Source organism: Vombatus ursinus, unplaced genomic scaffold (assembly GCF_900497805.2).
Source record: "Vombatus ursinus unplaced genomic scaffold, bare-nosed wombat genome assembly UNPS02004596.1, whole genome shotgun sequence".
Classification (NCBI taxonomy): Eukaryota; Metazoa; Chordata; class Mammalia; order Diprotodontia; family Vombatidae; genus Vombatus; species Vombatus ursinus.
Window position 1 is genome coordinate 5,138,096 of NW_020944374.1, and position 144,179 is coordinate 5,282,274.

Here is a 144,179-nt window from a genome sequence, read left to right on the forward strand (position 1 = left end):
GACTATTTCCTTATAAAGGTAGCCTGGTTTGGTATGTTAGGGTAGGTGGGGGGAGACAGTGAGCTTGGAGTCAAGAAACTTGGGTTCCAGTGCCAACTCTACTCACTGTGTGATATCAAGTGATTCTCTTCACCTCTATGGTTCCATTTCCTCCTTTGTAAAATGTGGCAGCTGGACTCAAAGTCAGAAGGCCTGGGATCAAATCCTGCCTTTGACATTTACTACCTGTGTGACTTTTGTAAGTCACTTGGATTTCTTTGGGTCTCAGTTTCCTCATCTGTAAAATGATGGAGTTGGACTAGTTAGAATTCTAAATTTCTGATCCTTTGGTCTCTATGGCCCTTTTGAGCCTAACTATAGTGGTACTTCTGCCTTCCTCTTGCCACCCAACCTCTAACCCCTGTAGTAAGGGCTTGCTTCTTTCCACAGCTCTCTCCCTCAGTTGGGAAGTCCAGGAGCTATTCAATCATGGGTCATAGGAGTATCTGGCATTCCTTGGGATTTTCCAAAGGATTCCTTTGCTGCCACCAGAAATTTACTAGGAAATGTCTCCATTCTTGACTGTAGGGGGTAGACTGTAACTTCAGACATGTTGGCAAAGTGAGGTGGCATTCATATTCCAGGGGACTTTTCAGAGCAGGGGTAAGCACGCACGTGTGCATGCACACACACACACACACACACACATACATGCAACCTATTTTTTACTACTTTTCAGAGCTTAAGGGAAGGAAGGAAAGAAGGAAACAAGCATTTATCAAGCATTTACTACATGTCACGCACTGTGCAAAGCATTTCACAAATACTATCTCATTTGAACCTTATAGCAACCCTGGGAGGTAAGTGCTATTATTATCTACATTTTTACATTTGAAGAAACTGAGGCATAAGGAGGTTAAATGACTTGCCCAAAGTCTCACAGCTAGCAAGTATCTGAGGCTGGATTTAAACTCAAGTCTTTTTTTTTAAATTTTTAATTAATTTATTTTGAATTATCAACAATCACTTCTATAAGCTTTTGGATTTTAAATTTTTCTTCCCCTCCCTCCCCACCTCCTTCCCCAAGACAGCGCAAAACTGGGTATCACTTGATCACTTGCCAGGTATAGGATCATAGGCTCCTAGACCTAGAGTTAGCAGGGACCTCTGAGGTCCCCTATCTGGTCCCCACCTCTAATTTTACAGAGGAGGAAACTGAGGCCCAAAAATGTAAAGAGACTTACATCAGAGGAGGGAAATAAACCTGACTCTAGAGTTTTTGATGCATCTCATTGAACATAGAAGGGCCTCTTGTTTAGTCATCAGCTGGTCTCCAAAAGTAAAAGGTTTCATTTTATTTTTTTTGTCACAGGCATTTTTATTAACAGACCATTAGAAAAATAATCATGGTAGAGACCTTTAGTTCATTCTTCTAATAAGCCTGTTGATCTGGTCTTCCCTGTTACCAATACCTCCACCTTCCACAAAATGTGTAGTCTTTTTCTTGGTTCTGCCTCGTGGAGAAGATAATTTGAAGATTTGAAGGGCCACAGGAAGTTGTTGGCAGCTTTGAAGTGCTTGCCAACAGTGTAGATCTCATGGATCAAGTCCTCCATGCAGATAATTCCATATTTACCAAGAGATTTTACAATAAAGGCATTATCCATCAGGGCAATTCTCTGTTTCTTGGTCTTGCCATAACCATGTGTGTAAATCAAATCATTCACGGACTTCAGGTTTGGGTAACCCCATGCAATATATGGTTCCATAATCCTCAGCATGTTAATCGAAGCCTTGTTAAGCTTAACAAAAGTGCCATTGAAGATTGGGTGAAGACAAAGAAGCTGTAAAATTTTTCAGACCTTTGGGCTAACACCATTGATACCTCTGATTCTGATCAAAAATGCTAACTTGGGTTCAGCAGGTACATAGTAGTTGCCAGCTTTGCGTGTCATTCTAGTCAGCCGGATTTTACTTATGCAGACTCTTAAGGAGTCTGAATGTTAGTGAACTACTGGCTAGATTTTAAGAATCTGAGCCCATGGCTAGATTATAAGAATCTAAGCCAAAAAGATTCATTTTCAATATTGTTAGAATGACTTAATAATTTTATCAATCAATCAATAATCAACAGGTACTTACTATGTGTCAGGCACTGTGCTAAACACTGGGGATACAAAGGTAATGGGAACAGAGGTGACTGCTCAATGAGGTTCCAGTTTTTAGAACATACATAGATTTGCCCTTCCTAGTGGGTTTCACATACTCTGGATGTATGTGAAATATTATTTGCCATCTGATAATCCAACATAAGTAGGCTTGGTGAGCCTACTACCAACAATGACTGGAGGGCTGGTATTATGTGGTGACCAAGAATATTCTGGATTACTAAGAAACTGGAACTAAGTTTGCATACAAAAGGATTAATACCCTCTTTCTTATCCCTTTCACATGTTTCTTTTCTGGAAGTGAACTGATGGAGGGTGGGGTGGGCATTGCACCATGTATCTGCAAACTCATGATACCTCTGTTTCTTTTGTGTTATCTCTTTCTTGAACTTAGGTAAATGAGCATTTTGAGAGCAGGGTGGTCATGACCAGGAGACTGGTGAAACTAGAGTTTCATCAAAGTCCTCAAAAGTCCAATTAGCAAATGAAGCTGATAGTCGTAGCAGCTGAATTTGGTGTTAAGCCAAGCAAACCCCATAGTGGATTGGCCCATCAGTCAAGACACCATGATCTGCGAGGAGCCATCCCAGCTGAGCAAGTGAAATGACACATCTGTTGCTGTTGTTTTACCCTTAACCAAACTTGGTAGGGACACCACAAAGGTAGAAAATAGCTCCCAGGGTCAGAAGTCACACCATACATGCCCCACTTCCCCCCGCCCCCAGCCTCATATCTTTCTTTCATGCATACCTTTGTATTTTAAGAAAGAGTCAACTCTTTCCAAAACCTTATGTACACATAAGGGAAGAGTATTCCTCCTGGTGTTGGAGGAGTATTTTGTAACTACTGCTCTTGCTATTACTTTTTAGTAAATATTATGACTAAATAAATATTTAGGTAACTAAAATAAAATAAAAAAAGTACATATTATTTACTAAAAATTATAGCAAGAGCAGTAGTTACAAAATGGCAGCTGGTGGATCAATATTAAGGAGTATTCCAAATAGGGGCTTATTAATAACAGTAACAAAAGCTACACTTCCACAAGATTATCCCTGCAACCCTGAAAAGAGTAATAATCAGTTGCCTTCTGGGGACCTAACCCACCACTGCAAGTAGAAGTTAGAAGAGTGAGCCCAGAGAGGTTGTTATACGAAGAAAAAGCAAAAACCAAACCAAACCAAAACAAAACAAACAAACAAACAAAAAAAAAACCCAACAGGCCCTACCCTCAAGTAACTACATTTTAGTAGGAGAGACAACATGTATATAAATATGCATTTCATAATAAGTCACTGAAATTTGCTTCAAGTCAGCAAGCTGAACTGTAAATCCAACTTAGGGAATGTCCTTATGTCTTTACACCTACTATACACCAATTTCTGTCAAAGTTAGTCAACTCTTTGGAAAATCATCACTGAACAGTGACAGACTCCCAACATTCTGAGAGACTTCATTCTGTAAATTATTAAGAAGATTACCTTCTAGACATATAAAATAGATGCACATTCTAAACACAACAGAATAATATTGCAAAAGTGGAAGGGCCATTGAAATCATCAGCTTATCTGAACTCAGAGATCAGGACAGTTTTAAATACCCTGGCTAAGGCAGCTAAAGAAGCAGGGGCACTAGAATTCTTTAGGACCTTCCACTATTGTCATGTTACTTGAAAACTACCTTCCCAACAAAAATGTATAGCTCCTATCATAAACAAATAAAGAAAAAAGAACTATAACAAGATTAAATTATAGCATGCCAGTCAGATATACAAGTAAAATAATAATGATAACTTATTTGCCATCATTGGCTCATTAGATTTTTCTCAGCAGAAGTTCATGCCTCTCTTCCCCCTTTTAGGTAACCTTTGATAATCAGAGACCATTCATTTGTCCTAACCCTGAAGTTTCCTTAATAAGATGTTTTGTTCAACATTTGCCAGTAGGTGTTTCTAAATCCACTTCCCCAAAATCATCTCGCCAAAGGGTTTGCTCAGTGGTACAGGTATCAGTCAGACAATCTGCCTTTGATGGCTCCTCTCCTCACTCCTCCCCTACCCTGGTGCTCTCCCTTCCTTTGAGTCCTTGGCCTCCATTATCACCTCACCAACTAGTACAGTGGGGGGTCCAATCTAATTGGTATCATGGAATTCCATGATTAGAAGATTTTTGGACAATTCCAACTAGTGACTGTGTTCCATGCTATATTGCAAGGGCTGGAAATCAAGCAAATAGATCTTCAGAAGACTGGTTGTGCCAACCGTGGAAGGCTTCTGAAGGCTCTCTTATGGCAGTTGAATTAGAATTAGATTCTGTGAGGTTGACATCTTTTTCGTGGGGGTGGGGAGGGAGGGCAGGGGAAGAGCTGAGTCTTGTTTTTGAATTGATTCCCTAGGAGAATACACACTCAGTGCTTATAAGCAGCTGCCAGGAATAGGAGCCAGCAGCACCCTAGGGTTTGGGTTTTTGACCCAACAGTTTTAACTACTTTGGCAATGGTGACAATGGAAACATCCTTTAATGTGTACCCCGAGTGGCCTGCATTCTTAAGAGAGATTTATCTCTTTTAATAGAATTAAGTGTTTTAACTTCTGGAATGTTCACATCAACATAAAAGGTTTAATAGTCTTTCCTTGTGACTGACTGGCAGGGGTTATTTAACAGTTTCATTCCTTAATGGTTATGGGTTATAAAAAGGTTCAGCTTTGATGATGTATCTGTAGAGATCTCCAGGCAGTAACTATAATCTTTTAATAGGATGAGTCTCTCATAGGAGAGGGATCTGAGTGGACAACAATGTATTGTTGGTTAGACATATTCCTGGGATTTAAGGTTTGATAGCCAGCTATTTATAAATGCCCTTTTTCTTTTTACGAGAGTCAAGGAAAGCTGAAACTGCTACCTACTGAGCCTATGGTCCCAGCGGTGGCGACTGTGGACTCAATGATGTCCCGAGTGCCGCCCTTCATCACGCATTTAAAAGTGAGCCTCTACAAGGTCTAGCCATGAACTTCAAGGTCTGCTTTGAAAAGAGCGAAGAGAGGTTGGACTCCTTTTCTTTAGGTTCCAATTTATAAGGCCTTTTGGCACTCTATGCCACAAACAACAATACATTCTATATGCTTTGCTTGCTGGAGAAATCTTTAAAGGGAGGTGATTTTTCTAGCACCACCTGAGAGACGCACAATCACATGAGGAAAACAATGTGCTTACTGTCCTGAAGAAGGCACACCGGAAAGAAAAGATGAGGTTAAGGCATGAAGACTTAGAATTATAGAACATTAGATCTGGACAGGGTCCTTGAAGGAAATGTAGCCTGAGCTCCTCACTTTGTGGATGGGGAAACTGAGGCCACATTGTCGGGCATCTGCCTACTTAGCCATTTTGGGGGGGGCAATAACATAAACATGAACTGATGCTTTTAATGAGGGTTTGGAATAGACAGCATAATAATCAGCTCCTCCCCACTCCTACCTACAGCTTCAAGAAGAATCATTTGTTTCAGGATAGTGGAGCCCTGTGAGGCTGAGAAAATTCATTGGATCCTAGATCTAAACCTAGAAAGAAAAATTGTTGTTGCTGTTTACACAGCAGGATTCGCTTGATTTGGTCATTAGGACCATAAATTTAGAGGCAGAGTTGACCTTAGAGGCCATCAAGTCCAACCCTTCATTTTACAGGTTAAGAAAGTGAGGCAAAATGGGTTACATGACTTGCCAAGGACCATATAACCTCTAAATATATGAGGGAAGAGTTGAACCCAGATCTTCCTGATTGCAAGTCCAGTGCCCTATATCCATGAACTCATAACATGCTTCCTCTCTACTATGTCATGTTGTCTCTCTAAATTTAGAACTGACTTGTTCTTTCTGTCCCTTTTAGGAGTGTGTGGCTGGAGGAGGGGTAAGGAGGAGAGGCATATCTGTCAGACGTCATATCAGGCACAGACCTTGGAATGTAGAAAGCTTTAAAATAATAATAACAACAATAGCTTTAAAGTTTACAGAGCACTGTACGAATATCACATTTTATTCTTATAAACACCCTCAGGTGGGGGGTAGGAGGGAGAATTAGAGACTTTCATTATTCCCATTTTATAGATGAAAAAACTAAGGAGACTTGTCTAGGGTCACACAGCTAGTAAGCAAGCATCTAAGGCAAGATTTGAACTCAGGTCTTCCTGATTCCTAATCCACTATTCTATCTGATGTTACCACTAACCCTTCAGGGGGTGCTGAGGAGTATTCTTGGACTCCAATATGAAGGAAGAAACTTATATATACCCTGACAACTCCAGGTAATGAGCTGGCCTCAAAGACACCCAGATCTTCTGAGTTCTTTCTCTCACGTCTTCCGTTCTGATTCATTTTTTTTCTGGAGAACAGCATAGCATCCAGTGCTAATATTTTTTTATCATCTCTTCAGGACTCCAGGCCCTAGCTAGGATGGGCATCTTGCCATCTCCCTTTCTGTTTTCCATTTCTTGCTCTGGCAATAATAATCAACCCAATACTGTCACTGTTCCTTAAAAGAGCACCCTCCTTGTGACTGCCTACCTAGACCAAAGCCCCTTGGGCTGACCTCTTATAAGGCCCTTTGGCACTCTATGCCATGAACAACAATCCATTCTATATGCTTTGCTTGCTGGAGAAATCTTCAAAGGGAGGTGACTTTCTAGCAACACCTGAGAGACACGCAATCACATGAGGAAAACAATGTGCTTACTGTCCTGAAGAAGGCACACCGGAAAGAAAAGATATGGTTAAGGCAGGAAGACTTGACTCCCTCATATAATCCCTAGTAGAACCTGCCCCTTGAGGGTAGGGGTGGCACTTCAGAGCGTGGCATATGACTAATAAATGTCTGCTGACTGTGTAAAGAGGGCTTTCCTGCCTGCTCGAGTTCCAGAAGGCAATCTTAGTCTTCTGTTGTCTCTACTCCCACAGTCTGTTCCCAGACTCTTCTCCTGTCCTTTCAGGGGCAGCCCAACCAGGGATCAATCAAAACAGCTATCAATTGGTCAGTCAGTTCTAGCCTTGTTGCAAGATGGCTGGTATGCCTGGTTCTGTACAGAATTATATTTACAAATGAGAGAAGTCATTTTTAAGAAATTTGCATATGTTTTTACTGAGTTAGAAATTTTCCCCAAGGTCTGTGAGCTTGCTTGTTCTCATTCATTTTTTTTTCTCTCACTGTCTTAGGCAAATTTGTCTCTGAAAAGATCTAAGGTTAAAGAGAACACTGCCTTTAATGTATCTTATAGAGAAACACAAGCAGTGGCTTTACTAGAGAAGGGAATAGATTTTCTCATGGTGATGACTGAAAATGACAATGTTGAACCCAGATCTCCTGACTTGTGGCTCAGAGATCTTTCAAATACCCCACTATGTTTGCTCAATATATGCTCTTTTTTATTTCTTTCAAATCTATGGGAGTTACAAATCAATGTAGCTAACAGTGTTGGCATCAGGAAGATATGTACATGTATATATACACATATACACACAAACATGTGTATATATATACGTATATATGCATATGTGTACATGATGCATAATAATAGTTATATCAAATATATATTCAAACCTTGCATCTGACACTCACTAGCTGTGTGACTCTAAGCAGATCATCAACATCTCTGTACCTCAAAATTTATCTACTAGGAATTAGTGAACTCTATGCTGGATATAAAGCCAAGAAGACTTGGGTTCAAATCCTAACTCATTAGCTGTATGGCCTTAGGCATGTCATTTAACCTTTCTTAACCTCAGTTTCCTCATCTATAAAATGGGGATAATAATATCATCTACTTCACAGGGACCTTTTAAGGATCATATGAGATAGCACATGTAAGGCACTTTGCAAACTTAAAAGAACTTCATAAATGTTTGCTACTTTTATTTATTTTTTTTTACTTACTAAGTCACTGATGGGGTGCAATCTGTATAAGTGAAGGGAATTCTTGCAATGGGAGTTCAGCATCCCATTGTTCAATAGACCTAATAATATACATGTGAGATATAAAGCCTTAACAAATGCCATGGCAAGGGGTCCACATAGACCGTGGATTGTGTGCTGTGTGTTAAAATATTGCATATTTCAATTGAAAGAGTCTGAATGCAGATTGAAGCATACTTTTTCTTTGCTTTATTTTTCTTGGCTTTTTTTTTGTCTGTGTCTTTTTTTCCACAACATGACCAATGTGGAAATACATTTTGTATGACTATACATGTATAACCTATATGAAATTGCTTACCTTCTCACTGAGGGGGGAAAGGAAGGGAGGGAGAGAATTTGGAACCCAAAATTTTTTGAAAAAAACTTTAAAACTGTTTTTACATGTAATTGGGGAAAATAAAAGATTAAAGAGATTAAAATATTGCATATTTCTTGACCTAATGTGCATTGAGATAAGCTGAAAATTTATATTGGCAACTAAAACTTTCTGTAATTGCTCAATCAAAATCAAGAAATGTACAACTATATTGGCTACACTGCTCATTTCAAAGCTAAATGGAGAAAAAGATGCTGCTGTTCAGTTGCCAGGAGATTTTGAGTAATATTTTGGTAAACCTTCCACCAAGCAACATGATAAAACAAAGTGATCCTTTTTAAAGCAATGGAAGTGCAACATTGCCTTCAAAAATTCTCCCCAATTTAACATATCTATTTGATGGGAAGAAAGCCTTGCTGCTAGAGAGTGACCTACATCCTTAGAAAAATTCACAAGTGGAGAAATTCTCAGTGAGGCTTTGCTGTCCTGTTTTATATCCACACTACAACTAACCTATCTTTCTGCCAAAAAATCCAGGAGCACTGCAGAAAGGAAGTTGACTAGCAGGCTATTTATCACTTAGGCCATTAAATGCAACATACCGGAGAAATACTCAAGTGTTAGTATTGGGGCTGAGCCTTGTAACACCAATGGGGAATTGATCCTGTCAGCTAGAGTGGGGCTGCTCTATTGCCAGACCCCCTGAGAAAACATTTGTAGCAGACTCTTGAAAGTAACCACCAATTAGTGAATCAATCAATGACACCCCTGTCCCAATACCCACTCTTCACATAAATATATGAAGGGTAAGATTAATTTCAGTTTGTGGGTCAGCAAGGTTCTCAGACATTGGGAGAGAGAAGTAGAGCATGTTTTTTTTTTCTCAAACTAAATGTTAGTTTAATTTAGTTGTCAGTTGGATTTAACATTAGAAAAAATACCATATCACTAGGGTGACTGAATCAATGGCAGCAGTGGCAGTTTCCAGACCTCTCAGTCCACAGACAGTAAGGGGATTGGACAATGGGTCAGAAGGAGATTTACAGGGGTCCCTTTGCTGGCACCAGGGGCAGGGCTGTGTTGCCTATACCAAGATCTGGGTCACAGTACTGGGTCTTAGTCTCAGTGTGAGGAGGAACACCAGCACAGCAGAGCTTCCGACTGCAGGAGAGCAGGGACCCTGGTCACAATTCCAGGGTTGAAAAGAGTGCTTGTGGTCACTCACAAACCAGTACACAGTACAAGAGACTAGTAAACATACTTCTTCCTAAATCATACTACCTTGGAAGAACCAAAAACTTGCAGTTCCGCAGAATTAATTCTAAAAAGAGTTGTACAAAAAAACCTGAAGCTTGGGACAGTGCTCCCTCCACTTGGGAAGGAGAGCCCCACTTTAGCATAGAGTTAAAAGTCAAGAAATAGGCTGGGAAATGAGCAAATAACAGGAAAAAATTCTGACCATAGAAAGTTACTATGGTGACAAAGAAGATCAAAACACACTCAGAAGAAGACAACAAAGTCAAAATTTCTGCATCCAAAGCCTCAAAGAGCCATAAAAAAGCTCAAAAAGGATTTTAAAAATCACGTAAGAGAGGTAGAGGAAATATTGGGAAGAGAAATGAGAGTGATGCAAGAAAAACATGAAAAAAGAGTAAACAACGTGGTAAAGGAGGCACAAAAAATACTGAAGAAAATAACACCTTAAAAACAGAATAGGCCAAATGGTAAAAGGGGCACAAAAATCCAATGAAGAGAAGAATGCCTTGAAAAAACAGAACTGACCAAATGGAAAAAAAGATATGCAAAAATTTACCGAAGAGAAGAACTCCTTAAAAAGTAGAATTGGCCAAATGGGGAAGGAGGTACAAAAACTCGCTGAAGAAAATAATTTCTTAAAAGTTAGAATTGGGCAAAGTGAAAGCTAATGATTTTAGGAGACATCAAGTAACAATAAAACAAAACGAAAAGAATGAAACAATAGAAGAAAATGTGAAACATCCAATTGGAAAAACAATTGACCTAGAAAATAGTTCCAGGAGAGATAATTTAGGAATTATTGGACTGCCTCAAAGTCATGATAAAAAAGAGCCTAGACATCATCTTTCAAGAAATTATCAAGGAAATATTCTAGAACCAGATGGTAAAATAGAAATTGAAAGAATCCACTGATCACCTACTGAAAGAGATGGCAAAATGAAAACTCCCAGGAGTATTATAGCCAAAATCCAGAACTCCCAGATCAAGGATAAAATTCTGTAAGTATCCAAAAAGAAACAATTTAAATATCATGGAGCCATAGTCAAGATCACACAAGATTTATCAGCTTCTACATTAAAGGATCAGAAGGCTTGAAATATGATATTCCAGAGGGCAAAAGAACTAGGATTACAACCAAGAATCACCTACCCAGCAAAAGTGAATATAATGCTTCAGGGGAAAAATGGACATTCAATGAAATAGAGGACTTTCAAGCATTCCTGTTCAAAAGACCAGAGCTGAATAGAAAATTTGACTTCCAAATACAAGATATAAAAGAAGCATAAAAAAGTAAACAGGAAGAGAGAACATAAGGGATTTGATAAGGTTAAACTGTTTATATTCCTACATGGGAAAATGATTTTTATAACTCCTAAAATTTTTCTCATTATTATGGCAGTTAGAAGGTGTATAGACAGAAAGCAGAGGTGTGAGTTTAATGTGATGGTATGGTTATCTAAAAAATAAAATAATTAAGCGATGAAAAAGAAGAATGCACTGGGTGAAGGGGAAAGGGTGAGGTAGAATGGCATAAATTATCTCACATAAAAGAGGCCTTAAAGAGATTTTAAAGTAGAGAGGGGAAATGGGGGAAGTGGGGAGGGGAGCACATGAACCTTCCTCTCATCAGAATTGGTTCAGAAGGAATAATATACACACTCAGTTGGGTGTAGAAATCTATTTTGCCATACAGGAAAGCAGGAAGGGAAGGGGATAAGAGAAAGGGAGGGGAGCTGACGGAAGGGAGGGCAGTTTTGGGGAAGTAGAAGTCAGAAGCAAAACACTTTTGAGAATGGACAGGATAAAAGGAGAGAGGGAGTAGGATAAACAGGGGGAAATAAGATGGAGGGAAATACACACTTGGTAATTATTATTGTGAAAAAATGTTTACAATGAGTTTCCCTGATAAAGACTTCATTTCTCAAACACATAGAACACTGAGTCAAATTTATAGAAATAAGAACCATTTCTCAATTGATAAATGGTCAAAGGATATGAACAGGCAGTCTTCAGACAAAATAATCAAAGGTATCTATAATCATATGAAAAAATGCTCTAAATCACTATTGATGAGAAAAATGCTAATTAAAACAACTCTGAGCTACTAACTCATACCTGTCAGATTAGCTAATATGACAGAAAAGGAAAATGACAAATGTTGAAAAGGATGTGGAAAAATTAAAACACTAGTGTATTGTTGATGAAGTTGTTTACTGATTCAAACATTCTGGAGAGCAATTTGGAACTATGCCCAAAGGGCTATAAAACCATGCATACCTTTTGACCCAGTAATACCACTACTAGGCCTGTATCCCAAAGAGATAAAAAAACAAAAAGGAAAAGGACCTATGTGTACAAAAATATTTATAGCAGCTCTTTTTGTGGTGGCAAAGAATTGGAAATTGAGGGCATGTCCATCACTTGGGGAATGGCTGAACAAGTTGTTGTATATCATTGTGATGGAATACTATTGTGCTTTAAGAAATGATGAGCAGGATGCTCTCAGAAAAACATAGAAAGACTTACATGAACTGATGCGGAGTAAAATGAGCAGAACTAGGAGAACATTATACACAGTAACAGCAATATTGTATGATGATCTACTATGAATAATTTAGCTATTTTCAGCAATATAGTGATAAAAGAAAATGCTGTAGGACTTATGATGAAAGGTGCTGTCCATCTCTAGAGAAAAAACTGGTAGATCCTGAATGCAGATCAAAGAATTTTTTTCTCTACTTTCTTTATTTTGCTTGGTGTTTTTTCTCTGTTTTCTTTCAAAGAATGGCTTACACGGAAATGTGTTTTGTATGACTACCCATGTATAACCTACGTCAAATTGCTTGTCTTTTCAATGAGAGGAGGAAGGGAGGGAGGGAGAGAACTTGAAACTCAAAATTTGAATAAAAACAAAGAATGTTAAATTTGTTTTTACATGTAATTGGGAAAAATAAAATATTAAATAAAAAAAGAAAAATACTATATCATAGTGGAAAAAAAGAAATTACCTCCAAGCTAAGATTCAAGTCCTGCTAGACATTTACTGGCCATGTGACTCTAGGCAGGTCATTTAACCTCCCAATACCTGGACAAGTTTCTAAGACAAGATTTGTTAACTTTTTCCCCTTTGGCATTCTAGAGAAGCCTATGGGGTCCTTCTCAGAATAAAGTTTTGAAATGCATAAAATAAAATGCACTGGAATACCCAGAAAATCACTTCTATTGAAATATGGTTACCAAAATATAAAACGTGCAAATTAACAGATCCCAGATTAGGAACCCCTGATCTAAGACCATATGTTGTAGAGAAGATGACAACTTTCACCAGCAAGGGAAGGTACTCACCAGGAGTTCCTATGCCAAAGAAATCAGAGATCAGATCCAAGCCCTATGGCTGACCCTGGTATATTTTGGACCAATTATTGGGAACACATAGGAAACTCAAGCAAAAATTGGTCCTTTCTCAGATAACCTATACATATATCATATACATATAAGCCATGAAGGCGAGTGAAGCAGGTGCTCTGGAGTGCTTAGAGCTTGGTCAGACTTCAAAGATACCAAGGTCATCCACTGCATCCTGGGCCATCACTAGTCATGCTGAATTTTGTCTTGCCACTGAACTTTGATGCCTCTGGGAAAAAGAGTGAGGCTGACAACTCTGCCTCATTTAAATCCAATTCACCCACAAGTCAAGACATTACCTTGTGATGTCATTGGTCCTCTTGGAAAACAAAGAACAAACAACAACATATAAAGATTATCTAGATATAGGCTAGACCCTGGGGCATTGCACAAGACATCTGAGGACTAAATCATATGCTTATTGCATCAGAGCTAAAAGGGACTTCTGAGGATATCTAGCCAACCCCTTCATTTTACAGAAGAGGAAACTGAGTAAGAGGAAGTGATTTAGGCAGTGACACACAGAGGGTCATAGATCTGGAGATGGAAGAGACTTCAGAGGTCTTGACAAAACCATTCATTTCATAGAGGAGGTAACTGAGGCCAATATAGGTGACATAATTTGACCACATCACCCAGGTGTTATACCACAGAGCCAGGAGTTAAAACCAACTCCTCTGGCTCCCATTCCAGTGGTCTCTCCCTCATTCCACACTGAAAAAAATTGTTTTTACCTTGGAATCTGTGACTGATTAGTGACCAGGGATGGGGAACCCGCGGCCTCGAAGCCACATGTAGCCTCAAGACCGCAGATTTCCCACCCCTGGATTAGTCCAATCAGTGCTAGAAAGCAACAGCTAGCAAGGAAACCCAGCAAATAGAATTCTGGCTGCAACTGGGTGAGAAACACGGTCCAGAAGAATGCTCATGTTTGTGGAAAAGGAATGGGAGGCTTGATGATAATAGCTAACATTGATAAAGTACTTTAAGGTATGCAAATCACTGTACATGTTATCTATCCATTTTGTTTTGTTTTGTTTTGTTTTTGGTGAGGCAACTGGGGTTAAGTAACTTGCCCAGAGTCACACAGCTAGTAAGTGTTATGTGTCTGAGGCCAGATTTGAACTCAGGTGCTCCTGACTCCAAGGCTGATGCTCTATCCACTGCACCACCTAACTGCCCCTACTGTACATGTTATCTCATCTGTACTTGTGAGGTATGACTATTATCCCCATTTTACAGATGAGGAATCTGAGCCTGAGAGAAGTTAAGTGACTTGCCCAGGGTCACACAGCTAACAAGTGTCTAAGGAATGATTTGAATTCAGGTCTTTCTGACTCTTAAATATAGCTCCTGATTCCTGATTTGCTAGGCATGGAGCTGGGCATGTGTTCTGGCTCATTGCTGAGGAACATGCACTTTGTTAGGATGACACACGGAATTCCTTATTGATCCTTCATGACGGAGGGTTTTGTCAAAGATTAGTGGCAATTGAACCTCTCAAACCCAGGTCCACTCCCCCCTACCCCCCACCACCACATACACTCACATACTCAAAAACACTCTGGGTTCACATAGCCATGGGTAGAATCCTCATGGTGAGATATTCCCCCCCCATCCCCCAACGGACTGAAATCTATATGGTCCCAGGGCCTCTCATGGGAGATGTCTTGGGTCTCAGCATACAATAATGAGGCTAGAGCTAGGTGGTACAGAGGATGGAGTGTTGGGCATGGAGTTGGGAAAATCTGAGTTCAAATCCAGCCTCAGAAACTTACTAGAGGGGCAGCTAGGTGACACAATGAATAGAGCACAAGCCCTCGAGTCAGAAGGACCTGTGTTCAAATCCCACCTCAGATACTTAGTAGCTGTGTGACCCTGGGCAAGTCACTTACCCCTGATTGATTGCCTCCAAAAAAAGAAACTTACTAGCTGTGTGACTAGAAAGTCATTTAACCTCTGTCTGCCTCAGTTTCCTAAACTGTAAAATGGGGATAGTAATAGCAGCTAAATCCCAGGGTTGTTGTGTGAATCAAATGAGATGATATTTGTAAAGTAGTTTAGCTCAGTGTTTTATTCATAGTAGTCAATGAATAAATATTTCCTTCCATTCTTCCTTTCTTGAATTCCATAGCACCTTCCTTACAATAACCCTGTGAGATAGATAATATAAATAGCATCCATGCTCTTTCATATGAAAAAAGTATGCCTCATGGAAGGAAAGTAACTTGCCCAAGGTCACACAACTAGTGAGTTGATAGGAGTTTGGAACCCCCAAGTCAGCCTGGGCTAATAGATGCAGCACAGGACTTGGAGTCAGGAAGATCATAACACCTTATCCTGGCTACTGCTCCCCAATATGTTGTCCACCCCCCATTAGAATGTAAGCTTCTAAAGGGGCAGCTAGGTAGCACTGCAGTGGATGGAGATCTGGGCCTGGAGTCAGGAAGACCTGAGTTCAAATCTGACAGCCTCAGACACTTACTAGCTGTGTGACCCTGAGCAAGTCATTTCACCCTGTTTGCTTCAGTTTCCTCATCAGTAAAATGAATTGGCGAAGGAAATGGCAAACCACTCCAGTATCTCTGCCAAGAAAACCCCAAATAGAGTCATAACTGAACAACAACAACAAAGGGCGGTGATCACATCTCTTTTGCATTTGCATCCTCAACACTTAGCACAGTGCTTGGTACATAGTAAGCCCTTATATCCTTCCCATTAATTCATTCATTCAACTATCATTATTACCATCTTGCTCTAAGCCCAATGCTCTTTCTTTTATTGAAACTCATGATCAGAGTTGGAGAAGAGATCATGCTAGTTCCTTCTCCCTCTCTTCCTTATGATTTGCTTATGTGGCACCCTCCTCATTATTTCCCTGTTAAGAGCATGACAATGTTGCCTGCACAAGAGGATAATAAGCTTCTGGAGGGCAACAACAATGCCTACCACCACTTTTGTAGTAGGCATAGCCCAATGTTTAATGTAGGAGGTGCCCAGCAAATGTCTGCTAAATGAATAAATGGCTTACTCTTAAAACATCAATAACAGCTAACAAAGGCACCATGCTGTCTGACAGGTGCCTGGGGCCTTCTGAAGTACAGTGGGGAGAAGGGAGCTTTCCCTCCTTTTCATTGGAAGCTCATTCCAAAACCAATGCTGGTGACAACATAAATGAAACACGTTTTTAGAATTCTTATCAAATGTTCAGTCACCAGCTTCATATAGAGCATGGCTTATTAAAAAGGATAAGAGACGGATTATGTGATTCACATTGCCAAGGGGGGCAGGGGATCACATTAAAATAGAGATGCTTTAATCTGTCACTCAGAAGGCATTGAAAATATATTTCCAATGAAAATATGTCTGTACATCAGGCCATTAATCAAGCAAAGCTCAACAATGGAAACACAGAAAGGATAGAAATTGGCTGCTACAATATTGCTTCAAAATACAATTCAAGGCTATCTGAACTCCTTATCAGGGACTCTTAGCCCACTGGCTACCCTGCTAGCCATCGTAGGATCATAGATTTACAGAGAGAAGGGACCTTCGAGGTCAATGAATCCAACCTCCTCATTTTACAGATGAGGAAACTGAGGCATACAGAGGGAAAGTGACCTGCCTAGGTTTGTATAGGTAGTAAGTGGTGGAGGTGAGATTTGAACCCAGGACCTGCCTGACTCCAGGTCCAGCAATCCATCCAGTACACCATGCAGAATTCTAATCATAAATTTGTTACTGTATAACCACGGACAAAAAAGTCACTAAACCTTTCTGCGCCTCTGGTTCCCCATCCATGAAACTAGGATTCAAATCCAGGCCTTACTGCTGTCCAAGACATGATTTTCAGGTACATCAATGCCACAAAAGAGTGTAACATATTTGATCTGGATCTGTAAGGTACCTGAGAGGCCACCTGGTCTTATCCTCATCATTTTACAGAGGAGGAAACTGAGGCCCATGGAGACATTACTTGTTCAAAGTCACCCACAAGATCTAGAGCTGGAAGACACCTTATAGACCAGCCAGTCCAAACCCTTCCTTCTACAGATGAGCAGACTGAGGTTCTAAGTGACTCAGCTATGCTCACAAAGGTCACACGGTGGTCAAGGAGGGATTGAAACTGGATTTAGACCCCAAAGCCAGTGCTGTTCTGTCTATTCCATGCCTCTCAGCAAGCCATGATTTCACTGGCATGCAGGTTCCCCTCCAGATGCAGATCACAAGCCTTCCAATGTTTTCGTAGACAGTCAGAGAGTTTCTGTGGCCACAAAATGCTATGCCCAGGTGACTGTCATTCTGAGGATGAACTGCTCTGCACTTAGCTAGCATATTACCCAAGGATGATGAATAAAAAAGCATTTGCTAGGTATTTACTTTGTGCCAAGCACTGTGCAAGCCAAAGCCGCCCAAGCACAAGTCACACGCTGGGTCATGAGGCCCATACCAGGGACCTTCCTTCTCAACTTCATGCAATCTGCCCTTTGAGAATCTTCTGCGCTAAAAGACAGTGTCTCGGCCAATAGCCGGGATCAATGATATAGAAGCACCTGGAACTCTTAGACTGTAGTGCATTACATATAATTTCAGGGTAATAGTATTACAGAAATCTATATTTGTGCACTTTCAACTTTTCAGACAGGAGATTGTTACAGAAAGCATTATCAAAATCAAATTAACCAAAGAGACACTTTTTACAGAAAAAACTTGCCATTTGTACCACATACACACACATTGTTTGTAGAAAATTGTACAAAGGTTAGAACCCTAACCAATTCCTAGTCGCTTACTTTGTTTACTTCTCTATGGCATTAGCAAAAAGTCCAATAGAATAGTTTAACTTCATTAAGAACCTTCCTACAGAGAAATGGAGAAAAGATTAGTTCAACTTAAGCTCCACAGAGACATTAAACAACCAGCTAGGTGCTGAGCCCAGACTGTATTACCCCCAGTAACTTTTAACACTGAAAACAATTCAGAGTTCTTAAAATCCAACGTCTTCCTTACATTGGGAAAGAATGAATGCTCAGTGGTAGACACTAGATCCACTTCATGGAGAATACAAATGAGTATGTTTTGATCTGCTCCACCAATTGCAAAGTTTCCCAACTGCCCCTTGTATAAACAAGATTCAAACTTCACTTCAAAGAGCCTTCAGTGAAACACAACTGGTCAAGTGTCTCATGGTATTTTCAAAGGCTTTGTTCAAAATAAAAGATCCAACTTTTAGCTCTGTTGCAAGTGGACTTGCAAACCCCAAATGGCATGCCCATTGCCAAAGTAAAGGCTTCTTTTTTTTAATCAAAGCATCTTTGAAGAAAGAAAACATGAAAATATGTATTATATAAGGCAGGCTCTGGCTTCCAAATGAATTCTAAATCTTCAATCGAGTGCTCGGCTTTCAAGCAGAGACTCTACAACAGGGGTCAATTTTATCCATTTATGACTGACTGTGATTTAGCCCTGAGTAGTTTATTTGTACCCCTGAGATATTAAAGCAACAAGAAGAAGGCCTCCTGAGCATTGGTGGGAGCCCTTATGGAGGATTTGGGGGGGGTAAACATGGATGAGGATCACACAGGATGAGAAAGCGTGAGGCCTTCTAATCTGTGTTGTTTGAGGGAGTCTGTACAACTGAAGAATTCAATTCCCAAACCCTCTCTCTCCATATCAGTCAGATCTTTGCCAGCTACTGAATTACCTTACCCCCAGATTTCAGGCCAGGGATAGAGACCCTTTGATACAACTTCTTTGCTGAGCCAATTTGTGAGTCAAGAAAAGCCTGTGTAACTCCTGCTATGGAGCAATCTTTCATGAGAGAACTGATGCTATTAAGTCAATAAGGCCAAAATACCCTGAGTGCATAGGTGCTCTTTTACTGTCTTCCTCTAAGGTCTTTCTCTGATGTCTCATTGTGGCATAAAGATGATCCTAGGGTCTTGAGGTTATGCCAGTGGAGATTGAGTTCTGGTTGGTTCTACCAAGCTAGAAGGGTTTGAGGGCAAGCCCAGGAATGGACTACATGCTTGTCATCAGAAGCTAAGTTCAGAGGGAGGCTCATCACCAGGATGGCCTTAGGGAGATACATTTTTTCAGCCCGACTAGGAGTACAGAAGCTTAGCCCTGTAAGATAGGCTATCAAGGGATGAAATGGGGGACCAAAAACAACTCTCAAAAACCATTTAGGCAGCTAGGTAGTACAGTGGATAAGTCTATCCTGAGCCTGGAGTCATGATGACCGTGGTTAAAATCCAAACTCAGACACTTACTAGCTGTGTGACCCTGAGCAAGTCACTTAACTTCTACATTCCTCAGTTTTCTCAACTTTAAAATGAGGATAACAATAACACATATCTCCTAAGGTTGTTGTTAGGATCAAATGAGATAATATTTGTAAAAAGCACTTAGCACAGTGCCTGGCACATAGTGGGTATTATAGAAATACTTCTTCCATCCATTTACTAAGATTTAGGGGATTTGATTACTGGATGAAGTATCCATCACTGACAAAACCCTTTAAGCATCTGCAATTTTAAGTGATTAAAAAGTACTTGCCAGACATGGAATCTCTTTAAGCTGTCCTCAACCTACAGTCCCAGGCTTATCACTGTACATGTACTGTACATTGTCTTCAAACTGAACTTTTCAACATCTATCAAACTCTCCCATGTCTTATCCCCTCTTCTTCTTTTCTCAGTCTGATTTCCCTCCACTGACTTTCACTTCACTTCCAACTAATTGTAATCCAAATCATGGTCGAAGCTGAGCTCAAAGTGACCTTCCATGAAGCCTCCAAATCAGAAGTGATCCCTCCCTTCTTCTGAATTTCCACTGAACTCTTTTTGTACCTTTCCTAATGTTTTTATTGCATTCTCAGTTATATTATCTGCTTTTCTTAGACCTCTACTAGATTTCAAGTTCCTTGAGGATAAAAACCATCTCATCTACCTTTTTATCCCTTACAACAGAGGTGTTGTGTCAAATTCAAATAGAAACAGGGGCCACTAAACCTCACATAAGAAGGAGGCGGGGCTCCCCTAAGTATTGACTTAGTTTTAAAATGTATTATTATCTATGCCTTATTGTTTTTTTATCTATTTTGTTAACTATTTCCCAATTGCATTTGAATCTGGTTCGGTGGCACTTGGGAGTGCTGTGGGCCTTGGGTGACCCAGAGAGCGTGTGTTTGACCCCTCTGTCCTACAGCCCAGCTCAGGACCTCAAGGTTTATCCTAACAAAGTAATGTGTCAAGTAATGTATACAAAGGTCTTAGAGGATGAAGGCTTGCTTTAATGCATCTGACAGCAAATACTCCCATTTAATAATAAGGAGAGAGAAAAAGAATCTGAAAAACTTGCCTACCTTCTACCTCACCCAGGAAAGTCAATAGAATCCTTAAAAGTTAAGTAGTATTCCTTCAAAAGAAAAAAAATATAAGCTACACTAACCATTTGAAAGAAAGACTATTAAACAACCAATTAATGTCATCTCATACCCATAATATTGGCAAAGTTGAAAAATGATGAAAATGGTATATGTTGGAGGGGATGTGGGAGAGCAGGTACGCTAATACATTCTGGGAGGAGATGGATATTATGCCAACAATTCTGGAAATCAATTTAAAATTATGTTAGAAAAGTCACTAAATGATGCTTTTTGGCCAATATGATGCCATAATGAGGCATACAACCCAAGGAAGTAAAAGACAGAAAGAAAGGGCCCATATATTAAAAAATATACGTAGCATAACTTTTTGTAGTAGCAAAGAACTAGAAGGAAAGTAGGTATTCATCAATTTGGAAATGGACAAGCAAAATTATATATAGATATTATTGTGCCATAAGAAATAATGAATATGAAGAATTCAGAGAAATTTGAGAAGATTCATGACTCGATACAGAGTAAAGTAAACAACCAGAAAAAGATTATACATTGTGGCTAAATAATGTAAAGCAAACAACATTGAGAGTCTTTAGAATGCTAATGAATGCACAAACCAATCAATACTTCTGAGGGCTGTTGGTGAAATATGGATGCCACCTCTTGGCCAAGAGGAGGTAGACTAGAGGTATGGAATAAGGCCTACATTTTCAGACATGGCCAACATGTTGACTTGTTTGCCTGACTATGCTTATTTGTTACAAGAGAGGGTTTTACTGCAGTGGGTGGAGGGAGGAAGTCATTGAGGAATGGCAGGGATGCAAACAAAGAAAAGAGCATCAGTAATTTTTTTAAAAGAAAAAAAGAGAAAGTAGACAGAAAAGCAATTCAGTCTATTATAGATGCATTCAGACTCTTCTTACTGAGCTTCTGGATTGAAAGATCATCAGCAAATTAAATTTTACTGTCTCTGTGTAAGGCAAGACTAGGACTCGGACAAAGAGACTGTCCCTTTGTTCAAAAGCATTTGTATATGCAATGATATTTTGTAGTGGTAAGCATACCAAAAAGCCTGGACATTTCATTTTCAGCATTCAGGCTTGAATAAGAAATGTAAAAAGCCAATAATGGAGCCTTTACAACATTAGACTTCCTTCAAAATCACATTATGATAGTCAGAACAAGAGAGAGACTCTGCCGAGCACTTAAATATTCATTGGAAAGGACATTTAATATGCCCTCCTTGGTCTGAGGACGGGAGGACCTTAATAAGATGAAATTTCAGTAGCTTCTGGTCTTTTTGTAAATCTTGCCAAAGCAACATTCATTTCTGTGAAGGGGGAAGGAATACTTGGGGTAGACAAGGGAATGGAAAGAGGTCCGGTTCAAGATGCCCCTAGATTGGAGTTTCAGTGGGAATGGCCATTGAGGTTTCGTGAGAACACCATTTGTTTTTTTCCCAATATATTTTTACTTATTTCATTAAATATTTCTTAATTACATGTAAAAAAAATTTCAACATTCATTTTTTTAAAATGCTGAACTCCAAATTCTCTCCTTCTTTCCCTCCCCTAGCCCCTTCTTGAGATGGCAAGCAATTTGATATATTAGACATGTGCAGTCATGCAAAATATATTTCTATATTTGCCATATTGCAAAAGAACACATAGACCCCAAAAAACCCCAAGGTAAAGAAAGTAAAAAAAAAAAAGTATACTTCAATCTGCATTCAGACTCTATCAGTTCCTTCTCTGGAGGTGGATAGTATTTTTCACTGTAAGTCCTTTGGAACAATGTTCTCCTGGTTCTGCTCACTTCACTGAGCATCAATTCATGAAAGTATTCCCAGGTTTTTCTGAAACCATCCTGCTCATCTCATATAGCATAATAGTATTTCATCACAATCATATACCACAATTTGTTGAGCCATTCCTCAATGGATAGGCATCCCCTCAATTTCCAATTCTTTGCCACCACAAAAAGAACTACTACAAATATTTTTGTACATATAAGTGCTTTCCATTTTTCTCTGACCTTTCGGAGATACAATTCTGGTAGTGGTATTGCTGGGTCAAAGGGCATGCACAGTTTTATAGTCATTTGGGCATAGTTCCAAATTGTTCTCCAGAATGTTTGGATCAGTTCATAATTCCAACAGTGCATTAGTGTTCCAATTTTTCCACATCCCCTCTAACATTTGTCATTTTCCTTTTCTGTTATATTAGCCAATCTGTGCATTTCTCTAATCAATAGTGATTTGGAGCATTTTTTCATATGAATAGACAGCTTTGATTTCTTCTGAAAACTGCCTGTTTGTATCCTTTGACCATTTACCAATTGGAGAATGACTTGTATTCTTAAAAATTTGACACTTTCTCTAAATATTTGCAAAATGAAGCCTTTAGCAGAAAAACTTACTGTGAAAATTTTTTTCCCAGTTTCCTGGTTTCCTTCTAATCTTGTCTGAATTGGTTTTGTTTTTTAATTGAATGTTTTTAATTTAATACAACCAAAATCTCTTATTTGATCATAAATGCTTCCCTTATCCATAGATATGACAGGCAAAATTTTCCATGCTCCCCTAATTTGCTTATGATGTCACTCTTTATGTCTAAATCATGCACCCATTTTGATCTTATCTTGGTATATGGTGTGAGATATTGGTCTATATCTAGTTTCTGCCAACTACTTTCCAGTTTTCCCTGCAGTTTTTGTAAAATAGTGAGTTCTTTTCCCCAAATCCTTGGATCTTTTAGTTTATCACACACTAGATTCCTATGGTCATTTACTACTGTGTATTGCATAACTAACCTATTCCACAGATCCACCACTCTATTTCTTAGGTAATACCAGATTGTTTTGATGATTATCACTTTGTTTGAAATCTGGTAGGGCTAGGCCACCTTCTTTCACATTTTTTCATTGATTATCGTGATATTCTTGAGCTTGTGGTTTTCTAGATGGATTTTGTTATTTTTTCTAGCTCTATAAAATAATTTTTGGTAGTTTGATTGGTATGGCACTGGATAAGTAGATTAACTTAGGTGGAATTGTCATTTTTATTACATTGGTCCAGCCTACCCTTGAGCAATTAACATTTCTCTAATTGTTTAGATCTGACTTTGTTTGTGTGAAAAGTGGAGAACACTATTTGAACTGCAATATTTCCAAATCTGTGTGTGAACTAGGAGGCAAATTGCCAAAATGAAGGCCCAAGAATTTGACTTGAATTCCTGGCAAAATCTTAGGAAGTTTAAATGAAGAGATGATCAGTGACCACTTAGAAAAAGAAGCAGCCATCCCATCTAGTCTAACCAATCTATTTTAGAAAGGAGAAAACTGATTCTTAAAAAGGTAAAGTGACTTGCCAGCGGTTACACAGGGAGTAAGAAAGGCAGGCTTTGAACCCAACTCCTGGGATTTCAAAGCCAGTGTATCATACAGTACCAGACCTGTAATTACTGCCTTCTCCACCATGGCAAGGCCTGTCACAGTCTACTTGCACAGACTTTGAGAACCGAAGATGACCCCCTATGCCACAATGAGTGATCTGTGAAGGACTTTGGTAAAAGATACTTTGAATAACTTTTTTTAAAAAAATATACTGCATTGCACAAAAATTCCAGGTGAGGTTTCATTTAGCACCTTATGGGATTTTATCATCTCAGCAAAATTTTCCTCATTCTCTATGTAATAGCCTGGCTTATTTTAATCTTAAATATTGATTTTAAAAAGTTAATTGGACAAGCGTCTTTATAAGCAGCCTGGCATATCAATCATTCAGTTACCCTGACATTCAGGGAAGTAAGGACTCCAAGATGACTTAGAAGGAGAGTGTTTTGTTTCTTTATTTTAGTTTTAGTTTTTCATCAGTGATGTGATACTAGGTAGTTTGTTTGCATACAGAATTCAGTCCCTTTCCCTATAGTGGTAGCATGAGACATAATGGCAAAACATGAGATATACCAGTGTATAACATTATACTTCCAAAAACAGTTTGGGGAACATCAGTAATAACTTAGAGTGCATGGAAATGCTAAAATAAGCTCACTAATGAAACAATTAAAGAAGTGGCTCCAAAGTGTGCCATTTGAGACACGTATTCCTGTGATTTATCAATGGCCCAGTGGAAAACACTGCCCCAAATCTCACAAAGATTAAAGGTCAAAAAAAAGATGACTTATTATATGATTCATCCCTACATTACAAATAGCAACTCATACATCCTTATCACTCAGTGAAAGCTTTTTATATCTATTATTTCATTTTCAACTTATAACCGCCCTATGATGCCAATTTATCCCACATCCAGACAATTAGCACTTACAACATGTCTACCAAGTACATAGCACTGTGCTCTGGAGAACACAGACATACACATATACATATATACATACATATATATATATATATTTTTTCAATACCACGTGGTAAAGGGAAGTAATCATGTGAAATCATATATCCATGTACCTGGTAGCCCATTCTCTTTTACACCAAAGTTTAACTATGGCTCAATGGGGAACACTTTGGCTTCTAAACTAACAAGAGCAAAGCATTTTTCATGGAACGTTATAAACTGTGTACTACCTCAGATAAAGGCTGTTATAGTACTTTTGGAACCATTCACCATGTTCATATAAATATATATAGAGATACATATATATAGCAATTAGGGAAGAAATGGCATGCAATATTTAAGAGAATGCAATGGTTTGATGCACACTGGTTATGTCTCTAGTAAATATGTAACCAGCAAAAAAAAAAAAGGGTGGGGGAAGTAAGATAAGTTATCATTTATCTGAAACCAAAGACTACTTACCCGAAAGTACCTAATTAGGATGCAGGATTTCAAAAGATATTGTTAAAAGGGGAAAAACAATCAGAAAATTTGAATATTGTGTTCATTTGCCATATATCATTTCTCAAAACAATCCCATCCAGATCTAATGACTTGTGAAATTGTGTGTTTTAAAAATACTTAAAATCTTAACAACACAACCAGACATCCTTAAATAGGTAATGCTTGTGTCCCAGGCTCATTCAAAATTAAAAATGGCCCCATTCGTTTTCATAAAATGTATTAAGGGCTGATCTTTCAGGCCTATAATTTTGATCACTGAGTTTCATGACAGAGTATATTATACAGGTATGTCATGGTAAACTACTACTGACATACACAAGCAATATGCAAATTTGATTATAGCACATATTGACAATTCATCTCATCTGTGTAGGACTGGAGGGCCCTCCCTTCAGACTTCCACAAGGGAAACTGAGTCAGCAAGTTGTTGGAAGTAGGCTTGTCAGAGCATGAACTAAGGGCATAGATAAAGCCATGTGAGTGGTTGGAAGACAGTGCTGAGATTTTGAGGTGCAGATGTGAGATTCTGCTCTTCTTCTTTATTCTCTGCCTTATTTCTGGAGAGAAACACTGACAGTCTGCCATTCCATTCCTTCCTTGTGGCTAGGATCAGTGAAAGGTGGATAAAGAGCTGCCGATAGACCACACAGCCACATCTGGACCCTGGCTGCTTGCAGTAGCAATTGCCACCAAGCCACTGTAGTCCATGGTAGGAGAAAAAGAGGAGGAGCTAGGAAAGCTCCTTGAGAATTGTGGTGGCAGAAGCAAAGAATATAGAGTGAAAATGAGACAGAGCTGGTGGTATTAAGACAAACCAACCAGCTAAGACAGAGACAGAGTGGGAATGAACTACCAGTTGCCATGAAACTGCAGTAGCTGGGGAGATGGGGATGAAAGACTGGTCCCAAGCCCTGGTGCTTTCTTCATTTCTCCATTATGTATTTAGAGTTGATCCTGGTAGGTTTCAAACGTATAGTTTCTTCCCTTAAAATTTTCCATGATCAAAAAAAATTTTTTTTCCGTGATCTACAGGCTTGGAGGAAGTGTGGTCAAGAGGCAGGGAAACTACTTGGGGAAGTACTCTAGGAGAGGGAAGCATCTGACCAGTGACTTGGCAATTTGATTTTACTGGGCTTTTATAAAAGTAAGATAAGAGTTTGGATGCTGACTCTGGTCTGGAGAGTAGTGGGGATGGTATAGCTTTGGGAGAGTCCTGCACAGATGCACTGGATACAAGAAGGAAATGACATGGCTGATGGTTTGAGCATAACTCTACGTGGTGTCCAGATAATATACTTTACTCAATTGGTTGGTCAGTCAACTAGCACAATGTTTTTCACATAGTAGGTGCTTAATAAATGCTACTTGACTGGTTATTTAATAATTCAAGTGAGAGTCGTGTGTGTGTGTGTTTGTGTGTGTGTGTGTGTATGTGTAGGCTTGCAAAAAGCAAGACATGAGCTAGGCATGGGCTGCTATCACTGTTGTAGCACTGTAGGTGTCTCTTGAGACATCACCCAGGCACACATGCAGCCTGAATCATTCGCTGTCACACTGAATGCACAAACTACACAGCCACACAATAGGAATCATGCTACTTGGATTTTTTTTTCCAAAACTAAGTATTTTTGGAATCATAGTGACTGTTGACAAGCTATTTATCTCCATCTATTTTATAAATTTGCTTAAGTGCCTCCTTTCCTTTCAAGGGGCCATATTAGTCACAGAATTAATTGTTGCATTTCATTACTAATGTTGATACATATATTATATACATATACATGTGTGTATATGTATGTGGCAACAGATCTTTAGTAATTCTGCAACAGGCTGTAAGTAACTGAAATATGAATATTGCCCATTTGTCCCACCATGCTTTAGATCTGCCATACGATTGTTAATGCTTACAACAGCGCAGTAATTGAATTACAGAACATTAGCTGCATGATTATTATGATCATAAACTGCTATAAAACAGAAGTCCATGAAATAAAATCCCAAACTCTGAGTTTATAAAGCAGTGCTACAACCTAGCTTTCATTCTTCCCTCTGTCCCATGTCATGCAAAGTCCACCTCCTAACATTCAAAATGCACTCAGCAATCACCCATTGGGACTGCTCATTTAGGGATGCTTGAGCTTTTAAATGTCAATGCTAACAACTCCGCGGCAACTCCCAGGCAACAGTGAAAAGAATACCTGCACTTTCCTTCCTAAATTGTTTCTTCGACACAGAGAAGCTTGTACCATTAACACTCACTTTCCTGGGTCAGGTGATGTAATGTTTAGGGAAATTGAATATTCTAAGAGTTAGTCTACATACTTCCCATGGATTGCAGATTTCCTTTAAAAAAATTTAACCCTCAAATATATTTAATGCATAATGGATCAAATCTCATTTTTCTTTGCAGATTCAGAAAGGCATTTTGGGGTATTGCCTTAGCTTAGAGTCAGTATAGGAGGCATTTGTTTTCACTATAAAGGACTAGAAACAAAGGCTTCAAATTATTTGAGCTAATTATTTGTGCCCTGGGAGCTGATTTTACATGTAGGCAAACTTCTATTACAAAGCTTTCTTGCAATGCATTGCTGAAGAATTGAAAACTGAGGGGATACCCATCAATTGGGGATTGGCTTAAAAAGTATATGAATGTGATGGGATACCATAGTGCTACAAGAAAAGATGAAGGGGTTTTTCAGAAAAAAAACCTAGGAAGATTCATATGAACTGATGCAAAGTGAAGTGAGTAGAACCAGAAGAACAATCGATACAATAACAGCAATACTATAAAAATAATCAACTCTGAAAGATTTAGTAACTCTGATCAACACAAGGACCAACCAAAATTCTAGAGGACTCATGGTGAAACATGCTATCCACCTCCTGATAGAGAACTGATAAACTCAAGAATGCAGATTGAAGCATATTTTCTACTATTTTTGCTTGTTCTTGCTTTTTCCCCCCTTGGAACATGGCTAAAGTAGAAATTTGTTTTGCATGTCTATGCATATTTGTAATGTGTTTTAGTTTTCTTGCCTTCTCAGTGGGTGGGAGAGGGGGAGGTAGGAGGGAGAAAATTTGGAAGTGAAAATAAAATAAAATTCAATTAAAAAACAAACAAAAAAAAGAAAATGCATCGCTAAATCTGTACACATACATGTAAGGTGCATTTGCAATTTCCATTTAGTATCAGCAACTTTGGTTGCTTTAGCACTACCTCCACAACAGGACAAAGATCCTCACTGCCCAGTTCAGAGGATGCCTAGCAAAGTCCTTTTTGAATGAGGCAATGATTAGTAGGTAGGAAAGTTTTTCCCTCCTTTCCTATTTCTCTCAAGATTCAAATCACTCCCCTCCAATCCCCAACCCCCCAAAGAAAGCCAACACAATAACGCGGGTTTGATACTTTCTTTTCCTTTTGCCTCAACTGCCTATCCTCCAGTATTAAAGCTGCAGATCATTTGTGGTGAATCAAAGCCTAACAGATTACTCACTGCTAATTAAATAGCCTGATTCTGTCCACTGAAGCTAATGCATTAAAGTATTTAATGTTTGTTTGGTAAACTGCTTTACTAAATGCTCCTTTGACTTTTATTGGTAATAAACATTAAGCATTTATGGCCTGTGAAAGCAGCTTCCCATCTAGCTTATGCTGTTACTATTTACAGTTTGTTAATGAAATACCATTAACTTCCCTCGAACCCAAAGTTGTTTTTGTTCTCCTCTTTAACTTTTATTATATGGTGCAAGGAAGAAGCATGCAATGAGATGCCCATGAACTGTGCTTGTACGGTTTCCTTCTTCAAAAAGAAGGAAACGCCTGGCTAGCCCAAATGCCTTTCAGGCACCCCAAGTCAACTCCATGTAGCAAGCTGATTTCCCCTGGCCCTGTCTAAGAATCTTGAGATCGCTTTCACTTCCACCTCAAAGACTCATCCTTCAGCTACACCCTATACCCACTCCATGGGGGCTCCCTCCTACTTTTGAACACCAAAGGTAGAGTTAAAGAGCTCTGTTACATTTCCTTTCCTTTGTGAAATACCATAGATAGTACATCAGGAGAACTTCTACTCAATTGGATGAGTCTTCTCAATTCACTTGACTCTGTACACACTTACAAGGTGTACAGAAAGAGGCATCTTATTAAATGGAACTAGATATATGCCATGATGCCTTGCTGAGACACATGCACCTTTCAGGGAAAACTCAGTGAACTTCCAAGTGGACACCAGTGACTTGGGGTCATGTTGGACATGATTGGCAACTGAGGCTCAGGAGAATGAACTCTGATTTAGGAAGGACACTTCCTCTGTAGCCCATAAATTAAGGTTCCACCCTCTTCAAGGCTCTTTTTGCCTTGGGACTTTTGTCCAGTGTTTTCATTTCCTTTGGCTTCCAGCAAGGATAGGAGGAAGGAATTTTTCTCCTCTCCCCTCCCATCCCCACCCCCCCCCAGAGAAGCAGAGCACAATGGCAACTTTCATAAGAAGCATATGGTACGGAGAGTTGTGTGTTTAACTAGGTGAGCTTAAGACTGGACCATGAAACCCTGCCTTACTTTGTCTTGCTTGATTCTGTTTAAGGGCACAGACCAGTAACTAGTGATCCTGAGAAATGAATATTTCCAGCCTTCAGAGTTTCCTCCTAAGTCAAGAGTTTCTAAGTTTTAGAGTTAGGGGCTGGTGCTCAGTAGGGAAAAAGATTTCCTTAGTAGCACACTTCTCAGAGAAGAGGACCACTCCTAGGATCAGCCTTCATCTGAAGGATTAAAGAAAGGCATGCCCTGGCAGGTCAGCAGAATTGACCTCGTCATAGCTTCTTGCTAACTGCTGGGAATTGTTGGGACTATGCAGGCCTGAGGTAAATACAGAATTTCTATTTAGCAGGACGTTTGTCTTTACCTTCCAGGAGGATTGTAGTGAATTTAATAGGCAACTTAAGTGTTTTATTTTTTTTTTCTCTATTTGTTCATGCACACCTGTGAATTGCCTGAGTTTTGTGCAGTTTCTGTGGTAGAAGACATAAACAGAGGTCCTATATCTGATATCCATATCATACACTGATTGATTTCACGGGAAGGGATCCTGCTACCCACTTCTTAGGGATACCTAAGACATAGCCTTATTGAAGTTTTGCTGCAGAAATATCCCTAGGATGTTACTCAGGGGTGGGAACAAAGTCCAAGAGAGAATCTGAAACTGCTTGGGATCAGGCCCCCTAGGATGGACTTGGGTCTATGTGAGCCCAAAGCCCTTTGGGGTCCTCCAGGACACAGAATTATAAAACAGCTAGTTGGATGAATGGATGGCAAATGTTGTACGAATAAATGATTATAGATTTAGAGCTGGAAGGGATTGAGATTTTATATATATAAATATATATATATGTATGTATATACATACATATATACATATGTGTGTATATATGTATGTGTATGTATACATACACACACACACACACACACACACGTATATATATAAAACACTGGACAAAAGTCCCAAGATAAAAAGGGCCTTAAAGAGGGTGGAACCTTACTTTTATGGGTTACAGAGGGAGGGTCCTTCCCAAACCCCTCATTTTAGAAAAGAGGAAATTATTGAATTGACTTGTTTAGGGTAGTACAGATAAGAAATGACAGGGCCAAGATTCCAATCCAGATCCTCTGACTTCAAATGCACTTTCCTTTCCACTGTTTCTCACTGCTTCCCCTTGGAAGCTCTTTACCTTAACAATATGGAGACCATTCTTCTGGCTGAGTTCCTTCGGAATCTGGAGTTGTTTTTTCTTTTGGAATGGGGAGAGGTCACCTTCCCACCAAATACTGAGAGCAATAAGTGTCTGTGAACTCACACCTGCTCAGATGCCCCAGTAGGGCTAGACCTGAGTGCTAGGCTCTGCCACCCTGACCCTAGCTATGCTTCCTTTTTCAACTCATGCATTTGGAAAAACTACCCAAGTCTGAGTGGAAGGCACTGAAGTAGTCTATAATATCATATGTTAAATATACTTTTGTTGTTGTTTAGTTGTTTTTCAGTTATGTCCTACTCTTCATGACCCCACTGTGGTTTTCTTGGCAAAAATACTAGAGTGGTTTGCCATTTCCTTCTCCAGTTCATTTCATAGATGAGTACACTGAGGCAGACAGTGTGAAGGGACTTGTCCAAGGTCACACAGTTAGTAAGTGTCTGAGGCCAGCTTTGAACTCAGGAAGAGGAGTCTTCCCAACTTCAGGCCCAGCACTTTATACTCTGTGCCACCTGGCTGCCCTCTTACTAATGATTACAAATTCCTTAAAGAAGAAATAATTTGTATCGATGGATGGCATCCATTTAGAATCTCAGTGTTCCCACCCCCCCCCCAAACTCTAAGTCTGTTAATTTCTATGAGAGTTCCCAATCTGTATGGCATCATTGAAGGGAGTTTCTACACTCACTGATGAAAACACATGCTCATTAAAGTGTTCAAAGAAAGCTTTAAAACTCTCCCTCCGGTGTGGAAAAACAAAGCTATCCATTCCCCCCTTGAATACTATTTGAGAAATGTGTCCCTGCTTTGTGTTACTATCTAGAAGAACTTCCTTTCTGCATCTTACATAAATCACAGGTGGACATAGATTTTTTTTTTAAACACAAGATGAGAGCCAAGAAAAACATGTATTCCCTCTTCTCCAAAATTTGCATGATAAAGGAGCCAGAGGTACTTGTTTCTAATTTTTATTTCAAACTAAGATGAAAATTTGAAAGAAAAGTAAGACAGAGGCTAACATTTTGTTCCCCCTTTCTGAGGGGGGCATTAAAAACAACAGAGCTGAAAGAGAACTTTCTATTTGATAATAAAAATTGAAGAATGTGTCTTGGCGTAATAGGAGCTGTCCTGGAGGGACACAGATGGTATCAGCACAAGGTTAGGGACATTATTGGTTTAAAAAAAAGAAATTTAATGTTGATTTAGGACAATTGAGTATACATCAGGCAGCACCAGAATCTTTAAGAACATCAGAAAATCGGTTGTTTGACCACATGATACTCTAATGAGGCTAGTATAACACCATCAGTCCCCATTAGGAGGTGCTTCACTCGATCCTGAATTCAGTTACCCAACAGGCCTTTCTCTTGTCCTCAGGTATATGCTGACAGGAGATGTTTTCCCCTCAGTAACACACAGCCTAGAATATAGATGGCTATTTTCCTCATTCTCTAATACAGTACTAGGATTACAAGTTTAAAATACACTCCTTGGCCTAGAGCTAGAAGGGAACACAGAGGTCATCTAGTTCAACCCTCTTCATTTTACAGAGGGGGAAACTGAGGCCCAGAGAGGGGAAGTGACCTGCCCAAATTTGACATAGGATCATGGATGGATACAGAGCTAGAAGAGATCTTCTCAACAAATGAAAAAACTGAGGCCCAGGGAGGTGAAGTCATATTGCCTGAGGTCATTGGAATAGGCAGCTAGGTGGCTGCAGTGGACAGAAAGCTGGGCCTGGAGTCAGAAAGACCCAAGTTCCAATCTGTCCTCAGATACTTACTAGTTGTGTGACTCTGGGCAAGTCACTTACCTTCTTTCTGCCTTAGTTTCCTCAACTATAAAATGCGGATAATAACAGCACCTACATCAAAGGGTCGTTGTGGAGATTAAAGGAGAACATATTTATAATTATTTAGCAGAGTACCTGGTACATAGTAGGTACTATATTCAGATAGTCTCAGACACAGTTTGAACCCAGGTCTCCTCACTGCAAATCTAACACTCTTTACACTGCTCTACTCTACCTCCCTTAGTGATTTCGCAATCCTTCCTTCTTTACCCGAGCCCTCTCTCTATGCCTGGACCTAAGACGCAAAAATATCTACACCATTTAGCTCCTTCCTTCCTTCCTCCTCCTCCTCCTCATTTCTTCTTCTTCTTCTTCTTCTTCTTCTTCTTCTTCTTCTTCTTCTTCATTTTCGTCTTTGTCTTCTTCCTGTTTTTTTAGGTTTATGACTTCAGTATTAGGTACTCACAGTGTGGAAAATCCTCCTCAGAAATGAAAACTGACAAATGACATAATTTAGAACCATAGGACCACAAATTTAATGAGGGAGGGAACTTTAAAGGCCACCTAGTCTAATGGTTCTCAAAGTGTGTTAGATATGATTCACATAAGCAAAAACTCAGGAGAAGGTCCTCAATAATTTTTAAGGGTATAAAGGGGTCCTTGGGCAGCTAGGTGGCACTGCAGTGGATAGAGTGCTGGACCTGGAATCGGGAAGACTCCTCTTCCTGAGTTCAAATCTGACCTCAGAAACTTACTAGCTATGTGACCCTGGGCAAGTCACTTCACCCTATTTGCCTCAGTTTCCTCATCTGGAAAATGAGCTAGAGAAGGAAATGGCAAACCACTCTAATATCTTTGCCAAGAAAACCCCAGATGGGGTCATGGAGAGTCAGACATGACTGAAAAATGCCTGAACAAACACAATAATAAAGGGATCCTAAGAAGTCTTAGAACTACTGATCTAGTCCAATCTCCTCATTTTGTAGAGGGGGAAACTGAAGCCCAGAAAGGTTAAGTGAATTATCCAAGGTCATTCAGGTAGTAAGTGAAAGAGTTGACTGCAAATCCAGCACTCGTTACAAAATTGCCTAGGTTCCACTGGGGATAGCTAGAATGTGTCAGAGGCTTGATCCCAGGTCTTACTGATTCCAAGGCCAACCTTCCACCCACTTCCACTGTGCTGTCATTCATACTATCCTTCAGACTGGCTTTTATTGTTCTATTTTTTCTTTCATGTTTGTTAGCCGCAGGCCAAGGACAATGTCCTCTGATTCTTGGGGTGACTAGTAATACAGTAGCAAATACATAATAGTACTTGGTAAATTTTGATTTGGTTAATTGACCCCTCAAGACCCACACAGTAAGACAATATTGCTAACGGTTCTTTTCAGCTCTCCAGACAGCACACAGTACAAGCGTCGTTTGATGAGGGCTATCCTTACGATTTCCTCAAACTCATTCATTGACCTTGGTCAAGTGCTATTTGGGCATCAGATCACCACTGGGCTTTACTGAATTGCATTATCTAGTGCTTGAATAGGATATGGACAGGAAATGCCCAATTATCTACAAAGGGATTAGCCTTTGTAAATTAGGGTTGCTGTTTGCTGCAGAAGAGGCTTTATGCTATACGGTTGAGGAAGAGGGTCACTGGAAACAAGAGTAAAGGACCTGCTTGATTCCAATATAATACTATTATTCTTGCTAGTTAGTTTTCAAATTGCAATGAGTTGGGGCAGCTAAGTGGTACAATGGATAGAGCATGGGTCCTGGAGTCAGGAGGACTCAAATCCAGCCTAAGACATTAACTGGCTGTGTGACCCTGGGCAAGTCACTTAAAGCTGATTGCCTCTAAAAAAAAAGAAAGAAAATAAATTGTGATGGATTTATTGGGAGTTTTTCGAGTTTCAAAAAAAGACATTGAGAGGCACTATCATTTAGCAGAAAGAATACAGCACAGAGAGTAGACACAGAAATTGGAGTCAGAAAGCCCAGAGTTCAAATCTCACCTCAGACACACTAGCGATGTGACCCTAAGCAAGTCATGTAACCTCTCTCTGACTCAATTTCCTCTCTGTGTAAAACGAAGATTCCCATCAAGTTCTAAATCTATGCTCCTTTAAACTTGAATAAGGAGCTCTCAGCTCTGATCCTATTTCCGGGTCTACTTAGCTTTGTGATCTTAGGTAAACCTCTCTTCCCTTCCCTGGGCCTCAGTCTCCTTATATGAAACATGAGGGGATCTATGCTAGACAGTCTCCAAAATCTGTTCATCTCTAAATCATAGGATTCTCCTTTGTTTTTCTCCCATTTTCTTGTTTTCTCACTTCCTCTTGCCAGGCACCTAGACCCTGCTTTAGCCTAAGCCCTTCCCAGTTGCTTGGCATTAGCCCAACAGAAAGCATCTTCCTCACCCTCAGATCATCAATCAGTCTCCATCTCTTTCGGCCTGTGTCTCCAGATGTACACTATGACATGTCTTCTGCCTCTATATGCTTGGTAGCTATTCCTGCTTCTACCTTCATACACTATGAAGGAATGATTCTGTCATGAAGGAGTGATAGGTTCCCCACCAGACAAGTCGTACAAACAGAGGGGAATAAAGTCAGGGTGTGTCTACACGTACGAAAGTCTTTTGAATGAGTTCTGGGGTGTGCTTGTGTTTAAATTGACTTAAAACAACGGATATGGGGCTTGCAAAATGACAGGACTCTTGGCAAAGCTTTCCCTTACAGTTGACTGATTAAATGTCAGAGAGACTTGGCCTAAATGTTGCTCCAGGGCACTCATTTGGAATCATTTGTGCTCTGAGATTCACTTTGTTTAATGGCACAAAAAGTGTCATGGACCTACTTGCTGAACTACCACCACTGACCTCCACCTCCCCAAAATAAAATCACTTCACAGAATCCAGAGGAGGACTGACATCTCCATGTCCTCCCTATCTCCCCAGCTATCCAAGCCCTCACTGATGAACTTGGATTTTGGCTACACATGTATGGGACTCACATTGTAGGATTTCACTGTATTCTGATGGACTGTTCTCTGACCTTGTCATATATACCAAATGCAACAAGAGGCTAAATGCTGTGAAAGGCAGAAAAAGACCCTGTACCATATTCCTGGTTACAGCATAGGTCAAAAAGGTCATTGTTACAGGCTCTGGCCCCACATGAGCCAAGTAGTTTTATCCAGAGAGGGGAAAATCCATTCCGTGATCATAGACTGTACCCTAGACTTGAGGCAACCATCTCTAGAATATGCTATTGATGATTACTCCCCTATGTGTATTATCTCCCCCTTTTAGAATTTAAGGTCCTTGAGGACAGGGTCAGACTTTACTATCCTCAGCTCTCTACACAGTAACTGCTACATAGTATGTACTTAACAGGCAGCTAGGTGATACAGTGGATAAAGTGCTAGCTATGGCATCAGGAAGACTTGAGATCAAATCCTGCCTCAGACATTTACTAGCTCTGTGACCCTAGATAAGTCACTTAACCCTTTAGGCTCAGTTTCCTCATCTGGAAAATAGGGACAAACAATAACAATAGCAGAGCTGTGAAAATCAAGTAAGATAATACATGTAAAGCACTTTGTGGTCTTAAAATGCTGCAAAAATGCTAGCTGTCATTCTCCTCATCGTCACCACCATTATTATCAAATTATTTTTCATTAATTCGCTCATCAGACGGAATAGGCGGAAGATCCAGACCTGTGTGCTCCTGATGGCAGACCAACAGCATCATCTCCACAGATAAAGGGGGCCCTATACACTTCCTCTGGAGCATCAATACCATTAACAAAAAAAGGAAGGAGATACTTAAGACTGGTGGAATTTCTTCTTTCTTTGTTTTTTTTTTTTTTAATTTTCCATCATGAGGTGAATGAGGATGTTTTGAGGACATTTGCAATTTAACTGCATTTCCATTTTGGTTTCTTGACTTGTTGAGTAATCTGCTCTATAATGTGTTTTTATAATTGAGGGAGATGAAAAGTGAAATTGATAAAGATGCATAATTGGTTTCTTTGTTTATCAGGTGCTTCTGTTAAGGTTTTTATGCCATCTTCCTGTAGAATGTTGAAATTAAAAGAAGACATTGCAGATGGTATTTAAAGTGTTTGTCTCTAAGCTGTTTGAGCCTATAGTGTTATGTTCCATGTCTTACAAGAAATAATTAGAATCTTGAGGAGAAGTGAGATGATATTGATACAGGTAATTTCTTCCCCTCTATAATGAATGGACTATAAATGGACACTTTAAAAAGTTACTTGTTAGGCCCTTAGTTTTAACCAAATACTTTATTCTGCCCTCAGAAATGTCAACTAAATCTCCATGAAATGTTTGTCAATGACACCAAAGCAACCCTTAATAAATGTTCACAAAATGCTTTAGTTTTGGCAGCCTGCAAGTAGGATATCTAGACATTAAATAAACAGAATTCTTCTTGGCCATCAAAGACCAGAGAGGCCCACCTAAACCAGAGAAACCTGAGCTACCAAATATCAACCAAAGGGTGTGATGGACCTGCCACTACGATGGAGTGTGGCCTTGGGAATGTCACTTCTCTTGCTTTGCCTTAGTTTCCTCCTCATCTGTGAAATGACAGGGTTGGTCTATCTGATCTCTAAGTATACTTTCAGCTCTAAAAATCTGGGACTCTAAAATGATGGAGTATAAATAAAACAGTCAAATATCAAAGTATATTTCAAATTCATAGCTGTACATCCTAGCTCCTAAGCCCAACTACTTGACAAGAGTCACTGGCCATCAAGGCTCATGAGATTACTCATCTAATCACAGAATGAACTGGATGCTTCTCTCATTATGTAGCCCCCAATTATAGTGACAGCTACATCGATTTGTTCATCTGTTTTTTTTTGGAATGTGATACCACCCTGGCTCCATGGTATTTCAAATGATGTTATAAGAGATATCACAGAATTCTAAAAATTAAAAAAATAAGAATGATGATAATTCATTGAGAAAGAAGTTTAATTTACTTCCTCACCAGAAGCAGTTCTTGGTCCTGTGGACAGAGTGCTTGACTTGAAATAAGGAAGACATGAGTTTAAATCCTATACCTGTGTGACTATTAACAAGTCGCTTCTCTCTAGGCTTCATTTTTCTCTCCTATAAAATGTGTGTGTGGGGGGGGAGTGGACTGATGGCCTCTAAGGACCCTTCCAGCTCTAGATCTAGGATTCTATGATCTCAAGAAAATAAATGAAAAATAAGTCATAGAAGGAAGAAAGGTGGTACTTTGAACTATAAACAATGGATATCACAGCACCAAGAATCATTGTGCTCGTTTGCTAAAGAACTTAGCCTAAAAATCAATTTCCTGACCACAATTCCCAATTGAACTGTTTCAAAACTAATGCAAATTAATGGGGGGGGGCAGAATGTTGATATCATATGAACAAATGTACACACACAAGCATATGCACACACAAAGAACGATTTAATGGACCTGAAGCTGGAGGCTACTGGCCCATTTGCTAGTGTGGGTAAAATCAGTAAGTTGATTTAGTGAAATGTCCACTCTACAAGCATTTATTAAATGCCTACTGTGTTCCCAGCTCTACAAGAGTTTTGGAGTGGGATGAAAAGAAATTATGGTGCATGAATAGATATAAAATTGATATAACATGATATAATTAAAAGAAAAATAACAGATTAGGGAAAATATTTGTGCCAAATTTGACAGATTAAAAACTTGTCACCTAAAAGTTATAAGGAATTATTTTTTTAAAAAAATTACTATGATAATTCAAAATAATCAAGGGACAATAAAATCTATCTATGATCGGAATAAACAGGTGAGAGAGTCTAGATAGCTCAGTGTAAATATATCACTACTAATAGAAAAAAGGTCAAAAATTATATTCAAGCGGTGGTGAGACAATGGCATCACCTACATCAATAAAGGATGCCATGGGATCCATTAATAGTTCCTTGAGAGCATTAATATCTTTGCCAAGAAAAGGAAGGAGATGGAAGACCTTTGGAAGGTCTTTTGGAAGATCCAAAGGAAGATCCTTTGGTCAAAGGATATGAACAAGTAATTTTCAAAAGCAGAAACACAAATTGTTAATAATCATTTTTAAAGGCTCAATTTCCAAGTATGATCCCAAAGAAAAAAATATGAGAAGCCATCCCTGCCCCACTCCTTTTGGAAGTGGGAGGTCCACAGGTATGGAATGATAGATAGATAGATAGATAGATAGATAGATTTTGATGTATTGATTGATTTCCCTGATTTTTCTTCCCTCTTCCACTTTCTTTCTCCCTTCCTTCCTTCCTTCCTTCCTTCCTTCCTTCTTCCCTCTATCCTTCCCTTCCTTCTTCACTTTCTCTCTCTCTCCCTCCTTTCCTTCCTTCTTTCCTTCTTTCTTTCTTTCTTCCTTTCTTTTTGTTTTATGGGATGGCTCTTTGGAAGGGGGTGGGGGAGGGTTACTGGGGAAAATGCTTGTGATATAAAAATAAAAGATACCAAAAACAAGTTTTTGAAAGTTCAACTTCACTAAGAGTCAAAGAGATGAAAAATAAACAACTCTAAGGGACTTCTGGGCAAAAAAAGGGATGAAACTCAATGCAGAAGGAGTTATAATGGTACAAGTATAGTCATTCATGCTAGTGAATTGCTAATTGGTAGCACTTTTTTTAGAAAGCCATCTAGGAAGAGCAAAGAGAAAATTATTTAAAAAATAATAATTCTACCCTTTGACCTAGTAATTGCATTTTTAAGGATATACCCAGAAAATGTCATCAAAACCCAAAGGAAAAAAGACCTCTCTTTGGAGATCTTCACAGTAACATCTCTTTTGTAATTGCAAGTAAACAAACCTATAAATAACCAAAATGCCCAGCAACATGGAAATGGTTATATAAATTCTAGTTAATTAAAATAATGAATAATATGATGAAATTAAGCCTGAAAAATATGAGGAATACAAAGAAATATGAAGAGGTCTCTCTGAAAAAATGCAGAAAGCTGTACCAGAAGAATGGAATATGCACCATGACCCTTTTATTAAAAAGGGGGATTGAAAATAAAAGGACCAAAAATCCTGATGATGACTCTGAGAAAGTGACTGAAAAAATAAGAAAATTTGAAATTAAGTCACTCCAATGTAAATAGTTTAAAAGCAAAGTTTTCTTGGATATACTAATATTCCCTGTTAAGATTTTAATAAAACCCTGAAAAAAAAGTAGAAGGCCCAGTCTCTCTTTGAGATCACAGTAAGTAAATAAGCATATAGCGTCAATAGAACTTCATTAGACAATAATTGCAAAGTACCCCAGGAAGACATGAAAGATCACACAGTGTCCTACCATGAGCTCCATTGCCATGGAATCTTCTTATCTTTGCACCCACCATAATTCATCCATTTTGAGATTGTATGGCTTAAATGGAAAATAAACATAGACAAAGAGAGACAGAGAGAGAGAGACACACACACACAGAAACAGAGAGAGAGAAAAACAATTACCTAGGTCATACCAAAGTCAGCTTGCTTCTAAGGTATAGGGTTTTATTTTCATCTAATTTCTCATAGAACTATCTTGCTGCCTTTGTTCAGATTGTTTCAAAAAGATGAAGATATGTTTATCTGGCTAAGGTTTGTTCTATCTCCTTGGCTCTGATTTTTAATAGTTGTAAAATAGCATTTGATGATCATTTGGGAACAAAAATGCTCCTGCGAATATGACTGATCGGCAGGTTGTGCCTCTGTGCACAAAGGTTTTAAACATTAGTTCTTGCTAATGCATAGCTGTTAAATACAGTATTGAGAACTGCTGTTTTTTAAACTCAATCACTCTTTTTTTTTTTAAAGAGGGGAAGGAGTAAGCTAATTGTGAGAGGTGGCTAAAAAGAGCTAATCTATTCTTAACCTTACTTCATAAGTGACAGCAAAATTAAACGGAGACAATCATGAATCACAGGAGGATGGGAGTTGGGTAACTAATTGGCCTATTTTCTGTGCTGTCAGAATCCTCTCAAGCAATTTTCCTCAATTATAACTGCAAATCAGCATACTATTTCCTCCACAGAAGCTATCCATTGCCTGTGGACTAACGAGGTGTCCTGGGATAACTTGGGTGGATCTGTTGGAGACCACTTTCTGCTGGTGAATGATTATGGGAAGCTCACAATGAAATGTTAGCAAGATAAACTCTCCCTCTGAGTGGACATGGGCAAAAAGCCATGAAGAACAGTGGGAGGTGTAGAGGCCTTGTGCAATGCACTACTTTGACCACGGTACTTCCATGCTCAAAACCTGTCCATGGCTTCCCATTCACTACCAAGAAAAATGCCTTTAGCCTACCATGGAGGCTTTCCACTATCAGCCAGAAGCCGCTCACAATCTGTTCAGGGTCTTTCTTTCCTTTCTAATTCATGCTTGATTTGCCATGTTCCTCCCTGTGATTACCCATTCTTGTACTTCATCTGGGTCATCATGATGGACAGCTTTGTCTTCCACAAATAAAGAACATTAGCATGTGCCCCTAGAAACGCTCTGGGGGATCATGATATATCCACATGCTACCTGGCATAGGACACTGCACTGGAAGAAAAGAGTCCTGGCTCCAAGAGCCAGCTCTGCCTCTACAATTAACAAATCACATTTCTCTGACTCAGTTTTCTCATCTTTGAAATGAAGTGATTGCCCTACATGCACTCTCAGGTCCTGTGATAGAGTACAAACAGTACTGGTTCCAAAGTGAAAGGATCTGGACTCAAATTCTGCCTCTGATATATGCTACCTGTGTGACCTTAGGTCAGTCATCCTTTATAAAATGAGGGAGTTGGATCAAATGGTGTCTAAGGTCCCCTTTAGCTCTAGTCCTACATGTGACTCAGCAAGTCATCTCCCCTCCTTGGGCCTCAGTTTCCTTATCTGTAAAATGCAGAGCTAGTAATAGATGGTCTCTGGGTCCCTTCCAGTTAATAATAATAATAACAATAATAATAGCATTTATTTAGCATTCACTGTGTGCTAAGCACTTTATATATATATATATATATATATCATCTCATTTTAATTCTCACAACAATGCTAAGAAGTAGGTGCTATTTTTATACTCGTTTACAGTTGAGGAAACTAAGGCAAACAGAGGTTAAGTGACTTGCCCAAGGTCACATAGCTGGTAAGTATCTGAAGCTAGATTTGAACTCAGATGTTCCCGACTCCAGGTTCAGCACTCTATCCACTGAACTGCCTAAATGCCTCCAAATCGATGATCTTTTGAATCTCTCTGAGGCTCAGTTTCCTCCTGTGTAAAATAGAGAAGTTGGACTAGATGACCTTTGAAGTCCTTTCCTGCACTGGACCTGGATGATCTCACCCGGAGCAAGTCAGTCCTCCTCTCTGGGCCCAAGTGTCCTCCTTTGTAAAATCAGGGTTTGGCCTAGATGGTCTTATAAGGTTCCCACCAGCTCTATTGAATCTATTGAACGAGACACTTCGTCTCTGGGAACCTCAGTTTCTTCCTCTGGAGAATGAGGTGGTTAGAATAGATAGCCTGGAAAGTCCGTTCCAGCTCTAATTTATTCATTTTTAAGGGCAAAACAAATTCTTGAAAGCTCAGTTACCCCCATACAATCCCCTTTGCTTGATATTCATGGGCCAGTTACTCTCTCAAGAAAGTATTGGGCTGATTGTAAGCTTCTCCAGGGCAGGGCCCCTGTCTTCTATAGATGAAGCCCTCATACTACAAATTTCAAAGAGGCGCACAAATCAACGAGAGAGCAAACACTGGAGGAGAGTGCCAGCATTCAATCTACAGACAAATTAAATTATCTAAGGCCTTTGAGAAACATCCGTGTTATAATGTGGGCAAGAGGGAGTAGGTGGGTGTCCCCCAAAGATCTGTCTTGAGCCCCTTCCTTGGCAATCTTTTCTACCCTCGTGTATTCTGTAATCATCTGTACAACCCACACTAATCCTCTTCCTTAACTCTAATACTGCATTAGAAGCTGCCTGCTGGACCATTGCCCTTGGATGTCCCATCAGCATCTCAAATGCCACATGGCCCAAATGAAATTTAAATCCATCTTTCCTCTAGATGCCATCATTTCTATCAAGGGATCTAGCATCCTCCCACTAATTCAAATTCATAATTTCAGAGTCATCCTTAATGTTTCTGTCTTTCTCTCCCTACTTCCTCTTAATGTCCAAAGCTTGTTGATTCTAGCTCTGTCACTCACATCCATCCCCTTCTCTCCCCTCCTACAGCTGCCACTCTTAATCCCCTCTCACCTGGACTAGTGTCATAACTTCAAATTTGATCTCTTTAATTCCAGTCTTTTCCCTCTCCAATCCATCCTCCACATAGCTATCCAACTCTTCTTAAATCATAGGTCTGATCATGTTATTGAGGTCTCTAGGAGGCAGATTCCCCACCCCTGTCCTACGCAGAGTGCAAAGAGAAGAGAGCTCTCTTTTTGAGATGTTCACCAGATGCTTCTGTTGTACTGATTGGACAATAGCCTATCATGCTATGGGATCTCCTTTGTCAACAGCATCCCTATGGTCAGTTGAAGGGGACTGGTCTAGCCATTCACAAAGGAAAGACAAAGTAGATGAAAAATGCACATTGGCCCAGATTCTAAGATATAATTGGATGACCAATCCATTGAGTTAAGCTATCAGACCATCTATTTTGGAAGAAAGTTCCATATGTTCATTGAGCTAGGTGCAGAATTGGATAGAAGGCAGAGCTAGGTCTGGGTCACATTTGGGAAACTGTAGAATGCCTTTGATGATCCCAAGCTGCTCTGAGACACACAGTCCAAATTTTTTTTGAGCACCAGTCTTCTCCTGATGCTATTCTACAGCCAGAGTCAAATTCATGTGATTCACTCTAACAATCATTTCTTAGTACCTACTATGTGCCCTGCTCTGGAATAATAAGTCAATATAATGGTGTCATGTTGCATGCCATTACGCTGTAATTAGATTAGATTAGAAATTGTTCAGTATTAACAGCTGGCATTGAGGATATTTTCATTAAAGTAAGATTTCTTTTTAATATGATCACATTGGATGTGTATTTCTTTTGTACAGTTCATCTAATTGTGCCCCTGCACAAAATGGGCACTCAACACATGTGAATGGTTTTAATTATTTATTTTAATATTAGCTTATTGACTTTTTTTGGTTTTAATATCACCTTCATTTCTGACTCCGTCTCTTCACCCTCCCTTATCCAGAGGGCCTTCCTTTGTAATAATCACTTAAAGAGAAAAGGAAAAACAGGTCTCAGAAACTAGGAGAGAAGATGTGGTGTAGAGAAGGGAGCTGACGTCAGAGCCAGGAGGGTCTGGATTCAAGTGTGATCTTTGACATAAACTGATGCTGTAGCCCTCGGCAAGTCATTTAACTTCTCCATGCTCTAGATAAGTCTCCAAAACTAAGAGGTGCAGAAAGGTATTGATTTGTAGCCAGAGAGAAGTTTCTTCATTCAGGAGTTCCCTATATTAATAAAAGGGAGCTAGGTGGCTCAGTGGTTAGAAAACTAGCCTTGGAGTCAGGAAGACCTGAGTTCAAATGTGACCTCAGACACTCAGTAGCTGTGTGACTCTGCGCAAGTCACTTCACCCTATTTGCCTCAGCTTCCTCATCAGTAAAATGAGCTGGAGAAGGAAATGGCAAACTGCTCCAGTATCTCTGCCAAAAAACAAACCAAACCAAAGAAACAAACAAACAAAAAACCCAAATGGGGTCATGGAGAGTCGGACATGACTGAAAAAATGACTGAACAGCAACATTTAGCACAGTGCCTGGAACACAGTAGAAGCTTAATAAATGCTTATTGCATTGAATTGAAGGAGGGAGGGTGGGCAAAAGTGCTTGCTGGTCCTTGATGAACAAATGTTCTAGAAAGTGGAGGCAATCCTTCATGTTCATTTGCTCACCTCCTTCTCAGGTCATTCCGTCTTAAGGCATTCTGAAAAGGAGGGAAGCACTACATTTGCTTTGGGCTTTGTATTCACAGGGCTTGGTATTGGTTCATGTATTTAGAGATGCAAGGCACCTTAGAAGTCATTCCCTTCAACTTCCTCTCCTTTACATCACAGATGAGGAAATTGAGGTTCAGAGAAGTTCTCTGACTTGTCCTGCCTAAGGCACGATTTGAACTGAGGTCTTCCTGACTGCAAGCCCAGTACTTAATCTGCTGTGCCACCTGGCACATAGCAGGGACTTAATAAATGCTTGTTGAACAGTTGATTAATCATGAAGACATTGGTGATTTAATTAGCAACCAGTCCAGCTTGAAGGAGCTGCAGCTATACAATTTCAACTTTTATATGTGGCAGTAACGGATAGAGAGCTAGTCTTACAGTTAAGAAGCCCAAGTTCAAGTTACCCACCTGCCCCCAACGTACTGGTTATGTGGCCCTAGGCAAATTTGCTTAATCTCGTCATGCCCATGCAAAGTTTCCAAAGACCAGTCATAGAAGAATTGTTATTCAGCACTGGCCTAAGGACTTTTTCCCCAACGGGAGTTTCCTGTCCCAGTGAGATCATGTCTGGGACCACATGGAGAAGAGTGACAAGCATTGTATCTAGAATTTCTAAATCTTAACAAAACCTGGAATCTCTTTGGATCTAAAGCTAGAAGGGATATCAGAGACCCAGGGAGGGGAAGTGACTTGCCCAAGGTCACACAGGCAGTATCACAAGCAGAATTTGAATCCATGTCCTCAGACTCTTTATACTGTACCACGATGTTATTTTCCATTATTCCAATGCAGTGTGCAAAGCTAAAAAGGGCAGGCCTTTTTGTGTTGATATATTTTTGTTGAGATGTGTTTGTCTCCTTTAACTGCTTTGGATTTTTTTTTATCTCAACCTAGGCACCAAATTAATTAAAAGCATGTTATTCAATTAGAAACTATGATGCTCTTTGTTCCTAGTGAAGAGAAAGGTTTAGATAAATGTGGATTGCACCTCTGGTGCCATGTTATACTTGACAGTAATTTGGGTTGGGGTCTTAGCACCCTATTAGATTGGGAGCTCCATGAAGGCAGGGACTGCGTCTTGTCTCTGGTTTATATCTCTCTAGAACTCTGAGTGTAAGGTGTTTAACAAATGGTTATTGAATGAATGAGCCTTTAAATATCTGACTTCTAAAATCTGACCACATTCTTTCCTTTCCCATGCACTTCTCCCTCCCTGACACATACACATACATACACACATACACACACACACACACACATTTAGTCCTGCTGAGATACACTTAGATAGTCTCCCAGAAAAGTGACATTCGCAAATCATAGGGGTGACATCAAAACATTCTGATGGGTGGTTTTGAATTTGGTTTGCTAACAGAGGATGACTATAAATAACAGGGCTCATAAATCAAACTTGAAGAGGGCAGCAGGAATATAATATAATGGGTGTCAGGTTAAGGGCAACCCTCAACTTGCCCTTGACTCACACTGTGACCTGAAACATATTCTCCCAGTGATGAAAATTATTTTCCAGCTAATATCATTGCCAAGCTAGCTGCCCAACTCCCTTTTCTCCCTTTCTATGGTGGCCAAATTTCCCTTCCACAATTGAGTCAAGATAGCCTTTGGGACTTTCCCTCATCTGTTTGCAAGGATTGTGACTCAATAAGTGAAATCCAGTCACGAAAATTGGTAAATGGATCATTTAAGCACAACCACTGAACTCCAAGTATTGAACTTAGGTCAAAAAGCACAATCTAGTCTAGTGATAAGAATTCAATTCAAGAAATAAAAGCATGGAAATGCTCCAGGTGACACACCATTTGGAGTTATATGTCTATGAACCACTAGTCTGAAAGCACAGCAGAGTTAAGAGGGGCCATGGAGGCCCCCATCCTTGATCACACCCACAGATTAATGTAGATAGGGCCTGGGAGGGCAAGAAGAAAATTCTAGCAAGCACTTTAGAAATACTGAGAATTGAGAAGACAGGTTGAGTCAGACAAATGGTCTGCACCTTAGTACCCCTTGTAATTTGCTTCCTGATGTCATGAAGATTTCCTGGTCTTCTAGTGTTTCAATTTGTCAGTCAATTTCTGGGATTTCAGCACTCCACAGACACTGTGATACCAACCTGGTCCATTTTTTCAAGTTAGGCTTATTCGTACACAAAATCAGAGCCCTCTGCTTAATTCTACCCTCTCCTCCCAACACTAACACACACCTCAGTAGTTGGTATGGATGGTGGTGGGTGTGGTGGGCCCTTCTCCATGAGAGATGGTTCCCTTTATGATGGCTGTGGGGGCTGAACTGGGAGCAGAGCTAAAATCTGAAGGGTATTCTAGTGGACTGCTTGGCACAGAGTAGGGGCTTAATAAATGCTAGGTGACTGAAAAATACTGTAATTTCTGGGGATCATGGATTCTAGTTTCTGGGCCGTGTCCACAGGAGTCCAAGGGGAGATGGTAGTTGATGTGGTAGTGATGATCATTGTTGTTCATGATGGTCCTTCGTTTTTTGTTGTTCTTTTGTTTTGTTTTGTTTTTGTTTTGTTTTGTTTTGGCTAGTCAATGGGGTTAAGTGACTTGCCCAGGGTCACACAGCTAGTGAGTGTTATGTGTCTGAGGCCGGATTGGAACTCAGGTCCTCCTGAATCCAAGGCCAGTGCTCTATCCACTGTGCCACCTAGCTGCCCCAGATGGTCCTTCATTTTTTTTGTTTGTTTTTTGTTTTTGGGGGGTTTTTTGGTTTGTTTTTTTTTAGGCAAGTGGGGTTAAGTGACTTGTCCAGGGTCACACAGTTAGTGGTCCTTTGTTTTTGAGGAGGACAAATGACATCATAGGGTGATGACTTAGGCATGAATTAGATTTAAGTGAGACAGAATTGCACAAAGTTGTCACGTCACTGTCTTCCAGAATCATCAAAGTCCAGGGGTAAGACAAAAGTCAGGATGACTGGTGATGGCCCAGGATGCAATGGATGACCTTGGCATTTTTGATGCTGGACCCAGCACTAAGCTCTCCATTGTACCTGTTTTAGCCACCTTCATGGCAGCTAGAAAAAAAAAAAAAAAAAACAACTCACTGATGAGTTTGAGGCCTGTTGGTTACCTTCAACTTGGTTTCGCCCATCTGTCAAAGTTCACCGGTGTGTGGCCGCTGCACCTATTCTAGCCTCTTGGAGCCACAGGTGAGAATTGGGTGAAAGGTAAACACCAAAGGTGGATGAGAAGCCCTGAAAAGGGCTTGGCAAGACCTCACACCAGAGGCGCTAGTCCTCTTAGAGACCCCATATATCCCAATTGACATGGTAACAGTGGTTTGATCTGCCTAGCACATCCTATCTCCTGGTGTTTTGGTTTCCCTTCAGGACATCTTACTGATTCAGATAAGATGGGTTGCCTGTCAGTGGCAGTTGAACAGCAGTTAGTGGTGGCAGTGGGCAATGATGGGTTCCCTCTTCACAAGGTTTTCTTTCCTGGATGATGGTTGCGAGAACCAGGCTAGAAGCCTGGGACATAGGATATCACATATGGGATCAGCAAATAAGTTAATTTGGCCGGGATGGTGACTATGACTGATTTTGTATAAGTGGGAAGCACAATAGGATGAGCACAGGAGCTACAGGGCCAAGTAGAAGGAGTGCTCTCCCCACAACATGGCTATCCTTATGACTCTGAGAAAGAGTTCTGAGTAGTAGCCTCATAGCATACCACTTTCTAGGAACTCCACAATTTCCAATATGGATGAGTAAGCCACCCCATTGATTGGTAGAATTTCAAACTAATACCTGCCACAACAATGGCCTGTATATTTTACTGCTAAACTGGAGACAACATGAAAAGAAGAAAGTATTTTGTTTGTTTTATAGTCCTCTGACTGTAGCATTTAGGAGCTATTAGGTAGAGAGTGAAAGTTATTCTCTATTACTTCAAGAGATGGGTTCAAGAGATGTTCCCAACTCAAATAAATCCATGAAGAATGATGAAACATTTCATTTACCACAATCTCACATTCTTTCTAAATACCATGGCTTTGAATCATATGTAATTTTACCTATGTTTAAAGAAAATGTGACCTAACAGTTGTTGGAGGAATGAATTTTATTTTCTATGCATTTTCCATCTGGAAAAAGGCTATACTGAATCTTCTGAAACTAGATTGCAAATTTCAGAAAGATATAGCATCTATAGGATGGCTCAGGTATGAATTAAAGCTGGAAGAAAAAGCTTTCACTGTTTGTTACAGTGTTACATTGCACTTTGATTTAAATCTCTATCAACTCCACACTCTCATATTTGTTAACTAAAAATGAAATATTTGGCCATGTTGAGATCAGATAAGTTTCGCTTGCTTTCCCTGCCCCTCTCCCTTGGCCTACACTTCCACAATTCACAACTGGTTTGGTTTTGTTGGGTTGGAGTCAATCAATCAAACAAACAACAAGCATTTATTAAATGCCTACTGTTTGCCAGCTACCATACTAGGTTGGGGATCCAAAGGCAATAAATCAAACAATAGACGTGGCACTTTCTCCAACTTTTGTGGAACTGTCCCTTCACTGATGTATTTCCTCCAACGGTCACATCATATCCTATTTTGTGCAGTTCTTGTCCATATTTTCCTATCAATCCTTCAAATAGGATCCATCCGATGTTGGATCCAGAGGACAGAGGAGGTTCTCCTGCGATACTCTGCCTGATTAGACCACATTTCGGGTACTGTGTCCAGCTCTGGGTGCCACATTTTAAGAAAGACAATGAGAAGCTGGAGAGCTTTCAGGACAAGATCTCACAAGGTAAGAGATTGCCACTGACAGGCAACCCATCTTATCTGAATCAGTAAGATGTCCTGAAGGGAAACCAAAACACCAGGAGATAGGATGTGCTAGGCAGATCAAACCACTGTTACCATGTCAATTGGGATATATGGGGTCTCCAAGAGGACTAGCTCCTCTGGTATGAGGTCTTGTCCTGAAAGCTCTCCAGCTTCTCATTGTCTTTCTTAAAATGAGGTGAGAGATTCAGGACAAGAGGATGGTGAAGGACCTCCAGATCATGTCACATGGCAATCTGTTGAAGGAAGTGGCAATGTTGCTAGCTTGGAGGAAAGAAAATTTGGGAGAACATAATTGCTTCAAGTATTTGAAAGGCTCTCTTTTGGAAGAGGGCTTAGAGCCGATTTTCTTGGCCCTAGAGGGCAGAACTAGAAACTCTGAAAGGAAATTGTGGAGAAGCAGGTTTGTGGAATCATAAAATCTCAGAATCTCAAAGAATCTGAATTCTGCTTGAGGTTCTCCTCTGGGTCTTTTTTTTCATGTTAGAGTTACCAGTGTGGTACTTGGGCTGTTATTTTCCCCATGTGAACAACCCGTCTTTCCTTGAAATAGTACATTTTCTTTACTGATATCTCTTAAGCTGCTACTTGCCTATAGGTCGTTGCTTGAAATAAGCCAAGGCCTACTTATGTAGGCGTGATTATGCCAAAGCAGATTTCATTCAAACTCCACAGGGATTTTGCTTCCCAGATGGAGTGGATTATTATTGTAAATATAATACTGTACTTGCAGAGGCAGCCTGGTACAGTGGCTAGAGGGTAGACCTGGGTTCGAGTTCTGCCTTGAGACCATGGATCCTGAGATACTAGATTTAGAGCCAGAAGAAACCTCAGAGGCCATCATGCTCCATCCCATCATTTTACAAAGGAGAAAATTGATGACCAGGGAGATGAGGCAGTGAACCAAAGATCACACACATGGGACCATAGCTCTAGAGCTGGAAGAGACCTCAGAGGGCATCTAATTCAACCCTTCCATTTTACAGAGGAGGTAACTTGAGGCCTAGGGAGGTGAAATGATTTGCCCATGGTCACATATATAATCTTAAATCTAGAACTTGAAGGGACCTCAGAAGCCAACAAGTTCAACTCCCTCATTTTACAAATGGGGAAACTAAGACACATAGAAGGTAAGTGACTTACCCAAGGTCATACAACTAGTATGTGTCTAAGGCAAGATTTGAACCCAGATCTTTCTGAATCTGAGTCTAAGACTTTATCCACTATACGAACAAGTCACTTAATCTCTGACAACTTTCTAAACTAATGTTATGAAGAAATTGCCTGTCTGCATTGATGGAGGGTGTTTCTGTCTTCAGTTACCTACTGTGATGAAATCACAAGTTCAGACAACTTCAATTAAAAAAAATTGTACTGGAAGTTGACTACCCCTCTAATTCTACTGCCCCCCAAAATCATGTGTTCCTGAAAACTTCTCTTCTTGTTGCCATGGAGATGGGCACACAGTAAGTCATAGACCAAAATGTTTGATTGGCTGGCTTCGCACAGACACACATGAAGGAGTCACAGTTTCTGAACAAACTGTTGGCCAATCTTTCAGGAAAGTTAACGCTTGGAACTATGTCCCAGAATGGTTAAAGATGAGACAACTGCCCTCCACCACTGAACTGGAGATGCTGTACTTGGTGTCAGATCAAGGATACACTAGTCGTGTGCATAATAATAGCTATGTATAGTAGTGATTCAATTTTTAAAAAATCTATAAATGGCATCACCTTTCATTACTCTTTTGACTTGGGGTGAACGTGAAGTAGACTTGACATTCATATCTATTCAGGTCAGACCCTCTTAACTCTACATGGTCCAATTCCAGCTTTCCCTTAGGAAAGACTGTTCAGTCTTAATGAATGCATAGGCTTGCTTTATGTTTTCCCAAAGCCAAGAGAGGCTCAGTCTGAGCTTGGCTAATACCCAGGTTCAGAGAGCAGAGAAACATGAGATGACTGTGAATATATTAATCAAAATCACTGAGTGCCGCCAGTATAAGCAAGGGAGAAGTGAGGAGAGGCTCAGCATCTTTACAGGCAGTCTCGGATGTATGACATACCAGGGGCATAGCTCCTGCCAAAGCAGCCCCAAGAGTGTGAGGGTGGGGGGTGGGGATGGGAGAAGAAGGTGACTTTGAAAATGAGATTACCACCCCATATGAAGAATAAACTGCCTCTGAAAGCGATAAGTTTGCCTATCACTGGAGGTCTTCAAGGAGAGGTTAGATTGAGCACTTGTAAGGAAGGTATGGTTTTACAGATGAGTTGTCTCTTTCATTAGAATATAAACTCCCTGAGGGCAGGGACTGTTTTTGCTTTTTCTTTGTATCCCTACCACCTAGTTCCAGGGCCCAGCATATAGTAGGTGCTCAATAAATGCTGGTTGATTGATTTATGGTATAGAATAGATTCCTGTTCAGATACAAGCTGGTTTAGATGAAATCTTCTAAGTTTCGGTTTCCATGAGGATTTTTCCCATTAAACTCCTTTATACAAATTTAGCTATAAATCAGAAATGTAAACTTACGCTGCTTCCCACTCTATAAATTCAAGATTTGAATGTTCCCCATCTCCTTCTCAAACTCTGATTTCAGCTATGCACTGCAGAATCAGTTGTGGGAATGGAGATTAAGTTCACATGAGACAAGATTTTCCAAATGTTTGGTCCCAGCTCCACTTTCCTATTCCCAATAAAGGACCTAGAGTTTTAGAATATTGTGTGTCTGTGTGTCTGTATGTCTGTGTGTGTCGAGAAGGTACAGTGATAAGAGCACTAGCCTCGACACCAGGAGATCTGGGTTCAAATTTGGATTTCTACACTGACCAGTTGTTTAACGCTGGAGAATTCAGATAATCTCCAAGCCACATTTTCCTCACCTGTCACATGGGGATAATCATATTTGCACTACCTACCTTGGATAGTTGTTGTGAGAAAAGTGCTTAGTTAAACCCTTTTAGAAATGGGAGCTATTATTTCCGGGAAAACATGACTTGAGAAAAAAAAAACATGAATTAGGTGGCACCATTTTGACAAAAGGTTAAAAATCACTTTTCTTTAAGGCATCCTATGGTTAATCTAATTGTATTTTCTTTGGTGTTGCTCTTAAATCGGGGAGAAGGAGTAGGGAGATCTAACATTAGAATTATCAAACATATGGCTTTTGTTTCCCATGCACGATATGCCATCTCTTAACTCTGTGCGTTTCCCTAAGCTGTACCCCGAATCTGAAATGCTCTGCCTCCTCACCTCTATCTCAGAATCCAGAGCTTTCTTCAAAGCACATTCCAGGTGCCAAGGCCTAGTGGAGGCTTCTTTTGACCCTCCTTGTTAATATTCCCCCCTTCTCTTCCTCCACATAAAACAAAGACCACTTTTTCTCTCTGAATATTTGATGAGGGAAATAACAAAGCACTATCTTTTGAGAGGGTCAATGCCCAGTTTATTTGCTGATTGTCTTCAATACTTCTTATACTTGGAAGCAAAATCACTCTCAATTACTAGGCAAGCCTCCCCCCATTTTTTTTAATCAATGCTCTAGGGAGCTATAGGGGTTACCACCCCTACTCAATCTTCCAAGCACCCTATGGGTAATATCATAACAAGCCTGCATTAAACCTAGTTCGATTGATCAATTAGTCAAACAACTAACAAGCATTTTACATAGCTACCATGTTCCAGGTGCTAGAGATACAAAAACAAAAATGAAATAATTCCTGCCCTCAGGGAGCTTACATTCTAACAGGGGAGAGATTCTGCACATATTTAAGTATATATAAGATAAACACAAGATGTTTTTCTTGGGGGGAGGCAGTGTAAGAAGCACTAGCAAACAAGCAACTGACTAGGAATTTATTAGGCACCCATTCTGCCCTATTCTCCAGGAGCTGGCATTTGAATGCAGTTGGTAGGGAGGGGAGTTTTCAGGAAAAGACTCCTATGGGAGGTATTGCTTGAGCTGAGCTTTGAAGGAAATCCTGGATTCTGAGAGGCAAAGGCAAGAAAGGATCTCACAAAAGAGTCCAGCACTGGGCCAGGCCTGGGCTTCCACTTTTCTCACTCTCAGGAGCTGTGAGAGTTTATGATCCCCTGGAACAGCCTTTGAGAGCCCTAGGTCACTTCCTCACCACAATGAGGAATTGGTGGATGATTTAGAATGATCTGCCTCAGGATATCATATTTTTCTCCACCATTGGAGGTCTTCCAGCAAAGGCTGTTACAGGGAGTACCTATGCTTTTGATAAGGGTGGGATTTGATGACCTCTGAGATCACAGCTAGGTGGTGCAATGGATAGAGTGCCAGCCCTGGAGTCTGGAGGACCTGCCTGAGTTCAAATCTGACCTCAAGCACTTACTAGCTGTGTGACCCTGGGCAAGTCACTTAACCCTGTTTGCCTTGGTTTCCTCAAGTGTGAAACAAGCTGGAGACAGAAATGGCAAACTACTCTACTATCTTTGCCAAGAAAACCCCAGCGGGGTCACAGAGAGTAGGACATGACTGAAATGATTCAGCAAAAGATCACTTCCCACATGGGGATTCTAGAATTTTGATAATGACTAATAATGTTCAGATGGTTTATTCTTCCCACTGGCATTTGTATCAGCAGTCCTCTGGAGACACTATGCTTTGATCCAAAGGAATGGATCTCTAATGGTAGGAATTTCAGGTAATTTTGTAGACCAATAGGAAAATGATTTGGGGTAGTAGAGGCTTTTAAGAGTATCCCTTCTTGTATATGATTGCCTACATGTAAAATGGACCTTGAACATGAAGACATAGATATATGATTATATATCCATGTATGTGTGTATGTATAAGGATTTTCTTCTCCCCAGCAAAAAAAAAAAAATGTATCTACATTTCAAAGAATTACAAACCTCCAGATCTGATTTTAGGTGACAGTACCATACTTAGGCAGAAGGGAGGGAAGGAAGATACAGAAAGGTCACTGGAACTAAATTCTGACACCATGAATTCAGGTTTTCCTCAAATAGGATTTGATTTGGGGGAAAAAAAGGTAAAAATAGTGACTTCTCTACAGCCTGATCAGCAATATTCTTTGCTGGGAAAAAATGAAAGACAATTTTAAACTTAGGATGATGATGCATAATTAAACACATAAATGTCAAATTCAGAAATAACCCAGAATTCAAGTGTAAAAATGTATTTTTTAGAATAATTAGCTAAGCATCAAGACCTATAGAAATATATGGAGATGTGGGTACCACCTGTTCCATTGTGCAAACATGCCTTTCACTCAAAGCCATCTCTTTATTTCAAGGTGTCTCCGAGTTATTCTTTGCTAAGGATACCCAGTTTTGAGTCCTTTAATTTTGATTGCTATCCCAGGAATCTCTTCTGGGCTTGTGATTTCCTTGATAGAGGGATCTCCCAGGTGAGGAAACTCCCTCTGCCAATGCAAGCTTGTATCTTCTATTGCAACTTACAGTCTTAGAGAATTGTCAAGAAAACAGGTTTGTTGATTTTTTTATATTGGGGGAAAAGGGAGGACAAAGAAAGACTAAGACCTCTGCTCAGTATGGATGGGATAATGATAGCAGATGACGGAGAAGAAGCAGCACAACTCAACCCTTATTTTGCCCCTCTTTCTCTGACAAGCAGAATATTATTTGCACTAGAAAGGGCCGAATGAAAGTAACTAATACAAAGAAAATGAGAGAGATAGTAAGAAGAGTCAGTCACCAAGCATTTCTTAAGTACTTACGATGTGCAGGCAAAAACACTGCCTAAGTCCTCAAGGACTTCACATTCTAATGGGGGAGATAACGTGCCAACAACTGGGTACATACAAGATGGATGCAGAATAAAAGGAAGGTAATTGGAGAGAGGAGGGCATTAGCAGCTTGAGCGACAGAAGAAGGCTTCCTACAAAAGGTGAGATTTGATCTGAGTCTTGAAGGAAAGCAGGAAAGTGACATCTTTTCCTTTATGAAAGGACAGGTCGGGGGGATGCTACAGTTACCATCTATCATCCAAAGCCTTTAAAACATGATATTCTCATAAATAAGGTGGAGAGATATAGGCTGGACAATAGTTCAGAATTGCGTGAGTGCTTGAACCCCAAACATAATCTTGTGTCTGTGGGGGAATGAGCAGAAGAACTGAGCCAAAGAAGGAAGAATCATGAGCTATAAAGAAGGCTGGAGATGGTCCATGGGGAGAGGAAACAAGAGAAGACTGGAGAAGAAACTGACGAGGAAGGAACAGAACTGAAGACCTCAGAAGAGGAGAAGCACCTGAGCAGAAGGATCAGGGGAGGGAGAAAAAGAAGACTGCAAAGAGGAAGAACAAATGAAGGGCTCCAGATGAAAGAGGAGAAGGATTGGAAAATGAGGAAGACCAGGAGACCCAAGACTCGACAAAAAAGAGAAGGTAGTTGGTAAGACAAGGCAACAGGTTAGTATGGAATCAAGGGAAAGGTGTGGCTAACAAGGTGAGAAAGATGGTGAACACTGTTCACCTTAGCAGTCCTCCAGGGGAACTGTAAGCAAAAACAACAAAGGCCCAGGATCTTGCTTCCAACAGTTACAGACAGGAAGCATTTGGTAGCGACCAGCATTGCCTGTGCAATGCTTGTATTTCTGCCATAGTCTAAGTGACTACCATCTACACTCAAATGAGACTGGTCTCCCCCAAAGGTAATAGAATTGGAGGAACACTTCTCCACCCTTCATGTAGCCTCTTTGTTGTTGTTCAGCCATTTCAGTCATGTTCGACTCTTCATGACCCCATTTGGGGTTTTCTTGACAAAGAGCGGTTTGTCATTTCCTCCTCCAGATCATTTGACAGATGACACAAACAAGGTTAAGTGACTTGCCCAGAGTCACATAACTAGTAAGTGTATGAGGTAACATTCCTGATCCAGGCCCAACACTCTATTTACTACTCCACCTAGCTCCTCAACATACTTATTGGACCCATAGTACACTGCCAGGGTTTGAGCTCTGGTGGCATGATTTTCAAGTTGCCAAGGTCACCTCCATGCTTTAAAAACCCTTGCTAAAATGAGATGCAGCTCCAGAACATCTCAAGAAAGTCAAACTAGAAATATTCTGCTGTTGTCACTATATATTAATATTTATCATGCATCTCCAAATGGACAGAGATTATATGCATGTCATGGACCTACTCTCAGGAGCCATATGCTATGACTGATCAATCTATTATTATAATCCATCTTCCACACAGCTGCCAACTTGATATTCCTGAAGCAGTGCAGGTCTGTCTAGGTCACTCCCCTCTTCTAGAAGTTCCAGTGGCTCCCTCTTGCCTCTAGGATCAAATGTAAACTCCCCTATTTGGCATTTAGAGGCCTTCACTATCTTACTCCAATTGCCTTTCCATGTTTATTGCATGTTACTCCTCTTCATGCATATTCATTGTAGCCAAATTTGGCTCTGTCCCCTACCTGACACTCCATCTTCTCTTTCTAGGACTTTGCACAGATTGTCCTCCGTGACACTAATACATTCCTCACTCCCTCCATTCTTTAGAATTCCTAGATTCTTTCCAGGCTCAGCTCACATTATGTATAATAATATTCATCACCATAGGGTCATAGATTTAGGCTGGAAGGGACCTTAGAGGTCATCACTTCCATCCCCCTCATTTTGCAGAGGAAAAAATTGAGTCATTCATTTTTTTTCATTCATCATTTCATTAATTCATTAATGAAAGAATGAATCACTCATTTTTCTCCTCTGCAAAATGAGAGGGATGGAGGTGATGACCTCTAAGGTCCCTTCCAGCCTAAATCTCTGACCCTATAGTGATGATTATTATTACATAAAACAATAATAATTCAAATTTATATTATAGTGCTTTCCTCATGTGATACAGTGGAAAGAACACAGTATTTACAGTAAAAAAACTGGGTTGAAATCCAGTCTCTGACACTACTAGTGTAACATTGAGCAAGTCACTCAACTTTTCTGGACCTCAGTTTCCTCACCCATAAAATCAAAGAGTTGGGATGGAGGAGGTCTCATCCAGTCCTCTATGATGATCATCTGATGACAACCCCGTAAGCTAGGCAGCTCACTAGCTATTCTTGGAGTACTTATTACATGCCCAGGCCTATACTTAGCACTTCAGGAGTTACAACGACAATGACGTCAAAGACACTAGCCCTACCCCTACAGAGCTCAAAGCTAAAAAGACAAAACACACCCATATGAATAGACAAGAAACAAGACAAGACAGTAGAGAGAGTAAAATTTTGAAGCACGTAGATTTGGGAGAAATTCAAAGGAGAGGGAGGCCAGTGAGGGCAGGGATGGGGGAAGAAATTAGGGAAGGATTCATAGAAGAGATGGTATTTCATTTAGGTCTTGAATGTGTCTGATTAGATTCCAGAATTACATAATCACAGAATTTCAGAGGTGGGAGGGACCTCTGTCCAACCCATACTGGAAAGGAATCCCTAGTATAACGTACCCAACATGTAGGCATCCAGACTTTGCTTGAAGATATCCAAGGAGGGAAAGGCCATTACCACGTGAGCGCTGCCTGTTCCTCTCATGGAGGGCTCTAATTTTTCCTTGCATCAATCCTAAATCTGTTACTTTGCAATTCCTCTCCATTTTTCCTAATTCTTTCTGTGACTAAAGAGTCACACAGAACAAGCCAAATCTCTCTTCACATGTTTGAAAGCAGTTATCATGGCTCCACTTATTCTTCTCCTCTTCAAGGTAAACATTCCCCATTCTTTCAACCAACCTTCTTAAGGCCCTTCATCAACCTAGTTACCCTCCCCAGGACGCTCTCTGGCTCACCGAGGAGACAATATCCTGGAAAAAGGCAACAAACAACATAAGCAAAAGTACAGAGTTGAAGGTGAAGGTGTTGCCCTTTGGAGACGGTGAGGATACTGGCCTGATAATTACCCAGGGTGAACATTTGTGGGATAGTAGGGAGTAACAGACAGAAAGAGGAAATGAGAACAGAAGGATAATGAAGTTTTAAAAGTCATTTGGGAGCTGGGAAATAATTTGGAATTATGCAAATAAAGTGTCTAGGATGTCCATATCCTTTGAACCAGGAATTCGACTGCTAGACCTATAGTTAGGCCTCAATTAGGGTGAACAATGAATCCCATGAAGAGGTCGCATGTGTTCAAATTTGTATTATTCAAAGTGATAATTATGTAAGATATAGCCATTGCACAACGGAAATACGCAATGCAAATGTGAATAATGCAGCCATCTCATGAGGTTCCTTATTCACATTAATCAGGACTTAGCTGTACCTCCAGGAGGTCACTGATAAAATGAAAAGCCCCGTATGTATCCAAATATTTATGGCGGCACTTTTAACGGTAGCAAAGAACTAGAAACAAAGGATGCCCATTGAGGGAGGAGTGGCTAACCAGACTGTCAAACATGAGTGTAATGGAATGAGACCATGCTATAAGAAATTATGAACACGATGAATGCAGAGAAACATGGAAAGACACGAACTTATGCAGAGTGAAGTCAGCAGAGCCAAGAAGACAATACATACAATGACTGAGACAACATCAACACAAAAACAATGGAAAATGATTGTTGTCAAATTTCAAAGAACAAACTAGGCCCAGAAGAAGAGACCAGACAAAATAACCTCCTCCAACTTCTTTGAACAGGTGGGAGATCCACAGGGGGGGAACATTGCACATATTGTCATTGCACATATTGCTTTGTTTTTCCCATTGATTTGTTTTGCTGGTTTCTTTTTCTCTTCTTTCTCTTTCTTTTCCAAACATTTTTTTGTTACATGGGAAGGCTCTCTGGGAGGGATAAGGGTGACAGGTATAAGAGGGAATTTAGATGATATAAAAATAAATTTATTTTTAAGAGAGTCATTCAGGAGACCTTAGACCAAATGGCAGGCAATATGGAGTCAGTAAAGGTGTTTGAATGGGACAATGGCACAATAAAAGAAATGATACAAGAAAATGGACCTGGGTTTGATGGATTTTAGGGAGAGGAGAGATGAGTCAGAAATTCCAGTTTGAATTTTTTTTGGTACTCTAGATGTGAGGTGCTTAAGGTTCAGACCAAGATGGTAGTGTTGGAAATGGAAATGAAGATAAGGATATCATTGAGAGGCATCATGAAGAAAAACTTGACAAAATTTGGTAACCGACTTGGATTTGAGGGTTTGAAGGAGTCACAAGAATCAAAAAACAAATCCTTGGTTTTGCACCTAGATGACTTGTAAATTATGGCATCAGTAGAGGAGCAAAGGAACCTGTTTTTCAAGGGATAATAATGAGTGATTTGGGGATAGATTAAGTTTCAGTACTATATAAGTAAAAGGCGTTGATTTTGGTTCAGAAGATCTCAGTTTGAATCCTGGATCTGTCACCTACTATCTGTGCATCCTTAAGTAAGTCACTTAACCTCAAAAAAAAATCTCCATTTCCTCATCTCTAAAATGAGGGAATTGAACTACATAGCCCCTGAGGTCCTGACCAGTTCTAGATCCAGCTTCCAAGTCATTTAAGCTTAGGAGATTTTCCTCCTATATAAAATGAGAGGGTTGGACTTGATGACTTCCAAGTTCCTTCCAGCTCTAAATCTTTGATCTTGTGTGTGACCTCAGACATGTCACATCAACTGCCTGGGCCTCAGTTTCCTCCTCTGTGAAATTAAAGGGTTAGACTAAAGGGTCTTCCTGAGATCTCTTCTAGCTGTAAATCTTTGTTCTTATTACAACCTTGGACAAGTAATTGAACCTCACTGGACCTCAGTTTCCTCATTTGTCAAATGAGGCAGTTGAACTTCATGACTTCTAAAGCCTCTCCTGGTTTTAAATCTACACTCCTATTTTCTTAAATCCCAACTCTGATACTTACTGGGCATATGACCACTGGTAGATCATTTCACATTTCTGGTCTTCAATATACTTATCTGTAAAATGGGAATGATAATACTTGCACTACCTACTTTATAGAATTTTCCAAGGAAATTTCTTTGCAAACCTAAAAGTACAAAAACAAACAAACAAAAATAACAAATAACTCAAACCCTGAGCTATGAAAAACAGCAAGGCCTGAGAACTGAAAGGGGACTCTCAATCATGCCCACATCCATATTTCACCTAATATCGGAAGGACGGAGAGCAAGTGTATCCTCAGGATGAATTTCTACTGGCCCCAAATTACATGCCAGGAGCCCATTGCTAGCACTGACAAATCTCATAATTAGAAGATGGGACGCACTCTCAATTACAGAAACAGATGGAGGTGCTCTCTTCAAAGATAAAGCCATTGGAAAGTGCATAGCAGTTTAGTAGTGGAAAAGGTAATTAGCCAATATCGCCCTAAGCCTCCTTCCATAGACCTGAATGAATATACAAACTCAACAATCACTCCACTAGAGAGGTGTTTCACCATGACTCTGAGAGCTCAGGTGATGGATTTTTATTGACAATAATTAGAGCAAGAGGCCTCCAAGACTAATGGCCCTGAAGGAGAAAGGAAAGGAATCACCACAACCATGGTGGCTTGGTGGCCCTTTCCAGGAGCCCTCGCCTACCCCAGGACAAAGTCTAGGAGGTCACTTTTACTAAGTGTACACAGACAGATATTTGCCCCATGTCTTCTTCAGAGCCAAATAGTAGAATTATTCTGCTTGGCCTATAGGCAGTACTGGGATCAATGAGGGATAACTGCAGAGAATTTGATTTCAGTTCAGTGTAAGGAAAAACCTCCTAACCATTAAGGCTGTCCCAAAGAGGCACAGGCTATTGGAAAAGACAATGGGTTCCCCATCTCCGAAGAGCTCTAAGCTGAAGTTATGACACCATTTTGTACAGGGGATATTTTTGCAAAGGTATGGACTGGACAAATAGTCTCTGAGGGCCTGTCCATCTCTGAGACTCTGGCATTTTCTAAACTAAAAATACAAAGTAAATAGAGGAGAATTGCATACAGATATGCTAATTTGCTCTGATCAGGAAACAGCTGTCAGAAAGTACCAGACAGCCAAGAGCATTCGGTTCTTCTTTTTTTTTTTTCCCCTTGCATTTTTTTTGTATCTCATGTAACACATCTACACTTGAGTGCTATGAAATATCTTCTGCTGATAGCTGCAGGATGCTTTGTTATTAAAAACCTTTTCCATCTCTTGCATGGCTGTCAAGCTCAGCACAGAAGAGCTTCCCTAGAAGATGCTTATTAACAACAGGTCTAAAACTTGTTATCCAATAAAAAAAAAATCTGGATTGTAGGGGGCTTTTCCTCCTGGGGAAAATGTGAACTTTTACCAAGAAACTACTATTTCTTTTGCAACATTTGTAAGGCTAGAGATACAGTATATGAATCATTGGTTTTCAACAGTACATAAACATTTCTTCCCTCCTTTAAATTGGACTTTATGTTACTGTACAAAAGCACTGATTTTGTTGTTGAAAGAGAAAACAGGGTGCGGCCTTGAGGCCACATGTGGCCTTCTAGGTCATTGGGTGCGGCCTTTTGACTGACTCCACGTTTTACAGAACAAATCCTTTTATTAAGGGGATTTGTTCTATGAAGTTTGGATTCAGTCAAAGGGCCACACTTGAGGGCCTCGAGGGCCACATGTGGTGTCCAGGAGGCACGTTCTCCACCCCTGGAATAGGACAAAGGTCACCAGCCCTTTTCAGTCTTCCCCACTCAGCCAAGCCCATTTGATTTGCCTAAGAAACAAGGGCCATCATGACCTAGAGTGGAGGTGAAAGGAGTTCTGTCACCTCTCTCCACACAGCCCTTTCCTAGGTTCAATAAATGGAGTCCCTGGGAAGGATTTACAGAGACCAAGGGTATGAAGAGAATTAAAAAGAACTTTCTGACTAGAACTCAGATAAGAGTCAGACTAGAACCACCCAAAAGGCAACAGAGAAGAGGAGGCAGTTGTTTTAAATCAGGCTTCCACCTGGACATCCTATTGTTACCTCAAACTCAACATGGTCAAAATGGAAAAGTCATCATCTTTCCCCCAGCCCTTAACTTCCTCATTTCTATCGAGGGTACCACCATTTTCCCAGTTACCCAGAGTAATAATGTCCTCAGAATCATCCAAGATTGTGCCCTCTCCCCACCCCTCCTATATTCAATCAGTTGGCCAAAATGATCAATTCCATGACATTTCTGCCCTCTTTCCCTTTCTCTCCAATCAGAGAAGCAGCACCCTAATTCAAGCCTCTGTCTACCTCTTACCTAGACTCTTATAGTAGCCTCCTACTTGATCTACCAGCTTCTAGTCTCTCAGATTTCCAAGCTCTTCTCCTTATAGCTGCCATAGAATCACAGATGAAAGGGACCTCGGAAGTCAAGTCCGACACATGCATGAACAAACATACTTACATACATTATGTACTTACAACATACTTAACAGTAGTCATCTAGACTTTTCTCAACAGCCTCTAGTGATGGGAAAGCCACTATCTCCTGAAGGCCTCCCATTCCATTTGGGGGTAACTATAGCCAGGAAGACCAGAGTTCAGTTCCAGGCTTGGACACTTACTACTTGTATTACTCTGGGCAGGTCACTTAACCCCTATCTTAACCTGTTTCCTTAAACTATAAAATGGAGATAATAGCACCTAGTTCACAGGACTATTGGGAGGATCTAATGAGATAATATTTGTAAAGCACTTAGCACAGTGTCTAGTACATAGTAATTACTTAATAAATGCTTATTTGTTTCCTTCCTTCCTCCCTACTTAAGTATTAGGAAATTTTTTCTTGATTTCAAGCTATATTGACCTCTTCAAAATTTCAACTCATTGCTCCTATTTCTGCCCCCTTCAATCAAGCAAAACAAGCATTTTACACAGTGTCTGACACATAACTTAACAAATGTTTATTGATTGATTGGCCTTCCATGAGATAGCCCTTTAAATACTTGAAGACAGCTCTCATGGCCCTCCTGAATCCTCTTTTCTCTAGGCTAATCAGGTCTTTCCACCAGTTCTCATATAGAATGAACCTGATGCCCTTCACCACCCTGGCTGCTCTCCTCTAGATTTTTTCCAGTTTATCTTCCTAAGGTACACATCTGCCCTTGACATTGCTCCTCTCAAAAGCCTTCAGTAGTGTGGGGGTGTTTGAAGGGAGGGCAGATTGAGGAACATGGTGGTCAAAAGCAAAACTCTAGTGAAGTGGGAAAGGGAGAAAGGAGAGAGGAAAGCATAAACAGGGCAGGGGAATAAGATGGAAAGACACAGATAGTAATCATAACTGTGAATGTGAATGGGATGAACTCTCCTATAAAACAGAAGCAGATAGCAGAGTGGATTAAAAACTATAATCATACAATATATTGTTTACAAGAAACACATTTGAAGCACAGGCATAAACACAGAGTAGCGGTAAAAGGCTGGAGTAGAATATATTATGCTTCAGCTAAAGTAAAAAAAAAAAAAAGCAGGGGGAGTGATTCCTGATCTAAGACAAAGCAAAAGCAAAAATAGATCTAATTAAAAGAGATAAGGAAGGAAACTACATCCCGCTAAAAGGTACCATAGGAAATGAAGTAATATCATAACTAAACATATATGCACCAAGTGGTATAGCATTCATATTCTTAGAGAAGTTAAGGGAGTTACAGGAAGAAATAGACAACAAAACTATACTAATGGGGGATCTCAACCTCCCCATCTCACAACTAAATAAATCTAACCACAAAATAAACAAGAAAGAAGTTAAAGAGGTGAATAGAATTTTAGAATAGTTAGATATGGTAGACCTCTAGAGAAAATTAAATGGGGATAGAAAAGAATATACCTTCTTCTCAGTGGTAGATGGCACCTACACAAAAACTGACCATGTATTAGGGCATAAAAACCTCACAATCCAACGCAGAAAGGCAGAAATATTAAATGCATCCTTTTCAGATCATGATGCAATAAAAATTACATGTAATAAAGGGCCATGGAAAGATAGATTAAAAATTAATTGGAAACTAAATAATTTATTCCTAAAGAATGAGTGGGTCAAAAAAATCATAGAAACAATCAATAACCTCATCCAAGAAAATGACAATAATAAGAAACAGATCAAAACTTTGGGATGCAGCGAGAGTGGTTCTTAGGGGAAGTTTTATACCTCTCAATGCTTACATGAATAAAATAGAGAAAGAACAGATCAATGAATTGGGCATGCAACTAAAAGAACAAATTAAAAATCCTCAATTAAATACCAAATTAGAAATTCTGAAAAGCAAAGAAGAGATTAATAAAATTGGAATTAAGAAAACTATTGAACTAATAAATAAAACTAAGAGCTGGTTTTATGAAAAAACCAATAAAATAGATATACTTTTGATTAATTTGATTTTTAAAAAAGAAAGAAGAAAATCAAATTACCAATATCAAAAATGAAAAGGGTGAATTCACCACCAATGAAGAGGAAATTAAAACAATAATTGGAAGCTATTTTGCCCAACTGTATGCCAATAAATTTGACAATCTCAGTGAAATGGATGAACATTTACAAAAATATAAGTTGCCCAGATTAACAGAAAAGGAAATAAAATACTTAAATAACCCCATTTCAGGGGCAGCTAGATAGCACAGTGGATAGAGCACCAGCCCTGGAGTCAGGAGGATCTGAGCTCAAATCTGACCTCAGACACTTACTAGCTGTGTGACCCTGGGCAAGTCACTTAACCACAATTGCCTTAAAAAAAAATTAAACATTATTAAATAAATAAATAACCCCATGTCAGAAAAAGAAATTGAACAAGTCATCAATGAAATCCCTAAGGAAAAATCTCCAGGGCCAGATGGACTTACAAGTGAATTTTATCAAACATTTAAAGAACAATTAATTCCAATATTGTATAAATTATTTGGGGAAAGAAGAGGAGAAAGAGTCCTACCAATTTTTTTTATGATACAAATATGGATCTGATCCTAAACTGGCAAGAACCAAAACACAGAATTAAAATTATAGACCAATTTCCCTAATGAATATAGAGGCAAAATTTTTAAATAAAATATTAGCAAAGAGATTACAGCAACTTATCTTGAGAATAATAGGATTTATACCAGGAATGCAGGGCTGGTTCAATATTAGGAAAACTATCAGCATAATTGACCATATCAATGACAAAACTAAGAGAAATCATATGATTATCTCAATAGAAAAAAACTTTTGACAAAATACAATGCCCATTCCTATTAAAAACATTAGAGAACATATTAATAAATGGAGTCTTCCTTAAGATGATAAGTAGCATCTATCTAAAACCAAAAGCAAGCATTATATGTAATGAGGATAATCTAGAAGCATTTCCAATAAGATCAGGGGTGAAACAAGGATGTCCATTATCACTACTGTTATTCAATGCTGTACTAGAAATGTTAGCTTTAGCCATAAGAGAAGAAAAAGAAATTGAAGGAATTAGAATAGGCAAAGAAGAAACAAAGCTATCTCTCTTTGCAGATGATATGATGGTACACTTAGAGGATCATACAGAATCAACTAAAAAACTACTTGAAATAACAAATAACTTTAGCAAAGTTGCAGAATATAAAATAAACCCACATAAATCATTGGCATTTCTATATATCACTAACAAAGCCCAACAGCAAGAGATAGAAAGAGAAATTCCATTTAAAGTTATTGTAGATATTATAAAATATGTGGGAGTCCACCTGCCAAAATAAACCCAGGGATTATATGAACACAATTACAAAACACTTTTCACACAAATAAAATAAGATCTAAATAATTGGAAAAATATCAGTTGCTCATGGGTAGGCCAAGCTAATATAATAAAAATGACAATTCTACCTAAATTAATTTACTTATTCAGTGCCATACCAATCAAACTATCAAAAAATTATTTTATAGAGCTAGAAAAAATAATAACAAAATTCATCTGGAAGAACAAAAGATCCAGAATATCAAGGGAATTAATGAAAAGAAATGCAAGGGAAGGTGACCTAGCTGTACCAGATCTTAAATTGTATTATAAAGCAGCAATCATCAAAACTACTTGGTATTGGCTAAGAAATAGAGTGGTGAATCTGTGGAATAGGTTAGGTACACAAGACACAATAGTCAATGACTATAGTAATCTACTGTTTAATAAACCTGAAGACTCCAGCTTTGGGGATAAGAATTCACTATTTTAAAAAACCTGCTGGGAAAATTAGAAAATAATATGTCAGAAACTAGGCATAGACCAATATCTTACACCACATACCAAGATAAAGTCAAAATGGATACACGATTTAGATATAAAGGCTGATAGTATAAGCAAACTAGGAGAGCAAGGAATAGTTTACCTGTCAGATTGATGGAGAAGGGAAGAATTTATGACCAAACAAGAGATAGAGAACATTATGAAATGCAAAATGGAGAATTTTGATTGTGTTAAATTGAAAAGGTTTTGCACAAACAAAGCCAATGCAACCAAGATTAGAAGGAAAGCTGGTAAACAATTTTTACAGCCAGTGTCTCTGACAAAGGCCTCATTTCTCAAATATATAGAGAACTGAGTCAAATTTATAAGAATTCAAGTCATTCCCCAATTGATAAATTGTCAAAGGACATGAACAGGCAGTTTTCAGATGAAGAAATTAAAGCTATCTGTAGTCACATAAAAAAATGCTCTAAATCACTACTGATTAGAGAAATGCAAATCAAAATGACTCTGAGGTACCACATCATACCTATCACATTGGTTAACATGACAAACCAGGAAAATGATAAATGTTGGAGAAGATGTGGGAAAATTGGAACACTAATGCATTGTTGGTAGAGTTATAAACTAATCTAACCATTTTGGAGGGCAATTTGGAACTTATGCCCAAAGGGCAATAAAGGGCATACCCTTTGACCCAGCAATACCACTTCTAGGTCTGTATCCCAAAGAGATCATAAAAGATGGGGAAAGGACACACATGTACAAAAATATTTATAGCAGCTCTTTTTGTGGTGGCCAAGAATTGGAAATTGAGGGGATGCCCATCAATTGGGGAATGGCTGAACAAGTTGTGGTATATGAATGTAATGGAACACTATTGTGCTATAAGAAATGATGAGCAAGCAGACTTCAGAAAAACCTGGAAAAACTTGTATGGACTGATGCTGAGTGAAGTGAGTAGAACCAGGAGAACATTGTACATAGTAACAGTCGCATTGTGTGATGACTAACTTTGATAGACTTAGCTCTTCTCAGCAATGCAAGGATCTAAGACATCTCCAAAAGTCTCATGACAGAAAATGATCTATCCACATCCAGAAAAAGAACTTTGGAGTCTGAGTGAAGATGGAAGCATATTATTTGCTCTCTTTTTTTGTTGTTTTGTCTTGTTTCTTTCTTGTGGTTGTTCCCATTGGTTCTGATTCTTCTTTACAACACGACTAATGTTAAAATGTTTAATATGAATGTATATGTAGAGCTTATATCAAAGTGCATGCCATCTTGGGGAGGGGGGAGGAGGGAGGGGAAGAAAATTTAAAACTCAAAAGCTTATGGAAGTGAATGTTGAAAACCAAAAATTAATTAATTAATTTTTTTAAAAAGGCTTCAGTAGCTCCCTATTGCCTTTGAAGTAAAACAAAAAAGAAAAAAAAAACCTTCAGCCTGGGATTCAAGGCTTTTCAACAGCCTGGTTTCAGGCTACCTTTCCAGTTTTACTTCATATGTCTCCCTTTCACATGCTCTTTACTAGCTCTTTCCTGATCTTGACATATCATTTCCTTCCTTTCTTCATTCACACAAGGCAAACGAGGCCATCTTTTGCCTCAATTCTTACGTAGCCTTTAATCATTAAATGGATGCTACCTCAGACAAACTAGGACCTTGGAAAGACCTTAGATGAAAAAGGCAAAGGTCCTCCATTGCATCTGGGGCCATCGCCCATTGTCCTGACCTATAACTTTCCACTGGATTCCAATGACCTTGGAGGAGAGTGTGAGGCTGATGACTTTGCATAGCCCTGTGTCACTTATATCCAATTCACTTGCAAGTCAAGACGTCATCCTCCTGATGTCATTGGTCCTCTTCCAGTATGAAGGACAAACAACAACAGCATACATACAAGCCCTACCCCATCCCTCAAATGCTCTATCCCCTTCCTCAATTCATCCTTTCATGTCTTCTACCTTCCCTCAAGTCTCAGCTCAGGTAACCCTTCTGTTCCAAAGCATTTTCTGATCACTATTTCTTAGTGTTTACCTCCCCACTCCTGCAACATTTCCTGTGGCCTTTCACTCTCTCTCCCTTCAATAATCACCAAACATTTATTAGGAGCCTGCTCAGTACCAAGTACTGGGGCTAAAAAAGTCACTGTTCCCTTTATAACCCTTTACCTTGTAATATGCTTATGTCTGCATATGCCCTATCCATTTGACTGAATACATACTCCTTGAGGGCATGGATTGTTTTAAAGATTGTAGATCACAGATTTAAAGCTAAAAGAGACTTCAGATTCCAACTCCCTCATTTTACTGGGAAAACTGAGGGCCAAAAAAGTTAAATGACTTGCCCAAGGTCACACATGTAGAAAGTGGCACTGTCTGGATTTGAACCCAGGTTCTCTGATTCCAAAGTTTGTACTCATTCTTTCCAATATACCATACTGCCTCTCATTTTTATATTCGTATCCCTAATGGCTAGCACAGTGCCTGACACACAGTAGGAGCTTAATCAGTGTTTATTTAATTAGAAGGGGAAAGGTATTGGAGATTGAGGCAGGTAGATGGCATAATGAGAACTGCACTTGGGGTCAAAAAGACATGAGATCAAGCCCTCAGACACTTCCTCATTGGGTGACCTTGGTCAACGAACTTCTCCATGGGCCTCAGTTTCCTCTTCTATATATGAAGGAGTTGGACTTGTTAGCCTTGAAGGTTTCATCTAGCTCTAAATCTCTCTATTATCCTCTGATCCCATAGAAGGCCCCTCTGTAAATCCAGTATGTTTGAGACACATTGCATCCCAATGGGACTCTCCTCTGGTAAATGCAATAGCCCTGTGACCGTCCTCTTCCAAGTGGCCAGTAAAGTTTGCTTCTCAAATCAAAACCTCAATCTCAATTAGTATCCTTTCCCATCACCCCCTGCTTCTACAAGGTAAGTGGTAAAGGGAAGCCCACAACTGCCCTTCTACAGATCTCGGTTTCCACCTCTTTAAAATGAAAGAGTTGGAATGGATGGTCTGTAAGGATCTTTCTAGCTTTCCAATCCTCTCAAGTCCTATGAATTCAACCCCATAGATCTAGATAAACAATAGGTTAATCTGTAGACCACCATGGAAATTCATCTTGTCCAGAAAACAAACGATTCTGGTCTGTGCCTTGATTGTTTTCTTCTCTTCCTCAAGCCCCCTGGCCTCCCCTCCCAGGCCCACCCGACAAAGCCTATCAGAAAGCAGTCAGTCTCCAGTGAGCCAGTAAGTCTTTGGTCTGGCTGCCTGTGCTGGATGGAAGTGGGGGGAAGGGGCAGTGTTTCTAATGATGTGTGAGAACAAAGTGGAGCTGCTTATTTCTTCCTCCTAGACACACTCTCTCTCTCCTCTCTCACTCTCTCTCTCTCTCTCTCTCTCTCTCTCTCTCTCTCCTGATTCCCCAGCCCCCTTGCATCTAGGAAACCTGAGTGTTCCTTTGCAAGCTGTTTAGTTAGGAACATGAAATTTTTTTTATGTGTTGGGGGAAAAAATTAACAAAAAACCCAACCATTCCTGAAAGCATTAAGACATTAGGCCTTTGATGTGGACCCACATCTAATTATATTTCACTTCAAAGCAGAGTGACAGAGTAAACTGCATCTTACATGATACCCAAGTGGAAAAAGGACTGAGAAAATTCATTTCAGGGTGATATACACAGTCACCATTCCATTGAATTTTAAATAGTTCAGATGTAAAAAGAAGAACCAAATAAAGCTCCATTTTCTTGGCAGTCATCATGCCGTTTAAAATTAAAGGATGATTTGAAATGTAATTGGTCAAAACAAACCTGTTACATATTTATAATGGACCTGATTAAGAAGACCATAGGATTTTCAAGGTGCGTGTCCTTATCTGAAAGAAGAAGAAACACAGGCCCATGGAGGGAAAGTGACTTGCTCAAGGTCACACAAATAATATGTTGCAGAGTCAGCATTTGAACTCACATCCCCTAATTTGAAATTCAGTGTCCTTTTCATCACCCCTCTGAAATATAATGTGCACCAATGAGATTAATTTGTTATATGGCGTGTTTGTATATCTTTTTTGACATATTGCCTCTTCCGTTACACTGTGAGCTCCTGGAGAACAAGGACTGGTTTTTGCCATTCTTTGTAACCCCTGCACTTAGCACAATACCTGGCCCATAGTAGGTGCTTCATAAATACTTGGTAACTGACTGTTGCTTACATGATGTTAATGGACAAGAGTAAATGGATTAAAATGCTTTCCTAATTACCTCAGTTATCTTCATAGTATCATAAAAGAATATTTGGTGTGGGTTCACTGGAGAGCATTACACCATGCTCGATGCTATGTCTTCATTGTTATTATATGTATTTTATGGATTGCAGATCATAAAACAAACAATGCCAAGACTAAACGAGAGATCATCTCATTTGACCTCTTTGAATTACAACTTGAGGCAGCTAGGTAGTACAATGGATAGAGCTCTGGACCTGAATCAGGAAGACCTGAGTTCAAATCCAGCCTTAGATACTTGGTCTGTGCAACCCTGGGCAAGTCACTTAATCTGTCTGCCTCAGTTTCCTCAACTGTAAAATGGAGATAATAATAGCACCTACCTGCCAGGTTGTTGTGAAGCACTCTGTAAACCTCAAAACCCTACATAAATGCTAGGTATCAATTATTAATATTATATATAACAATATATTTTATATAATCATATTATGTGTTAGTAATAATAACAAATAAAAACGGGGGCTCAGAAATACTAGATGGCTTGCCCAAGGTCACAGTAGCACAACGATCACAGAATGTCAGACTTGAAAGAGACTTTAAAGACCAACGAGAGGTGGTCAAACCTCCTTTAAAGACCTCGAACAACAGGGAGCCCATGGGACCCCACAGAAGCCCATAGGAGCCCACCGGAGCTCACTTGACCTTTCAAGTCAAGACAAGTTAAGTCAGTAAGCACTTATTAAGCACTTACTATGTGCCAGGCACTGCTCTAAATGCTAAGGATACAAAGAAAGGGCCAAGCAGAACAAAATTTATCCCTCTTCTTCATGATTGGCCTTTAAATAGGTGAAGATAGCTATTATACCCCCCAGTTTTCTCTCCTCCAGGCTAAATAGCCCATAGTTCCTTTAATCAGAACGCATATGGCATGATCTATTTCCTGGCATAGAGTAGATGCTTAATCAGTGCTTGTTGATTGAATGATGATTGATGCCTTGAAGGCTTTTGCCAATCTGGTTGCCCCCTTCAGGATGCTTTCCAGCTTCTCGATGCCCTTTCCCCAAAATTAGCACCCAGAACCAAGTATCACACTTCATCCTCTGCATGTTATCTCACCTAATCAGAGTCCAGGAGGCCTAACATCTCCATCTTTCAGGACACTATGTCTGGAATGCTGCCCAAGATCATATTAGCTTTGGGGGCTGCCATAGCACACTGTTGACTCACTGAGCTCACAATCTACTAAAATCTTTTCACCAATTGTCCTGAGATTTTTTTCCAAAAATTCAAGTAATCCACACTGTCCTACAGCTTGCAGACTGCTGCTCCCTCCCCTCTACACCTGTTTTTGTTTTGTTTTGTTTTTAACTCAGACGCTATCCAGTCCTGTTGTTTTGCTCTGTTGTTCTCCATGGTCTTTCAAAGATCACTGCCAATAAGTCCGCACCAATAAGTCTGCGATCACGTGAACCCATTCAGAACCCTGAGGCACAGTTCATCTGGGTCTCATTCTCTCCTTACTTTTCAACTCCCAATTCATCATTTTGGCCCCTTCCCTTCCAGCCCAACGAGCATTCTCCTGGGCAGATACAACACACGAATGCTTCTGGCTTCTCCTTTCAGTCAGTTATCAGTCTGTATGAGGACTCCCTCCCCAGAAGCAGAACGCAATGCCTCCTCCTCTCAGATGAGCACACTCTGTCAAGCAGTGTAGCTCGATCCCTTCCCTAAAACTCCTAGTTGTTGCTCAGAGATGTATTGAGAGGTTAAGTGATTTGCCAAGAATCCCACAGCCAGTATGATGTTGGAGTTGGGACTCAAAGCCAGTTCTCCCTAACTTCAAAGCTAGTTCTCTCTACATCATGCCATACAACTTCAGTTTAGAGACATCAATGAACGAACTCTTTTTTCTTGTCTTCAGGATTCCCCGTGAGATTCAACTCATCTAGGATCTCATCTCACTTGATGTTATTTGTTTAATACCATGGAATGCCTCTGTGCTCTTCTCCATTACCTGCCTTTGTTTCCATCTTCTATACATAATCCTTTAAAATCCCCATTGGTTGATGAACTCCCAGGACCTCCAACCCTGGTCCTCCACTTCCAAATGCAATGATCTTTCTACTCCACTCTACTAAGTGCCTTACTCAGAGTCCTGGAATAATCAATGACTGCTCTCCTATCAAAGGCAGAGGAAAGACTTCAGAATAGTCAAAACATTTGTGCCATATCTGCAGCTGCTTCCAATGACATGCAAACCAGGTAAATCTGGCTTTTCAGCTCTTCCTAGAAGAAATTAACTTCAATCAGACCAGGAGACAAAGGAAATGTTGATCTTTCTTTGGGGGAATAATCCAAGGCAAGAAATCAGAAAGAGGGAGAGCTTCACATGCCTGGACCTAAGCATTGACAGATGGTAAGGAAAAATAGCAAGCAAAACTGCCATAGACCTTGCTTTTCTACTTCAGAAGGACACAAAATAGTCTTTCTTATAAAAGCCCCATGCATGGCCTCAGTCAAAACCTACCAGCCAACATCAGTCACATAGCTTACCTCCATTCATCACTCATCTTGGAAATGCACTGAAAACCTTAGATATGATTCTGACATGAATGGTGCTACTTCTCCTGGGACACTGGCAGATGATTTATGCACTGAAACTGACAGTGACACAGAGTCAGGGTTTCCAATATGCAAGCAGCCTCCTTCCATCTTTACAACCTTGCTTAGTCCCACTAGCGCTGGAGAAATAGCATGGAAATTTTGACCTCTTTTTTTTTTGAAAGGAGAAAAGAAGATCATAATCAGGCAATTGTAAAGAAATGCTGACAAACTATACTGTCAGGTGGCCACCCCCAAGGAGAAGGAGTAGGAAAGGAGCTATAGGCTGAATCTCAACAACCTCGAAGGACCCGGTGGAAAACTGAATACTTTGGCAACAACGACATTGCTTTATTTACAATCCTAGTTGGTTTAACAGATAGCATTTCAGCATCTAGTCAATATGGTCCCAATTCACGCCAATAACGAATTCTATGAAGTGGTCACGTATATATACATTCGCACTATTCAATGTTATAATTGTGTAAAACATGGGCATTGATTTCAGCCTAATGGAAATTTGTGGTGCAAGTTTGAGGAATGCTACCACTTCACAGGATGTGTGATCAGTGCGAATTGAGACCTGGTTGTAATTCAGGTCTTGTCATGTGTCTATTCCTGTATTTGGGTTTGGCATAAGTGGTTGGAAGGTGTGGGGAATATAAGAGAAATATAAGAAAAATAAGGGACACAGTCTCTGTGCTCATGTCACTTAATGGAAGGTTGGAATGTGTTTAGTTAGGCAAACCCCAAGCCAGTGAAAGGGGGTGACACACTTTAGGCAGAGGAACATGGGATCCTAGGTTTAGAGTTAGATGGGACTGTGAAAGTTTAACATATGAGGAAATGCAGACTCGGGAAGATGAAGAGACCTGCCCAAGGTCACAGAGATGATAAGTAGCAGAGTCAGGATTCAAAATGAGAATCTCTGGCTCCAAATCCAGTACTATTTCTGCTATTCCAGAACAACCCCTTTAGCTAACTGTTGTTGTTCAGTCATTTCAATTGTGTCCAACTCTTCATGACCCCATTTGGGATTTTTTGGGCAGATATACTGGAGTGGCTTGTCATTTCCTTCTCCAACTCATTTTACAGATGAGGAAACTGAAGCAAATAGAGTTTGCTCTATTTGCTCGGGGTGCACAGCTAGTAAGTGTCTGACGTTAGATTTGAACTCAGGTCTTCCTGACTCTATCCACTGTTCTATCTTCCATGCCACCTAGATGCCTCTATAGGATAATACAAAGCAATAGCAAATCAAGTGCTGGGCTATGGACTTAAGATTTCATAAGAAACTTCCTCTACAAAAACAAGACAGCCTCTTCTCTTCTGTTTGTAGTCTTAATTGCCCAGAGCACCGGGAAGTTATGTCCTGTAGGTCACACAGTCAAGTGTGTGTCGGAGACAGGACTCAAATCCAGGTCTTCCAAATGCAAACTGCTGTAAGCATCTCATCAGCATTGCAGAGAAACAACCTGAGAGGTCTGATGGTTTTGTTTTTTGTTTTTTGTTTTTTTTAATTTCCAGTGGACCAAACTTTCCAAATTTTCCATCCTCAGCAATTTTCCTTAACAAACAGCTCACATAACAGTGAAAAATGGAAAATAAAACAGACTGAGGCTTATCCTTGGAGCAGGGCACCAAGAAACCGATTGAAATAATTAGATAAGAAATCTAGTAGGGCTAGAACTCTGGCTGTGTCTGAACGGTGTCAAACATATGGATGAAGAATAAGACAAAAAAATCAATCAGCATCCAACCATCCAGCTGGTTGGCAGCACATAATCAAGAAATGTCTTGGTCCTCTAATTAATCATTTGGTCGTTTTGCCAGACTTTAGCCATGACACACACATGTACATTACAGGTCTGGCCCTATGGATAGGCAAAATACATAGTGTTTCTAAGCTTAAATACCTTAAAACTGCACTAAGACTTTTGTGACTCCCTGTATGGGGTTCCCTATATGATGTGGTTGGAGGAATGTCAACAAGTTCCTACCAATCCAAAATACTTCACCAGCCATTAGCCTGCCAAGGTGACTGAAATTCCCACCATTTTAGTCACCTTTCTGGATTGAGGTATTGTGGTTCTGGAAGGCCCCTGACAAAAATGTCTGAGCCTAGAAAAGATGAGTATTCTTTATCACATTAACATCACAGGGTTCGACCGGGAGTCAGGAAGAATTCAGGCCAAACCCTGCCTCTGACACTAGTGTTGTAATTACGGGTAAATCAACTAACTTCTTAGACACTCAGTTTCTTCATCTGTACAATAGGAATAATACCTAGAGAACCTACTGCATAGGTTTGTTTCAAGGATCAGAGGAAGGCACTTTGAAACCTTAAGCAAATCTATAGTAATGCCATTTATTATTCTCATTATTATTAGGTTCCCATTTTATTATCTGTTGTGCTAGAAAAAAGCAATACCACATAGGACAGCTAGGTGGCACTGCAAGTGGATAGACCACCAGCTTGGAATCAGGAAGACCTGAGTTCAAATTTGGCCTCAGACTCTTACTAGCTGTGTGACCCTAGGTAAGACACTTAACCATGTTTGTCTCAGTTTCCTCATCTGGAAAATGAGCTAGAGAAGGAAATGGCAAACCATTTCAGCATCTTTGCCAAGAAAACCCCAAATGGGGTTGCAAAGATTCAGACACAACTGAAAATGACAGAACACCAATAACAATAAGAAACAGGACACAGAAAAAAACTGGTTTAGAAAAAAAAAAAGATTAGAAAATAGCTAGCATTTATTTATATAGCATTTTAAGGATTATAAAACACTTTACATATGCTATCTCATTTGAGTATCAACAACTCTGTGTGGTAAGTGCTGTTATTTTCTCCATTTTACAGATGAGGGAACTGAGGCACTGAGAAGTGTTTGTGACATGGGTAACAACTAGTAAGCATCTGAGGTGGTATCTGAACTCAGGTCTTCCTGATTTCAAGTCCAGCACTCTATCCACTATGCCACTTAGCTGCTTCAGAAACAGATCAGTAGACTGAGTTGTAGGGTTGTTGCAGTGGGAAAACCCTGAATGGACACATTGGCAAAAGGAGGGGAGAGCAGACTCCTCAAATGGGTGCCTCCAAAGACAACATTGATCTAATCCACAATTCGGCTTTGGTCCATTACTGGACACAGCACAGACTCACATAAGCCAAAAACTCTATTAAGACTTCCATTCCCTTGGTGTGCTAAGGTACTGTACTGAAATTGGATCAATTTCACCACTGGGTTCCTGGTTCTACATGGTCTCAGTGGAAACAAGCTACAATGGAAGCAAGAGGCAAAAGAATGTATTGGAGTCCAACATCATTTGGTTAGCTTTTCCATCTTCTCTAGTGTCTGAGTTTTCAAAAGTGACTTGAGGACTAATTCACTTAAGATTTCCATTCCTGTGAATTAACCAAACTTACTCAGCTATGCTTCTCATACATTCATATCTCCCACCATAATACATTCATATCCCCCTACCTCAATCACCTAAGGCTCACGCCAGGGCTAGGACCTGAGGGAGTGGGGAACGGAGTGGGGGGGGGAGATGGGGGAAGAGACCTCACAGATGGGACATCAGGACCTATCTATTCCCCTATAGACTTCTTTTCTCACTTAATTGCTGGTTCCCAGATGTTTCATCCTCCCTCCTCCCCCCCTCCCTTCCCATTAGTTCCTGGCTGTCCAAATACTTCTTAGAATGGAAACTCATTTCTATTGTTAGATGCAGATCTGAAAAAGAACATGCCTAATAGACATTTTTAATTGTAGATGCCTCAATTTATTAGGCAGACCAGTTGGTCTGGAGCCTCTCCTTCCTGATAAGACTGCCAAAGAGCTCCCTCCTCTGCTCACCTCCTCCCCTACTCCCTGCTGTTTAATCTTGGCCTGCTTTTGTTAGCTTAAAGTCATTTCATTTTCCTCCTGCCTTTATCTCCATCCCTGAAATCCTTAACTGATGCAGCATGCTCTTATTTGGTGCCTTTCCCTTTTTTTCCCCTTTCCAGAACAGATTTTTCTCTACCTGGAGATCTTTGAGCTGTCCTTTGGGAAGTTATACTGAATTCTTCTTGCTCTTTACCATTCCTCTGAAAAAGAAAAATACAATCTGTTGTGCTTTAATTATAATTTCCCTCAGGATATGCTATTCTTCCATAGTCAGGAAGTTTAACATGTCTTCCTAGCAAAACAGGCTCACTAGATTTCTCTTACTTACTCCAATTCTTAAAACAAATGTGTTCCTTGTTCTGCAGTCTGAAATCCGATTTCTAACCCAATTTAAGGGGCCCTGGTCATTGCTTCCCTGTTGCCTTATTTTCCCACATTTTCAATTGATGTGCCAGGTTCAAATTGTTTTTCTCTACACTTGAGAATTAGGCTGTGATCAAGAAATTGGGTGTTGAGGTACAGTCAAACCTCATGAATTCAGATTAATTGGGAGGAGGCCAGTCTATTTTAGTTAATTGGAAAGAACATTGCCCTGGAAGGCATGAGACCTGGGTTCCAGTCTCAGGCCTGCCATTAACTCCTTATGTGATCTTAGACGAGTCACTGCCTCTCTCAGGGACTCAGTTTCCTTATCTGTAAAATGAAAGGCTTAGATGTTACATGATGTTCCAATTTCTAGGGTTCCTCCCAGTTCACACATTTTATGCCCTAATTTCTCAGGTACCCTCCAACTCGAAATCTCCTACAATCTGTCATTGAAGGCCCCTTCCAATACTGATCCTCTGTGGTCCTATGATTGCATATTTATTTTTAAAATTCAAATAATAATTTATGTAAGTTTTTTTAAGTCCTCAAGGCAAGCTTTAATAGACAGAATGAGAACAGTGTGTTAACTGTACATACGAATGGGTGATTCCAAAGTGCTTCAAAAAAAAAAATTATGTTCTTTCTAATACATCCTCCAATTGTGTTTGCACCATTTTTCCCCGTTAGAGCAAAGGTCACCTTGTACTTGCCTTCCTTTAAATTATGAGAAATTCAAAGTATGGAGCCCAGATTAATGATCCATTTCTATATTCAATCAGGGTTGTGATGGCACATGTCCATGCCCACAGCCCCACCCAATCCACTGTGATACAACATAGGAACACAATTATTGTGCCCCTTGGTTAGTGGTTTCAGCTACTAAGGTTTGGATTGACTGGAGAAAAGGGAACAATGGCCAAGTCTTGAATTTAGCAATATATGAAAGAAGGTATTGCCCACTGTGCTTGGGAAGCATTTGGTCTACGGACTTATGGCATACACTCAGGAGTTGGAAAGTATCTAAGAGATCACCACGCCCTTCATTTTCTATGGGGGAAGTTTAGGTCAAGAGAGAAGAAGGGACTTACCAAAGGTCACACAGTTGAAGGAAGGAAAAGAAAAAGATAGGAACTGTCCAAATGACTTAACCCTTCTTTCAGGCTGTTACTGTCTTCCACTCATTTACCAATGACCTTAGCAATGATTGGCTTTGGAGCCATCTTGCTATTCTGAGGAGAAGCTTACATGCTTCTACAAAGACACCCCCTGCCTAGATCGAGATAATTAGAAACAGAATCTCACTTTGAATCCATGAACCAAATGTTGCCTGGGCTCAAGTGAGAATTGGCTTTCTCATTTGCTCAACTAATTCAAGGCTTAGTCTCTCTGGATAAAACTACAAACCAAGGGCCCAGGCCATTTCCAGAGTAAGAATAACATTAGCCAACATTTATTTAATATTTTAAGTTTATAAAGCACTTTGCATATATTCTATCATTTGTCTTGTAATAATTGTGTGAGGGAGGTACTCCAGGTATTTTTCTCTTCATTTTACAGCTGAAGAAACCAAGGTTCCCAGGAGCTAAGTGACTTGAGCATGGTCACATAGCAAGGAAGTGTCAGAAGCAGGATTCGAATCCAGATTGTTCTGACTCCAAATTCAACACTCTAGCTACCAGCTACTATAGCACATTGGCTCTCACAATTTCATGGCTTGAAATCAGCGACGGATTAGGAACTACGAAGTCATTTCATATTTCAGATACAAAGATGCTGCCCTTGAACTACAGTCAGGAGGAAGAGGGTATTGAATTGTTCCTCCAATAGTGGAGATGGGATTGCACTGAGTTAACTACATTCTCACCCTCTAAGTGACTGAGAGGACACATTCCTCACCTGCTTGACCAAGGTTGGGGTGGAATCTGTGCCTGTGGGACAATTAGAAGAGCAAACCAGCTTTTGCAAATGTAGAATCTACAAGATGGTGACCATGGCATTTATCTGGGTGAATGTCCATGAAGTACTGGCAAGTGCACTAGAATTGATGCCAAAGAACTTGGGCTCCAATCCCAACACTGTTATTTATTACCACAAACCTGTGTGACCTTGAGCAAGTCACACTCCTTTTCTGGCCTCCATTTCCTTTTCTCTAAAAAAGGGGGGGGGCCAAAGTGGACAAGAGGATCTCTAAGATCCCTACTAGTTTTATGTCCCATGATACTCACCCAGTCATCTGAGGTACCTGGCTGAAGACCAAAAAAAAAAAAGGAGGCATCATCTTTAAAACTAGACACACACGTAGTGTTGAAGTTACAAAATCAATTGGCAGTGCTAATTATTTCCTGCAAGTCCAGCCTGGAATGAGCTGCAGATAGAACTAACCTAGTGAAGTTCAATCTTACGGTCAAGATCTGTATCTCATCATTTTCCCCTCCACCTTCACATCTATCATTGGTATTACTATGCATGTCACCTTTTTCATCTCTTGCAGCTATGCTTTACTAAAGTGAGACAAGAAGATCCAAGAAAGAAAAACACAGACTCACCAGTTTGAACAAGCAACCAAATGAAAGCTGTGTAACTCTGGGGAGTGAAGCATAATTACTGCCCGAGATCAGAGAATCTTGATAAATTGACTTTCCGACTATGCGGCAGCATACATTGAAGGAACATCGCCTTGAAAATTGAAGATTAAAATTGGAGTAAAAGCTTCTCCTCTGAGCTTACACCCAGAGAAGAAGCTGTCAAAATAGAATGCAGTCAATAGTTACCTTCCTACTTTGAGTAACTTCCACAATTTTCTTTTAGTGGCTACTGGGTCTACTACTGGGGACATTCTACACCAAAATGGCAACCAAAGGAGCACCTTGACTCATGATTGCAAAGTGGCTTTGAAATAACACAGGGAATCATCATTTAAACTGGAGTCAAGTCTAATGCTAAAGGGAAAAAATTAATTGAAATATTTAATAATGATCATTCTTCAATTAAAAAAAATAACAATATATTGCTTGACTGAGTCATAGGAGTTAGATTTGAAAAGGACTCCAGTGGTCATTTAGTTGAAATTTTCCTCATTTGACATTTGAGGAAATTGAGACCTGAGGGTGAAATGACTTGTTCATGGTCAAACAGGTAATGAGGAGTAGATCTGTGATTCAAACCCAACTTTCATTATTCCAAGTTCAGTGTTCTTTCCATTACACTATGATGTCTGTCCTAATCAAATAAGACTGGTATTCAAATAATTGCTAACATTTATAGAGTGTGTTAAGGTTTACAAAGTGCTTTATAAAGATTATCTCATTTGATCCCCCCAAAACAACCCTGGGAGGTAGGTACTATTAGTATCCCCATTTTATATGTGAGGATACTAGGGCAGAGAAAGGTTAAGTGACTTCCTCAGGGTCACATAGCTAGTAAGTAGCTGAGGCTAAATTTGAACTCAGGCCTTACTGACTCTAAGTCCAGTGCTCTATCCACTATACCACCTAGCAGACTAAGAAGCTGATAGACTTTGGAAGACTAGAGGATGACCTCAGGCACACTGGATTCTATACCAAGATAGCAAATGAAAGAACACTTTGACTCAGGATTGCCAAATGGTTTTGAAATAGCCCAGGGCATGCTCATTAAAACTCTACTGTAAAAGATCAAAGGGGAGAACATGAATGAGAATCATATGGGATGAAAAGGAGTGCCTGGATTGCAATCTGCACCAGTGGAAGGAATATTCACATCAAGGAAAACAGTTCTATTAAGTACTGAAGTCAGTTGATGAGAGATTGTTAACAGGGTGGCTGAGATAGCCAATTACATGCAGTAGATTTTGGAGGATAGTATCCAAAAGGAAATAGGATTAAATTGTAGCAAAAAGGACTCGGCTTAGACAGCAGGAAGGGCTTTTTCAAGGTGATAAGACCCCATCACAGGAACACTATTAAAAATCAAGTCCTGGTGTCTCAGCCCATTTGTCAAAGATCTTCACCAAGATTCAACTTCATCACTTTTGTTCCCTCCTACTTTCTGCTTGCCCACTTATCACAAGAAAGTTTACACAAGGTCCCTGCCCTCCATCTTTCACACTCCTACATTCATACATTCTCTAAAACACTATCACATGCCTGAATCCTTAATTTTTACTCCCATTCACCCAAATAACCTCTATTTCTCATCATCTAAACAGCTCTAAACTTTCCCAGGTCCATCAAGAAAACACTCATCATGCACTTTTGGCCTCAAACACCCCAATTTTCCCCATTTCTCCCCTACAATCCTTATTCCACAGACATTTCTAGCCATAGTGTTCTCTTCTAACATGCAGTGGTGTCAGTCACTGTTAAGCATCCTTGTCTTCATGTTTGTGCACTAGGGTCTGGTTGCCTTACATCTCTTTCACAAAATCAAAGAGCCAGAAGGCACCTCAGAAGCCCATCTAGTCCAAACTGGACCTGACCAAAAATCCTCCCCCCCGCCCTGCCATCCATCCCCAGCAAGTACTCGTTTGGTTTTGGACTGAAGACCCCAGCAAGGGGAAACACGCTACCTCCTGAGAGAGCTCATTCAAGCCTGGGATAGTTCCAGTTGCTAGGAAGGTTTTCTTGACATCCAGCTGAAATCTGTATCTCTACAATTTTCACTCCATTGCTCCTGCCCCTTGGTTCTGCCCCCAGAGCCAACCAGAACAAGGCTAATCCCACGTTCACGAGACAGACACTGGAAGACAATAATCACTTTTCATCCCACCCTGAGTCTTCTCTTTTCTAGGCTAAACCTTCCCAGTTCCTCCAACTGGTCCCCTTATGGCACATTTACCAGTTCTCTCCCCATCCTGGTTATCCTCTTTGGTATACAGTCCAATTTTATGTTCTTTCAAAAACATAACACCTAGAATTCAGTGCCATGCTCCAGGTATAGTATAAACAGGTCCATGTATTATAATATTACCTCCCTCATTCTGGACATGCCTCTCTTAATGCAGTCTAGGATAGCATGATTTTTTTGTTACTGCCACATCACTTATGTTGAACCAGCAGTTCATGAAAACCTTTTTCATAGGAACTGCTGTTTAGCATGGTTTATGTTAAACCTCATGCATCCACTAAAGTGGAATCTTAGGACCCAAGGGAAGCCTTCAATATAACCCTTTCCATTACATCTTCTGCAGTTTGATCCTTTTGTTCTGTCCTATGGATTTTATTTTATTCTGAGAAGAGGTCCACAGGCTGCATCAGACTGACTGCCAAAGGGGTCCATGACACAGTAAAAGTTAAGAACCTCTGTTCTAGCCTGTCCAGATCTCTGTAGGTTCTGGACTGTCACCAGGCACATGCCTCATCTACAGATCTGGCAAGCATGCTATTTATGTCTTCATACAGGTCTTTGATGAAAATGCTGAACCACATAGAGCCAATGACAGATTGCTGGGACACTCCACTAGAGACCTCCTTCCAAGTTCACATCAACCCATTAATGACTCTCCTTTGGGTCAGGCCATTCAGCCAGTTCTGAAGTCACCTAACTACTATCCTTTTGCCCATATCTCTCCATCTTGTCCACAGGCCTAACCTGGGAGACTTTGACAAATGCTTTGCTGAAAACTAAGCATATTATGTCTATAGTGTTCCCCTGACCTAGCAGCTGAATTATCCCGTCAAAGAAGGAAATGAGGTTAGTCTGGCATGACCTCTTCTTGATGAAGCCATGCTGGCTTTCAGGGATCACTGCTTCCTTTTCTAAGTGTTCACAAACCATTGCCTTTAATAATTCGGTCTAGAATTGTGCCAGGAACCTGAGTCAATCTCCATCCCCACCCCCACTCTCACCCCCATCTACAGTTTGCAGACTCTATTTTCATCCTTATTTTGAAAATTGGGACAACATTTGGCCTTAAAAACTGAGCGCAATGCCACGCTGCCTGGCTGTCTACTCATTTATCTTGTGTTTCTACTCCCTATTGAATATTTTTGTTCTTTCCTCAGTCCAGAGATCATCCTCTGTAAATAACTAAGCAGCAGTAAAATAGGAGTTGAGTAGTTCAGCCTTCTTACTATCATGTATTATCTTAATATCATAGATTTAGAATTGGATGGGACCTTAGAGGTCAATGAGTCTGACACCCCCATTTTACAGATGAGGAAACAGAGGCAGAGAGAGATGAAGTGACTTGTCTATGGTCACACAAAGGGTAAGCTTGGGATGTGAGCCCAGGGATTCCTGGCTTAAAAATCCAGTTCTCTACCTATTACATCCCTCTCTCATCATCCTGCCATCCTATCATCCTACCATCCCATGCTACCCATTCTTTGAGTCCCCTCTTGCCCACAATAGAACTAAAAACCAAGACCAAAAATCCTTCCTGTGCTCATTAGTATTCACTACCAACATGGTAGTTCCAGAGAGGGAAAGCTGCTGGTAGCCTCCTAAAGGATTCTGATTGCACCTGCTGCCTTCTTATGCCCACAGCTAAGAAGCCCTACTTCTCTTGCTGTGCTATGAGATTTTCCTAGTGATCTATGATCCAAACCTTGGATTAATCTTCATGTCATTACTCTCATTCATTCCCATATGCTGTTAATCAAATCCTGCTGACTTTTCCTTTAAAATATCTCTTGTACTTGTCTCTTCCTCCCCAAACCCCCTATCTTGAGAGAAAAGTCCAGGCCACTATCACCCAATTTTTGGATTGCTACCAAAGCCTCCTAACTGATCTCCCTGAATCTAAATATGTGTTCAGTATTATTTAATTTTTCCAGTATCTGATATAAATTATTTTTTAAAATTTTATTGATTTCTTTGTTTTTACATCATCTCCATTTCCCATCTACTCCTCAAAAGCCATCCCTTAAAATGAAGAAAAAAGAGAAAAAAAATTCTTTTTTTTTTTTTATCATACAGTGCATTGGATTGCTCCTCAATCTATTCCCCTCCATTACAATGGAAAATTGGAAGCTGTTTATATTCTTTCAAATTTATAATCTATTTCAGGAATTCCAGATTAATACACAAACCCTCCATAGGGATAATCTGGCAACACTAGCCGAGTTAGCACATTGAAGAGCTCTGAAGTATGAGTGAAAGAACCCGGTTCAAATCCTGGTTGTGCCACTTAGTTACTTGTGTGACCTTGGTTAAAGTCACATCATTTCCTGGAGCCCCAGGTTCCTCTTCTGTGAAATGAGGGAATGGGACTAAGGTCCCTTCCTGCTCTAAATTCAATGATGATATAATCCTATTCCATTATACGTCCCAGAGAGAGCATGGGGAAACAATTTGACCCCTTGATCACTGTGAGATGCAGATGTGACGGGTTAAAAGCAGAATTTAGATAGGTTCTTCCCTATGTACATACGCAGTCCTAGTGAATTAATTATGCATCACTAGAAATCACAGTTAGCATGCCAGGCAACACAGAGAATCAAGTAAAGCCAATACACCACCCTGCACACATAATACATGTTGGAATAAAGATTCTTCTCCCTTAGATTACATATTGGAAACAAAGAGTTTGGGTCAACAAAAACATGAATGCTAATATATGTGGTGTCCCTACAATGCAGGAGCCCCACACTTGGTGGTGTGTTTTGAGCAACCTTCTATTGTTCCCTGTTCAACGCACATTAGCCTTTTTCCCCAACAAGACTGTTAGCTGCTTAAGGTTAAGAATCATGTCTTCTTAGTTCTTTTACATAGACCACAATACTGGACTAATGAAACAGTACTTACTTTTCCCTGGGTGTAGTACTGTAGGAGTAGAGATAGGAGGCACCTCAGAGCTAAATGCTAAGAGACATGTCAAATTTATCAAGTCAAGGATTGGTTCTCATAAGAACAGATCCCCTCTTCTATTTTGACCAGCAGAGGCTAGAACAGTTTCAACATAGGCATGGGATCATAGATCAAGCAAGAACAGGGACTTTAGAGGTTAAATGATTCTTAAGGGATCTTTAGAGGTCCCCCACTAGGGATTTCCACTCTCCTGATATTCTATACCCAGATATAAATGCTTCTCCAAGGAAGACATGTCAACTGACACAAGTGAATGGTAGAGGAATGCCTCTAAACACTGTGTGGTTGAGAAGGTCCCTGGGTTGCATGATCTGTCAAGCATTCCAGTTATCTGTCAACAACTGTATCACATATATGGAAGCAAATAGCCAAGCTAGATCACCAGTGCCAGGGCTAGCATACCACTGGTCCTATTTTCCAGGGTATTTGTGAGGATCAAATGAGATAATAATTGTAAAGTGCTTAGCACAGTGCATGGCACATAGTAGGTGCTAAAGAAATGTTACTTTTTCTTCAGACATTGCAGGGGAGGCATCAGCTAAGAGTAATCTGCCCCAGTCATCTAACTACAGCTTATTTGCTTTCACCAGATTGATGCCCGTTTTCCAAATCCTAATATGTTAACTGTATTCTGGTATAGAGCCCTCTCTATCGTGCCTATGTGAAAGATTTGGTTTTCCCTGCGCTCACATTTGTCTTGGGTGTATAATAGATGCTTAATTTGATAACAAGCTCCTTGAGGGCAGGAAAAAGATTCTTTTCTGTCTTTGTAACCACAGAGCCCAGAGCAGTGCCCGGTACATAATAGACATTTCAAGAAATCTTTGTTGATTGATTAACAAACAGTTCTGATATTTTTAATATGAACACAGTATATGAAATATTGTCTGTACCTCACTAATTCAGGCAAATTTAGATGAAAACATATTGAAAGAAATGCAATTTTGTACTTTTCAGATATCTGCTATAGCAGGCACTAGGCTAATACAGCATTGCCTAATTAAAATCTATGCAGGTTCTGCTTTAATGGATGGGTAAGAATCATTTGTAAATAGCATGATGACTTTTCCATAAACAAATGGGTGCTTCCAAAGCACTGAAAAACTAATTCGCTCTACTAAATTTCAAAATTCCCTATCCACTTGCCTTCCCAATTTTTCATTTGCTTAGCCACCCCTTTATTGCAAACATGGAGGAAAGGTAAACTCCAGCTCAGTCCCTGTACAAATGATCACATGCTCTTTAATCATGAGGTCAGAATTAATGAGCTTTGACTGTTACCTCCAAGGGTTATGCGGCACAATGGAGGCTCTCTACCAACCGAAACCCAAATTGTTGCAAATGTAGCCGGCTATCTGTGTATAACCAATAAAGCAATAATGGAGCGGTAAGGAACAAGCAGTTAAAGCAGGCATCAAACAGATGTGCAATAAGTACAAGTTAATAGCATTGAGACCGTAATGTTGACATATTTACATTTCCAATAAATTCTGCCCTCAAATATCCAGTTGTTTTGATCATGACCAGCATGCCTCCTAAGTAGGAGATCAGGCTGGCTGGCATCTTGGCCTCCTCTGCCCTCCAGCACGAATACCGTTAGTGCTTTCAGGAATGTTGCTAGTAAAATCCTTTGGCTGTAAAGTTCATTTGCAGAGTACAGAATGTTTTGTTTAAGCAAAGAGTCTCACCTATGGCTGAATAATGTGACCAAACAACTGTTTTGTTCTCACAGTGAAACCTCCCACAGGCTTCCAGACTCAGAAGGACCTTGGATGTGATAGAATCCATCCCCTACTTAAGGTACGAATACCACCTGTGACATTCTCAACAAATGGCCACCTGACCTCTACTTGAAGGCCTCCAGTGAGGGAGAAGCCATTTGCTCCTAATGAAGCCCATTCCATCGCAGGACAGTTCACAGACATGGAAGTTCTTCAGTCAATTGACCTGAAATTTTCCTCTCTCTAACTTCCATGCATTGGTCCTTGTTATTCCTTCCTGGGCCACCTGGATATCCCTAATTTTGCTTATATGTTATGACTTTCCAGATTTGTGTAATTAGCCATCATGTCCATGGCTCTTAAGTCTTCTTTCCTCCAGAGTAAACATCCCCATTTCCATCAATTAATTCTCCTATGGCAATAATGAATTATTCAGTGAAGCCTCATGTCATTCTTACAGAATCACAGACACATAAGAGATGGATCAGACCTCAGAGGCCTTCTATTCAAACCCATGTCTTCTCCTGAATGAGAATCCTCATTACTAAAGCATTCCCAACAAGTAGGGGTCCAACTTCTGCCTGAAGACCTCCAAGGAGGGGGAACCCACCACCTGCCAAGGTAGCCCATGCCACTCTTAGGAAATTCTAATATTTCCTGATAGCAAGCCTACAATTGTCTATTCTCAATTTTTACCCATTGCTGCTAGGTAATGATTAATTGATTGATCAACTGTGATGACTGATTCCTTGGGAGGCCAAAGAGAACAACCCTAAACCCTCTTGCAGGTGACTTTCCTTCAAATACTTGAAGATAGCTATCATGTTGCTCCCCACACCCCACCCTTAGTCTTCTTTTCTCCAAGGTAAACATTCCCAGTTCCTCAATCTTCCACTACCACTAAGATCTTGGCAATGGTCCCATCACTTCCTGTCAAATAGAGGGAGAAGAAATGGAAGTCGTGTCAGATTTTATATTCTTGGGCTCAAATATCACTGCAGACAGCAACTGCAGCCATGCAACTAAAAGACGCTTGCTCCTTAGAAGGAAAGCTAGGGCAAATCTGGACAGCATACTAAAAAGCAGAGACATCACCTTGCTGACAAAAGTCCGTGTATTCAAAGCCATGGTTTTTCTAGTAGCAGTGTATGGCTGTGAGAGCTGGACTATGAGGAAAGCTGAGCTCTGCGGAATTGCTGCTTTTTGAAATGTGGTGCTGGAGAAGACTTCTGAGAGTCCGTTGGACAGCAAGGAGGTCAGATCAGTCAATACTTAAAGAAACTAATTCAGGCTCTTCACTGGGAGGTTAAATACTGAAACTCAAGCCTAAATACTTTGGTCACATAATGAAAAGATAGGACTCATTGGAAAAAACCCTGATAGGGGCAGTTAGGTGGTGCAGCGGATAGAGCACCGGCTCTGGATTCAGGAGGATCTGAGTTCAACACATAACACTTACTAGCTGTGTGACCCTGGGCAAGTCACTTAACCCCAAAGACTCTGATGTTAGGAAAGATTGAAGGCAAAAGGAGAAATGAATGGCAGAGGATGAGGTGGATAGATAGTGTCATGGAAACAATGAACATGACCTTGGACAGACTTGGGGAGACAGTGGAGGAGAGAAGAACCTGACATAGTTTAGGCCCATTTATTAGATCCATTTATTTAGTCCTAAACAACAACTCCTGAGGAGGGGCAATAGATTGTAGAAAATCCTTCACAGCTCCCCAACTCATGTTTGACTCACAGTATCCAGTAGGGCTCATCATCAGCTGAAGAAACGTGAAGTTCTGGATCTGAATCTTGATGCCTCCTTGAAGTATAGGGCGTGGCGTTGGGAAAGTCCTGATGTACAACGAAGTTCTCATAGCTGATGCTTTTCCATTTGGCACCTGATGCTTCTCACCCGAGCTGCATCATCACTCATGGACTCAAATGCAGCCTGACAATGAGAGCCTGATCCTTTGGCATCTCCAATCTTGAAACCATTTGTTCTTATTTCCAGCAGCTGAGATGCACACCACACTCCCTCTGTCCCATCAACTCTCCATATAAGCAGTGTTAGTCCTACATACAGAGCTGCAGTGATCAGTTGGGGCCTAGATACCCCCTCCCTCTGCAGTTACAACAGAATGGGTTGAACAGGACTTAACATAGCTGGAGACATCAGGTTAAAAAAAAAAGATAAACAGCCTGAATTCACCAGATTTTAGCAGGGAAAGCCAAGTTTTTGTAAATACCCTTTAAACACTTGGTACAGTTCAACTCTTCCCTTTCTCTCTGTATCCCTTCTACCTCAATGAGCACTTCCAGTGGCCCTTTCTTAGGGATTCAAATGGTTGCCCGGACTCGACCCTAATGAGGCTCCAGGGCAACAGCTGTTGCCAGCATACCTGCTCACTGGTGGGCCATTTACCTGAGCTTCACCCCCTAGCCAATCCCAAGGTTTGGTGGGAGACTTTTAGGCCTTCTGCTCCTCACTCTAACCACCCCCTCACCCTTCATTTCCCCACACATGCAGCCAGATCCCTCATTCCCTCATGCTTCCTGGCTCTATCTACTTCAAATCAGAAGCAGAACAAAGCAGCACAAGATCTGTGACATTTAATACATTCCCTGGATGGGGAGAAAAAAAAAGGTCCAGCTAATCCTTGCTCTCACTTCTCCACAGCTATAATTAAGGACACACAGGGCAGGGCCAGCTCTCCTTTTTCCACCTCCTCAGAGGAGCTTCAGCTTTGATTCTTTCTCACCAGGCTGCCCTAAAGGCATTAACCCATCCTGTGCCAGAAAACCAAACAAAAATGGGAAGGAGGCTATTTGTTACCAAGGCTCCCAACCTCCCTTTGTGAGAGACTTTGCTCTCGTGAGGAGTCATCAACAAACCCCAATCCAGTCAGAAACAAGGAATCCCTCTGGGGATGTGTGGCAGCAAGAACAGTTTGTGGCGCTTGGTGTAACAACATCATATGGGGAAAGAGGGCTTGGAGGGGTTAAAAAGCAACTTTTCTTTAATTCTTTCTAAGATCTTCCAGCATGCTGGCAAAGTGAAAGGAAAAACTGGCTCCGGAGGCCAAGATGCCCAGTTCCCCTACTCCCTCACTGTCTGGCCTTGGGCAAGTCTCTTCCTTCCCAGGGCTCATTTCCACATAAATAAAAAGAAGAGGTGAGACTATAGCATCTCATGGATACCTTCCAGTTCATTAATATGTTCTCTGCCTTGAAATCATGAATAGCTGCTTTGAGCCTGCCCTCTCCACAATATTTGTTGACTGCTCATCTCTCAGTGGAATCTGATACATCTTGGTTTAGGATGGAAAAGCACTATTTTTGGAAGTTTGTTTAAAAACAATGGGGGCATGTAGTGGCGACTTGGCTGGGCCCCAAACGATTGGGCCGGGGCGGGGGGGGGGGGTTCCCTTTCCAGTCTGACCTTATAATTTATGCTCTCCCTAGCTAGAACTCCCACCTACTTTTTGTTCCATACCCGGAAGTTTTGCTCTTCAGGCAAGAGACAAGAAAAGTATTCTCCTTTGGTGGCTGGAAGAAGGGAGAGAGGAATTGGGATCCCAAGACATTTGATGCAAAGTACTGGGAGTCAGGAAAGAGGAAGGAACTCAACCCTGTACATTATCTGATAGCTTGTCCAAGGTCACACAGGTAGGTAAATGGCAGACCCGAGATTCAAACCCGGGGCCTTTGACTCCAAATCCTTTTCACTATAGCACTCACAGTTAGGGTTGAGTTATCAGTGAAGATCCAGCAAAGGAGACTGTGAAGGAGGGGTTTGACAGGCAGGAAAGGAGTGTCAGCAAGACTGAGGGACGAGTGAGTATCCAGGAGGAGGGAGTCCTCAGCAGGGTCAAAAGCTGCAGAGAAGTCAGGAAGGATGAGGCCTAAGCAAAAGCTATTGGATTTAGCAATTAAGAGATCCTTGATAACCTTGGAGAGAGGAATTTCAGATGAGCAGTGAGGTCTGAGTTAATGGGAGGAGAATTGGAGACATAGAGGGCAGATTGCTTTTTTTCAAGGAGTCTGGCTAATACAGGGAAGAGAGATAAAAAGAGATAGCTTCTTATTTCAATGATTTTTTTTTACTAACTGGCTTCCAGTTAGACCATGGGTGGCCCATCTGGGATGGTTGTTGAGACTAGGATGGTCTGGAACTCTTCCCCACTCACCCTTGTTTCCCCTCAATAACCATCACCCCGTCTGCATCCAGGCATGACCCTTAGATAGTCATCTCTCCCTCTTAACCTTGTTGTTGTTATAAGGCCTGGCTAAAGACCAAGGCTGGAAATGAGTCAGAACACTCAAAATAGGCAAAAAGGCATTGGGAATGGGTGCTTACCCACATGCCCAACCCAAGTGGAGTAATCGCATGCCCAACAGATCTTCTTCCCATTGGGAGTGTGGAGAAACGTGGCATGGCCTAGTGTCCCTAGGTAGGGCTAGATAGCCATTTCTTCTTCTGGATCTTAAGGAACACTCTGAACCATTCTGAATCAAAAAAGGGGCAGGAGTTTTTGACAACGCCCACCTACCCACTTCAATCAGGCCCTAAGAAGGCTACATGAATCTGCAACTCTGAGTATCCCAAAGGGCATGAGGGAACAGGGTCATCCTGACAAGTTTGCAGATAATGGAAGCCCCAGCTGGTGATTGGAAGAAACTGAGGTGGAGATTTACCCAAAGTCACACAAGGATCACACCTAGAGATGGAAGGTACTTCACAGACCATCTAATTCAACCCCTTCATTTTACAGAGGAAGAAACTGAAGCATAGAGCCATTAAGTGGTTTGCCCAGATTTACACAGTTAAGTATATGAGGCAGGATTAGAACTCACATCTTTGTCATTCCAAACCCAGTACTCTATCCACTATGCTACCTAGGTGCCTCATTGTACAGACAGGTAAACAAGTTCAAAAAGTGATTAGTCCAAGGTCACCCAAGTATTAAGTGACAGAGAAGGGACTTGAGCCCAGGCCCCATGACTCCGAACCCTTTGCTAATTCTACTGTACCATGTCATAGACAAACCAGAGAAGAATCTCTGGACCCAGATATGCTGTATTCTCTGTGCCTTTAACATCTGCATCAGCTCTTTTGCCTGTTGAATTCTTTGTGTTCAGTTGTTTCAGTCATGACCCCATTTGGGATTTTTTTGGCAAATATACTGGAGTGGTTTGCCATTTCCTTTTCCAGCTCATTTTACAAATGAGAAAACCGAAGCAAAAAGGGTGAAGTGACTCACCCAAGGTCATACAGCTAGTAAGTGTCTGAGGCTGGATTTGAACTCAGGAAGATGAGTCTCCTTGACTCTAGGCCCAGTGCTCTACCTACTCCAGCACCCCATAGCTGACCCTGTTGAATTCTTACTCATCCCTTAAAGCTCAACTCAAAGACTGTTTCCTCCTGAAAGCCTTCCCTGATGTCCCCAGTTAGTTACCACCTTCTCCCTCAGACCCACCATGGCACCTATCACGTAAGGCTATGCATTGGAATATATCTATGTGGGAATGTCATGTGCTTACTCGACTGGGATCTGGAAACTGGATGGAGCTCTTAACAAAACTTTGAGTATCCTCTATTGGGAAGGCCCAATAGAGATTTCTGCACACAGTAGAATGTTTAATGTTTGTTTAATGAAGGAATTGGTCATGGATTTATCCATAAAGGTTACTTCTCTAACTTCAATAACTCTAATGTACAATCCTAGGCAGGTTTAGTGGATAGAGGGCTAAACCTGGTGTCTAAGACCTGAATTTGTATCCTACTTACCAGCTGTGTGATTCTGAGCAAATCATTTAACCTTCCTCAGCCTCAATTTTCTCATCTATAAAGTAGAGGCATTACTATCACTGACCTCACAGGTTTGTTGTGAAGAAAAAAATATGTGATGATATTTGTAAAGTGGTTTGTAAACCTTTAAGCGCTATGCAAATATTAGCTATTATTGCTCTGGTTGTTATTTTTTTCCCTTCTCTTCCTCAAAGGACATGTTCCTGACTTATGTTTCAATTGAGAATGGGTAACATTGAGTCATGTGCACTACAACTACATCTACAATCAATGGATGATCCATTGGAAAGTAATAAGCCTCCTATCCTGATCTCCTCATTTCCAGGAAGAAGAGTAGGGCAACTGAGACTTTTCTCCATGGTACTAATAGCACTTGCAGCCCTTCTGAAGTAGAAACAATAATGCTTAGCACCTACTTGGGGTGAATACTCAATTGAAATGTGAAGCTACCATTCATCTTAGTGGGCTGAGATGAACTCCTTCCTCACTCTTTCCTGCTCTCCTCCACCCTACCATGGCCTCTACAATGACAGCTTCACATTGGTGTCCCATATGGGGCCCAGCACAAGAGGTCATAGTGAGATAAATTGGTCAGAAAGGAGCAGTGAATTCCACCTTCTTGATCTTCTTGATCTTGAGGACCCAATAGAAAGAGAAGGTATAAAAAAAAAGCATCCAGAAGAGTACAAACAACAGCATGGTGCTTTGCAACCATGGCTAACTAGCTATGAGAACTTGGACAGACCATCCAACTACCCTAGATCTCAACCTCCTTCTCTCTAAAATGGGAATAAAGACACTTGCACTGACTTCCTCCCACGGTGGGCTTGGGGAAAGTGGTTTGTAAGTCATGATGCCTACACAGAGGAATGGCAATTACCTTCCAAGGAGAATTAGCCCATTGAGATGCTATGTTAGCAACCTGGGCCCTGCTGATAGATAGATAGATAGATAGATAGATAAATAAATGTGACAAATACCCAGGAAGATTACTCACTTGAAATTCTCTAACCATCCTTAATCCCAGGACACCATAGCCATTCACTTAATAGGTGTCTCTCACTTCTCCTGTAAGAATCTCTTACTAATTAAGCCATTATTGCTAATTGCCCCTTGCTCCCACTTCTGTGGGCGCCTCAGTTCTTGAGAGTGGCCACAATAAGGAAGCCAGACTTTTCTGTAGAATTACAGAATAGTTAAAGTCTCCATGTATCTTCCTAATATGTCATCTGGCATTTGTTACTACTTGGTTATGGACTGGCTTTGAATATTTTATGAAATATTTATGGCAGCAGGGGATGTGGGAATCATAAGAACAAAGCATATACAAGAAACTGAAGATCATGCCAATTACCAACAGGGAAAAATCAGTTTAATCAGGTTGGACCCAGCCCCGCCCCACTCCCCACCCCTCTCCTACTGCTGTCATCCACCAATCATCTTTTGGAATCATTCTGGCTTGTTACAGGTTTCTCTACATGTAAGATCATGGATTGAAAGCTGGAAGGCCCATTAGAGGTCATCTAGGCCACCCCCTTCATTTTACAAATGAAGAAATTGAGACCCAGAGAAAGGAAATGACTTAGATCATAGGCTTAGGATCACAGGTCTAGAACTGGAAGGAACCTCAAAAGTAATCTAGTCCAACCCTTTCGATTTACAGAGAAGGAAACTCAGGCCCAGCCAGGTGAAGCCCCTTATTGAAAGTTGCACAGGTAGTAAATGGGTCTCTCACTCTTTCTGTTGTAATGTGCTGCCTCCCATTATATCCCATGCCCTCCTCAGCCCCTTATTAAGACATAAGCTCCTTTAGGGGGAAGACATTTTACTGTTTCCTACAAATGTACCTTGATATCATATGTCCTTAAAAAAATAAAAGTCCTTCATTTCCTAAAAAGAAATATAAAAAACCTTGTCATCCCCTCAAGTTATCATCCTATATCTCACTCCCTTTCACTCCCAAGCACCATTAGAGAAAGAATAATTCAGTGCCTCAACTTCCTAATTCACCAACCCTAACGAAACTGCTTTCTCAAAAGGCCTTTTCTCTGTGCTTGTTGTCCTTGAAATCTCTGTAACTTTTGAAACTGTTGCTCACCTCCTCTTTGTCAAGAATCTTTCCTCCTTGGTTTTAGAGACCTTGCTCTCTTCTGGCTCTCTTTTACTACCAGAACAATGATCCTTCTCAGTCTCCTTTTCCACTCCTGCCCTGCCTCCAAAATGTGTGTACCTCAAGTCTCTGGGTCTGGGTCTTCTTTTCTCTCACTACATACTACCTTAGTGACCTCATCTGCTCATATGGGTTCATAGATTAAGAGCTAGAAGGGTGCTTAGAGGCCTAATTTTATAGTTGGGGAAACTGAGACACAGAAGTTAAGTGATTCACCCTAGGTCATACAGCTAGTAAATATCTGAGGCTGGATATGAACCCAGATCTTCCTAGGCTGGAGTCCAGTGCCATGTCCACTACCCTGTGGTTTAATCATAACTATGAAGATGATTCCCAAATCAATCTATTCAGGCATATTTCTGCATTGCCAACTACCTGCTGAATATCTGTAGCTGGATATCCATTGACACCTCAATCTCTACATATCTAAATTGGAACTTATTATCTTCCTGCCGAAACCTTCATCTCCCACCTAACTGTAGTCCTCTGGATTTTTCCATCATGCCCCAGACACTTCTTCTTCCTAAAATATTATATATCAAAAATACCCTTCCCCTTTTCATCTTTCTTTTATGTGCTATCTTACCTATTAGAATGTAAGATCCTTGAGGGCAGGGACTGTCTTGTTTTTTGCTTGTATTTTTATTCCCAGAGCTTACCACAGTGCCTGACACATAGTAAGTGCTCAATAAATGTTAATTGACTATCTGCCTGACCTGCCTTCCCCCTCTAAATTTCCTTATTTCTAATGAGGTCATCACCATTTGCCTAGTCACTCAAGTTAGCATCCTCATCATCCTTGACTCTTCCCTCTCCCTTATACCCTATATTCAATCAGTGGCCCATGTCTTGTCAATTCTGCCTCTATAGTATCTCCTCCATCTATTCACTTCTTTCTATTCATATAACCAATATCACCTGTCAAGTGAAGTCCTTGAATAAGCCTCCCAATGGAACTCTCAGCTTCAAATCTACCATGAAGTTGCCAAAGTGATATTCCTAAAGGGCAGGTCTGACCATGTCACTCCCTTGCTCAACAATCTTTGGTAGGTCCCTATTGCCTCTATGATAAAATACAGACTCCTCAATCTGGCATTGAAGGCCAAAGTGGCTCCCACTCACCTCTCTAGATTTATTTTATACTATATTCTAGTCAAACTGGGCTATATTCTGCATCTATAACTCATTCTACCCCCTGCCCCTGTGCATTTGTATAGGTCATCCCTCATGCCTGAAAATCTACTTTCTTTCTATCACCATCTCTTTGAGTCCATACCTTCCTTCAAGATGTAGCTCAGAATGCCCCCTCCTTAATGAAATCTTCCATGATTTCCCCAGTTCTTAGTATCTCACCCACCTCAAATTTCCTTGAATTCACTTATCTGTCTATATGTTATATCCACCCCAAAGAATGTAAACTTTTTGAGAGTAGGTACTGTTTGGAGAGAGGAGGGAGTCTGTAACCTCAGTGACTATCAAAGTTGTTGTTCAAGTGTGTCTGATTCCCCATGACCCCATTTGGGGTTTTTTTAAAAAAGTTTTTAGGCAATTGGGGTTAAGTGACTTGCCCAGAGCCACACAGCTAGTAAGTGTTGAGTGTTTGGTCTGAGACTGGATTTGAACTCAGGTCCTCCTGACTTCAGGGCCAGTGCTCTATCCACCTCACCATCTAGATGCCCCCATTTGGGGTTTTCTTGACAAAGATACTATAGTGGTTTGCCATTCCCTTCTCCAGCTCATTTTACAGACAAGGAAACTGAGGCAAACAAGGTTAAGTGACCTGCCCAGGGTCACATAGCTAGTAAGTGTCTGAGGTGAGATTTGAACTCTCAAAGATGAATCTTTCTGACTCCAGGCCCAGCTCTCCATCCACTGTAGCACCACCTAGTGGCCCATTCCTACCAAAGTACCTTTGCACATAATAGGTGCTTAACAGATGTTTGTGGAATTGAATTGACTTAACCAGACACATAACTATATCTGTGGATGATTAAACAAACCCCTGTCAGGAAAAAATCAATCCACACCTGGAGCAGAAAAGTAAGGATCCAAATTGAGAGGAGAAGAAGCATAAGTCTAAAACCAAATCAAATTGTAATCAGCTTATCTGTGACTCACAGAAATCCAAGGGACTGGGACAAAAAGGAAACTCAGTTATAGGACAAGAGATTCAGGTAGGTAAGTTCGTTCCATTAAACTCTAGGTATACCTCCCTTCAAATATATGCCTCCCTCTAATGTCAGACCGAGAGCCTACTTGCCTACTATCTCCCTTATTCATGTGAATGTGTCTTGCTTTTGTGGTTTATGAAAGTTACAAAGCTTCCCATAAATGATTGTTACTGTCCAGGCTATTTTTCAAAATGTTAGGATATTCTCTCAAGGCTGATAAGCAATAGAGTAAGACTTTTGGAAGCTAGGCCTTGTTTACTTGTGATGCAATGTGTTGCAAACGGCAGTTTGAGTGTGTGCAAGCGCAGAAAGGGATTAGTTCAGTAGTGTGAGTGTGCGTAAGTAGTGGGACTGAGTCAGTACATTATTAGGAGGGTGTTAGTGAATGCACCAGGTGAGATATATTCAAGTATACATCTGGCCTTTAGTTGTGATTTCCTGGAGGATTCAAGAATCTGGAATGTGTGAGTACTAGAACTAGGTAGAGGATGGCATGTTCTCCTGGTGCTTCAAGCATTTAGATTGGATTACATTGGATCTTAGTGCTGAGTGCCTTAGAGTAATGTAAACATTTGGGGGGCCATGATGCCAGGAAGGTCTCACAGAACTGGTATGTTATGGGAACAGTTGTCTCTGCATGGGAAAAGAAAGTATTCAAGAGGAGATAAGCAGAGGCAGAGTGGGAATGTGTCTATACAAACCCATATTACCTACCAAATTGAGACGCAAACTTCAAGGAATACCAAGGAGCTGGCCACCTGGTACAAGCAGTCACCCCTAAACATCAATCCTTTTATGGAAATTGTTGGTTCTTCTTTCCATTCCGTCTCTAGCACAGATGAGCAGGCATCATAAGGCGCCTTCTCTACTGACTCAGCCAAACCCATCAGATTGCCGATGCACTATGCAAAGCCCCTGAAGACAAACTTTACAATTATTTGAAAGACTAGCCTTACCCAGAAACTACTGAGGCAACTAGAAATCTAAGACTGGTATAAGAGCCTTGGTTTGCCATGCTAGGGCATGTTAAGAAGTAGAGTCTAGAGAACCCTTCATGTTGCCCAAGAGAGACATTAAAAGGCTTAGAAGAAGCAGAGCTATTTACTTGTTGAGTTCAGAGTCATAAAAACCACATACAGTGGGTAGACACTTGGCTAAAACTCTGCTCCTAGCTCTCCCTAGCAACTCCCACTGAAGCCAAGAGTGCGTGTCAAGTTCATTTCATTCCTCAGATGTGACTCCGTGAGGCCCACAGGGAGCTGAACTTCACAAATCTATCAAGTGCTCATTTGAGGAGGTTTTGAAAACATGTCAAATGCACATCTGTGAGTCGGGTGTGAGCATAATTGGGTAACAGCTAAAACAATAAAAATCCCAAGTCAGAGGGCAGCTGGCAAATTAAGCAGCTACTGATATTATAAAGAACCAAGACTGTGTATTCTAATAATGAGCATGGGACTCAGGCAATGCCAAAGCTATCTTAGAATTCAATAGTGGGTGCATGGAATGATCTGCATTGAAAATAAAACCTCTTTTTACCCTGGGTTAACTAGTTGGAGCCTGCCACAAGGAAGAAATATGTATATCTTCTAGAAATTTTATCAAAAGGAATATAAGCAGAAAGTAGAAATTTAGGAGGAGAAAAGCAATGAAATAAAAACAGTGTGGTGACATGACCTGGGTTTGAGTCTCCACTCTGAAAATTATTACCTGTGTGGTCTTAAGTCAATTAACTTCTTGAGGGCCTGAGTTTACTCCTCTGTCAAATGAAAGGACTGGATTAAATGGCCTCTGAGATCCCTTCCAGAGTTAGATCTAGGATTGCATGCATGACCTCTGACAAGTCAATTCCCCTCCCTGGGCCTCAGTTTCCTCTTTTGTAAAATAAGGGGGAATTTTAATGTAGTCACATGCTAGATAATCTCTGGGGTCCCTTCTAACTCTAGATCAATGATGCCATGAAACATTAAGAAGATGGATTTTGGTCTGTACATTTGCAGCCCAATCTCCCGATTCCTTAAGGAATCATAGAATGATAGCAATGTTCAGAATGAGCTCATGCTGGTGTAAATCCTGACAATTAACAGAGTTCTTTTGGTTGGCTTATTTTCTTTGTTAACTACATCAGAGAAAAAAAGAGTGAAAGAAGGAATCAGGTCCCTGCTTCCTGTGGATGGCATGAAGACAGTGGAAGAATAGAAGGTAGAGCTGTTTAATTCTGATTTTTGTTTTCTTATCTCTGCCAAGGAGATTGATCTTTCCATTGGAAAAGAGGGGGGAAAGAGAGCTAATAGGAAATTAAAACCCAAGATACTCAGGGAGATAGAAGGAGTCTTCAGCTGCCTTGGGTGAGTTCAGGTAGCCAGGCATAGATCAACCACATCTCTGCAGACTGAAGGAACTGGCAAAATCTTTCAATGGTTTTGAAAAACAAGAGAAGTATCACAGGCCAGGAGAAGAAAGGATAAATGATGTTCCAATTTTCTAAGCAAGGATGAGAATAGAATCTGAAAACTGCAGTCAGTGAAATTGACTTCCATTCTTGCCTAAATTCTAGGTGTTATCAAAGGAAAAGTTGGTATACATCGAGAAGGAAGCCATGATCACAAAGGCTGGTATGACTTAATAATAATGATGCTGATGATGACCCAACGAAACTTACCTATCCTGTATTTTAGTTTGACATATGATTAATTAGAGGATCATATAATGTTAGAAGGAACCTTCAAGGTCATTTAGCCAACTCTTCCTTTTATAGAGGAAGAAACTGATGCTTGATCTTTCCCAATGCCCCACAGCTCTAAGTACAGGAAAGCAGATTTAAAGCTATGAGGGACCTTGGAAGTCATCTAGTCCTAGGATTATGGTATCAAAGATCACAGAGCTAGAGCTCGAAGGGACCCTAGAATCATCTAATCCAACCTCCTCATTTCACAGATGAGGAAACTGAGCCCTAGAGGATATGCACCAGGCCCCAGAGCACAGAACTACAGCAGCAGCAACACCAACAAAGGTAATAACAAACACAATGACTATAGAGCCTATCACAATGATCACAATGACCATGACAACAACAATAATTGTTAGTCTTTATACAGTGCCTTAAGGTTTGTAAAGCACTTTACACATATTACCTCATCTGATTTTCACAACAATCCTGGGAGACAGCTGCTATAGTTATCCCTGTTTCACAGATAGGGAAACAAAGAGGTCAAATGACTCATCCAGGGTCACACAGCTAGTAAGTTTCTGAGGCCAGATTTAAGCATAGGTTTTCCTGCCTGAAGGTCCAGTGCTCTATTCCTTGTGTCACCTAGGTGCCTAGGTGCTAAGGGGCAAAGCAAGGATTTGAACCCAGGTTGTGTGACTCTGGATCCTGAGCTCTTTCTGACTGCCTCTCTAATTCTGTATCTTTCTAAAACTGTATTATACACTGGAGATACAAATATGAGACAGTCCCTGCCCTCAAGGAGCTTCCATTCTAACAAAGAGCTCATGTTCACCTACTAGGAGGCAAGATGATTCTGAGCCAAGATGACACTTTGCTGGGTAGCAAGGAGCTTCCAAGCCTGAAATAAAGATGGCATTAGGAGCAAAGGGGAGTGGGGAGAGAGACTTTGTCTGGGAGATTGCTGCAGGCTCAGAACCACCTGCCAGCTGAAGGGACAAAAATAAACAGTCAGATTTCCAGGAGCCAAGATGGCAGAGTAAGTAGTAAATCATATAAGAGAGATAAAAGAAAAATGGGAAAAAGAAATTATAGTGATGCAAGAGAATTATGAAAAAAGAGTCAACAGTTTGGAAAAACTGCTTAAAAAGTAGAATTGGCCAAATGAAAAAAGGAGATACAAAAATCCACTGAAGATACCAACTCCTTAAAGAGTATGATGGGCCAAATAGAAAAAGATAGTCCAAAAGCTAATTGAGGAAACTCCTTAAAAGTTAGAATTGGGCAAGTGGTAGCTAAGGACTCTATGAGATATCATGAATCAAGCAAACAAATTCAAAAGAATGAAAAAATGGAAGAAAATGTAAAATACTTCATGGATTTTGATAGAACAACTGACCTGGAAAATAGATCCAAGAGAGATAATATCAAAATCATTGGACTACCTGAAAGCCATATTCAAAAGGAGGACCCAAACAGCATATTTGAAGAAATGATCAAGGAAAACTACCCTGATGTCCTGGAACCATAGACATGGCTGAACAAGCTGTGGTATATGAATGTAATGGAATACTATTGAGCAATAAGAAATGATGAACAGGTAGATTTCAGAAAAACCTGGAAAGACTTGTATGAATTGATACAAAATGAAATGAGCAGAAACAGGAAAACATTGTACACAGTATCAACAACATTGTGCAATGATTAACTATGAATGACTCAGCTCTTCTCAGCAACACGATGATCCAAGACAAATATAAAAGACTCATGAAGGAAAATGCTATCCACATGCAGACAAAGAACTGAGGGACTCTGAATGCAGATCGAAGCATATTTTTTTCACTTACTTTTTTCTTTCTCATGGTTTTTTCCCCTTTTGATCTGTCTCTTCTTCCACAACTGTGATGAACATGAAAATATGTTTCAAATGGTAGCACATGTATGAACTATATCAAACTGCCTACCATTTTCAGAAGAGGGGAGGGGAGGGAGGGAGAGAGAAAAATTTGGAACTCAAAATCTTATAAAAAATGAATGCTAAAAACGTTCTTGATATGTAATTGGAGAAAAATACTATTTAAAGCAAAAAAAACAAGTAGTCAGATGGCATTGCAAGGACAATGCTAGGATAAGAGGTCCCCCATCACTGGATCTAACACCATCATTTTGGCCTGTAGCTATCTTTATAGTCTTGGGAGCTTAGGGCCAGTGTGTAGGAAGTGATACTGAAAGACAAATGTGGAGCAGCCACGAATGTGACAAGAAGAAATAGCCCCAAAAGGTAAAGATGGAGCATCTGGGCTGCACTCAGATGGGAGTAACAGGAGAGGTTACTGTCTGCAAATGGAAGGGAAAGGTCATTGTTTATTACTAGTGGGGCAGGGGGAATGTGGGGGAAGTCATTGACTGAAAATGGTGGGGTATGGAGGGGAGGGAGGTAAAGGCCACTGTCTGCAAAGGGAAGAAGTCACAGAGTTTGTTCAGGGCCAGGAGGATGACTGAAATAGCCACTCCATCCATTTGCTCTCACCAGGCGTGATAACACCTCTGGAGTGCCAAGCTGTTCTTTCCTGTCTCCCTGACAAGCTCTTTCCCTGGTGCCCAGGGAGGACATTCTTGCCACTAATTGGACAGGCAGGTGAGATGCACTGTCTCTCCACAAACACAAGTTGTGGTGGCCAAAGGGGAGAAAGGAAATGGGGAGAGCTTAACCTGATCATTTCCAATTGATCACCCTCCACCTAAAGCAGCTCTTAGTAGAATGCGGTAACAGCTGGCAGGTGTTCCTACCTAGTTACTAGATGTGAATGGGTGTGGTGACTGTTATGGTTGGGCCTCTACCAAAAGAATAAGAAACATAAGGGAACAACAGAATGGCACAGCTGGAAGAGACTTCTGGTATCACCTGGTTCAACCTTCTCATTTGACTAAGGAGGAAACTGAGGCCCAGAGACAGGAAGTGGGGGCAGCTAGGTGGTGCAGTGGATAGAGCACCAGCCCTGAAGTCAGGTGGACCTGAGTTCAAATCCAGCCTCAGACCAAACACTTGACACTTACTAGCTGTGTGACCCTGGGCAAGTCATCTAACCCCAATTGCCTAAAACAAACAAACAGAGACAGGAAGTGACTTGTCCAAAGTCAAGCATAGGCTCATGACACTAAACCTCCAGGGACATATAATCCACTCCCTTATTTTACAGAGGAGGAAACTGCGGCCTAGGAATGTTAGATGACTTTCCCACAATGTCAAAAAGATAGTAAGCATCAGATGTGGGATTTGAACCCAGGTCCTCGGACTACATATCAATTGCTTTTTCCACTATACTACATCGCCTCTTAGATCAATTTGTACATTTGACAGAGAAGAAAGCTGTAGCTCAAAGACATTAAGTGACTTGTCCAAGTTCACATAACTAGGAAGAAGCAGAACTAGGGCATGAACCTAAGTCTCTGGACCCTTGACCCATCATTCCTTCCTTTAAACCACGCAGCTTTCCTGAATCAAACTGTTTGAATTTCTCACTTGGTAGGCCTTGTGACTAATAACACCCATTAGTAGAATGGCCTGCTGGAGTTAGGGATTCAGTCACTGGCCAGGAATAGTGTTTCTCTAATTATTTTTTTTCTTCTTCTTCTTCTAATGCATGCAAAGAGGCAGCCAGGTGGTGCTGTAGTGGATAAAGCGCTAGGCCTGGAGTCTGGAAGACCGGAGTGCAAATCTGATCTCAGACACTCACTAGCAGTGTGACCCAGGGCAAGTCACCTCACATTGTTTGCCTCAGTTTCCTCATCTGTAAAATGGGCTGGAGAATGAAATGGCAAACCACTCTAGTATCTTTGCCAAGAAAACCCCAAATGCGGTCACAGAGAGTCGGACGTGACTGAAAATGACAACAACAAATGCATGTAAATCTCTTCCAAATTAGACTGAAAGGTGCTTGAGAACAGCTTCCTATGCCTTTTGCCATCTCTGCATCCCCTCTCTTCCCCCCGGGACTGGGCATAAGGTCAGTCACAATGTCCAATAAACACTTTCTGATTTAGTGGAAAATAATGGAAAACAAGCTAGCTCATATAGAAATCATGGGATCATAGGTGCGTAGGACCATAGATTGGAAGGAAAGTTGGAAGTTGGAAGTGGGAAGGAAACTGAATCCAATCCCTACTCTGGTCTCCTTCACATAGAGCTTTAATCAGCAATGCTAACCAGTCTTTTAGACGATATTAGTTTTCCCTATCACAAGAATCTAAGAACTTGCTTCCCCCTTTTTGATCCTCCCTGCATCCCAACATCTCTCCTAACTCCATCCACAGAGACAGAGATAACAAGTCAGGCTTTCCATGGGTACTCACTGAGTTTCTAAGTTTTTCCCTTCTCTTATCCTTCTCTGCATGCTGCTGACAGACTAATTTTTCTTATGCAGGTTTCTGATCTCACACTCTGCTCCTCTGCTCAAAGACTATAAATGGCTCCCAATTGTTTATGGAATAAAATGGTTGCTCTTTATCCTGACATTCCAAGCCCTTCCTAATCCATCAATCTGTCTTCCAACTACTTTCCCAGCTGTATCTCACACAGGTCCCTCACGTGCATGGTGCTCCCAGACTGAGCTAATCACCATCTCCAGAACACATCTAGCACTTTCCCATTTCCATACCTTTGCTCCCACAGTTCCTGACCTCTGGAATTCCATCCTCCACACCCTGCCTCTCACACTTGAATCTTTTGGAATCCTGCCCATACTTCAAGCCCCAGGTTATATCCCATCTCCTCCAAGATACTCCCCAACCAGAAATGATCTCTTCATCACCTGATGTCTCCTAGTTGCTTGTATTTACCTTTGCCATATATTTACTCCTTCTACTTTGTTCTACAGACAGATTAGAGAAAACAGGGTTGGTTGTTTGTTTTTGCTGTGTTTGATTTATGTAAATTCTCTCTTCTAGAGCACATGGAAAGCTGTTTGAGGGCAGGGTTCGAATATATCTTCTACTGCTTGTGCATTTCTTCATGAACCTGGAATAGGGCCACACACAAACTACTCAATAAATACTTGTCAATTTGGGAAAAAACCAAGGGGTCCACTCCTGACATGGTGTTTGCATTTAATGCTTGATTAATGGAATTAACTTGTTCCTGATATAGAGCTGGAAGGAACCTTAGAAACTATCAAGTCCAGACCCCTCATTTTACAGATGAAAAAACAGAGGACCAGAAAGAACTAAGTGACATCCCCAAGGTCATACACTTGTAGTGTCTGAGACAAGGTTTGAACCCAGGTCTCCCAAACTCCAAATCTAATACCCTATCCAGTATGCAGAGGCGGCTAGGTGGTGCTACAGTGGACAGAATGCCAGGCCTGGAGTCAGAAAAACTCCTCTTCCTGAGTTCAAATCTGACCTCAGATACTTACCAGCTGTGTAACCCTGGGCAAGTCACTTCACCCTGTTTGCCTCAATTTCCTCATCTGTAAAATGATCTAAAGAAGGAAATAACAAATTGCTCCAGGATTTGTGCCAAGAAAACCCCTAAAGGGGTCACAGAGAGTCAGACACAACTGAAAATGACTGAACAACAACAAATCCAGTATGCAACGACGCCCCTTAATTGAAGATACAGATCTGGCAATATATCTTCTTTCTTCTACTAGATGATACGGCCCTTGAAGGCATATACGGTTTTATCTATCTTTGTGTCCTCCTCATCCCTGCCTCTACCCCAAGGAGAAGCATCAGGCTGACTGATGCATCATTCCAACTCTGCAGTATTTCAAAAGTACAGCTGTTTTGGTCTCCCAGGGGTGGGCAGGGGGGCTAGTCATGGCACATCGTAATACATTTGTTTATCAAAACTCCAGCCTGGGCAGACTCGTCATGAGAATTTGTTTTGGAGTTTACGCTTCTCTGGATGCCAATGTATAATGCCTGTCACTGTTGATGGGAATTGTACCACTTCCAAAGAGGGGGGAAAGACCCTCAAGAAGCTTGTAATGATGGCTCAGGAGAGTATATTGACAACATAAATGTTAGCACAGTTATGTATAGTCTCCATCTGCTTCCGAGCTGGATAAATTTAGGTGTGCTATTTATATAATTGAGTGCCTGGATCTGTATATTTTGGGTGGCTGTTGCAGGAGTAGATGTTTATCTTGCATCAGATTAAGGAAACGCAGCTAGCTTGGCCTTCGTTAGACAACAGGCAGACTGGGTTTTTAAAACTATTATTGAGGGCTTTGTTTCATCGGGGTTATATGATGCATAGTTAAGAAGCAGTCCGAGTTCAGCCTTGGCAACTAAGTCGAGAGAGTTAGCCTAGAATCCAAGGCTCTGTGAGGTGGAGATGACCTTAGAGACCACTTAACCCAGCTCTGCTCCGTGCATCAATCTTTTCTATAACACTGCTAAGGAGTAGCTGTCCAGTCTCTCCCTGAATAGTGTCCCTCTCCTGCCTCGCCTCCCGCCTCATCTCCCCACCTCATATTAGCAGTGGTTATTGAGACAGAGGAACACAGCTGGATCCATGTACTTGAGATGAGTCTCCAACAGGCTGCCCTGACTTGGTTTAGGGAAGGAGCATGTATCTGAGTTGGCCTTGCACTGCCCGCAGCGCTGGTGCACCATTGGCGAATGGGGAAATCCTTTGTAAGTTTCACAGCACAAAGTATAAAAGAGTGGGGAAGCAAACGACAAATAAGGCTCCAAGGAGCTTCCAGCAGCTGTAGTCTCCCTTAATATTGTTGTATGCGGCCCTGGCTGCTCTGCTGCCAAGGAAGGTCATCGGAAGCACATGCAGCATTTTGGTATTTCCCCGGGCATCTTGTGGGATCAGTCATCAAGTTCTGTGTTGCTCCAAAGCCAGGGCACAGAGAAATCCAAGAGGGGACATGCATTCTGTGCTCTCAGCCTGATATGCATATGTGCACCTCACGGACCTGCACCTGTCACTACAAAAGATTGTCCAGTGGAGGGCAACCTCATCACGCCTCATGCCCATGCTTGAAGTCCTGCTCACCAGACTTTTTGACCTCAGGGAGGCAAAACATCTGACTTCTGGGTATGACTGCATTTCTCAACAATGGAAATACTAAGCAAGGAGCAGATGGCCTCCCCAGTCAAGAAACTTATGACATGCTTGGAAAGAGAAGGATAGCATAAACGCAACAACGTAAAAACAAAGGCAAGCGCATGATTGCCATTTGGATACAGTATAAACTGTAGAAGGAAATACAGAAGGGACACAGAATCTTCCCCAAAAGGCCTCTTGGAAGAGCTGGGCTTTGATCTGGCTCTGAAGAAGGAAGTGTGATAGGCAAAGCAAGCTGGGTAAGGCCAATGGGAACAAGGAAGTTAGGTAGATCTCCGGCTTCTGTCCAGGCCTCCTGGGGGCAAGTCACTGTGATTGTTTCTGGCCCTTCCCAGCACAGAAAAGCAATATTTGTACAGCATTGTAGCTCAACTTTTCTGCTTTCAATTAGCCTATTGATATTGTGTCTTGCAGTCAATGGCTATAATAGCACCTGTTTTACTTCTAACTAGGACATAAAACCCATTATTTTCTCTCTTGCATGTTTATTGGAAGCTCTCCAGTGTACGACAAATAACTGCCATAAAGCCTCTGAGGTTGAATATCGCTTTACCTGTTCCCCTATACCCATAAACATGAACAAATAGAGGCTGCTAGTTTTGCTTTGGATATAATATGCATTACACCAATTTGTTTAATAGTTTGCCTTAAAAAAATTAAATACGGTTCCAGAGGCATTTTGCCGCTTGACTGATCTGTACAAAGTTTAGAACGAGAAACAGTAAGCATCGCTAGGACTCTCGGGTGTCTCCTTCCTAAAGCAGGTTGTAAGGTGCTAACTTGGCAGTATTGAAATTGCACGATCAAGTCTACAGTTCCTGAATAGTTATGGGGCTGAAGGAGAATGAATTACCTTTGAAATGTGCCTTTATCCTAGCAGACAAGCTTTTCCCAAAGAGATGAGGAGTCATTGGATCATAGGATTAAAGATGGAACAGCCCAAAGAAATCATCCAGTCTGACTGTTTCATTTAACCAAAGAGGAAACTGAAACCAAGAAAGGTTAAGTGACTTGTCTGAGGTCACCCAGGAAGTAAGTGGCAGCAATGGAGTGATAAGTCAGGTCATCAATAAGTATTTTTCTAGTGGCTAAGTTTATCCCCCTCCTGATCCATCCTTCACACTATCAATGGACTAGCTTTCCTTACGCGTTGCTCTTATGACATCATTCTTTCACCACCACTACAATCCCCAAACTTTGGATGGGTCTCCATTCAGATTCATTAGCTTAGCATCCAACGTGTATGTACTCCCAGCTCCACTTGAGCCCCAAAGCATTGACAGAATGCTTTCTTCATGACAACCCTGTGAATTAAGCATTGCTAGTGGGGTATGGGTAATGCTGTGTTTGAGTATCTGAAGGGTTGGCAGGGCTGGCGGAGGGACTAGATTTAGTCTGCTTGGCCTAAGAACAATAGGAGGAAATTTCAAGGAAGAATATTTAGGTTCAATGTAAGAAAAAAAAAAAACTCCCCCGTAATGAAAGCTCTTCCAAAGTGAACTGATTTGCCTCAGGAGGTACTGAGTTCTTCTTCTCTTAGAAGAAGAAGCAAAAAACAACAACAAGTAATGTTTATATAGTGCTCTCAAGTTTGCAGTTTTACATATAAAAACTCATTTGATCCTTACAACACCGTGAGGTGGGTGCTATAATTATCCCCGTTGTACAGATGAACAAACTGAAGTTAAGTGACTTGCACAGTCTTACAGCTACTAAGTCTCTTAGGCAGGATTTGCACTCGAATCTTCCTGACTCCAAGTCCAGCACTCTAGTCACAGTACCATTTGCCAGGTATGTTATGAAGGGGCTTCCTACCCAGCTACAAGTTAAACTTATGGAATACTGAGGCCTTTCCACTCAGTGATTCTATGAGACATCCACTGACATTCCCCCAAATTGGGAAGATAAGGGAGGCAGAGATAAATGTACTGCAGAGTCAGTTGACTTGTCTCTGCTTTTAGGAATCCAAGTAGCCAAGGAATTCAAGAATCCAAATGAAGGTGCTATGGAGAGTTTTTGTTGTGACTGTGTAGCAATTGTATGCAGTAGCATAATGTAGTCACATAGCATTGACCCTGGTCTCAGGACCTGGATCACTGGGATTCAAATACCAGCTTATGTTCCAATAAGTCTTTAAGGTTCATGCTAAGAGGAGATGGGCTTGGAATGGAGCCCATGCAATGAAGCTGGGTATGTCTACTTTGGAGGAGAATCTACTTGCCTTGGTCTCTTGCTCAAGGATAGAAATCCTTCCTGGCAGAGCCCTCATCTGGCCCTACCCTAAAGACCAAAGGACCAATGTTCCCATGTTGTCTCTCCCCTATTGGACTGGGAGCTCCTTAAGGGCAGGGGCTGTCTTTTGCCTTTGTATATATTCCAAATGCTTATCCTGGTGACTGGCATGAAGTAGGTGCTTAATAAATGTTTATTGACTGGCTGCCCCTCCCCAAAGGAGGTATGGCCAGTTCCAGGGGAAATGCTCCAACCTAACCTTTCCCCACCTCAGTACACAAACTTTAAAGCATTCTAGAAACACAAGCCATTATTACAACAGTCAAAAAGTTGTCCTGCCAATAACCACCATGGGCTAAAAAGTGGAAAGGTTAGTCTTTCCACACAATGAGATTTTGTTTTTATATCCTAACTGCCATCCCTACTTCATTTCTCAGTAACCAGGCTGCAGAAGTACTTACTTCCACCATCTTGGTCTTATTTCAGACTGAGAATGGGTTTGAGAAGCTCTCCATCAAAGCAAAGCTTGTTCAGACTTTACCCTCCCCTTATGAGGGGGTTAAAGGAAGTAGTCACAGGGTGAGCACATTTCTGCTGGAAAGATGAGGTTTTTGAGATCCTTTATTCAAAGACAAATTCTGTCTGTGTCCTTGAGACAGTTAATGAGATATGCTAATTTGGGATAAATAGGTCTGCTATGAATTCTTGATAAGAAAACATCTGCTTGGCTCACTTTCTTTGCTTTCAAGGGAGGGAGTAGTGTCTGAAGACAATGAGGTATGATAAGGAGGTAAAAGCAGCCGCCTTGAAGAAAACAATTTAAAGTAACTAATTGTTTCCCAAGTCTCAGCTCCAAAAGCAGAAAGCACAGAGAAGAGATGGTTAGATTTCCTGAGGTGACAGGGCTGACATCCAAAGTGCCAGGGAGCTGAATGTTAGGAACCATAACAGGGTCCTTGGAAACCAGGTAATGGGGCCGGTAGATGGCAATTTCCTTAGCCATAAGAGTAGTTAAGGGATGCTGGGGGAGTGAGGGAGAAGGGGGGTTGGGAGTGGGAGAAATAGACAGAAACTAAGTCAAAATAAAGAACTGGAGCAAAATGAGTGAGCCAAGTCTCAAGACGGGGTCATTCCTCAAGAATCCAATGTCTAGGGTTGTGTCACAGTGCCCCCCCCCATCTCTATTAACTTCTAGCACAAGGTTTCTGTTCCTTTTCTGTAAGTCTCATGAAGCCCTTCTCAGAATTATGTTTTTAAATACATAAAACAAAATACATAAATTATCTACTTAATTTAACATTTTATTTCCCCCAATTACATGTAAAAACAATTTTAAGATTCTTTTTTTCAAATTCTGAGTTCCAAATTCTTCCCCTCCCCATTGAGAAGGCAAGAAATTTTTAAAATTTAATTTAATATTTCATTTTTCCCCAATTACATGGAAAAAAAATTTTAAGGTTCTTTTTTTTTTCGAATTTTGAGTTCCAAATTCTAATACATAAATTATCAAGGAAAACAATGATGTTGAAATACAAGCAGGAAAATATATATTAAAAAAATTCAAAGATCTCAGGTTGAGAACTCCTGATCTGGTATGAGGTTATTGTGTTTTTCCCCCAGTGGGTGAAGAGGAAGATTCTCTTGGAATCAAATGTCCTTCGACCTTTAGCTCAAGCTCTACCTTCTAAATGAGGCCTTTCCTGCCTGCCCCCTTCCCTGCTGCAGCTTTCAGTAACTTCCCTCTAACTTATCATGCATGTATTTTGTCCACACCTACACATGTACATGTTGTCTTCTGTGGCTTCACTGTAAGTTCCTTGAGAGCAGGGACTTTTGTCTGTCTATCACCAGTGTCTAGCACAGCAGGGGCGAATTATATTTCAGGCCTCTAGGTGGTGCAGTGGAGAGAGCATCAGGCCTGGAGTCAGGAAGACCTGAGTTCAAATTCTACCTTAGACATTTACTAGCTAACCTTGGGAAAGTCGCTAAACTTCTTTTTGTCTCAGTTTCCTCCTTTACAGTCTCAACTGTAAAATGGGGGCAATAATAGCACCTACCTGTCAGGGTTGTTGTGAGGCCTATATGAGATAATATTTGTAAAGTACTTAGAATAGTGACTGGCATATAGTAGGAGCAATATTATTAGGTGCTTAAAAAATGCTTGTTGATTAATTGATGGGAGTGTGTGATCTGGGGAATAAAAGAGGTTGGTTTTTTTTGTTTTGTTTTGTTTTGTTTTTTTGTTTGTTCTTTTTTTCCTTCTCTCTTCTTTTAAGACCCAAGTCAAATTCCCATCATTCAATGAAAGAAGTGATAGATTTGGGGTCAGACAATTTGAGTTCCAATCCTGGCTCTGATATTGACTGTCCTTGTGATCTTAAGCAAGCCACATACCCTTTTTGGACCGCAACTTCTTCCTATATCCTTCCTTGAACCTTCTCATTTGGGGGGAAGGTAAAGTATGAATAAGCATTGCTTTCATGGAAAGTTTCTTGGAGCCCTTTCTCAACCTGAAATGAGACCAAGATGGTGTGGGTATGGACAGCTTTATCCTGGCAACAGATGAGGGTTGAATTAGATCATCCCTAATTTCTGCTTGAGAGCTATACCCTACGATTCTAAGAGTAGGTTAAACTTGGGCTTGTAGATTTACAGAGAATAAGACTATAAATTCTGAGACGCAATTCAGCATTGTAAGTAAGAGGTACAGGATCTCCAAGGTAGAAGGGCCCTCCAAAGCCAATCTAATATGTTGCACCCGAAACATAGGGTCATCCCACCTTTACCTAAAGAGCCCCAATGAGGGGAAGCCACTGCTTCCCAAGGCAGCTCATTCCACTTGGAGAGAGCGGTAATTGTTGGGAAGTTTCTCCTGATATCAAGCCTTTCTGCTATTTATACCCATTGGTACTAGTGTTTCCTCCTAAGGACATCACATCTAATTCCTCTTTCATGGGACAGCCTTTTGAAATTACTTGGAAATAGATATCATGTTGCCCCTGTATGTATTCTCTTCTCCAAGATAAATGGCCCCAGTTCCTTCCATAAATCCTCACATGGCATAATCTCAAGGCCCTTCAACATTCTAGTTACTTGCTACTGGAATCTTTTCAGCTTATCAACATCCTCTTAAAAGGTAACACCACAGCCCAAATAAAAGCATAGAAATATTTTCTGACCGGGGCAAAATAGAGCATTGCATCTCCTTATTCCCCAACACTATGACCCTCCTAAGACAGTCTAAGATTGCATTAGCCCTTTTGGATGCCATATCAAAATACTGACTCATATTGAACTTGTAGTAGAGATGTGCTAGTAAATATTTAACAACCAGCTTGCCAAAAAAAATGTACACATGACACATCTTTACATTTAATCTGTATTATTAGTATTTTCTCCATCACTTTCTTAAGTCTAGAAAATTAACAAAACAATACTTCAAGTCCTGGTTTGTAGCTTTTGACAACTTTCCAAAGTGTAAATGCTCATAACAAAAATTTAACAATCAGCTTTCCCAACTGGTTCAAGTTGGCTCTAGTACAGCCCTAACTTGTAGTCCCCTAAAATCTTAATAGCTTTCTCAGAATGTTGTCAAGCCATATCTCTGCTGTCTTGTACCTGAAGAGCTGATTTCTTAAATACAGGCATAGGATTTTACAATTATCCCTATTAAATGTGGATCTTGACTCTATTATTCAATGGTGAATACATTGTTGTTTTTTTCTTACTGATATGATTAATTAGAGTAATTTTTCTGATTATGTTCAACTATCCTTACAGCGCTTATATGGATTTAACTTAGTCATAATGAATTATTTTTGAATATATTGATATAGTTTCTTTGCTATTATTTAACTTAAAAATGTTTACATCAATCTTCACTAGTAATGGTGATCTATAACTATCTTTCTCTGTTTATTTCTCCTTGGTTTCAGTATTAGGAACATAACATCTATTTCATTTAAACTTTCACTTTTGTTTGCATATAATTAAGTGTAATATTTTCTGACAATTTCCTTTATTTCTTCTCCTTTTATTCCAAATTTGCATTTCATTTTTCATTCCTTTAATTTTCTATTGATACCTTTTATTTTTACAATACATTAATTTCCCAATATATCCCTAATCCTTATCCTACCCAGTGAGTTCTTTCTTGTAACAAAGTTGTGTTTTTTTTTAAATCAGCAAAACCCACCAACCCATCAACCATGTGTGACAGCATATGTGATGTTCCTCAAACCCCAATATTTACAATGAAGGAAGGAAGGTGAATTTTTTCATCTCTTATCCAAGAGCAAGTTTACTCATTATAACTATAATTATTAAGTATCATAAAGTTTCTTTTTCTTTTTATTACTTCCATCTACATTGTTGTGCCTATCTTCCTACAATTCATCCTTCATTAACTATCTCTATCTTTTATTATTTTTGCCAATTTTCTGCATATGAAGTAAATTCTCATAGTTGTTTTAATTTGTAAAAAAGATCTTATTATTAGTGATTTGTAGCAATCTGTCATATAGTTCTTAATACTCATCATTTTGTCTTTCAAGAATTTTTTGTTCACATACTTTAACCATGCATACATTGGGAAATGGCTCTGGATGTTATCTATTATTGCTAATTCCTTAGATATTTCATATAAAAAGAAAGATTATATTTTAATAGAAAGAAAAAGACTTGATATTTACATACAGGGTTTCCTTGAATCAGATGACTGTACAATCAGACCACCAACCTGTCAGATCCAAGATCAGAATTAGTAAAATAACAAGAAGAAACATTAATAATGAGAAAATATATAACATAAAGTTGGACCAACACAATCATACCCTTAAGTATTAACAGTGAAAATGGCATTAACCCCAATTGTAATAAGTTCATAAAGAAATTTAACCAATACAAATATATTATCACAGTAAGGCAACCCAAAAAAGCCCAAAAAATGCTTTAATTGGGAAATGTTTGGTTTATTTGCCAAGTGGAAAAAAATGGCAGCCAAAGGCAACACTACAGGGTGTTAGGTGAAGAAATGGATAGAATACTAGGCCTGAAGTCAGGAAGACCTGAGTTCAAATCTAGCCTCTGATACTTACTAATTGTGTGACCCTGGGCAAACCACTTAACCCCTGTCTACCTCAGTTTCCTCATCGGTAAAAATTGAGATAATGATAACACCTACTTCCAAAGGTTGTTGCGAGGATCAAACAAGATAAACTTTGTGAAGTGTACAATGCTTGGCACATATTAAGTGCTATAAAATATTGCTGTTGTTGTTATTGTTAAAAGTCATTTGTAAAATCATATGATGAAGAATGATTAATGATTCTAAGCAATATTTTCTTATAAAGCAAAGCAAAACAAGAGAGGGTATAATTTGTTTAAAGAAAGCTTGGCCAGAGATCTAATTAATCAGAGTCATCCTAAGGGCATCTAAGGATTAAAATGTAAGGAAGCAACCAAACAGGAGAAAATAGGAAAAGATCTCCAAAGATTGCTACAGTGGACCATTTTTACCATCAAGGACTATGGAACCACCTCAATCAAACACTAACATCACAGTCCCTGAGGTGCTTACAGGGTAGATAGTAATAATATTAAAGAGTAGAAAGAATGTAGAGGAGATTAATGCTAGAAATAACACAGCTGTGAAGTAGTTGAGTGGTTGATATTCGAACTGGTGAAATGAAAGATATCAATAGCGTGGAAAAATATCTAATATTTTTAAAAAGTGACTGAGAAAACATCAATAACTTTGGACATATATGCCAACTTTCTGAGCTATACAAAATTTATATTGGAGTCACCTATACAGAAATAAAGGACATGCCTGATGAATGTAATAGAAGAGTACAAGCATGCTTTCAAAAGTGATATTCAACAATCAATTACATCTTTATTATATCATAATTGACCAAGTGCTTTAGAGAATGTGCTTATTGTTTGTTGATTATGAAAAAAAAATCTAGATTTGGTAGAGCAAAATGCCACTTTAAGGCTGTTTCAACAGTGTCTCCTATACCTACGTGAAAATTGTTTAACATTCCTTGAAAGATATAATAACAGACACAATCTCGTTCAATGATCATAAGCATCAGACATGGCATAAAACAAGAGGCAGCTAGGTGGTGCACTGGATAGTGCTGGGCCCGGAGTCAGGAAGACCTGAGTTCTACTCCAGCCTCAGACATTTACAAGCTGTGTGACCCAGGACAAATCACTTCACCCTGTTTGCCTCAATTTCTTCATCTGCACAATGAGACGGAGAAGGAAATGGCAAACCACTGCAGTTATCTTTGCCAAGAAAACCCCAAATGGGGTCACTGAGAGTCAGACATGACTGAAACAACTGATCAACAATAGCAGCATGGTTTAGTGGATAGAGTGCTAGTTAACAAGCCAGGAAGACTTGGGGTCAAGACCCACCTATGATACATACTGGGGCTGTGTGACCCTGGGCAAGTCACTTAACCCCTGAGTGCTCTAGCTAACTCTTTAAGACTATAAGAGGCAAAAATGATGCTGACTACCAGCTGCTATGCTTGGTTTCCACTGCTCCATCATCTTTTGCAATCCTCTCTTCCTCCCCCAAGATGACTCATCACCAGGAAAGTCATCCTCATGGAGACTGCTTCAGCCTTGGTACCCATATCTCATCAGTATCCTCATTGGCCTCTCCCCCTCTGATTGGAGGGCTAGAAGGCAGAGGAATAAACACTTCCCAAAGCCTCCTTTTGTAAAGGGCTCAGAATTACCAGCCAACTCTTCGCTTCCCACCAGTTGCTCTGTTTAGTTTCAACTCCATCATCATCACCCCCCCCCAATGGGGTACCCTTTCTCCCTCCTCACTCCCTTCTTCCTTATATGCTCCTTAATGACAAGGACTGTCTTTCTTTCTCTTATTTATATACCTAGCACTTAACATAGTGCTTGGCACATAGTAGGCACTTAATAAATGTGTATTATATTGTATTGAATATCATCGATAGAGGAAGTCCTCACTAGATGAGCCCCGTACCATTGATATCAGAGGTCCAATCACAATCATTATGGCATAAAATGGGGAAATGTATGCTTGCAGAAGATGTTTGCCAAAGCGATGGAAGAAATCCAGCATATATAACAAATTGAAGAGAGACTATCCATAGATGGTGAGATCCTCTAGATGTTTCTATGAGTAGATGACATTGCGCTTATAACTTTAAGCCCCAAAACATTAGAAAAATTCCTGAAGAGATCTGTAACTACTCAAGAGTTTAGCCTTACAATCCACACAAGAAAAAAGATGAATGAAGAAAAACTACTGCTCAGATTTTGACGTGCATTTGGTTTTTCAAAAATAAAATTTTCAAAAAAAATTAAAAAAACAAAAATAAAATTTTCTTTTTTTCTTTTTTTGGCTTTCACATCCTCTAAATTTTCCTTTATATCCCCCCTCCTCCCTCCTAAGGACCCACACCATATAATAAGGACTTTTTTTAAAGAAAAAGAAAATTTTTTTAAAAAATCAGTAAAACCAACCAGCATATTTTTTTTAAAATCTGACAGTATATACAGTGTTCTACGCATGTGGCCTCCCCACCTCTGTACAAGAGTAGAGGGAAGTATCCTCTTATATCTTCTCTTTGAGAACATTCTTTGTCTTTATAATTGCGACCTCCATTTTTTTATTTTTTTGTAGTTGCTGTTGTTTCCATTTATATTATTGTAATCGTTTTGTAAATTTTTTTCTGGGCTCTTCTTACTTTGATTTGTATCAGTTCATGCAAGCTTTTCAATGTTTCTCTGTATTTATTGCATACATGATTTCTTCCAATACAGTAATATTTCATTACATTCACACACCACAATTTGTTTAGCTGTTCCCCAATAGATGAATATCTACTTTGTTTTTAGTTCTTTGTTGCCACAAAATGGCTGCTATAAATATTTTGTTATATAGGGGGTTTTTCTTTTTATTAATGACTTCTGTGAGGTACATGCCTAGTATTAGTATGCTTATATGAGACCAACAGTAGAAATAAACAACAATTGGGCCCAGAGTTAAACATAAGGAGAGGGGGATGGATTGTCATCAGGAAATTTCAGAGCTTTTTTTAATGAACCCATGCTTCCAAATTGCTATAGTCTTTTTTAAATTTGTTTTTATTTATTTTGGGGGGGGGGCAATTGGGGTTAAGCAACTTGCCCAGGATCACACAGCTAGTAAGTGTCTGAGTCAATATTTGAACTCAGGTCCTCCTGACTGTAGGGCTTGTGCTCTATCCACCGCACCACCTAGCTGCCCCTTGCCGTAGTCTTTTTGCCAGGATTTAACTTAAAATTTTTGCATCAATATTCATTTTTTGTGTTACTATGTAAACCTTTTCTTCATTCTCACCACAATTTCTGGTTCTTTCTTTACTCCATTCTCTACCCAATTGCACAGCTCTACTCTGAATAGATTTCCTTTTTTTGTGCTTATTTGGGATTTCTCTTTTTGTTGCTTTGTTCATTTTTGGTTTTAATTGCACACTTTGTTTATTAATTCCATTCACCTGCTTCAGAATAGTACAACCATGGAATGCCCCTCATAACATGTTTCCAGTCTACCTGTCTAAACTCTCCATTATTCCCCTTCAAACAATCGACATTCCAACCAAATGGGTCTATTTGCTGCTCCCAGGACTCAGCATTGTACATCCTTCCTCCTTGCCTTGTTCATGCCTGGCATGCACTCCATCCTCACCTCTGCCTCTCTGAATTCCTTACTTCCTTCTGATCTCCCTGATTAAGTGCTTCTCTCTCCTCAACTTATCTTGTATTCATGTATTTATTAACTTGTTTGTATCCCTCAGCAAAATAGTAGCAACTTGAGGACAGGAACTTGTTTCCATGTCTGGGTTGGTATCCTCAGCATCTAGCATAGCACTATTGCATAGAGAAGTCATTTAGGAAATGCTTGTCAAATAGAATGAAATGAGGTCAGGCAAAGGCATGGTTTAGGGGCAGTGGGAGACACAGGAGTCAGTCAACATCAGGCTGCACATATATTGGAATAGGTCACAGACTGTAGGAATCATTTACGTTCCAGCAGTGCACAGGAAGATGCAAGCAGTTGTTATCAGGAGCAATCAAGATCAGAAGGACAGAGTTTGAGAGAAGTCAAGGAACAAGGACCATCAAGAGTCAGAAAGAGCCCAGGTGGACATATTCCAGGGCCCTGGAAAGCTCCCTGGGTAGGTTCTGATGATTTTTGATGGAGAAGAAGGTGCTCAGAAAGTCTGGGGGCACTAAAGGTTTTTTCTGTGGAGAACTCCAGGCCTGCTCTTTTGGTTCTGCCATATTGATAGAACTATGGTTGTTAAAATGGTTTCACTGGTGTGCACTTAGCTTAGTCCAAAAAACCAGGGGAATTATCTTCATCTCTAGAATGATTCTTGGTATCTGAATAAGATTGGAGGGCTACATTTCCAAATGGATTTGGGAGACCAAGGGAGGTTCAACAGGCTAATGTATGTGGAGGTGGTTTGTGGTAAAGGGATGCCCTCTTTATTTTGGTATTATGATTTATTAACTAAAATCCCCAAGTCTCTTGGATTAGAGCTGGGATGGCTAGATGCTGTGTGTGTGGGTGTGCATGTGTGAGTGTGAGCATTTATTTATAGGTGTTGGAAAGATAGTGGCTAGAAAAAATGTATAAAACAATGGTCCCTGATCTCAAGTATATTATCGTCTACCTGGGGAGCCAATGAGGATTTTGACTGAGAGGAGGCCATGATGAAGCCAGTGCTTTAGGAAGGTAAGTTTTAAAATGAGGGGTTTGTACTAGTTGATCTCTAAAGTCACTTATAATTCTGATATTCTTTGATTTTATGATTCTAAAAAAGGCAAAAGGAAAAGTACTATTTGTCAGAGCATCAGTGAGCAGGTGAGAAAGGTTTAGGGATAGTGCAAGGAGAATGGGTGTACATGAGAGCCCAATTCCATTTGACCTAATTATTAACTTACCCCTAGTATATACATGTGTACAGATCTATGTATATATCTATAGATCTATATATACATATGCGTATACATAGCAAGACCGAGAAACATATGCATATTTATTTGCTTCTTTGGGGGGCTATCCAGTTTCAAAAAGGAATAATATTTTTAATTCTGTGCAACTACTCATTTACCTCAGGTGAAATTCAGCCACACATCCAAAGTAGATAATCTGACACAAAATATTTTTAGTTGCAATGTTTTACAAAAATAACAAAACATGGACTTCCGCTTCCGGGATCCAAGATGGTGGAGTAAAAAGGTAGTCAGTCTCACCCTCCCCTATCAACCTCTGAAAACCCAGAAAATATCACCCCAGAAAAAACCCTGGAACAACTGAACCAGAAGAAAGACAGGGTGCAGCAGTGCAGTACTAAAGGTAGCTAGAGGGATTAACAGGAAAGGCTCCTCTTACCCTGGGGGAAGGGGAGCAGTATGGAACGGGAGTCGCCCAGCCAGATAGTGGAAAGACTCACTTTAGCACACCAGGAGGAGACTCTGGTGCCTCAGCTTTCTACAGCAAATGGGTCTCCCAGTGCTTCAGTAAAAATAAGGGAAGTAGCACTACAAAGGGTCCCACACAGATAAGCACCCTACAGCATTTGTCTGAAAGGAGCTGAAGAAAGCAACCTAGAGTTGCCTGAAAGTTCCAGCCTTATTGATTCCAGCCCAACACCAGGTAAGCTGTCAGAACCCTACAGCCTCCAACTGCCAACAAGGTGATCGAGCAGGCAAACACCAACAGCTGGACCTCTGAGTGCCTTAGTGAGGGTGGGGTAACTGGTGGAAACCAGCTCAGAAAACGACCAGGTGCCTCAGCATTCTGCAGCAAAGGAGTCTCCCAGTGCCTCAACAGAACTAAGGGAGGCAGCACTGCAAGGGACCCCAGGCAGATAAACACCTGGCAGCATCCATCTAAAAGGAGCTGACAGGAAAGGAAAAGCAGGAAACCTAGATTTGCCTGAAAGTCCCAGCCTTGCTGATTCCAGCCCAACACCAGGTAAGCTGCCAGACCCCTACAGCCTCCAATTGCCAACATAAGAGGCCCCAGCACACAAAGCCAGTGACCAAGACCTAGGCTCCCAACACAAGAAGTTTGGGTCAGTGCCCTCTGCTCCCCAGCAGGAGAGTATAATCTCTTTAAAGGCCAGGGAATAAAGAAACACCATGAGTAAAAAGAAATGTAGGATAGATTCATATTATGAGAAGAGTGAAGATCAAGACAGAAATTCTGAAGAGGACAACATTGTCATCAAACCCACATCTGCAACATCAAAAGGGAATATGAACTGGTCTGAAGCCCAAAAGGCCTTCTTAGAAGAGCTCAAGAAGGATTTTAAAAGTCAAATGGGGGGGGGGGGGCCAAGATGGCAGAGTGAAAGCAGTGACTTGCTTAAGCTTTCCCCCAAACCCCTTCAAATACCTGTAAAAAAATGGCTCCAAACAAATTTTAAAGCAGCAGAACCCACAAAAAGACAGAGGGAAACAGATTTCCAGCCCAAGACAACCTGGATGGTTGATCAGAAAGGTATATTGCACCGGGTGGGGAGAGGAGCACAGTGTGGCATGGGCGCGCAGGCCGCAGCGACCCTGGAACAGGCCTCAGAAGACTGAATCGCAGGCAGCTTTGGCGGTTTCCATACTTCTCAACCCATGAAAGCCAAAGACAACTTAGAAGGTCAGTGGGAAAAGTCTATGACTGCAGTGAGAGGGAGAAGCTATGTCTCAGCCACCCCCCAGGACAACGACTGTCTCCTGAGTTTCTGGCCCATAGACTGAGAGGTAATCGACTGGCTGATCAGAGGGGGATTGCAGGGATCTCTTTGCCAGTGCTGAGGCAGGAATCTCTTGCTTTGCCCATGCTTGGATCTGGGTCACAGTTCTGAGGGGCAGTTCTGGGGCGAGGAGGAGCGCTGGCATGGTGGAGCTTGTTTGTGACAGTGGAGAGGAAACACCTTGCCCCTTATCATACCACCTTGGAAGAACTGAAAATTTACAGGTCCCTAGAATTATCTCTGAAAATAGCTGTGTAAACCCACAAAGTGTGGGACAGTACATTCTCCACATTGGAGGCAGACTCTTACTTTAACAAAGAGTTTAAAACTCAAGTAATTGGCCAGGATCATAAGTAAGCAGCGCAAAAAGAGGCAGACCATATTATCTTACTTTGGTGACAAAGAAGATCAAAACATACAACCAGAAGAAGACAACAAAGTCAAGCTCCTACATCCAAAGCCTCCAAGAAAAATATGAATCAGTCCCAGGCCTTGGAAGAGCTCAAAAGGGATTTTGAGAAGCAAGTAAGAGAAGTAGAGGAAAAACTGAGAGTGATGCAAGAAAATCAAGAAAAACAAGTCAATAGCTTGCTAAAGGAGACCCAAAAAAAAATACTGAAGAAAATAACACCTTAAAAAATAGCCTAACCCAAATGGCAAAAGAGGTCTAAAAAGCCAATGAGGAGAAGAATGCCCTAAAAAGCAAAATTGGCCAAATGGAAAAGGAAGTCCAAAAGATTACTGAAGAAAATACTTCTTTAAAAATTAGAGTAGAGCAATTGGAAGCTAGTGACTTTATGAGAAATCAAGACACTGTAAAACAAATCCAAAAGAATGAAAAATTAGAAAACAATATGAAATATCTCATTGGAAAAACAACTGACCTGAAAAATAGATCCTGGAGAGATAATTTAAAAATTATTGGACTATCTGAAAGCCATGATCAAAAAAAGAGCCTAGACATCATCTTTCAAGAAATGATCAAGGAAAACTGCCCTGATATTTTAGAACCAGAGGGCAAAATAGAAATGGAAAGAATCCACCGATCTCCTCCTGAAAGAGATCCCTAAAGGAAAATTCCTAGGAATATTGTAGCCAAATTCCAGAGTTCCCAGGTCAAGGAGAAAATATTACAAGCAGCCAGAAAGAAACAATTCAAGTATTGTGGAAACACAATCAGGATGACACAAGATTTAGCAGTTTCTACATTAAGGGACCGCAGGGCATGGAATGTAATATTCCGGAGGGCAAAGGAGATAGGACGACAACCTAGAATCACCTACCCAGCAAAACTGAGTATAATCCTTCAGGGAAAAAATGGTCATTTGGTGAAATAGAGGACTTTCAAACATTCTTGATGAAAAGACCAGAGCTGAATAGAAAATTTGACTTTCAAAAAGAAGACTCAAGTGGAACATGAAGAGGTAAACAGGAAAGAGAAATCCTAAGAGACTTATTAAGGTTGAACTGTTTACATTCCTACATGGAAAGATGATATTTGTAACACATGAGACCTTTGTCAGTATTAGGGTAGTTGGAGGGAAAAAATTATATGTATGTGTATAGATAGATAGATAGGTAGATAGATAGATAGATAGATAAATAGATAAATAGATAGAGGGCACAGGGTGAGCTGATCTGGAGAATAAAAATAAGGGGTGAGAGAGGATTATACTAGGAGAAGGAGAAAAAGAGAGGTAGAATGGGGTAAATTATCTCACAAAACAAACAGAAAAGAAAAGGCTCTTACAGTAGAGGGGAAACAGGAAGGTGAGAGGGAATGAGTGAATCTTATTCTCATAGGATTTGACTTAAGGAGGGAATAACATACACACTCAATTGGGTATGGAAATCTGTCTTACCCTACAGGAAAATAGGGGGGAAGGGGACAAGAGAGTAGGGGGACGATAGAGAGGAGAGAAGATTGGGAAAGGGGGTAATCAGAAATAAATACTTCTGATGAGGGACAGGGTCAAAAGAAAGAATAGAATAAATGGGGGGGCAGGATAGTATTAAGGGAAATAGAGTTAGTTTTTCACAGCATGTCCACTATGGAAGTGTTTTGCATAACTGCACATGTATAATCTACACTGAGTTGCTTGCCTTTTCAATGAAGGTGGGTGGGGAGGGAGGACGGGAGAAAATTTGGAACCCAAAGTTTTAAAAACACATGTTTAAAAAAAATGTTTTCACATGCAACTGGGAAATAAGAAATACAGGAAATGGGGTACAGAAATCTATCCTGCCCTACAGGAAAAGAGAAGGGTAAGGGGATAAGAGAAGGGAGGGGGAGAGATAGAAGGGAAGGCAGACTAGGGGAAGGGGTATTCAGAATGCATGCCATCTTGGGGTGGGGGGAGGGGTGAGATGGGGTGAAAATTTGGAACTCAAAATCTTGTGGAAGTAAATGTTGAAAACTAAAAATAAATAAATTTATTAAAAAAAGTCAAATGAGAGAGGTAGAGGAGTCCTTAAAAAGTGCAATTGGCCAACTGGAAAAAAAGTACACTGAAGAAAACAAATCTCTTAAAAATACACTTGGCCAACTGGAAAAAAAGTACACTGAAGAAAATAAATCCCTTAAAAATACAATTGACCAACTGGAGAAGAAAGTACAAAATCTAACAGAAGAAAACAATATGTTAAAATTTAGAATTGAACAAATGGAAACTAATGACTCTATGAGAGAGCAAGAATCAGTCAAACACAAACAAAAAATTAAAAATAGATGGAAACGTAAAATACCTCATGGGTAAAACAGCTGCCCTGGAAAATTGATCCAGGAGAGACAATTTTAAAATTATTGGCCTACCTGAAAATCATGATGAAAAAAAGAGCCTGGACAATATCCTTCAGGAAATCATAAATGAAAACTGCTGGAGCGAAATCTATTATGCTTCAGCTGAAGTTAAAAAAAAAACTGGGGTAGCAATCCTGATCTCAGACAAAGCAAAAGCAAAAATAGATCTTATCAAAAGGGATAAGGAAGGAAACTACATCCTGCTAAAAGGCACCATAGACAATGAAGTAATATCATTACTAAACATATATGCACCAAATGGTATAGCATCCAAATTCTTAGAGGAGAAGTTCAGGGAGTTACAGGAAGAAATAGACAGCAAAACTATACTAGTGGGGGACCTCAACCTCCCTCTCTCTGAACTAGATAAATCTAACCACAAAATAAACAAGAAAGAAGTTAAGGAGGTGAATAGAACATTAGAAAAGTTAAGTATGATAGACCTCTGGAGAAAACTGAATGGGAATAGAAAGGAATACACTTTTTTCTCAGCGGTTCATGGCACATACACAAAAATTGACCATGTCCTAGGGCATAAAAACCTCACAATTCAATGCAGAAAGGCAGAAATTTTAAATGCATCCTTTTCAGATCATGATGCAATAAAAATTATATGTAATAAACGGCCATGGAAAGATAGACTAAAAAATAATTGGAAACTAAATAATCTAATCCTAAAAAATGATTGGGTCAAACAACAAATCATAGAAACAATCAATAATTTCATTCAAGAGAATGACAATAATGAGACAACATACCAAAACTTATGGGATGCAGCAAAAGCAGTTCTTAGGGGAAGTTTTATATCTCTAAATGCTTACATAAATAAAACAGAAAAAGAGGAGATCAATGAATTACACATACAACTAAAAAAACTAGAAAAAGAACAAATTAAAAATCCTCAATTAAACACCAAATTAGAAATATTGAAAACCAAAGGAAAAATTATTGAACTAATAAATAAACCTAAGATCTGGTTTTATGAAAAAACCAATAAAATAGATAAACCTTTGGTTAATCTAATTAAAAAAAGAAAGAAGAAAACCAAATTACTAGTATCAATAATGAAAAGGGTGAAACTACCACCAAGGAAGAGGAAATTAAAACAACAATTAGGAATTATTTTGCCCAACTATGTGCCAACAGATTTGACAATCTTAGTGAAGTGAATATATATTTACAAAAATATAAATTGCCCAGATTAACAGAAGAGGAAGTAAAATACTTCAATAACCCTATCTCAGAAAAAGAAATTGAACAAGCCATTGATGAACTCCCTAGGAGAAAATCTCCAGGGGGCCAGATGGATTTACATGCGAATTCTATCAAACATTTAAAGAACAAGTAATTCCAATAACATATAGACTATTTGGTAAAATAGGTGAAGAAGGAGTCTTACCAAATTCTCTTTATGATACAAATATGGTGCTGATACCTAAACCAGGAAGAGTCAAAACAGAGAAAGAAAATTATAGACCAATTTCTCTAACGAATATAGATGCAAAAATTTTAAACAAAATATTAGCAAATAGATTACAGCAACTTATCACAAGAATAATACACTATGCCCAGGTAGGATTTATATCAGGAATGCAGGGCTGGTTCAATATAAGGAAAACTATCAGTATAATTCATCATATCAACACCAAAACTAACAGAAACCATATGAGCATCTCAATAGACGCAGAAAAAGCTTTTGACAAAATACAACACTCATTCCTATTAAAAACACTAGAGAGCATAGATATAAATAGAGTCTTTCTTAAAATAATAAATAGCATCTATCTAAAACCTTCAGCAAACATAATATGTAATGGGGACAAGCTAGAAGCATTTCCAATAAGATCGGGGGTGAAACAAGGATGTCCATTATCACCACTGTTATTCAACATCATACTGGAAACGTTAGCTTTAGCAATAAGAGAAGAAAAAGACATTGAAGGTATTAGAATAGGCAAAGAAGAAACAAAGCTATCACTCTTTGCAGATGACATGATGTTATGCTTAGAGAATCCCAGAGAATCAAGTAAAAAACTACTTGAAATAATAAACAACTTTAGCAAAGTTGCAGGCTATAAAATAAACCCACATAAATCATCAGCATTTCTATATATTACCAACAAAGCCCGACAGAAAGAGAGAGAAAGAGAGAGAAAGAGAAATTCCATTTAAACTTACTGTAGACATTATAAAATATTTAGGAGTCTACTTCCTGAAACAAACCCAGGAACTCTATGAACACAATTACAAAACACTTTTCACGCAGATAAAGTCAGATCTAAATAATTAGAAAAACCTCAGTTGCTCATGGGTAGGCCGAGCTAATATAATAAAAATTACAATTCTACTTAAGCTAATTTACTTATTCAGTGCCATACCAATCAAACTACCAAAAATTATTTTATAGAGTTAGAAAAAATAATAAGATTCATTTGGAAGAACAAAAGGTCCAGAATATCAAGAGAACTAATGAAAAGAAATGCAGGGGAAGGTAGCCTAGCCATTCCAGATCTTAAATTTTGTTATAAAGCAGCAATCATCAAAACTGCTTGGTATTGGCTAAGAAATAGAGTGGTGGATCAGTGGAATAGGTTAAATATGCAAGACACAGTAGTCAATGACTATAGTAATCTATTATTTGATAAACCCAAAGACCCCAGCTTCTGGGATAAGAACCCACTCTTTGAAAAAAACTGCTGGGAAAACTGGAAAAGAGTATGGCAGAAACTAGGCATAGACCAAAATCTCACACCATATACCAAAATAAAGTCAAAATGGGTTCATGATTTACATACAAAGGCTGATACTATAAGCAAACTGGGAGAGCAAGGAATAGTTTACCTGTCAAATCTATGGAGAACAGAAGAATTCATGACCAAACAGGAGATAGAGAACATTACGAAAAGCAAAATGGATAACTTTGATACATTAAATTGAAAAGTTTTTGCACAAACAAAGCCAATGCAACTAAGATTAGAAGGAAGGTAGAAAATTGGGAAAGAATTTTTACAACCAGTCTCTCTGATAAGGGCCTCATTTCTAAAATATATAGAGAATTAAGTCAAATTTATAAGAATACAAGCCATTCCCCAATTGATAACTGGTCAAAGGACATGAACAGACAGTTCTCAGATGAAGAAATTAAAGTCATCTAGAGTCATATGAAAAAATGCTCTAAATCACTATTGATTAGAGAAATGCAAATCAAAACAACTCTGAGGTACCACATCATACCTATCAGAATGGCCAACATGACAAAACAGGAGAAGGATTAATGTTGGAGAAGATGTGGGAAAATTGGAACACTAACGCATTGTTGGTGGAGTTGTGAAATGATCCAACCATTTTGGAGAGCAATTTGGAACTATACCCAAAGGGCTATATAAACGTGCATACCTTTTGACCCAGCAATAGCACTTCTAGGGCTATATCCAAAGAGATCACACAAATGAGAAAAGGACCCCCATGTACAAAAATATTCATAGCAGCTCTTTTTGTGGTGGCAAAGAATTGGAAATTGAGAGGATGCCCATCCATTGGGGAATGGCTGAGCAAGTTGTAGTATATGAATGTGATGGAATACTATTGTGCTATAAGAGATGATGAACAGGCTGACTTCAGAAAAACCCGGAAAGACTTGTATGGTCTGATGCTGAGTGAAGTGAGCAGAACCAAGAGAATGTTGTACACAATAACAGCCATGTTGTATGATGACTAATATTGATAAACTCAACCCTTCCTAGCAATACAAGGATCTAAGACATCTCCAGAGGCCTTGTGATGGAAAATGCTATCCACATCCAAAGAAAGAACTATGGAAGTTGAATTGTTATTTTTTTTCTCTTCTGTTGAGTTTTGTTTCCTCTTTCTGATGGTTCTTCCTATTGGTTTTAATTTTTACTTACAACATCAGTAATGTGAAAATATGTTTAATATGAATGTAAATGTATAACCTATATCAGATTATGTGCTGTCTTGGGGAGGGTGGTGGGGAGGAAGGGGGAGAAAAATTTTAAACTCAAAAGCATATGGAAGTGATTATTGATAAATCAAAATAAATTAATAAAAAAATAAAAAATAAAAACAAAAAAACAGAACTCAAAATTGTCAAAAATTGCTAAAAAAACTGGAAAGCAATTTGACAGAAACTAGGTATTGACCAACATCTCACACTGTATACCAAGATAAGATCAAAATGGGGACATAATTTAGACATAAAGAATTTATATCATAAGCAAATTAGGGAAGCGTGAAGCATCTTACTTGTCAGATCTATGGATAAGAGATAAAGAGCACTACAAGAAGTAAAGTGGATAATTTTAATTACCTTAAATTAAAAAGATTTTATACAAACAAATAGAAGGAAAGCAGGCAAAAAACTGGAAGGGGGATTCACAGCAAGTTTCTCTGATAAATGTTTCATTTCTTAAATATATAGAGAACTGAGTCAAATTTATAAGAATAGAAGTCATTCTTCAATTGATAAATGGTCAAAGGAATGAATAGGCAGTTGTCAGAAGAAGAAATCAAGCTTACACAGTCAAATAAAAATGCTCTAACTCACTAATGATTAGAGAAATGCAAATTAAAACAACTCTGATGTAGCATTTAACACCTATCAGATTGGCTGATATGACAGAAAAGGAAAACCTAATTGTACAAAAATTTTTGTGGTGGCAAAGAATTGGAAATTGAGGGGATGTCCATCAATTGGGTAATGGTTGAACAAGTTGTAGTATATGACTGTGATGGAATACTATTGTGCTATAAGGAATGATGAGTAGGATGCTTTCAGGAAATCCTGGAAAGACTTGCATGAACTGATGCAGAGTGAAATGAGCAGAGCTAGGACGACACTAAATACAGTAACAGCAATATTGTAAGATGAACAACTTTGAATAACTTAGCTATTCTCAGCAAATATAATGATCCAAGACAATTCTGAAGGACTTATCATGAAAAATGCTATTTCACCTCCAGAGAAAGAAGTAATAATGTCTGAATGCAGATTGAAGTATACTTTTTTACTTTCTTTATGATTGTTGGGGTTTTATCAGCATTTTCTTTTGTAACTTGTAATATGGAAATGTTTTACATGACTCACATGTATAATCTATATCAAATTGTTTGCCTTCTTAGGGAGGAGGGAGGGGAGGAAGAAAGAAAATAGGGAACTCAGAGATTTTTTTAAATGAATGTTAATAATGTTTGTTTAGATGTAAATGAGAAAAAATTAAATAAAAATTAAATGTAAAAAAGAAAATAAAGGAAGTGATAGGGTGGAGTAGAGAAAGTGGTCAGCTGAGTCTTCCCAACATTCCCTCCCAAATAGCTTTAAAATAATGCCTCATATTGAATCTGGAGTGGCAGAGCCAACAAAAGGTCAGAGTAAAACATTCTTCCAGCCCAAGACAACTTAGGAGTCAAGAGAGATCTGTGACACAGTGGTGGAGGCTGCCTCAGAGACCTCATGGATGAAACACCAGTAGTGGGACTAGGTGGCTGTGACAGAAATAGCACCAGCTATGGAAGCTACCAAGCCAGAGATTGTAAGGGGACCTGGAAACTGGTCAAAAAGACTATAGGGAACTCCTATTCTACCATTGGACATAGGACCAGACACTGTTGGGCAGATCCATTGCCTATACCTACTTCTGGGTCATAGTTCAAGGGCAGTGAGGAACACTTTCATTCAAAAGGGAGTGGAAGCCCTGAAGGGAAGCATGACTTCCTTTTCCAAAGGATCAGGCCCCCTGAGAAACAATATGGATTGAAATCTCAAGGGATCAGGGGCCCGTCCTAGGTAAGGGCCAGGGTGCAGACCAGGAGAGCAGTGACCACACATTTCTCCAGATCATACCACCTTAGAAGCACCAAAAACTTCCAAACCCTCAGAAATACCTTTGAAAACAGCAGTGCAGAAAACCTTGAACTTTGAGGCAGTGGCCCTCTGCTTCCCCCCCCCCCAACTAGGAACGGAGCCCAAAATTAACATAAAATTCCAAATCAAAGAATAGCATAGAAAGATGAGCAAACAACAAAACAATAACCTGACCATAAAAATTACTATGGTGACAAGGAAGAGCAAGACAAAAACTCAGAAGAAGACAATGAAGTCAAAATAGTTACAAGCAAAGCCTCAAAGAAAAATGTAAATTGGACACAAGCCCATCAAGAATTACTGGAAGAGCTAAAAAATTATTTTCCAAATCAAATAATAATGGTACAGAAAAAAACAGACAAAGAAAGTACAGGAAGAAAATTATGAAAAGACAATTAACAGTTTGGTAAAAGAGGCACAAAAATATTGAAAAAATAAGACCTTAAAAAACAGAATTGGCCAAATGGAAAAAGAGGTACAAAAGCTCACTGAAGAAAATAAATTCTTAAAAAATTATAATTGGGCAAGTAGAAACTAATGATGCCATAAGACATCAAGAAACAATAAAGCAAAGTCAAAAGAATGAAAAAAATAGAAGAAAATGTGAAATATCTTATAAGAAAACCAACAGACCTGGAAAAGAGATCAAGAAGAGATAATTTTTAAGTGATTGAATTACCTGAAATTAAAGAAATAGCCTATACATCATATTTCAGGAAATTGCTAAGTAAAACTGTCCAGATATCCTCAAACCAGAGGGTAAAATAGAAATTAAAAGAATATGCCAATCACCACCTGAAAGAGATCCCAAAATGAAAACTGCCAGTAATATTATAACCAAATTCCAAGGCTCCCAGGTCAAAGAGAAAATACTTCAAGCAGCCAAAATAAACCATTCACATACCACGGAGCCATAATCAGAATCACACAAGATTTAGCAGCTACCATATTAAAGGAAAGAGGACTTAGAATATGATATTCCAAAAGGTAAAAGAGCTGGAATGGCAACCAAGAATAACCTATCCAGCAAAATTGAGTATAATCCTTTAAGGGGAAAAATGTAAATTTAATGAAATAAAGAACTTGCAAGCATTCCTGGTTAAAAAAAAAACGGAGCTGAATAGAAAATCTGACTTTGAAGTACAAGGCTCAAAAGAAGAAAATAAAGGTAAACATGAAAGAGGAATAATAAGTGACTCAATAAAGTTAAACTGTTTACCTTTCTATATGGTAAGATGATACCTGTATCTTCTAAGAAATTTATTATTATTAAGTCAGTTAAAACGATTCTATAGAAAGAAGGGGAAGGAGTAAATTGATTATGTAGGGATGATGATTAAAAAATGGATAGGTAAGAAAGAAATATACCTTAGGAGAAGGGGGAAGGAAGAGGAAGAATGGGGGAAATTATTTCATATAAAAGAGGTATTCAAGGAAGAACTTTTACAGTAGAGGAAAAAAGGGGAGGAGCAGGCAATGCTTGAACCTCATTAACATCTACATTGGTTCAAAGAGGGAAATACACACACATACACAATCAATTGGTAATAAAAATCTATCTTACCCAACAGGGAAGCAGAAGGAGAAGGAATAAGAGAAGGGGCAAGGCGAGTGATAACAGAGAGGTCAGATAAAAGAAGATAGTGGTCAGAGGCAAAACAGACTTTAAAGGAGGGACAGGATAAAAAGAGAAAAGGAAGGACAAACAAGAAAAAAGGATGGAGGGAAATGTACAGTCAGTAATCGTAGTTGATTGGTTGTTGTCTTTCATTCTCAAAGAGGATCAAAATGACATCACTATTTGAAGTCAAGGCACAGTGTACCTAACAGTGACTGATCAGACCAATATAAGCTCAGAAGACTCTACCACAGGTCAGGAACAAATAGTCTGTATGAACATTTGGAGCGGCGATGTCTCCAAATTTGCACATCTCATTTCTTTTGAGCTACTGCAATTCTGCTTTGCTCATAGAGCATAGCACGTTCTTTGAAGTTGTCACGCCACACCACACTGAGTGGTCCTGTGCCAGTGTCTCCCATGTTATACAATCAATTTCAAAGTTCTTCAGAGAGATCTTGAGAGTGTCCTTATATCACTTCTTCTAACCTCTGTGTGAGATTGAGGAACTGAGTGGTTAGGGTATTAGAGGGAGAATCAATGTGTATTTTGAAGTCTCTTAGTATGAAGGCAAGAGTTGGGGTAAAGTCAGAGAAACAATAAGTGACAAAACTGGTATTTGAATGCAGATCATCTGACTTTAAACCATGTGATCTATCCATAAGGCTAAGACTATTCAGATGGAGTGACAGATTCATTTCTGAAACAGCAATTCTTCTAATACTCTGCCTCATCACTTCTATAGACCCTACCAATTCTTTGCCACCACAAAAAGGGCTGCTATAAATATTATTGTACAAATGGGTTCTTTTCCCTTTCTGATTTCTTTGGAATACAGATCTAGTAGCGGTATTGCTGGATCAAAGGGTATGCACAACTTTATAGTCCTTTGGGCATAGTTTCAAATTGTTCTCCAGAATGGTTCGATCAGTGCACAACTCTACCAGTGTGCTTTAGTGTCCCAATTTTTCCACACCCCCTCCAATATTGATCATTTTTCTTTTCTGGCATTTTAGCCAATCTGATAGATATAGGTGGCACCTCAGGGTTGTTTTAATTTGCATTTCTCTAATCAATAGCGGTTTAGAGCATTTTTTCATTTGACTATAGGTCAGCTTCTACTTATAATAACCAAATCCAGAGTAGAAGCAATTACCTATATACTGTCTGAGTTTTCAATGCCTGTGATAGATTACCCAATACTCCATGAAAACTTTCTTGTTTTTTGTTATTTAGTTAAGTCCAACTCTTTATAACCACATTTAGGGTTTTCTTGGAAAAGATACTAGAGGGGTTTGCCATTTCCTTCTCCAGCTCATTTTACTGATGAGAAAATGGAAGCAAACATGATTGAGTGACTTGCCCAGGGTCACACAGCTAGTAAGTGTCTGAAGCTAGATTTGAACTCAGGAAGATGAGTCTTCTTGACTTCAGACCTGGAGCTCTATCCACTGTAGTGCCACCTAATTGCCCTCATGAGACTTTAGGCAACAGGAAATATAGGAACTACTCCAAAATCCCTGTTATAAAGTGCCATGAGTTAATGTTGTCATGTGATTTTCCCTCTTGTTTAAAAAAAACAACCTGGGGATAGACTCGTTCCCCTTCACTATATCAGTTAGAAAACTGGTATCTTTATACATGCAGAAATAATGTAGTGCCATTGGCATGACTGTAAAATATTAAAACTTAAATTATATTCTACCCTGCTGTCGCGATCCTATTAACCAAGTTTAAATATACAAAACAAAACAAAACAAAAGATAGTACAATAAAACACAGAGCATGATAAATCACTAGGCTTCTGTGCTTCATATATGTGAAGAGAGGAATGAATCCAGGGTTTGAATTACCCTGCCCAAAATTGTACTCAGTATTCCCATGTTTGTCAAAGGGGAAGAATAAACCAGATTTTAAATCAGTGTCCAATTCTAACCCCAGAAGCCATTTCCTGGCTCAGTCAGAAGTTGCCGTGGAAATGGAGCAAAATCAATTTGCAGTCAATGTTCACCACTGGGCAAATTGGGTGTGGGAGGGTGAGTGCTGAAGAGCTTAATTGAGGGGCTGTGTGAAGAGCTGGAAGTCCAGAGTCACATGGATTCCAGCACTAGGCCTATTAGGAGGCAAGAGAAGCCTTTTCCTCCATAATTAGAGGCATGGCAAGAGAAGAAATTATGTGGTTAATTTCATCTTCAGTTGCCGACATCACAAGAGGATCATATGATTTAGACTTGAATGGGTCCTTTGGGATTATCTAACCCAGGGGTTCTTAACCTTTCAGGGGTGTTATGGACCCCTTTGCCAGTGTAGTAAAGTCTACGGGCCCCTTCTCAGCATAATGTTTTAAATAAATTAAATGAAGGAAATACATTAAATTTAAGTTAGAGATTATGGAAAATAAAGATATCATTCTTTTCCCATCCAAGTTCACAGACCCCCAGATATCATTAAGAACCCTTGACCTAAACCAACCCACTCAGTTACAACATGAAACAGAAGCTTATAGAGTGACTTGCTGGGTGTCATACAGGCAGTAATTAGGAGAGTCTGAATTTGAACTCAAAATTCAGTACCTTTTCCCTTAAACCACATTGTCTTTTCACAAACGCTTTCAGTAGGTGAGAAATTAGCTTGGATGAAACCCAATAACTAGACCCCATTTCTCGTCTGAGCTTCAGGTTTCCTGGCTGTGAAACAAAACACACAGAAGAGTTGAGACACCATTGGGAAGACAACTAGAAATAGAGCAGAAAGCACACTTCCTCCCTTTGTTTATGTAACCCATGGCCCAGAACTGAAGCTTTGAGTGTAAAGGGGAAACTGATTCAGGCCCACATCCATGCTTTCCTCTGGGAACAACCAAAGTTAGTCTGGTTGGGGTGACCACAATGAAAGAGAAAAGACTCTTAATTCACATGAAATCTAACTCAGGCTAACAAGATATTGAATATAGGACAACCTTTATTTAATCAGAAAAACAATAATGACAAAGATGGTGATGATGATAATGATGATGATGAAGAAGAAGATGATGATGATGATGATATGTTTAGATTTACAAAGCACTTTACATATAGAAGGTGTCCCAAAATTCTTGGTACCTTATAACACTGCAAGGAAACATTGTGGGCACTCTGTATGATCTCATTTTATCCTCCCAACAACCCTGCAAGGTAGGGATTACTATTCTCATTTCACAGAGAAGGAAACTAAGGCAGTGTCACAAAGCTAGTATGTATCTGAGGTCAGATTTCAACTCAGTCCACTGCCAGTACTCTATCTACTGTGCCACCTAGCAAAGGACTTATATGTAACCAATCAAGACAAGCTTCCTTCTCTTTCCAGTGAGTCCCACCTCTCCAGGAATCTATAGACTTCTTGAGCCTAATAATACCACCTTTAGGTGGGGGCTCATAGGATTTAAAGCTGGATGGGCCCTAAGAGATCAACTAACCAAAACCTCTCAATTACAGAAGGAAATTGAGGCCTACAGAGTCAAACAACCCACCCCTCTAATAAGCCCTAGGTTCAAGAGAATATAGTCCTCCCAATTCATAACATTACTCTACATGGGATCCACCTTAAAAGGAGAAAGCAATTTGGGTCAGTAGACATTCTATTTCTCTCCCCCATACCTACACAGTCCATGTAGATCACAGTACCAGTAAAGGTCAAAATCTAGATTTGCCACTTTAAATCATGGCTCTGTCCCCTTGCTATTCCTAAATCTCGTATCCTGATTAGTTTAGGAGCTCCTCCACTCATTTTGGGAATTTGGAGTGGTCTGTGAACTCCTCTATTGTTCCAGGAACACCTCCATCACTCTGCCCCTCTGCTGCTGCTTGCTTAGATTTCTGTGATTCCAGAGTTGGCGCAGGAACTCCTTACTGTTCAACCACTGCTCCTGTCTTTTGCCACCTCTGGTGCCACATGAGTCCCTGGAGAGGATGCCTGGCTTTCACCACCTTCTCTCCATCTGATTGCCAAACCTTCCTTTTATAGGTCAGTCCCCAAGAGTGTAGATCAGGTGTATGAAATAGCTGTGAATCGTCAATCATCACCACCATGTTGTCGGTGGGGCAACAAGTACTCAGGGCAAGGTAAAGAATTCCCTACTAATTGAGGATACTTGTCAGTCCTGACCAACACCCTCTGAAGTGGGACAGTGAGGACTTTGGCAAAGAGCCAGCATCAGGGCCAGAACAAAAGGACATGTCAGTGAAGCAACAAGGATACAGCACGATGCCCAAACATATTCCTGACATTTAGAACCACAGGGAACCCATGTCAAGAACATCATATTGGAGAAAAAGTACAATGGAGAAACAAGAGCATTGGGTTTCAAGTCAGAGCACCTGAATTAAAAACCAGCTTGGATGTTATGACTCAGGTACTTAACCTTTCTGGGACTCAGTTTCCTCATCTGTAAAATGAGGAAGTTGAACCAGATGACATCAAAGGACCTTTCTAGATCTAATTCCTGTGACTTCCTACAGTATTGTGTCTCCACCTACAGAGACCTCACAGTGGTGGAGGGACCAGAGGATGAGCCTCATATTACAGATGACTATTCTCAAAAGATCTAAGGTGGGGGGGGGACCTGTGGCCTCGAGACCTCATGTGGCCCTCTAGGTCCTCAAGTGAGGCCCTTTGATTGAATCCAAACTTCACAGAACAAATTCCCTTAATAAAAGGATTTGTTCTGTAAAACTTGGACTCAGTCAAAAAGCTGTACACAAGGACCTGGAAGGCCACATATGACCTTGAGGTCACAGGTTCCCCACCCCTGAAAGGGAAAAAGGCAGCTAGGCTTTCAGAAGAAGATAGACTAAAAGGATTAGTACTCATCTGTTAGGGGGAAAAAGTCTAGGAAGGCCATGATGGAAGCCTACAAAATCATAACGTCATTAAAGAGAGTGAACTTGTTCACCAAATTCTGGGATACTACGTGTTTTACTAGGGAGATATCCTTGAAACCTGAAAGGTCCACTGAGGAAAAATCAAAAACAGGCCTACTTTACACATTAGCTATATGCTGATGAAACTCATTCTCCCAAGGGGTGATTCAGGCTAAGAACATAAATAAGTTTAAGGCATGTTAACAGACTGAGAGGAAGGTCTCCTGCATAATCGAGTATATTATGGGAAGATATGGAAGAGAATTACACAGGGTTAGAAGGTGAGGTGGTATTAGAATCTGAACCACTAGAAAGAGAGCTCTCATTGATAAAAGCATAGGTTCACTGGAGCAAGCAAGAAGGTTTAAGAAAAATGTATGGTTAACAGCTCCATGATGTAGGATTTAGTGGTGTTTGGGAGAACTCTCACCTTTCTTTGGGGGCACCACAGTGAACACTTCTTATGCTTTTCTTTTTTTTTATCTTTTTTTTTTTACTTTTTTTTAGGCATTTGGGGTTAAGTGACTTGCCCAGGGTCACACAGCTAGTAGGTGCCAAGTGTTTGGTCTGAGGCCGCATTTGCACTCAGGTCCTCCTGACTTAAGGGCCAGTGCTCTATCCACTGCGCCACCTAGCTGCCCTTCTCATGCTTTTCTTGAAGTGTCTCTTGGTAGTACTGCCAGAGGGCAAAATGACAATGCTTGGAGTCTGGCTTTGGCTCCTTCATTTCCATCCCTTTCAGTGCCACTTCTCAAAGACAATCCACTCCAGGCCTCCTCTCAGAGCCAGCCAGAGGGGACGGGCCCACCCTACTATCTTGGACTTGAGTGACTATGCAAATGCTGCTTTTCTAAGCTTTCTCCAGTTCCAAATTCTTCAATTCCTATTTATTCTCATCCCATCCTTGCTTCTATTATAGTGACAGTCTGCTCAACCTGTGGGATACAGTCTCAAAGCTACGGCTGTCACCCTTTCCACATACCCCCATTGGTCCTTTGATGACTTTTTTCCTCTCCAAAGCTGCTTCTGATGTTACATGTAACTGGATTTCACAAGATCCTAGATCTCGAACCAGAAGGAACCTCAGAAGCCCTCTGATCTAGCTTCCTTATTTTATAGAGGAGCAAACTGAGGCCCATGGAAGTCAAGTGACTTGGCTAAGATCACACAGTGATTTTGTGGCAAAGTAGAGCTGAAAGTATGTTGCTTGAGCTTTCAATCCAGTGCTCCTTCTACCCTCAGTACCCTCTTAAGCATCTGACTCCTAGAAACATCAATCAATCAACTAGCTTTCATTAGGCACCTACTGTGCTCCAGTCACTGGGGATGTAAAAATAAAAGTGAATAGTTCCTGCTTTCAAGGAGTTTATATTCTATTGGGGGAGACAACACATATACATACAAGTATAGACAATATATACACTAAAAAGATACACCATCACATGCCCCCTGTTAAGTTCCCACAAGTAGCGGGATTTTATACTAGGTATTGTGTGGGGTAAAAGGGACACCCCCTTGATGAGAGATCAGGGAATGAGGCAGGTGCACAAGTGCTGGTATCCAGGCCAAAGAAGCCTATCCACAATGCTCATTGCTCTGGAATAGCTAGGGAGGAGAAGAGTTCATTCCAACTTTGTCAGGTTATTTAGACAGATTGCCCATATGAAATGTAGTACCTATGGTGGCCACAAGGGATGTGAGAGTACAGCATGAGAGTCAACACTTGGGGTATGCCACACATATCTTAAATTGAGAGGGTGCCAGGAAGGGACAAACAAGTTTAAAAGTTGCCATGACAGTGGTGCACCCCCAGAATTTGTCTTGGTTCTCCTTTCCTGGTATTGGCATTGAGGGATAGGTGTGGTGTGCATGTATAAAGGTGTGGTGTATGTATGCGTGTGGTATGCGCATGTGTGTATATGCATGTGCTGCGTGCATGTACATGTGTCTATGAATGTGGTCTACATGTATATATGCATGTGCTGTGTGTACATGCACACATGTGTATACATGTGGTGTTTATGAGCACTAGTCTTGGATGGGGTTCATGGTTTGGTGGCTCTAGCCCACCCCACCCCCAGAATATACCAATTAGAATTTAAGTTTCTCAAGGGCAACAGCTATTTTGCTTTGATCCTTGTTTCCCCATCTCTTAGCACAAAGCCTCTAACATAATAGGTGCTTAATAAATGTTTGTTGTATTGGATTGAATTGGATTGGATCCGATCTGTGACTCTTGCTCCATATGAGACCTTGGGGAAGTTACTTCATGTCTCTGGTCCTCAGTTTCCTCATCTGTAAAATGAAGGTGTTCCACTAAATGGCCTCTGGGGTCCCTTCAAGCCTAGCTTTATGACTGTGTGACCCATGATTAAGCAACAGTGAGAGCTGAATGAGCACATTCAGTCTAGCCTTGCTTATCTAAATTGTGTCAGAGTTGAGCTCAACCCCTTTCCTGGTTACTAAAGAGAGTGTCTGGGAGATAGGAAAGGGGAGAGGGAAGCATCAGGGGCTTCAAGGGGCTTTCAAAAAAGTTGTAAAAAGAAGACGTAAATATCAAAATACTTCTAAGCTTTATGGTGTCATCAATCTGGGTGCCCTTCCAATTACAAAACATGATCCCTCTCCATTCCTTGAGTTGCTGGTAGCCAGTTTTCTAGTGATAAGCCACAGAGCAAGCCTCAAAGCCAGATTTTGATCTGGAAGAGATCTCTAAGGTCACCTAGTCCAACCTCCTCTACTTACCCATAGTGCATGCTCACCATCTCATCACAAGGACACCACGATAAGGTATTGATAAAGGATAAAGGCCATACCGAAAGAAAAATCACTTCAAAAATATTTTTGTAAGGTCAATTCATAAGGTAAATCCAAACCGTGTATACAAGTGCTGAAAGATTGTGGGATAATGGAGTGGCCAGAGATGAGTGGGATTGATCAAGGCTTCCTGGAGGAGGTGAGTCAATTGTATCCATAAGGAGCCCTGACTTGTACTAGCATGAAAGAAGTTACCATTCCCAAAGCTGCCCCCAGATATGTGAGATCAGGCCTAATCAGGTGAGTACAAAGTGGTAAGAAAGAACTATAAATTCTAATCCCACTTATCTACTGCCTAGTTATAAGTCGCCAGACAAATAATTAACCTCCATGTCTTGGTGTCTGTGTCTGTGGCTTATAACATGTTCATCTTACTTAACCTACCTTACAAGGACACTGTGAGGATTCAAGTTCATGTTTACAAAGTACTTTGAACGGCATGAATCAAAGTTGCATTCAAAGTGCCTAATACTATAATTACATAGAGGAGGTCTGCATTCTTCATTTGTACAATCCATTCTTCTATGTTTTTCTCAATTCTAAAACATCACTCCAGGATACTCATGTTAAACTTCTTTTAATTGTCCCAGGAAAGCTTAATAAAATCTATTTAGTGCTTTTCAAGTTGAAGAAATTTACATAGTGTTTCATTTCAAATAGACTTTGTGTAGTATATAATGCCTTTGCAGCCCTGGGGAGCCCTGAACATTACTTTTGTAACGTGTGTGTTGATTGGCATATACACTAGGCTTATCAGTAATTAATATTCTATATGGCTTATGTTCCTACACAGAGAGGCTCCTTTGGGGAAACACCTCAATTTGGTGCTTTTCTAGCTCTTATGGCATCCTTGAGGCATCCTCAGTTCCCTTGAAAAGCCGTAAGCTATTAAGGCCTAGAACAGAGAACAAGTTTGAACATACACAGCAGGAGCACAGAAAGGGTGCATATGTGAACCCATAGACAGTTAAGAATATTTTTTTCCCTGGATTAGTCCTCACCTTCCCCAGGGCTCTATATAGTCACTCTAGACTTAAAGCATCACCCTGGGATTGACAAATGTCATACTGCAGCCAAGAAAGGGAATTCCACTCAATTCAATGAGCATCTATTAAGCACTTAATTATATACCAGGTGTTGTCCAAGGTGCTGGGATGGGAAAGACAAGATAAAATAGTTCCTGTCCTTAAGGAATTTCAATTTTATTTGCGGTAGGGGCAGCTAGGTGGCACAATGGATAGACCACCAGCCCTGGAGTCAAGAGGACTTGAATGAGTTCAAATATGGACACAGACCAAACGCTTGACACTTACTAGCTGTGTGACCCTAGGCTTGCCTTGCCAAAAACAAAAACAAAAACAAAAACAAACACAAACAAACAAAAAACCAAAACGAAACAAAACAAAAAAAAACCAAACCCACAATTCTACTTGGGGGAAGGAAGGAATGACAAGTACACAGATAAGCAAATACAAAATACATTCAAAATAAAATTTAAAAGTATTGGGGAGTGGCATTGAGGAATCAGGAAAATTTTAAAGAGGTGGTAATGGAGCCAATCCTTGAAGGGAGGTAAGTGTTCCAAGAGGGAGGGGTGAAGAGGGAGAGCAGTCTTCAGGCAACCTTAGACTGGATCAAGAGAAACACAGTTTCAAGGACCTTATAAGGCAAATGTAGTCGTGCTGTATTCCACTCTAGTCAATCCTTATCTAGAATATTCTGTTCAGCTTAGTGTTTTTGCTATATTTTTGGAAGTATATTGCTAAGCTAGAGAGTATCCAGAGAATGCTACCACAGTGTCAAAGGGCTATGACTTCTTAGTGTATGGAAATTAGTAGAAAGAACTAGGGATGTTTAGGCACTAGAAGAAATGACTCAGGGAGGGGGGCAGCTAGGTGGTGCAATGAATAGAGCACAGGTTCTGGAGTCAGGAGGACCCGAGTTCAAATCTGAACTCAGACACTTGATACTTACTAGCTATGTGACCCTGGGCAAGTCACTTAACCCCATTGCCTAGCCAAAAAACAAAAACAAAAACAAAAACAAAAAAAAATTCAGTTTGGGGACAGCTAGGTGGCACAGTGGATAAAGCACCAGCCCTGAAGTCAGGAGGACCTGAGTTCAAATCCAGCCTCAGACCAAACACTTGACACTTAGTAGCTGTGTGACCCTGGGCAAGTCACTTATTCCCAATTGCTCAAAAAAAAAAAAGAGAGAGAGAAATGACTCAGGGAGGAGACGTACTGCCAGGCTTCAAAAATTTGAAATGTCATCATGTGGAAAAGGTATTACTCTAAGAAACAACCAGCAATTTCAACAGTTTGGAAATTTCCTCCAATGATGCACATAGCCATTTAGCTATGACTGCCTAACCGGGGTCTCTATTCTCCCTGAAGTTCCTCAGAAGGGGTCCACCCAAGATGTTGAATGCCTTGCTCACTTCTTTCAACATCATGAGGGTATCAGGGGAGCTAGCCCATATTTTCCTCCTATAATTCCTTGCTGATCTCTTTACACCTGTTCTTTGAAGTTCCTCATATGTTTCATATATGATGCAGTCTGTACAGACCATGCACGCACCTCTCTGTTACTCTCTGAGTGATAGTCAGTTTTAACTCTTTGGAGAACATTGTTTTCCATGCCTTGCTGCCTTTAAAAAGATGGGCCTGGTCAAAATGGGTACATGATTTAGATATAAAGGCTGATACTATAAGCAAACTGAGAGAGCAAAGAATAGTTTACCTGTCAGATCTATGGAGAACAGAAGAATTCATGACCAAACAGGAGATAGAGAACATTATGAAAAGCAAAATAGATAATTTTGATTACATTAAATTGAAAAATTTTTGCACAAACAAAGCCAATACAACTAAGATTAGAAGGAAGGTAGAAAATTGGGAAAGAATTTTTACAACCAGTCTCTCTGATAAAGGCCTCATTTCTAAAATATATAGAGAATTAAGTCAAATTTATAAGAATACAAGCCATTCCCCAATTGATAAATGGTCAAAGGATATGAATAGACAGTTCTCAGATGAAGAAATTAAAGCCATCTAGAGTCATATGAAAAAATGCTCTAAATCACTATTGATTAGAAAAATGCAAATCAAAACAACTCTGAGGTACCACATCATACCTATCAGAATGGCTAACATGACAAAACAGGAAAATAATACATGTTGGAGAAGATGTGAGAAAATTGAAACACTAATGCATTGTTGATGGAGTTGTGAAATGATCCAACCATTTTGGAGAGCAATTTGGAACTATGCCCAAAGGGCTATCAAAATGTGCCTACCCTTTGACCCAGCAATGGCACTTCTAGGGCTATATCCCAAACAGATCACACAAATGGGAAAAGGGCCCACATGTACATAAATATTCATAGCAGCTCTTTTTGTGGTGGCAAAGAATTGGAAATTGAGAGGATGCCCATCAATTGGGGAATGGCTGAGCAAGTTGTGGTATATGAATGTGATGGAATACTATTGTGCTATAAGAAATGATGAACAGGCTGACTTCAGAAAAACCTGGAAAGACTTGTATGGTCTGATGCTGAGTGAAGTGAGCAGAACCAAGAGAACATTGTACACAATAACAGCCACGTTGTGTGATGACTAATATTGATAAACTTAACCCTTCCTGGCAATACAAGGATCTAACACATCTCCAGAGACCTTGTGACGGAAAATGCTATCCACACCCAAAGAAAGAACTACAGAAGCCGAATTGTTATTTTTTTTCTCTTCTGTTGAGTTGTGTTTCCTCTTTCTGATGGTTCCTCCTATTGATTTTAATTTCTACTTGCAACATCACTAACGTGAAAATATGTTTAATATGATTGTAAATGTATAGACTATATCAGATTTTGCGCTGTCTTGGGGAGGGTGGTGGGGAGGAAGAGGGAGAAAAATTTTAAACTCAAAAACATGTGGAAGTGATTATTGATAAATCAAAAAAAATTAATAAAAAATTTTTTAAATAAATAAATAAATAAAAAAGATGGGCCTGCTCTGCTGCTCTTCCCTTTTAATTCTGGGCCCAACTCACTGTCCGTCTGTACTGTCTGCCCCACTGCTGGACAAGCACTATGGGCTGAACATCCAAATACATGGTGAAATCTATACACTGTGATTCAAAAAGCATTTACCAAACACTTACTATGAGCCTGGCATTGTGCTAAGTGCTGGGGATAAAAAAAGCAAAAGATAGTCCCTGTCCTCAATGAGCTTACAATCTAATAGAGGAGACAAAATGCAAACAAAGATACACAATGCAAGCTATACGAAGGATAAATAGGAAATCATTAACAGCAGAAAGATACTGGAATTAAGAGGCATTAGGGAAGGCTTCCTGTAGGGGGTGGGATTTTAGTTGGGACTTAAAGGAAGCCAGCAAGGTCAGTAGTCAGAATGGAGGAGGGAGAACATTCCAGGTACAGGGGACAGCCAGAGAGAATACCCAGAGCTGAAAGATGGAGTGTCTTGTTCAAGGAGCAGCCAGGAGAGCAGTGTTACTAGACGGAAAAGGATACAGAGGGGCAGTAAGGTGTAAGAAGCCTGGAAAGGTAAGAGGGATCTGGGTTATGAAGGGCTTTGAATGACAAACAGAGCATTATGTATTTGCTCTTGGAGGCAACAGGAAGCCACTGGAGTTTATTAAGTAGGGAGGGGGCTGACATAATCAGACTTGTGTTTTAGGAAAATCACTTTAGTGACTGAATGGAGAATGGATTGGAGCGAGGAGAGAGACTGGAGGCAGATAGACCCACAAGCAGCTATTGCAATAATTGAGGCATAGGAGGGTCTATACTAAAGT

The 144,179-nt window shown here is 40.1% G+C and overlaps 1 pseudogene; it reads right to left on the bottom strand.

Moving 5' to 3' along the window:
• Positions 1-1,354: 1,354 nt before the first annotated feature.
• Positions 1,355-5,115, bottom strand: LOC114025321 (annotated as a pseudogene).
• Between the last annotated feature and the right edge of the window lie 139,064 nt (positions 5,116-144,179).